We start from the raw sequence: 144,179 nt of genomic DNA, 5'->3' as shown, positions 1-144,179 counted from the left end.
AATCGGTACCAAAAGAAAACGGCTTGTTGCCTATTAATATGTAAAGATTTTGGTTAAAATTCCAAGAAGAATTCTACTTGCACAAAGGTAAACATTTAGAACCAAGCCATTTGTTAGAAAACACATTAGTATACATTCGTAAATAATTAAAAACATAACTTAAGTAGTTTCTCAAAATTAATTCCTTTCAGTTAACATCTTTAGATATTAAAAATAAACATTTTAATCAAAATTTTTACTCTATCTGAATTAGCATGTTCATAATGAAAAAAAAAAACTAATTTTTCTTTATCTATTGTAAACAAATTCAGCAAAAATTCATTTCTAATTGCTAAACGACAGTTTAATGAGTGCGTCTTTTTTTTTTTTTTGAATTCAAAGATTAATTCAAAGAAAATTGCTTGTTTAAATTTTTTCTCAAATCATCTCTTCAAATTTCATTTTGCAGATACATGTCTTAAGTCTTAATTACAGTGAACGAGACTTAACGAAAAACGACCGTTTTAATTAGGATACATTCTTCTTTTCAAGATTAGTTCTGTCATTTCGAAGAATCTAGTTGATTAATTAAGAATTTTTTACCCATTAAATGCTTCAAAAGACTTTAATGCTACGGATTTAAAATATGTAATATATATATATATATATATATATATATATATATATATATATATATATATATATATATATATATATATATATATATATATGAATGAGAAAGGCAATTTATCACTGTTACATAAGAAATAAGAAATAAGTTTGGAATATATAATCAACGACAAAGAAGGAAAATGAAAAATATAAATTTAGTAAAATAAAACTTTTTGTTTTTAAAACGTGGGTAGTAAGTTGAAGTATTAAGCATATATTTCTCGGAAACATGCATGTATTTGTATTGTATTGAAACGAAGGTGCGTAACTTACTTATTTATACTTAATACAGTTAACTCTCGATAGCTCAGATTTCTAAGGGACCGGCTAAAATCTTCGAGTTATTGTTAGTTGTTAATTATGGGAATTTCCCACAGACTTTTCAAGAGTTGTGGACCCAAGAAAACTTTGAGATAAAGGAACATTTGAATTATAAAGCTTCGTGTTATCGGAAGTTGACTAATTAAAAGTAGTAAAATTACGTGTTAGTCATCTTAGTCAAGGAAGCATATTTGATCCTACTAAATGAATGTTTATCGATCTGACGCAAGTTCCAAAGATTTCGGAATTGCTGATTAGTTAGGTGTTTGTAGGTGTCATATGAGGGATTTTAAATAAACTACTACTTTTCTCGCTTCTTATTTTTCTTTATTTATTACTTTTCAATTTGTTTCTTGTTTAGCATTAATGTATCTATATAATCGATGTGTAGAAGATATTTGAGTGCACATCAAAACTAGGCGAGTTAGGCCTAAATCTGAAGTTTTGTTTTTTTAAAAATGTTTAAGCCAAAACGTATAGCATACATATTAAACAAAACACTCGTATAGACGTAAAATTGATACATTTCACCACACAGAGATATAGAAAAACAATAAATACAGGGGTATCCCTCGTATAACACGGTTAATTTGTTCCGTGTAGTATCGAAACCGTGTTATACCAGACTTTTTTATAAATGTTTTTTTTGCTCATTTTTTTAACCTAATTAATCATGTACATATTATAAATCATGTCAATGTGTACCATGCTATATCGAAAGCGTGCTATACGAGACCTTGAAATAATGTAAATCAAGGAATGTGTACCGTGTTATATCGAAACCAATTCATAAGGTGCAAATTTTATAATAGATGAAATTTCGGCTCAATAGAACATATTAACGAAAACTAGCCACCAGAACATGCCAAGACCCCCTGATTTAAAAATAAGAGTTGTTATAAACGATAAAAGGTAATCATTTTACACACCTTAAATTAAAACTGTTATTCACAACAAGAAGAAACTTAATCCACTTTTCTTTCTATACTAAAAACAAAACGCATTCTATAAGAAAAAAATCTGCGCTTTTCTGTAGCAATAAAGTTCGTCTGAACAACAACAACAAAACATAATTTAAAATAAAATAAATAGAATCATTCTATTTATTTTATTTCATATTTTGTTTCGACTACATTTTTCATTTATCGTTTGCCAAATTTAGCATATGTTTAATCCTAATTCGGAACTCCAGCGCTCGAATACGCTACCTTGCGGTGATTTACAAAACTGCAAATGAAACTAAAACATTGCCACGTTGCGTTCCACGTGTGTCTATTGACGTAAACACAGGCAGTTTGATCTGAGTATTTATTAACGCAATCGATGTGTCTTAGTTTGCTTTCAGCTACAGAAATTAATTCGTGCCTTAGTAGTAGTCTCGAGCTTCTCAAAATAATGTTAGTTTTCATTATTTCCTTAATAATTGGTGAAAGCGAAAATTCTGGATTAACAAACTTGGATAACGTTATACAAGGTAAAAAATTTTATTGTTTTGTATGAATTTGTAAGAATATGGGTTTTTTTTAAACTTAAATTAATTAAACTTACCATATTTTACAGCAGCATTTAGTTGGAATGGACAGTATGCAAAATATTTTCTTGAATATATTATCGTAGAACAAAATGAATAACCGAGAAAGAATTTATTTTATTCGCAACTCCAACGAACTATAGGGGGCACTGCAGTCACTGTCTAATGGCCGACTTAAAAACTAAAACAAACGCATGTGGTAACGAAGAAAATGCTAAAAGTGTTGTGATTTTTGTTCGTATGTATGAATTTTTCGCTTTATTCATTTGAAAAGATTTTTCAGTCTTTTGTTTATTCTGACCCATATAGTAGCCCGGTCAAAATAGACCAAAAAAAGCGAAAGTTCGGAAAAATTCCCATAAAGCTGAAAATTGGTACAGACCTTAAGAACATCATTATACATGAAATGTCAAAAGTCCCCATCGATCCGAGTGGAGCTAAAAATTGTATGCAAGGTCAAAGGTCAAAAAATCAATTTTTCATATATATCTCTTAAACGATAATTGTTAGCGAAAAAATGGAGGTTACAAAGTTTGAAAGGTATACAATTGTGTACAAACAAGTGGGGATTCCGAGGATGGGTCATGGGGGTCATACCTTTCACCCTAAAGCTACTAAATATAAGTTAAAATGGCATTGGAGATATATTTTTTAAAAAAATTTCCCTTAGACCCCTTATTTGTAACCCGTATTTGGTACTTTGACTATGAAATTAACACAAATATAGTTAAGGACAACACTAAAGTGAAGTGTCAGAAGTCCCCATCGATCCCGATGGAGCTAAAAATTTTATTCAAGGTCAAAGGTCAAAAACCGATTTTTCGCAACTATCTCTTAAACGGTAAGTGTTAGTGTAAAAATAGGGGATACAAAGATTGAAAATTAATAGATAATTAATAGATAATTATGCACAAACGGGAGAGGATTCAGTGGATGGGTCCAAGGGGTCATACCCCCCTCTCCCTAAAGCGATAAAATAAAGTCTAAAACTGCAGTTCAGGGACTCAAATTTCAAAAAATTCACCCTAAAATCCCAATTTTTGTCCAAATTGCACTTTGACTATGAAATTACCATAGAAATAACTAGAGACATCATTATAAACGAAATTTCAAACGTTCCCAACGAATCCCAGTGGAGCTAAACGTTTTATTCAAGGTCGAAGCTCAGAAAATCAATTTTTCACAAATATCTCTTAAACGGTAAGTGTCTTAAAATAGAGGATAAAAAGGTTTAAAACTATGCATTTATGTACATACAAGCGGAGATTTAGAGGCTGTGCCTTGGTGGTCTTAACCCCCAGCCCTCCCCCCCCGTAAGCGACAAAATTAAAGCTGCATTTTGATGACATATTTCGTTGACCTTAAACCCCCTATTTGTGCCCAAAAATTACTTTGATCCCTTTCTGATAACGAGTACTTCCAAAACCAGAAGCTGGATCTGCCCTAGGTGTTAAAAAAAGCTCAATATTTGTGCCCCCCCCCCAATAAATGATAACATTTATAAGGTATCGCAGTTTTTGAAACTTGGAAATAGTACTGAAGCTCCTTTTCTTTCTTTCGAGTGATGTCGAGAAACTACACTTGACCGCTATGCCTATCCCCTCTTACGATTCACACCCCCCCCCCTTCAAATTGAAAAGATCAAATTACATTCAGGGGAGAGTGGATGCGCTTAGATTCCTTTGTATGCGCAAAGTCAGTCGCACAAGTGCTCCTATTAACAGGGAGTGATTCTTTGTTGTGAAAAGTCGGGTTTATTGATACTATTTTTGATATGAATACGTACCCTTAACAAATAATTCTTCAAAGATGCCGCAAGATTGCTTCATTTGCAATAAATCTTTGACTGACGGCGAAATTGTTACTGTTGAACGCGGACTAAAATCTTTAATTGATTCAAGTAGTGCAAGGAACGATGGGTTTGTTGAATACTTGAAAGACAAACAGTCGGTGGATCAGTTCATGTAGTGTCGCAAAATGTACACCCGAAAGTGGGCATTGCGGCAGCTTAAAGACAACAAGAGACAGAGGCCAGTACATCTCTGAGTAGTCCACCTCGTACTAGAGTCCTATCAGGTGAGACAACATTTTGTTTTAAAAACTGTTGCTTATTTTGTGGTGATGAAGCAAATGAAGAGACTGAAAAGAAAAAAACAGCAGAATATACGGTGTAGAATTTGTCAAGTTGCTACTCTTTCCTTTAAAGATAATATTCTAAAGATTGCACATAATCGTTCAGATGACGTAGCAAAAATTGTTATTGCACGCATACAATATGAATACGATTTAGTTGCTGCTGAAGCGGAGTACCATTCTAGTTGCTACACTTCATTTCTAAAGCGTTCTGTAGGTCTTAAAGCAGGTCGTCCTGAAAATCCCGCTGTTACTATGGCGATGACAGAAATATTTGATTATATTGAAAATAATGATTGTCAGTTTTCACTGTAAGAACTAAAAAATATTTGTAAAACTGAAATCCCAGATGATAAAACAATCAAAAACAGATTAAAGTTAAGGTATGGCAATAGAATGATTATAACCGAGAAACGTGGAAGTTTAGCAATGATTTGTTTACATTCAGCACGATATACTGAACAAAGCTTGGTACGAAAATAAAAAAAAACAGCAAAAGAGGAAAGATTTAGGATACTAAAAACTGCGGCAGAAATTATTCAAGAAGATATTCAATCTGTCGTGTGCGACAGTAACAATTATCCCCCGCCGTGTCAAATGTTTGAAAATATTAATTGTGACATTCCGGAGTCATTGACTTATTTTTTGGAGCAAATTATCTTAAAAAGAAAACGATCTAAATTGGAACATTTGAAATTAATATGTACTAGTGTCAGCCACTGTATTATGGCTGCTGTTCGTCCTAGATCTTTCATCTCGAGATTACAATTGGGTCTCTCAGTTTTTTTTCATCGACGATTTGGATCTAAACGTTTGATACAAATTTTCTCGTCCTTTGGTTTAAGTGCTTCGTATAATGATACTATGGCGTATGAGGCGGCTACAGTTTTTAACTATCAGCCACATATTTTACCACCAGAAACCGGGACATTTATTCAATACGCAGCAGACAATGCTGGTATTAACGTACACACTTTAGATGGCCACAACACTCTACACATAATGGGCAGAATCCAAATTATTACTCCTAGAAGTTCAGTTTTAGCAGAAGATCCTTTATCGCGAATTAAACAAATTATTTCAGAAAAAGATTTTGCAGAAAAAGCTCATGTGCCAACACAAGAGTACCACAATAATGGTGTAATAGGATATAGTAAAATAACTGCTCAGAATTTTGCTTATGAAAGTGATACAACTTCTTTCTTACTCCGGAAAATAGATGGGTTGCATGGGAAATGGAATAATTTATTGCTACCAGGTTGGAACGGTTACATTGAAGGTTTAACAAAGAATAATATGGATTTTTCAAAGTCTAGAATTTTGTTCTTACCATTTTTTCACCAACCTGCAAATGACTACAATAGTATATACACTACTTTACTTTGTGCTTTGGAGAATACAAAGCATTACTTGTTACTTTTGATCAACCTTTGTATGCAAAGGCTAGAGAAATTATTGCTGCTGCACCTGAAGAATCTGATTAGGGATAATAGGTACTGAGAGGCATCTTATATCCGTTAAATAAGGGATAAAGTTGTACTTGTTTCACCATTTTCACATAATTTGAACCAGAAAGAGTTGAACTTCATATAAAAACGTCTTTTCAACATATTGTATCATTTACAAATTAATATGCGCTTTTTATAATAACAGTTATGTTTTTGAAATAATTGCAAAATAAAAAAAAAAAAACATTTTTTGACCTTTGACCGTGCATAAAATGTTTATATTAAGTGGGATCGATGGGGATTTTTTATATTTCATTTATAATTGTGTATTTTGTGTCTCTGCCAATTTTCAGCTCTATGCGAATTTTTCCGATTTTTTAAGTTTTTTTTGTTTATTTTGACCTTTGACCTTCCATGAAATTTTTAGTTCAAGTAGAATCGAGTGGAATTTTTCATATGTCATTCACAATGATGCATTTAAAGTCTGTACCAATTTTCAGCACTGTACGAATGTTTTCAATTTTTTTTTTTTAATTTCAATTTTGACCTTTGACCTTGCATAAAATTTTTAGCTCCACTCGGATCGATGGGACTTTTGACATTTCACTTATAATAATGTTTTTAAGGTCTGTACCAATTTTCAGCTTTATGGGAATTTTTCCGAACTCGAATGTCTATTTTGACCGGGCTATAGAAAGAGATTAGAAATCAAAAAGTCTTACGAAAGTACACAATTAATGCAGAACACACAGTAAGTTGTTCTGAAGCAGCCATTTTCACGATGCTGAATTCGGAATTCATAAATTTTTGGTTCGCTTCGAACGGCATTTTCATTTTGTACCGTTTTTTCTATACATTAGTACAGATTAAGTTCAGTTTCGTGACATTTCCGGCATTTGTTGACATTTTTGTCACATAGTGCACATACGTGGCAGACTGTCAAGAGTAACGTTTAACACTAGATAATTTATTTCTATGACTATATGATTGGATATCCAAAGAAATCATGCATTTAATTCATTCGTCATGGAAATGATTTACCTGGTATGCGAAATCTTGTCAAGATACATTATTCTTTCACACAATTTTAAAACCATAACCCTATAAACAAATTTTTGGCGAACTTTTATTTTTTATTGTTCAAATTCTTAACGTTCTTTCTGGATTTTTCAATCTGTTCTGCGATAAATATTTTCAAGAAAATTTATTTGCATACTGTCTATTTCAGTAGGATACTGTAGTAACAAAGGTTATTTAAATCATTTATGTGGAATTAGGTTAAGGAAAAGTGTCCAGTCAATGTTGTTAGGTTGGTTTTTTTTTCATCGAATTGAAAAACTGATATTTATTCAAATTCACTCAGAACAAAATAAATAAAATGTGTACTCACAGTTTATACATGGTGGTAGTTTTCTTTTCAGTTGATTGACCATTATTTCTTTTTACTTATCGAATTCTGTAATCTTACTATCATTTTATTCCACTCATGATAAAAATTAAAAATGGTTTAACTGAAAACGCGAAATCTCGCCAAGGCTATTTTGCTCGCACAATACCAAAACTATCCACTCAATCTCAAAAATATTCGCCCTCCCCCCTTTCACTTTTAGAAGCTGTCCCGTATTTACTGTTCTTAAACCTGGCAACCCTGCGTGCGACAGGTGGACGTGCATTGTCCTGCTGAAACATTACATGAGGAATGCTCTGAAGAAAGGGTAGTACCTCGGCATCACAGGTTCCTGAAGTAGCTATCGCTATTGAGGTTACCCGTAATTCGGACTATATAAGACTGCCCCTTGATATTGAATAGCGCTCCAGACCATGGCGCCTGGCATTATGCCGGTATGACGTCGAATTACACACTCTGGGAGGAGACGTTCCCATGTGCAACGTCTGACTCGTACACGTCTATCGTTATAGTGCAGATAAAATCTGGAGTCATCCGAGAAGACGACCTGTTGCTAGTCTGCACGCCATTGGGCGCATTGGTGAGCCTATTGAAGCCGGAAGTAACGATGATTGAGTGCGAAGGTCCTCTGTCCATCTTTTACAATTATGCAACAGAGTTGCGGCCTTACACCCCGTACGGGCACTGATTTGGGGAATGAAGAAACGAAATAGAGTAGTCAACAATGAACGCTATCTACTGGAGCTTAGGGTTAATCCACTGGAGTTGGGGTTAAAATTTCAACCATCAAAATATCACCAAACATGCAATTGCTTCGTTCAAATGTAGAAGCAATTTTTACCCGTATTACCCTGACGGTCTATTTTCTATTCTTTAAGGGGGTCCGGGACACAAAAATCCTCAAATTTTGCAATTTTTTTTTATAATTTGAAAAATTGCTCCGTTTTTTTCTGCTTAAGAGGACGTTTGAATCTTGTTTCTACCTTAAACAGAACGAAAGTTATAGTTATTTTTGTTGCATGCATCTAACGACTGTGTACATAACTTTAAAACTTTAAACGCGTTTTTCTCTATGATGCAATTTTTCCCGATTTCTTGCATTCAAACTCTTATAAGTCAGGAACCGATAGAGATAAAGTAATGAAACTTGGAGCATATCTTTTTCAAGCAATTTACTTTAATTTTTATTCGGCGAATTTGAAAAAAATGTTTACTGCAAAAATTATGATTTTTTTAAAAAAAAGTATCTTCGAAATTTTCGAAATTTTTCTTCAAATATTTTTTATTTTTTATTGAATCAATATTTTTAAAATCGCCGAATAAAAATTAAAGCCTAGATATTTGTGCATACTTTTTTGAAAAAAAATTGAAAATTGACCAACAATATTTTGAGTTATAGCAATTTAAAGCAACCCCATTTTTTTGGAAAAAACTAATTAAATTTAAATAAAAAAATAATTTTTTTTCATATTTATGTTATGATTTTGCTTATTAAATAAATGATGAATCAGTTCAAAAAATTTCAAAACTCTAAAGTACATAATAAAAAATTTTTCAAAATGTGTCCCGGACCCCCTTAAAAGATGATTAAAATTTTGAAAATGATTTTGTTGTTCATTGTTTAAATTAATTTCAAAAATTACTAGGTTTTGAAGTCGTTAATGGTTTAAAGTGCAAGTTTTTGTTTTTAGCAGATGCGTGGTTTTATTTTTTTTTTCTAAATGTTAAAAGCATTTATATTTTTTCTAGTTGCAACAAAGTAAATATTTTATCGCAATTTTAAAAGAAATCAAGATTTTCCTTTGTTATACTAAAAGTTTTAAGAATAAGAAATAGTCTTGATGGTTTTCATGCTCTTCTCACGATGAGAAAAAAAAAATATATGAATCGTGCTCCATTATAAGAATTTTATGCTTAAACAATTACTCTCTGCTTACAAAAACACAAAATGTGTTATTTAAACCATTTAAACAATTCAATTGTAGGGGAAATCTAATATCTGCTTGAAATGAACGTGTTATTTTTCTTTCTTTCGGAGAGTTTATTACGGAAGCGTAATTTATTCAAGACTCGAAGCTCAAAGCTTTTGTGTAGAATTTGTTAAATATTTGTTTGAACAGAGAAGTTATTTGCTTTACTTTTAAAACATTTTTTTTTTGTTCAAATTTAGTTTAAAATTTACGCCATAATAGTGCTTGTTCCTATTTTCTATTTTGGTCTTGTGCGAATTATTCATAACGCAAGTTTTTCTTAATTAATTATGAATCTTTTCAGTGTTCTAAAATATTTTGTGCCATTTTTTGTGTCATTTTCAATTAAGATTTGATCAAACAATCATATTTTGTTTTAGCACAATACGAAAATTCTTCCAATATTTCCTGCAGTCAAACTCAAAATAGGAGTTTGGTATTTACATTTCATGCAGATGATGCACGAGTTGCCCTTCTGTGCGAAAATCTTTTTCATTGAATTTAAAATCATTGGCGAAAATTTTGCGTGAGTTAAGCGAGAACTGTCAACATTTTACACATGTTTTGGAGGCACAAATACGTTCATTGGTGCAATGAAACTTTTCTGCAAATTATTATAACTTTAAATAACAAAACGTTTATTACATTAATTAACCCCCTCTCCCCATATCATTAAGGCCCCGTCAAAAAGATTGCTCTCAGAAAAGAGCAAAATACCTCTAAAGACACCCACCTAAAAATGTCAATGGCACAGTGTGTCATGAGCCTCCCCCCCCCCTCCACAGCATCCTTGTGTAAAGGATCATTTTGCTGGCATTTTGGATTAAATGAAATAGATTTGAATTTAAAGCTTGAAAATATAATGTTACAGAAAAAGAGCAAAACTCTACAGAGAGAATTATTTTGGCAGCATAAGCATGGCGCATTTAAAAGGCATTTTCAGTCAAACAATTGCTTCCTATTGTTTTGCACTATTTTAAACTAGCAAAAAAATAGTTTTGGTTAAATTGTGTCTTAACCAACCAGAACATGTTCCAGCCCATGGGTAACTTAGATCTGACTGTAGGTGGTGCAGGAGGTGGTGCGTTTTTTGATTTAACTAGTTAGCCTATTTATTTATTTATTTCTTTCTTTTTTTTTTTTTTTTGTATCTTGGCTCTTGACATCTTGAAGTAAGAATATGAAACCTAATTTCGTTACTATTATTTGACAGTTATTGTTCTGTGTTTGCTTTTAACCACGTGAAGTGTCGAATTGAAATGTTATTTTTGAAACGGAGTTTTTGTGCAATTAAGTCGAAAGTTTGGGAAATAAATTTCTGTTTTATAAACGCTTAATGTACTCATCAGTCAAAATTTATTGAATGAGAAAAATGTATTCAGTTTTGTTTTGTGAATCCTTATTGTTTATAAAACTCTTTAACATATTTTCATATGAGAAGGGGTTTTCTCGATAACAGAAAGAAAATTATTCTTTGTGGTTGATCAATCCGAAAGATTATTTCTTACTCATTACTAATGAAAATGACTTTGATAATTCTTATTGAGTAAAACAAAAGCACCTACTTAACGAAACAGATAAAAATAAGTGCTATTAAATGTAACTTAAGCAGGTTTTTTTTTCGTGAGTTAAATTACTTTCACTGAAACACAATTACAATCCCTTGTTATTTCACTGATGATTTTCTTAACACAAAGGAAATAAAAGGATACTCGCCATAAAAGAAATTACACTTGCTCTTAAATTACATTTCGCAGCTATTACTTTTGGTAATTTATTTAAAAGGAGTTTCTTAGGCATCCGTTTTATCATTGTTTAAGCGTTCTGCAAATACAATGTGCTAATTGTTCTGCATCAACTTTACTTCCGGTTATAGGTAAACCTCCCACCAAAACACCCTTGAATATTAAAACTACCTAATTTTACTTCATTTAAGGGTTTAGATCTTTTTTATTATATCTGTAGTGTGTGTGTTGCCTGCTCAATGTTACTACTGTGCTGCGACAATAAGGTAAGACCGGGGCACGTTTACGCATAGGGCAAGTTTATGCAGTGCCTTTTTTCCAAAAGAAATCATAACTGGAGAGCCAACAGTCGTAACAGATTGATGCTGCTCCCTAGCAAATATCCTCACAAGTTTTTGAGCATCAGTCGAACTTCGGTCTAGCATGCAGAAGGAATAATCTGTTTTCTACCTAATCGAGTAAATTTTGAGTTGAACGTTTTGAAGCTTATTGTGTCTGTAATAAATTTGCTTTATTTTAACGATGGTAAGACATTATGTTAAAAACTAGAGACGTACTCGGTACTTCGCCTACTCGGCCAATTTGCCGAGTACTCGGTTCTTGGACAAATTTTGATCAGGTACTCGGCCAATATCGAGTAGTTGTAAAAAATTGAATATTGTTTAAAGCAGATTTTACAATAGGGAAGGTTTCGATTTTTCAATTTTATTTTTATATGATAGAGTAACATGTATGAACATCATAGGTGAAAAAATTTTTGCGATACGATAAGTAGTTTTTTTTAAATTAATTTTTAAAGTTTAAGCTCTTGTGACGTCATTTGGCATAGGAAGTGACGTCATCCCCTCTTCCGCTAGGGGGAGAAGCGAAGGTCACGCATTCGACTGCGAAGACGAAATGTAAAACGCTTTCTCCTCGCATTTAACTCCTCGCGTTTCTGGAACATTAAACCTCTCATCCTCTCGAAAATATTCGAATATCTCATTGGTGTTACTTGAGGAAGATTATTTAGATTGTGCTTTAACGAATCCGGCCTCCATAGTGTGTTCAAAAGGATTATTGAATTTCTAAAAAATAAAAATATCAGCGCTCTCAAAATGTTCCTAGCGAAAAACAAGGGATCTTCGGCGGAAGGCTGCCCATTCGCGCCCTGTCACGTAGGCTCGTGACGTTTCAGAAGCACGCACTTTTGCGCATGGATTTTAAAAAATTCATTAAAAATCAACCACGGTGTTTTAAAATTCGGCGATGGTGAATTTTTTAGTTTTGAGGGTCAATTAACAATATCCAATAGCCAAAATATGAACATTTAATAGGTTGCAACTTCCCTATTAATAAAAAAGTGCAAACATATAATATACTGCAATCATTTACAATTCAAATTTAAATGTTGAGAATAATGACGTTTGTAATGCTTCAATGGAGTAAATCCCTTATTTTAATGCCCCAAAGTTAATGAAACTTATTTATTAAAAATGGGGCAAAAAAGGTAAGTACAGAAAATTGGAAATTTTTATATTGTTAAATGGAGTTTTGTCACAAACAATTATTTATAAGAAGTATAAAAATACCTTTTCTTAAAAAATAAAACAACGTTAAAAGCACAAATGTGCAGGAACACTGCAGACACGTGTTTTGGCATTACGAGGAATGCTTTTTTCAATGAACAAAATGTGAGCTTATGGATTTAAAGACATACAACAAAAGTCGGATTTTTTTTACATTCATTAGCTCATATTTTATGCACTGCAAAAGACATTCGTTGTAATGCAAAAACAAGTGTCTGCAGTGCTCCTGCACATTTGTGCTTTTAACACATTGTCATTTGATTTTAAAAATTATTTAACTTTGGCAGACAAGAAGTATACAGATTGATATATTTTTTTTAAAATTCCAACTTGATTAATCCTACCCTTTATTTATTTGTTTTTTTTTTAATTTAAAAAATAACTTATTTGAAAAATTATTGACATTAACAAAATCTTTTAAATAATGCGTAATTAAATTTTAGCTGAAATTTTGTTTTAAAAACTATTATTTCGACATGGAGGTCTATACTACTATTCCAATGAGTTCAAAATTCATCACGTGTGTGTCGGTGGTTCTTTTTAAAACGTAATTGAAACGCAGTACTTGGTAACTCGGTACTCGGCCGAGTAGTGAAAGGCCGGGTACTCGATCCTCGGCTATTCGACTAAAGTGCTACTCGATACGTCTCTATTCAAACAAAACACTAACAGAACCACGTTAGGTGTCAAAATAAATATGCGTAACCGTGCCCCGTGTCCGGGGCACGTTTGTGCAATTGACTTGGACACACAAAAAAAAAAAAAAAAAAAAAATTTAACGGCTAAAAACCCAAACTCAGCAACAACTAACTATATAAATTTTGACTCCATTAACTGCTTCATAAAACCGCAATGTCTAATATTTCCTAAGTTAAAACATAAAACCTAGAAAATTCATTGAAAAAAATCCGAGTAAACGTGCCCCGATCTACCCGAACATTGATTTTTGCTGACTATATGGTTTAGGGAAGTTCCAAAAAGGCAGAAATTTGAAAAACATTATAGTTTTTGTAAGCCCTATTTTCAACTTATTTTTACCTTTTAGTATTTACTAAAGGACAGATTGCTGTCGCTCGCTAATCCTCAGAACTGCGTTGGATCGTTTCACGATTGGAGCTCACTTTACGGGAAGATAGGCTGGGCTACGGTAACGTGGTCACTGAAAAGGATAAAAATTTAAAAATATTTTTTAATGGCTTTCCAAATTCATGGGGGGGGGGGGGGGCGTTTTAAATTTTTGGGAACTTTTCGCAGTTTTTTGTGTTTGGCGAGTTTTTCACAACTTTATTGACAGCTAATTTCATAATTTTGTTTTAGGAAAAGATTAAAAAGCAGATATATGTGTTTGTCTAATTGGTTGTTTGGGGGATCTAATTGTTATCTCACCTGTGAGTGGCTATTTGTGCATTCATATTTGTTTTTTATTGTCTTTAAAAACTATATAAACTCGCTAACCACCTTCAGAAAACACTATTAGAATGTAGCAAGTTTGAAAAGTTACTAAGCTTCGATATTTTTTGATAAAATAAGTTAAAAAAAAATTTTTTTTCGCTTTAATAGAGCATATTTTGTTATTACAATTCTAGAAAGATCATAGATTTATTTAACAAAATGATATATATATATATATATATATATATATATATATATATATATATATATATATATATATATATATATATATATATATATATATATATATATGGGGTATATATGGGGGGGGGGACAATTCCATGATAAACTCAACCAGATGATCAAATTTTCAAAATTAAAATTTCTAAACAAATGAGGTGTCATTTTAAAGGTAAAGAGTTGTATATTTTGAAATGCCTGTCTAAAATTTGATCACTTCAGTTATAAAAAAGTTACAGGAGGTTAAACTAAGGTCAACATCTTAAGCATTTTCAAACCATATTTGGTGACTCTCGAAGAAATTCTGTCTTTTCCAAAAAATACATACTAATATTATGAATTGAGATGAATAACCTTTTAAAGATACAATGTGTTGCTGGTGATGTTGCAAAAATGTGTCAAAATATAATTTTTTTTTGATTCGTAAAAGAATTCCTCTGGGGTACATTAAGTGTTTTACGTCCGACACCAAAATGTGCAGTTAATTATGCTGAGCCAATAATTTTCAAGCTACATACATGTATTTTTGGGTACAAAGTAAGACTTCCAATTTTATTATTGTAACCTATTTTCGTTTTATAACAAATGAATATTTTTTACTTAAATGTAGGTGTCGGACGTAAAAAAATTTTTACGTCCGACACTGTTACATTCCTTAAAAAAACATATGTTCCCAATTGTGTTTCTCCTTTTTTTGCCTTTAATTTCAAAGTTAAAGTGAAATATGCATCAAAAACATCTCAGTAAATTTACTGTACATACATTTGGGGTTGATAGTGGTAAGTTGGACCCCTTTTGAGAAAAGGTGTGTTGAATGAACGTAATACAGTTGATTACGATCAATTTTGGTAAATTTGCCAAAACTATAAGTGGAAAAAGATATTGGAAACACTAAATGACTGCGTCTATGTAAAGTTGGCTAAAGAAGAACCATTATCAACATTCAACCCATCTAAATCTTGATGGGTTTTTTTCCAGCTAAGTTTCACAAATAACTAATCACCAGCTTTTGCAGTTGAACTATCAATTCCTACTAAGTCATCATAGTCGTCTTGTATTTCACTAATACAAATATTTCATCAGAGTTGCTTTTTATTTTCAAATCCTCACTGTTATGGGGGGAACCATTTACCCCATAGTGTGGGGACCTCTTATAGCAAAATTTTGCGGGGTAAGTGGGGGTCCCCTTCTCTAAAACAGTTTTTAATAATATTTTACTCAAAAATTCTGATTGCAGTATGCACTTTAAGTTGAACTGTACATGAATGTTTAATGATCATAAAATAATAAATGATAACCGAGAAACACTTCTTTGAAAAATACTGATTAAACTCGCCAAAAAAAAAAATTTTTTTTGACTAAGTTCTCTGACCTAGAAAAAAAAACTTCCACGTAACCCAAATATATGCAAAACTAATCATTGTGGTGAACCATGACATGATCAATGTAAAAAAGTATGAAAACTATATGGATATTTCAGTTTTTGGAGCTGACCAACTTACTCCAGTGTCCCACTTCCCCCAATCAACCCTACTTTTGAATTTACTTGGTAAATTTTGTTTCAATATATCTTACCTATAATTTACATATTTATAACTGTAATCATTGTTATGTATTTAAATTTAAGAACAATATTTTACGTCCAATATGAACAATATACGTCCGACACCGAAAATTTACGTCCGAAACCAAGCTAAAAATATTTTTTAAATAATTTTATTCCTTATAATAACATTTGAAAACTGTGAAATATGCTTCAATCATAAGTATTCTTTAGAATTATGCTGCTCTTAAAATTAAAATGTAAGCCAATTCACAGACTTTTAATATTTTTTAAGTAAACCTTCAATTTTACTATTTGTGTTTTTACGTCCGACACCACCTCTTTAATTTTTTTTAATTTATACTTTTGGGATCTATTTTGAAAAACTAACATGATTTTTTATTGAGTGGGATGTAGTAAGTATCTTGTAAATAAATTTGATCATTTTGGAACAGTTTATATTTGGTAAATGGAAATAAAACTGAGAAATGTTTCTTAATTTTTTTGCGTCCGACACCATGGAATTGCCCATATATATATATATATATATATATATATATATATATATATATATATATATATATATATATATATATATATATATATATATTCTTTTATGAATAATAATCTATACAGGCTTTAAAAATCTTTATTGAACGTAGTTTGACCACTCGTATCCGAATAACACTACGAATGACAGAATATGTAATTATTACTCATCAGAATATGTAAAATAGAAAAAACTTCCCAATACTACAAAAAAACATAACAAAAAAAAAAAAGTGCAAACCATTCAGATGGGTTGTCGTTGTCATTGACGCAACAGCAAACTGATTAAATAGTTAGAACCTTGAAATGTAGATAAATGTTTAATAAATAAAAGTAAATATTTGGTATTTCATTAATAAATGCAAAATTTAGAAAGAAAAAAAACCGCAACGTAATAAAAAAGAGAGGGGGGGGGGGTGAAATTACTTTCGAGATAAGAAAAATGCGCACTCGTCCACACTCGTCTATCAATCTTTCCCCCACCCCCCTACATTTCAATAATTTTAACTATTTGCAATTGTGTTTTAACTGTTTTCTCTTCGTCTCTTCGTTGGATAAGTCAGTCAAAATCTTTATTTTTAAACAAAAAGCACAATCCTATTTAGTTTGAAAGAATTAAAAGTGTATTTTTTTCTTTAATGGGGTTCTTGTAATTTTATATTGCTAATGATCAAACCGGCGAATTCAGTTTGGACCAATTTTGTGGTCAAGAATTTGAGATATAAAACACACAGAATATAGTAATGTAAATACAGGGTAAAAGCACCAGTAGTCGGCCTTTAGGAGTTTTTGATTTGTGTTCAAATACAATTTTTTACAACCAGCATAAAAAAACATTGTAAAACAAAATTATATACTTTTCTGATTGTATTCCAATCAATTGCTTCAAAAATAACATTTATGTTAAAAAGGTCAAGCTATCTCTAATACGAGCAAAATTTCCTGTAATCGGTGTTTGAAATTCAGTGCTCGATCAAATATGAATCTAGTGGTCGGCCTTTTCATTCTTGTGGAATAGAAATGATAGAATTTTAACAAAATTCCATGCAAAACTTACAACATATTATGCTTACAAAATTTATTATTGTAGTATGATAAAATCTCGTTTCACCGACTATCTTTCATACGAATCAAATTTGCAGCTTTCTAAAAAAATGTTACACATAGGTAATTTTAAATTATGATTAAGCCATATGATGTAGCCTTAAAATAGCTATATGCTGTATTTTCTTCAAAATTTGTGCTTCATTTACGTTAGTTTTTCACTTTAATCATATTGTAGCACAAAGCTTATACGATAATTTTTCATTTAATTTTAAATTATGTTAGTAAGAACGTAACTATAAGTACACCAAACGCTCACTTTTTTAAAAATTAAAAGCGCAGTTCCTGCATAGATTGTACAACGAACTGTGGTAATTTATTAAACACCACGGCAACTGAGCTATGACGATAAAGCGACCGTGCTTTTCTCACACAGCACAAGTGTTTCAACCAGGAGTCAGTGGACCCATTTTTTGGTTAAGGAATTATGTAAAAATATATTTTGATACTTTTTCATGTCTTTTAAAGTGGTTCATGGTATTTTGCGGCAAAGTATTTTTTTTTTTTTTTTTGTCGTGTTGAACGATAAGTCTATTTATTTAAGGATTTGCCCATACTACTCGGATTATTCGGATTTTTTATCATCCTCTGGCTTTATTTAGTCCGGACAAACGAAGTTATACCGCATTGATAAAAAAGTTGCATGTTTCTGATACGTGAGAAACTTTAATCTTCACAATCGGGACACCAACAAATAAAATGTTTGACTAGAGACAGTAAAAAGAATCAGAACCAATGCTTGAAACGATTTGCCAAAACGCAGTACTTATCTCCTGAAGTTTTGACAAAGCATACAATTTTAGTACAATGAGTAATAGAAAGAATAACAGCAGGTTTGACACTCATTGAAATAATTTGAGAAGTATGCGGTTGTTATTGCATTTATTTATTAATCTTGCGAAAACTAACAATAAGTACAATAAGTAAACAAAAGCAAGCATACCTTCAGGTTTCGTCTCAGGGTTTCTCTGGTAAATTCCACTTCACAACCAATCTTTAGACCAAATCAAATCTTCAATCTTTAAATCAAAAGTGACCAACACACAAAAACTTAATTATGTTTTTTTTTAATTTCCCAGCGACAATTTCAGTTACTAACAGTTTTACTCTCTTCGTTTTATCACAAGTCTTCAGAACGTGGAAAAAAAAAAGAAAACAATAACAATTTAGTTCGTTGCCAAACAATAAAAACTAATTCTGATTTCGAACGCACGCCGTCATGTGGCTGAAATGATTTTACCATAGACTAATAATAAGGGTGCATTCGGAAACGCGGATCGGTCGCCTCGGTGCAACCGCAAGCGTTCGGAAACGCTTGCGGTAGAACCGCTGACGTCACTTAACCGCGTTCGAAAACACTGCGGTTGTTTTCTGGCGGTCGACTTGGTAGCAACCTGTGGCACCGCTGTCTGGAAGCGGTTAGCGAGATCACAAACGTCACAAAGTCTGTGTTGGCCAATCCGGTCGTGTTTCATGTTTTGATCGTAACACACGTGACTTGCCTATTATGAAAGTTAGGCGTTGATTGGAGTGTCGTTTGCTGCTGAACTAGAACTACCGCGGTTTAACCACGAGCGATCGGAAACACAGCTGTTCTACCGGAATTCCTAGAGAAATTCCAAATACGTCATAACCACACCGGACTAACCACGCGGTGTAACCGGTGGATCGTTTCCGAACGCAGCCTAAGAGTAGACCGAGCTTTCTCATTCTTGCTGATGAAGAAAATTGGTTCATAGATGTATCATGTGACTAGTGGAAGGGCTTGGCGAAGACTTTGGCAGCATGGTTGCTAGATGGCAGCATTATCTATAGTTTGGCACTCGACATGTATTTTAAGACAATGTGTTTTCATTAAAAAAAACTTCCAGGTGCAGAGATTGAACTGTTTTTCTTTTAGTTATGCATTATTTTGACATTAGTAATAGTTTTTGATCAGTTTTCGGTAACTTTTATTTCATTTGGAGCTGTCAGCGTTGGCGTGAACGAAATGGCGTAAACGTTTTGCGTTAACGCAAAAATGTACTAATCGGTATCTTAAATTGAAACTGTAGGTAAAAATCTTACTGTTTGCTCATTCTTTTTGGTCGCTTGCATCTTTTATTGCTTAGAGAGTTATTGAAATGGACTAAAGAAAATGCACAATACTATCTAAACGAAAAACTCACTATATTAACAAAATATTTACAACTTAGAATAACAAATTTACAAATCGGACTCCATAAAAGATCATTCTTCCGTGTTCCATCAATTCTATTTATTTTATTTCCCGCTGGCGTTGATCGTCTGCTACGATTAACGCCCGCTGTTGCTAGGATATCCACCAGTCACATGGTTTGGTTTATGAGCAGCAAAAGGGTTGCCATAGCTCGGTCTACTCTTATTATTAGTCTATGGATTTTATTGCTGCTTTAAAGTTGTAGTTCCATAGACTAATAATAAGAGTAGACCGAACTTTCTCATTCTTGCTGATAAAGAAAATTGGTTCATAGATGTATCATGTGACTAGTGGAAGGGCTTGGCGAAGACTTTGGCAGCAGGGTTGCTAGATGGCAGCATTATCTATAGTTTGGCACTCGACATGTATTTTAAGACAATGTGTTTTCATTAAAAAAAACTTCCAGGTGCAGAGATTGAACTGTTTTTCTTTTAGTTATGCATTATTTTGACATTAGTAATAGTTTTTGATCAGTTTTCGGTAACTTTTATTTCATTTGGAGCTGTCAGCGTTGGCGTGAACGAAATGGCGTAAACGTTTTGCGTTAACGCAAAAATGTACTAATCGGTATCTTAAATTGAAACTGTAGGTAAAAATCTTACCGTTTGCTGATTCTTCTTGGTCGCTTGCATCTTTTATTGCTTAGAGAGTTATTGAAATTGAATAAAGAAAATGCACAATACTATCTAAACGAAAAACTCACTATATTAACAAAATATTTACAACTTAGAATAACAAATTTACAAATCGGACTCCATAAAAGATCATTCTTCCGTGTTCCATCAATTCTATTTATTTTATTTCGCGCTGGCGTTGATCGTCTGCTACGATTAACGCCCGCTGTTGCTAGGATATCCACCAGTCACATGGTTTGGTTTATGAGCAGCAAAAGGGTTGCCATAGCTCGGTCTACTCTTATTATTAGTCTATGTGTAGTTCATTTTCTTTCATTTAATTTCATTAGACGCCAAGGCAGTGTTCAGGTTCAGCTAATACGAATGGAAACTGAGCCCCTCTTCTCCATTACGCATAATTAGACCAATTGATTCCAACCATAATTCACATTTCGTAATTAAAAAGGTTTGCAAATATTGAAGTACAAACGGTTGAAAAGTTGTAGTTAAGAAGCAACAGGGAGAAAGTAAGTAGACAAATTAATACGAAAAATCCATATTTTTTGACGTACTGTGATTCCGAAGCATAAGGAACAGTTTGCTATCAACTAATTTTAATAAACGTTTTAGAACATTTTAAAAATCATTTATTTAATTACATCATTGGAAAAGAGTAATACCGCTTATGATAATCCGCTCAAAATTTGCATTGAAGTGCGAGAAAAGTCACATACGTAGTTGTGTGGGTTGTTTACACCACTAAAAGTGTAGGTTGTTTACACCACTACATGTGCGTGTGACTACTATAGCTTGACCACGAAGAGGTTGTGGGTGAGCTCGAAGCGGAAACGGACCGCTTCATTTTGTAATAGGTAGAAGTAGCCAGAAAGCGCGATTTTACAGCTAGCTCGTTCTCGCTTATTCTGCCTATTATAAAATGAAGTGGATCGTTTTCATTCGAGCTCACCCACCACCTCACTGTAGTCAAGCTTTACATGATACTTTGCGCTATCAATTTACCCATAGTGTGACAGCAAAGTGGTGTTTCTTTATGCACCTAAAATTTTCCGCCAGTGCAGCAGATTTATGATATGAAGTTGTAGATCGAAATATGGTTCTATAGAGTTGAGAATCATAGAATAGGGGATGAATGTGGGGCAAAGTGAAATGGTTAAGACTGAGTTTTTTCAAAATGAACAAAGCGAAAGTTTGTTTTGAAAACTACAGTACGCAAAGAAAGAACATTGTATTTTAGAATAAAACTTGCATTGAAACATCATTTTTTGTTTTTGGCAATAAATTTGAGTCTTCAAAAAAAAAAAAAAAAAGCGGAAAATTTTCACTTTTTTTTATGGGACAAAGTGAAAAATAAAATATTTCTCTATTGAAATATTTTTTATTCGATTATGAAACATAATTTTGATCAAAAGAATCAGTAAATAAAAGGTTGATTGGATAAATGAAAAGATAATGAAACAATAATCGAATAATTAAATTAAAAATTCAATTAATGTGTGAAGAAAAATAAACGTACAAGTAAAAGAATAAATGAATATGGAAATGAGTGAATGAATGAATAAATAAGCGAATTACTAAATGAAGGAATGCAAATGAATGAATTAATAAATTAATACGTAAGTGATTTGTATTAAATGATTGAGTGAGTAAATGAAACAAACTATTTCACTTTTCCCCGCATGTACTTCACTAATGGGACAATTTATTTAAAATACAAATAAGCTTAATATTAACCAAATTAATGCTATATTAAATATTAGGAGGGCTCAATTAGTACTTAAAATGGAAAAAACAAAAACGTTATCACTTTAAAGTAACAAAAATAATTTTTGACTTACAACAAAATATTACAACATGAGTACCTTGTTTTTGAAATCGCCTATACTACCAAATGCTTTAATCTTCGGCGGTATTTTTTTCCTGACTGTAATAGACTACATATGGTACAATATAGTTAAAATAATACCAGATAGGTGGAGCTAAAAGCATATGAAATATTTCACCATTTCACTTTGCCCCAAGTTCCCCTACTATCGTTCAAACTCAGGAAGATTTAGTTCTCTTTTATATCTCAAGCCGTCAAACTGATTACAGAGGTGGCTGAATTGATGTAATCATCTAGTTAACTATACCTGTACATAAAATACATCGCCAGCTCAGTCATTCCATCCGAGGACTGTAGTTTCGTGCTTATTGGCACTCATCAGCCCGAAATTGGAAGTGACTGAGCTGGAGGTGGAAACCTTTTAAATGAGCCAAGAGTGCCAAACCAACTAAGTAGCTAATGTAGAATTAGCACAGACCAGACTTACTGAAACTACTCACGTAGCTGAAATACTCAGGTAACTTACAGAAAATAACTATACCTGTTTCCAAGAGCGAATCCAGAGGGAAAGGGGCCATGACTCCCCACTTTTAAGTGCACCAAAGATTAAACATGCGTTTTGGGGACTGCTTATTGCGAAATTTGTCCTAGTCGCCCTATTTTTGCCTTCAGATTAATTCTTCCCTTTCTTTGTTCTCCTTACCGTTAATGAAACCCCTACAAAACCAGGTACTTGCCAGTTGTTACATCTATAGTATCGTAAACGCGGGCTACTTTGGCCCAGATTTTAAACTTTTCTCATTCTTTTCTCAATAATTTTATAACTATTTATATTTTCAAGCTGTGGAAACTTGTTTTACGCATCTAGATGTCTAAAAATTTAATTTTTGAATAGTGATATTTATTTCCAAGTATTTTAACCTTTTATTAGGGTTTTAGGGAGGGGGGGGGGGAGCAATGTTACTCTTGCGTTTGGGTTACTTTGGCCCAAAGCGGTTTTCTCTATTTAAAGCTGCTGTAGAACTAATTAGAGTTAAAGAAATACGTGTGTTCATACGGAAAAACTATTTATTTGAATGAAAAATACATTTAGAAGAAGTTTGAGTCATACATGTTTGTATTAAGGAAAGTTATTATTATTACTATTATTATTATTATTTAATAAGTGTGCGCATACCTAGTTGTTGTCTCAGCAATTACCAGCAGAGTACCGTCATCGTTTCATCAGTTTTGAAGGTTGAATAATTTTAATAAGACAACACCATTTGTAGAACAAAGAATCCTAAATTTTCTGTCACTTTCAAAACTTTGTGGTGCATTCCATGCTGTCAACATTCGCTCCTTCTTCTCTCGCATCAACAGCTCTCTTAGGATACCTGAGCTCATTCCATTCTACAATAATAAAAGTCCAAATATTTGTAATATGTAGATATGCAACTGGGTAAACCTTTTTTTAAACCCCCTGCAACTTTTAATTTCTCTTCATCTTCCAGAATGAAAGCGACGTAACTGAGCCGTAATGAATTGAGTCTGCTATCTCTCTATTATATCCATTGCCGAGAACTCCAGGCTTTTTCTTGTGTTTTTCTTGTTTAGAGTCTTAATTTTAGCTATTCTTTACTTTTCAAAATCTCTCTAGCAGATCTTAAAAGTTTTTATGCTGGGCCAAAATAGGTCGTAATTTCTAGGTAAAGAGATTTGTTGTCATTGTCATTAAAAAAAAGCCTGAAGAGAAATGATAAGTGCAATTGTACTACATTATAGAGTAATAAATTGTGCTCTTAAATACGTACTTAAAAACTCTTAGCTGATGTAGAACTGCTTCTACATGGCGAAGTTTGAGAGTTAATGAAGGCATATGTTAGCACAAGGAATGCACAACCACTAGTGTTGCTTCTTGAGCAGAACTATAGAATTGCTTGATATGCATAATTGAGTGCTTGGGGAAGCTATCTAGAGGAATCTGTCAAAATATATTGAAAACATTGCGCTCTTAAGGTTTACAGAGGACGTATCTTTTATTCATTTGGGCCAAAGAAGGACCCTAGGGCCTAAGTAGCCCGCTTTTACTGCAAGCATAACGTTTGTTTTTTATATGATTCGATTGAAATTTACGTACGCACCTTTATGACAAAAAAAAAAAAAAAAAAAAAAAAAAAACCTTCAATGTATTATCTTCTTAATATTTATAAATATGAATGAAAAGAATAAACTGAACCTCGAAAAAGCGGCAAATAGTTACAACACACAATCGTTCAATTTCCAACATATGAACATATGAATTAGCAAGACAAAGAAAACAGCAGTTCACTTAGAAAGGAATTTTATTTTATTTTTTTACAAAGAATTGTGAAATTACTTTCTTTAAAAAACTTGAGCTATTCTCCAATGGATCTCGCTTTTGAATTACGATTATTAATGTGGACTTAAAAGTTCCAGCATATAATATAGTTTCTGTGTATCATCACACATCAGTCTTCTTCACTTGAACTACTATGAGAGACTAGTCCAACTCACTATTGTTGTCGCTCGACAACTACAAAGACTTGGTTTGCAAAATACACGTTGTTTGCAAAATTATAAACAATCATTGATGCATCTTGAGGAAAATTTTCTCCTTTAATGCTTGATTGCAGCTTCTCTGGATTTTTTTTAAATCGGTTTTGATGTAGATTCGTTCATAAACAAACGAAAACAATTTTGAGCCGGACTAGATTTCATCTACTGTTCTTTTAAATAGTTTATTTACATCATTGTCTGTGACAAACTACTAATTCTAAGCAGTTTATCATTTATTAAACAGTTACATCAGATGATACGTAGAAATAAATGACTGTATTTCATGACTATTTGATGATAATAAGAGTTTGTTACAATGAGGATAAATATAGAATTAAGTATACGAGCGTTATTATCTTTCCAATGTGGAAATAATCTCTTGTGAGCTGCATATTTTATTCTGTTGATTTCCTTTGCTCCAGAAACAAGCATTATTGAATAATGAATATAGTCGGGATATATTTGAAAACATAGATGGTTTTATTCGCCTATTTTAGTATCTTACTGTGTTTAATATTGCTAAACTATAATACTTTTAATGTCAAAGTTAGAAGACTTAAAATAGAAATACAATTTAAAACTTTCAACTTTATGGAATGTGACATAATGAAAATATTCTGTTGATAGAAATAAATAATTAGTCAATGAAATTTTTAAAAAAGTACGTATTTTTACAACGTATTTTTTTTTATTTGTGTGCATTTTAGTTTGTCCTACATCCACTTTTATAATAACTATTACAGTGACAAATGTTGTACCATTTGAAAGAAATTAATAGCTGTTTGTTTTCATAATAAAAAATGTTATTGAATTTTGGTGCCTCACTGTCCTCACTCTTCCCTTAATACACTTTACGCATGCAATGTCAAGACCAAGGAACTATTACAGAGCACTCTCTATTATCTAAACTTGTATTTTTGTTTGAAGCCATGTTCTAGATAGATGATTTTTGTTATTGATTAATGGCACCAATAAAGTGAATGATCATGTTCGTTCCGTTATGTTGTAACTTGCACTATATAAATCTCATGATTGATGAATAACTAGGGTCTTATTTTTGCTATAATGTAATTAATCTACGCCGCCATGTTTATTTTGCATTGAAAGTCATTTTAGGAAATCTAATGCAATTTTTAGTTGTTGTCTAATATTATTTTCATGTGAGATATTTTCCCCATTTTTTTTAAATCAAAAATTTTTAAAACATAGCTTTTATGCTTAGAAAAGCGTACATACTTGTTAATAGCAAATATAGTTCTGTTTGTTAGACTCTATTTATTAATCAACGCGCCAGAGACTATTTCAGTGTTCTTTAATGCAGTACTGTAATGATTTGATCAGAACTTTGTCACTGCTCATAGTAATGAAACATTTCTGAATTAAAAGCAGGAATAAATTGCGTAAAATTTCTTAAAATTAAAATTCAAACTAAGGACAGATTCCTCACTTTGAATATAAGTTTAAATATATTAAATTATTTCACCTTGCGAATTTTAATAACAACGAAATACTACGACGCAACAAACAACAAAGCAAAATTTCGTATTGAGAGTTACGAAACATGAGAAATAAGATTTCTCCTTGCTTCACAATTAGAGAAAGAAAAAAAGTTTCATTTTTTTAACTATGACTACCCAAATATTTTTTAACTTAAACAGTTTATATAAGTTTCTTAGAAAATGTTTCTTTCAAAATCAACTTTTACTGGCTAAGATAATAATTAAAAGTGAAAAAAATATCTTACAGATTTGTACATATACAAATCCGGATATTTAAAAATTTTTTGAGAAAAAATTGATGCGGTTTACTATAGCAAAAAATCTTTTTATTTTAATATTTATTTCTATCCATCGAAGTTAAAATTTTGAGAATAGCAGAAATGGATAGGTATGAATGGAAAATATTATGTGTGATTTCTTCATAATGAACAATAGTTCAAGCATTAAAGTTCTGAATGGTTTTCTTATTTAATGAACGAGGAAAAAGATGAAAAAGCTTCACGAATAAATATGGCCATGAAACAAAGAAGAAAAGAATGAGTCAAAATTTTAGTGCCCATTTTTCACTGAACTGCTCCACTCATTTATCATTGACTGACTACGGCCACAAGTTTGGAAAAAGGTCGGCCATGAAAGCCCCAGTGCTTTTTTGAGTTTTACATTTTGTTTAAAACAGAACTAAAACCACAAAAAATTAAAGAGTAATGAATTAAGTAAATAATTAAGAAGGAATAATGATATTAAAATGTCATAAATGTAAAATAATGAAGATAAATAAATAAATAAAATAAAAATACCCCTCAAACATTACCAACTTCCGGGCTTTACTTTTTTCAAACATGTCCTTCAGTTTTGAGCGAGAATCAATAGTTCTAAACAATTATGAGCTCTTTTTCAGAACGCTTTCGTTACATAAAGAGAAAACTAAGAGGCAGTTGCTTATTTTACTGAAAAATCAATACGATCATATTTACAGCTGTTTTTGAAACTTGTATATATATATAAGAAGGTCAAAAACTAGACCCAGCACCATGATTTTTTTCTACAGCGCTATGTTCATCTAAAGCTTAGGTTTTAAGTAAAAATGTTTTTTGTCTGAAAAACAAACCTGAATCGATTAACAGTTTTCTCAATCAAAAATTAAGAGAATGTTGTAACTTTAACAAGTTTCTTATTACTTAATTTGAGACTAACGGTTCGAAAAGATCCGAGTAGCATTTACCTCTATTCTAATATCTCTTCCAGCCACAAGTAAGTTATTAATAATAATGAGAAAAGTGAAGTTAAGTCATAGTAAAACTGCTGTTTACGACCAGAAAATAGAAGCTTCTTTAAAAAAATAGAGATTAAATGTTTCTTATTTAGCAGCTGATTGATATTCATTTGAAACGAAAGACGACGATAGCATAAATTTGAAATGTAAGAGAGAAAAAATTCTTAAAGTTTAACGTATGCTATTTACTTTCACTGGTTAATTTCTTTTCATTTTGTATCTTCATGTCTGATGGATAAAAACGAGCTAAACGATACGGCAAATATAGTATGTACAATGAGAAAATAAATTGTAATTAAAGAAATTGCAACACACACACGCATAATAACACTTCTAAGGAATTATGTATAAATAATTGCAGTAATGAATATGATGAAATCATCGTCTTTGGTGCTAATCATAGAGTTGTAATGATGGGTAGAGAGAAAGAAAGCGCGCATTGTAATATTTTCAGTAAAGAAATATAAGTTTCTGCATGCATCAAGTGAACCAATTAGAAAATCTTCCATGTTTGGAAAAGAGAAAAGGAATTTTTTTCTATATTTAGCGAAGAGGAGGAAAAGGTTTTCCACATTTGACGAAGAATGGAAAAAATTTGCACATTTGGCGACAAGAATTAGAAAGTTTTCATATTTAGCGAAGAAAAGGATGAAGTTTTTTTTATTCGTCGAATTTTCTTTCGGTTGTTATTCGTGGAGACGAACTTTGCCAAATTGTACTCCTGCATGAAGATCTTCCCAGTCACGTGACGTGACTAGTGGCAGGATGGGCAGGAAGTGTTGGTTCCCTCTCTGGAAAAAGCATGCTCTCTCTAACCAATTACATCTCTATGGTACTGACGGTATGATTTATTTCGAAAACAGCAGAGCTCTTGATGAATAGTATAAAAAAGTTTTAAATCCTTGACAACCTTTATGTTATCAAAAGGCCTAGAATAGCATCTCCCGGTTCCAGCAGGAATCGATTTAACTCGATTTTTCCTTCAAACGCTACATTCGTCGACAAGATAATATCCAGATCATGCACAGACCAAATAAAGTCTCCTTCTCCAGGGCATACGTCTTCAGATAGAATTTGTGGATCTGTGCCGAAATTTCCAATGAAGACATAATCCATTTCGCCACGATTAGTTCTTGCAGCGAGTAATCCACAGCGGTTACTATACCACTCGTAGGAAGTTGAGTCTTGCAGGAAGGTACCACCTAATTTAGATCCAATACTGTAGACAAGAGACCTTTCCATATCCATTGAAGGATAAAAAGGCCCCCCGTCTTTCTTCAGTTCGACAATTTGCTTGAATGTAATAAGTTTTTTAAATTGCGTTTCTGCGTTTACTGTCTTGTAATTGGTGTGCAAGGGCATCCATGGTGTCGAGTCGTTATTGGTGAAATTGGCTTGAGGCTCCGAAGTCCATTGCATTGGAACAAGCTGGCCACCACGATAAGCCTGAAAAAGAAAACATGTAGTTAAATAATAAAACATGGGCTCTGCTTTTTGAGAACATTTTAAGAATCGATTTTCTTCGAGATGCTCAAATTCAAGCATCGCTACGTTGTGATGAGTTATTGAAAAAGTTATGGAACATTTGACATCTCTGAACCTTACAAAATGTTATATTTTTGCTATTTTTGATTTCAAATGCTTAATTAAAAATGAATCCCAAATCTTGATGCGCGAATAACAGTAAAAATTAAAAATAAAGAGAAAAAAGAAAAAAAAAATCTGCAGCAAATGAAAATTGTTAAAAATAAAGCAGAAGGGGTGGAAAAGGAAGTGAGAAACGAGAAAGTATCGGATTTCTTTACATCTGATATTTCATAGTCATTCAATGCCTTCTCGCATTGGTTTTACTCATTTATTTAAAATGCTCCATATTAATCGTTTCATGTACATATCTTTAGTTTCATCTACTCTCACAACGAATTTAAATTCGGGAAAAAAAATTTACTTGCTCAATTTAATTAAGAAGGAAAAATATATTGCATTGTAAGTTAGTTTGATTATCTTGAAGTGAAATAGTAATATTTTTTCAGTGTCTTGTTTAAATCATTGCATAAATAATGTTCAGCTAAAGACTTAAATTACTGTTTCATAACATAGAACACATACAACATATCATTAAAAAGTTTTCAAATTAAAATTGACAACAACAATGCTAATAAGGCCCAAAAATGTACATTTTTTATGCGTTTTATTGACGTAGTTTTTAAGAATTCAAAATTTTCATTGAATTCACTTTGCCATAGATTTTTACTCGCTTTGAGATTCGTACGTAAAGAGTCTCTTAATCCGTCGCCATTGGTCTAAGAATTTTTTTCAGAAGTTACATCTCTAGAAATAATTATTATCGTCTGTTTTTTTTTTTTTTTTTTTTGTATGTATGTAAAAAAAAAAAAAATTACATAAATCTTTTCCTTTTCTTTCTTTTTTTCTTTTTCTTTTTGGAAATTGTTTTTTGCAAAATTTGTATTGAATATGCTTTTTATTGTCTTTTTCTTTCTTTCTGCATTAAAATGCATGAGGTTTCTTTTTTTTTAAATTCTTGTATGATTATTTCACCTGTTATGCATAATTTTTAAATATTGCTATTTATTAGCGTTCTTTTTGCATTATAATATTTATTATGAATGAAAAAGCTGAAAAGATGGAATGGAATTCGTACAAGATTAGATGAAATACGGAATTTTAGAAATACGGAAAAATTAACTATTAAGCATAGAAATTCAAAGAGAAATTTTTTTTCCAATAAATACATAAAAAGAAACAATGCAAAACCAGACTTCAATCCTCGATTGCCAAAACTTTAATCTACAAGAAGCAAATTTATTTTCTTAAATTTAAACTTTAACGGTTTTTTAGAACTATTTAATTTATTCACCACTCTTATATCACCACAACAGTAAACCAAGATAATTCTCTTTCGGATTAAGACAGCAAATTTCAACATTCTACCATCAATACGTTTAACAACGCTGAAGATAATGTTAACGAAATTTCGAGATCTGTTGTCTCGTTTTCTAACCACGAAAGCAACTTAATTCCATAGCGGGATTGTTTGCCAAATGAAAATACCGCAGAAGTTTTATGGCCGAAACCTCCTGTTTGACGACGTTTCTAAAAGATTCCTTTTCCTAAATAAGTATTGCAATTAAATACTCTTGGAACACCGAAGAGCGCTTAAATGTGATTGCGGAAAATGCGTACAGGAAGGACCAATTTATGGGAGTAAATGTTGTGCGAGATGGTAGCTGTATTATTTCTATTAAAAGGAATAGGGCTATTACTTGCGAACATTTAACTAGAGAAGGGCATAATTCAGCCTTTCTAAGCTCCACGTGTTGAGAGAGCTTAAGTAATTAATGCGTTCGTAATTTAACCAGCTCTTTAAAATGATTAGTTTTCTGTTTCGTAGAACTGTTTTAAAAATATCTTTAAAAATTGCTGTTGTTAAAGATTGGATTGGTTTTTTTATTTCTTTCTGAGTGGTCTAGAAGGGGCGTATGTTAACCAGCTCTTTAATATGACTAATTTTACATTGCCTAAACCTGTTTAAAAAGTATCTTCAAAAATTATTGATTTAAAGATAGGATTAATTATTTTACTTCATTCTTAGTAGAAGAGATCTATAGTTATGGCAAACCTAATCTGGCAGCGTCCTAATAGGATTAGGATCTGCGTATTCGTCACAATGCTGCCAGGTTAGATTTGCCCAACTATAGTCTCTATGAATGACATTTTTACATTAAACGATTTTTTTCGAGTGGTCCAGAAGTGAGCGTACCAAACGCCTCCCGTTCCAGATTTTTAACATTATGTTAGTTATGGTAGAATGTTGGTCCTTTAGAATCATAAATACCGGTACAAACACTATCCATGTCGTAACAAAGCCGAGTTCCGTTTCATGTCGTAATACAACCAAATTCACCTATACGTCTTAGCAGATGTTTTGTAGAGACAATCCAGTCTCCCACAGCTGCTCGCAGTGGGGATCATGACCCCAATGATCCTAATATCCAACCTTGACTATGATCTTTCTAGTAGAGGGCATTACTGGGTCTTCTAGTAGTACAAAGCAGCCCACATTAGAAAGGATATTCAAAGTTCAGTCATATGATAAATTTTTATTCATATTATCTCGTTAAAATGCTAAACGCTTTACCATCCAGCGTGATACTTTTTTGAAGAAAAATCAATTTTATTTTAGTAAAAAAACAAATTCAAATTTTTCAATTTAGCTAAAAGTTTTCAATGTTGTTTTTTTTGGAACTTTTTTTTTTTTGAACAAAATCTCATGTACAGCAATTTATTGACAGTAAGCTTCTGTCATTTAAGAGGAAATTTTCATGTTATTTCGCTAAAAATTTAAAACATTTTCTCTCCCAGTTTGTTTTTTCATTACAGAAAAAACAATTTTATTTTACCATGGAATAAAATTTAGAACTGATTTTAGTTAAATGAAAATATTTATTCCCACGCTTTTATTAACATTAAGTTTGAATTCTACATTGAATATTTGTTATTTGTTAAAATATTTTCCTGTGTACATTTCAAAGAAATAAGACAGCAATTTTAAAATGTGAATAGTAAGACTACGTGAGTTAATTGCCATTTCCTGACCTAAATGTATTCCCATTGTGTGATGACACTCGTGCCAAGGGAAATTTATGTGAACAGTGCTCATAATTTCAGCCGTCTTAGTGGCGACTTTTCCGAAGGACTGCATTTTCCTCACAAAGATTGCAATTAAGTTATCTTAAAGCGGAATTTTGCAAACAATGTGAGTGTTTTAATAGATGATTTCAGAAAATTTATTTGGAAAGCTAAATGTAGGAAATCTTTCTTGGGTTGTTGAAATCGTTGTTCAGTGGTAGTGTGGGCAGAAATATATTAGCGAAGACATTTGATTAGGTTGCAGTACATTCTAATTATGAAGTAAAATTCAGTGAAGATGTTTATGTTTCACGTTTTGATACAATTAGATATTTAGTCTGCTGCTGCTCTCAATTGGACCCCTGATGGCAAGAGGAAACGCGGGCGTCCAAAACCAACCTGGCGTCAGATGGCCATACAAGAAAGAAATGCTTTTAGTAGGCCAAGCTGGGGAAGCATTAAACCGGTCGGGATGGAATGCCACTCTAGCGGCCTCATGCGCTACTAGACGTTAAGAGAACCAAGTCAAGATATTTAGCCACACATATTTTTAACGCCTATTTAAGCGAATTACACGCCTTGGAAATAGGAGATATGCCTCAAGAATTTTGAAAAACATATTTTTATGTCTTTTTCACGCTTATGCTTATAAGTCGGAGAAAACGAAAAAAAAGGAGAGTTTAAACAATTATATTTGTACCTAAGGGCCAGAAGAACGTAAGTCCCATTGTGGTAATTTTGCAGGTCAGATGATTTTTCTTTTCTGGCGCATGCAAAGGATGAGACGCGCTTTTTTTCCTGCTAACAATTAAAAAGGATTTTTTTTAAAATAATTACGTTCACATGACTCGATGCGGAATCGGCTTCTACATACAATGCACTAGTAAACGAAAAATCACAATTTTTTGACTTAAGTCAGTAAGTTCTGAGGTACAGATATTATTTTTGCGTTTGTATTTTAAATTCAAAATGTTAAAAATCTACTTAGCACACATTTCCTGAAATCTTTCAAAAGAAAAAAGGAGAACAATCAGTTTTTTTTAATAGAAATTTTTTATTGTGATTTTCACTATTTTGGTACCTTTCACCCTTTTGAAATAAATATCACTTCTCTAAAAAATGAGTTTTTTTTACACCTTGGAAAAACCCTAGCTATATCTCTGGATACAATCTACACTGTTAAAACTACAGGTTGCATTCGGCACCTTTCAGGGGTGAAACGCTTGTTCACCAGCGGCACCCAATAGGGAGCCGAAATTGCACCTCTAACTAGGGTGAAAAACAGGCACCTTTCAAAAAGAAGGCAGCCGGGGTGAAAAGAATGAACCTAGGGAGAGAGAAATGGCACCCTTACTCTAGATCCTCCTCCCCCCTCCCCCGTATTGTGTGCTTTTTTTTGAATATAATTGTGTTTTTTTTTTTAAATAGTTTTGTTTCGATTCATGATAGTCTACGTTTTGCACACTCTTCACATTGCATGAATTCAGTACTGGAAATGATTAAAACTTGTAATTACAGCATTTGACCATATTTCAGAGTTTTCAACATAGTTAAGAAGTGCTCATTGCTTTAATTCATCTGATCGTTCTCTACATTAGTGTTTCTCAACCTCTTTTGACCCTCGGGTCGGTAAAAACAAATGAAAAACATTGCGGACCTATGAAATTTTTATCCTTTTCTTAAAAATAAATAAAATAAATAGTAATAATTATAATAACTCTCGGGGCGGTAAAAAACTTGTGAAAAAATTCTGCGTACTGATGAGTTTTTTTTTTTTTTTTTTTACAAAGTAATATTAAAAATGAATAAAACAATAAATATCTACAGACTTTATTTGGTATCAAAGAGTTGTCACAAATATATTTAAAGTTAAAGACGAGTAATTATTTGAATAATCATAGTTAAGTTAATGATCATTTGTGAGAAATAACCGCACCGAAAGTAAAGTGTAGATGTACTTATGAATTATTTACATGAACAGCCAAAAATATTCTGGGATATTAAAGTTACGGAAAAACAAAATCGTTTCTCAAACGTTCAAAATTTCAATCAAAATAACAATGAAATAAAATGCGCATAAAATTTTTCGACAGTTAAAAATTTAAAGAAATTCCTAACACTATCGAATAACCGCTAACAGGAAATGATTCAAACACTTGAACGAAAAAGCAAAAGAAAAAGATAGACGGAGAAAGATTTCTTTTTTATTTTTTGCGCTCTGTACACGAAGCAAAAGAATCATTTTTATTTAGGTTCTCACTTGTTGATTATTGAAAATATCATTGCGGTTACTATTTCGGTGATTAAATGTTGCTTATCGAGTACTCAAGAAAATAATGATAGATATATTTAGTAGCGTTTTGAATGATGGAATTTTCACGACAGTAACGGTAACCTGAAAATAAACAACTAACGGTACTACGGTATCGTAACGGACTAACGGTAACTGAAAAGCATTAAACGTACTTTTAACTATGTTTTAAAGCCCTAAAAGCTACAAAGTGATCAAAAGCTGTACTTACTTGTTATTTTAAAGAATTATCCTACAAAAGTTGAGATTTAATCCAATAGTGTACTTCATTCAATGTGAAAGACGTAGAAGCCACGCGTAGTGCAACCTATCATTCGTCCGCCATATTGAAGTGGTTGAATGGTGAATGTATGCCGGAAGCGCATGCGCCAGCAAGTCATTTAGCGATTGCTTGCTGTTTTGGCACCCCTGTCTACGATTGTCTGCTACTTTCGCACCTCTGTTTTACTTCCTGGCCAGTATGGCACCCTTGGTCACCATGCTTTCACCTTAGGGGGAATATATTCACTCGTATGGAACCTCTGGTTATAACAGTGTATCCTTGCATGTTCAGCGCTACCGTAACCTATTCATAACTGGAAAACAGACAATTCGGCACTTCTTCACAAAAATATAGTAGAATGAATAATATTGTTGTTTCTGATGCCCCTTGGAGCACCCAAGGTGATGGATAACGAAGGCGTTAATCCGTTTTTGCGGCCATTATTAGCGTTTGACTGAGCCCCATTTAGGTGGAAGTAAGACGTTTGCTCAGACACATAAGACAGATAGCACAATACAGATTTTATTACAATACAAAAAAATCAAAAGAACACCCAGAGCAGTAGGAAGGAATCGAATTCGCGCCTCTATGCTTGCAATCAGTTACTGAGCAATACCGCTCGGCCACCGAGGTTCCGAGTCAATATCGGAACCGTTAAAACCAGAAGCTTATTTAATCGGCCTTGGTTTCCTAAAACTTAATTCTATTATTTTTAGCAAGAAGTACTGTCACTTTAAGGTCACCAGAGGCTGTCATTACTGCTCTGCCGACAAAGAATATTTCATGCATTTCTATAACTTCGTTTGTTTCCCTCACAAACCTGCATTTCATTTTCAGAACGCTGAACAATTCTAGCTTTCAAAACGCAATTGTAATCGAAATCTAACGAATTCGAAGTTAAAGTATGATTTAGCAAATAATTTTTCATAACTTATCTGCTTTTTACCTAAAATCAAGCAACAAGTTGACTGCGTTTTTACAAAAAAAGTAGAAACTAGAGTTAATTGTATCAGGCCTTACTAAAATTACATTGCAAAATATGATTTGCATGACATTAGCACATTTGTTGTTTTTAACTAAAAACATCACATTTATTGGTTACTTTGTAAAGGTTTGTGTCCTAGGTTTCAGTTTCTGAAGTCTAATGATGGCCATTTTTAAGTGATTTCTTTTTTCTGGATTGTTCGATTTATCGGAGAAGATTCAGTTCTGATCTCTTCATTAAATCTAGATTTTACTACACTAAGATTAAGCTTCCAAACAGTGTGTTTCAAAAGCCAATTCTTAAAATAATAATAAGTAAAAAAAAATGTTCAAGAATCTTAGAAAGCTAATTTTTCAAAATTGATTACCGGTCGCTAGACCGAAAGTACTTTTACAAAATGTTATTCGAAAACTAACAATTTTCAATATAGTTGTATCTGATTCAGTTTGTGGAGTGAGTCATACACAAATCTTATGCGTAAAATGAAATGCGTACAAATAAAAATAAGTCTAGTAATCATACATGTTCTGAAAAAAATGTAAATAATTCAATATAAAGTAATAACGCAATAGTAAAAAAATAATTCATTTCTGACATTCATATTAAAATTTTGGCAATCAAAGATAGTAATTATGTTTTGAAACATTGTTCAATTGTTTATTTTTCTTTTCGAATTTTTGAGCTCCATATTTCACTACTTCATGTGCCTAAGTTTATCTTGCGTAAAGTTCAGGCTATCTTTTCGGATCCTTACGAAAAGAACGCTTTGAAAGTCAATATCAATAATCATAATACTTAATATAATCATAGTACATAAATCAAACACCAAACAATAAAATACTTGATGAAATAAAAAACGTTTTTTTTTTCGAAACAGCTAAGAAATAAAAGAAAATGAATTTGAAAATAAAGTTTTTATAGTTTGGACAAACCAACCCTGGCTGCGTCATAATGCTGTGATTAGAATATATGAAACCTTTACAAGGCTGCCAGGTAAGGTTTGGCTCAACTGTAAGTTTAATATTTTTTGTCATCAGTTAAAAATGTAAAAATAAATCTAAAATATTTTATTTTAATTTGTTATTATTAAGATTAATGTTCTTCTTGAAGCAATGTACAGAAATTGTTGTGTTTTTATTAGCTCGATCGGTTTTAATTCATTTTTACTCGATTTGCTACTGAAATTGAGAAATAGTTTTTGGAGGAATATTTTTTTGAGTTTAATTATGTATTAAGGCTTTCTACTTCTGCCGGTTAACATATTTAAAAAGAAATTTACAATTCAAAAGTTTCCTATTCAAAAAAATAATGCTAAAAATTGATTGAAACATTTTGCCTAATAGTTTGAGAGAAGGCATTTCCTTTCGTTTCCATACGAACTTATCTACTTGTTTTCTTTTTACAAAGGTCATACTTTGTTTTTAAAAAGTGCTTTTAGTTTCTAAAAATATATGTTTGGAATAATTTTTAGCCTTAGACAATCGAGACCATATTTTAGTAGCACATCTGTTTAAATTGCAATTAAAAGGTTCCCAGTACGCTTTTATTCCTCTTTCCGTTACAAAATCCACCAATGTGGTACTGAGATGGTTGTCAAATGAAAACTCGCTGACTGAAGAGCACATTTGCTAATAGAAGTCTCATTGTAACATTTCCGGAAAGGATGTTGCTAGTAAACTCATTTAGAATTCTTGTAGAATGGCATTAACTACTTCCGTGTAACTGACAAAATGGGCCTAAAAGGGTTTACTTTATAAACATAGTTACTGAGCAAACATTATGACTAAAATGGACATAATGGAAACGTTTCACTCGACTGCACTGCCGTGTGCACGTAAACGGTATTATCCGCAGAAATGAGTTTCCGAGATAGTTGAAGAAATGTGTGGTGGATTCAATACTAACAATAGGAAAATGTTGGAATTAGACATTTTTTCGAGCATTTTTTTCAGTGGAAACCAAATAAGCGAGCTTGTACAATAAGAATAACGTAAAATAGATGACAAAAATGCAAAAAACTATGCAGTTACTGCCTTTTATATGCACACGGCAATACAGTTGATTGTATAGGGCGCAAACGATTTGTATGATATTCTTAATTCGGCGGTGGTAAAAAAAATAAATAAATTTGCTCATGATGGTCAGGCTGTCTATAAAATTCTTGAAATTTGTGGCAATAAGTATGGTGCCCTGCAATTTAATTCCTTCATGCGGCATCTAGTCCCTTATATGCCGCTGATGCCAATAGCATAGAGAGTTTTGGTACCCAGTTTTCAACCAGATGGAAGCACGTGCGCTCTCATGTTGCGAAGCTGCTCTCCGAGTTTAATTTCGCTGATATGCACTTGAGGAATCTTTAATATGCCACCTAATCATACGACATGGGAGCCGGTGACTTCCTGCATCTTGAAAATCTTCCAACTGAACCTGTGGTCCGAGTCATTGGAGGTCAATGCTATCCAACAATACACTATTCAGCAATCTTACACAAATATTTACAACGAAAACACCAGAAACGTATTCCGGAGTTTATGATGCTGTAAAAAATGAAAGCGATATTATAAAAGCACGATAGTCGGAACTTCTGTGCATAAATGTGCTTTAGTTTACAAGGAATCGATTTATTCACTGCGGAAAAACTTGTGAGCTTCCAACCGTAAGAAGTAATCATCTAACATTTTTAAATGGTTGATAACAATTAATGTTTCTTAAACAACAAAACAGAATATAAAATACTGTTTGCAAGTTTTTATATAAAGTTGAAAAGCTATTTCAGACTTTAAACTTAATGTTTTTGCTATAACTTCAAACTGAGCAAAATAATTTTTAAAGAAATAATTTATTTATTTATTTTCCGGAAAATTAACGTTTTCTTTATCTTTTTTTTATTAAAAAAAAGTATTTTACTAAGATAAGTCAAAAGCTTTGCAATAAACTACATGTCTTTATTGATACATTGTTCGCTGCCAAAACATTAACATTCGAAGTACAGTACGTCAAGCTCTATTGTATTAAGCCATCTTTGACATATGTTTTGTATTGCCTCTGCTGCTTTATGGTCAAACCGGGTGGGGGGGGGGGGGCTCATACAGCAAAAAGATCTCTAAATTTTTTAGTTTGGCTGTTCATTTTTAGAATGTCATCTTCATATTCCTCGTATCAAAACTCAATGGTATTGCGTGATAGACAAACTAAAACAGCGGCTTTTTTCATTGGTTATCCTCCGCACTTCACTCACATGCGCACACGTTATCAGTATTTACAGAAAATATACATATTATATCAAATTATTGCATAAATGTTTTTTCATTACACCTTTTCTTTGTTTCAAGATTAAAGAAACATTCAATACTTTTTCGTACTTTCCTGCTAGATTAATCATTTTCAGATATTTAGCATAAAAAAACAAAAGTTAAATTTAAGACAAAAAGAGAGTGGCAGGTGTGCGAAACATTTTTACAATCTGATAAACATACAGATCTATCTTTGTACCATTAATTATCTTCCTTTTCCCCATTATACGCTTTGATTTTGTCCTTGACAGCAAACAGTGTCCCGGAAAACACGGACATCATTGCAAGTCACGATGGTCACAGTCACTAAAGTGACAGAATTGTAACGTCTCGTAGGAGTCACGCTGTGACCCATTTGTGACATGTTTCATGAGACTTCCCTGCGACATTGTAACTACAGTCAATTTGTGAGTAACCCTACAACGTCTCTTTAATGTGCCGCTGCGCACTGACGTTCGTAAATTACTGCAAATGACCTTACAGTGACGTTTCCTGACTTCCACGCGACGGTGACCCTTATATGATTGTCACTTTAGTCACTGTGATATTAGAGATCTAATAAAGTATAAAGCAAGGAAAACTTCACATTGCTTCAGGAAATTTTGTTTTAAGTATCTCAATTTTCCCATTAAAACAAGGGCGGATGCAGACATATTTTGAAAAGAGGACGCTTTATTTCTATCACTTAACCTTTTTCCCGTTCTCGACCTGCTCCCCCTAACATCATGAAAGATCACCTAAAATTCTTTTTTTTTTCATTTTAAAGTTCAATTTCTAAAAATTTCCGGAGGAGAACTTAACACCATCCCTTGTTCTAATGTCATCAAAGACGACCTATTACTGCAATTTTTGGACTTCAACTTTGAAAACTGTCAAGGAAATGTCCCTTTCAATTCAAAAACATTCCTGCAGAAAGTTCCAATACCTAGCGCTAAAGTAATAAGAAATAAGCAACAATTATCTTTTCAAGATTTCAATTCCGAAACAAATATTGGGAGAACTTCCTTTAATCCAACTTCAACGAAAATCGTCTAAATTTATGTTTTTGGAACTTCAATATCGAAAATATGCCGAGGTTCCTAAATCTTGACTCAAGCAGGGTACGATCGCTCTCATGCCCCCTTCCTTGCATCCTCGCATACATTAAAAGAACATTTTATTTGGTGTTGTATTTAATAGTTCCTGAAATAAATATTAACATTTATAATCATGGCCATACATTTCTTTTCTTTTAACCAGACTCATCACAAACAATTCAGCCCAACAAACCACTTTGCGTCTTAAGCAAGCAAAGATAATTTCTTTTCTTTTTTTAAAGGGAGGGGGACAGCTTTTTAAATAAATTACTTATTAATCACTATTTAAAGCAATCAAGCTTATAAAATACCCTTCTTATACATACAAAATTTCCTTTCCAGAACTATTATAGTAATTCCTTACAGTGAACAAAGAACGTTGTGTTGAAACAAACCGCGCTTTAAGACCTGAATTCAACTCTAATTAAAAGAATTTCCTTTCTTTTGTTAAGGCAGTTTTCTCGAGAAAGCAGTGCTGCAGTAAGAGAGATTTTTTTTTTTTTTTTTCATTTTCGGAAAACAAATCCTTTTTCTGACAAGATGAAGTTATTAAATCCCAAGAATTTGCATGAATGGCTCTTGTAGGAGCATTTCTTTCACAAAAATGGTTTGAATTCATTATTATTCACGCATACATATTATGCATTATTCATGGCTGGAAAAAAATGCTGCGGTAGTGTCACTTTTTAAGAGTTCATTAAAATTCTCTACGGATTTCGCAGGACCTACTTAAAAAATATGTATTTCTTTTGCTGTGATACCTTCCCGAGAACTCGTTTTAAAATATGTTGTTTTACATTAAGAGTGTTGACACTTTATGTTTTTGAAAATTAAATTGGCAGTGAGTTATAGTGAGCGCCGTTCTGAGAAAGGATGGTGTGTCTCATTTTACTTTTGAAAGTTTCTTTTTTTTCCCTTTTAGTTTCATTTAATAGGTTCACGATGCAATTACAGTATGAGACCCCAAGTTCGTAATCCCAAAATCCAAAACACCAAAAAACCTTTTTCCTTAAATATTTTTTTCAATAAATTTTTAAATAAAAAAAGGGGTTTTTTTTCATGTTTTTTTTTTTTTTTTCAGTTTTAAAAGTTTAAACTTGTCAACGTTCGGCAATTATTTCTTTCAATTTAACGTTCGGCAATTACTTGTTGAAACCCCAGTACTTTTAGTTCAGCCATTTTATTTAACGTTTTTTCACTGCCACTTGTTTTGCGTAAATAAGCGTTTTGCAGCAATGGGTTCGTTTCCGAAATTTTAAAAGTATTTTTTTCTGAAAGAGCATGCTTAAAAACATAGGATCTGACTATTTTTTAAATAATTTGACTAAGTTTAATATTAAAAAAATTTTTTTTTATTCGGTGCGCTTTCATTGTTTACGCTTCTACCGATAACATCACAAATGATGAAATGCCATTCACTGATTCTATTCGCAGGGCATAATTTTTAATTCGCTTCTTGATTATCATAACATTAAAACGCGGTAGACAGATGAGCCAAAGTACATAATTTGTGACGTCATAAAGACCACGCCTTACTTTCAAAATCGGTCATTTAAAAAAAAAAATAATTAAAAACTAAGCTTTGGTAAAATATAAGTTTTTTCTCGCTCCGTGTTATTATTTTTTTAGCTTATTCTATCAATTTTAGTGACTAAAAGTAGGACTTTTAACTGAAGGAAACAACCCCATTGTGCAGCAATTTAACATACACTTTCCGTAAACGATACTTTTTTTTCTTCTCATAAGTATGCAATACAAAGCCTGTTGAACAAAAGTACAAAATTATTTTAAATAAAAATATGATTTATTTGTTGTATTGATCGGCACATTGCATAGAAATAAAATGCAACATTCGCGAACTATATGCCGCTGCAAATTGTCTCAGACTTTTGTTTTACCATAGTGAAGCATACTTTCATTCAGATTGTTAAGAAAATAAAAGAAGTTTGGCGCAAACATTATCGAAACCAGTGTAAAAGTGCCAACTACTGCACGACAGGAGAATTTTCACTATTTTTTGAGCCACAATCGAAAATGCAGAAAATTTTAAAATCCGGAAATCGGGTCGCGGTCCCGAGCATTCTGGATTTGGGATTCCATACTGTATAAACAAATTTTTCTTGAAATCAACATGTAGAATATTGCAAATATTCTGAATTTATTCATTATAGAAGTTAAAAGTGGTGATTTTATATTATTTAAAGTGAGAACTTTTTTATAGCACTACAAAGTGATTTTATACACTTCAAAGTAGCAAATGATGTCTCCCGAGTAAAAAGTAGTGATTTTAGACTTTAAAATGGTAATGATTTAATTCCTGAAAAGTTTAAATGTTTTTTACTTCAAACGGTAAATAATTGTTTTCCAAAAAAGTAATATTTTCCCGTTTTTAAAGTCATGTCTGTGTGAACGATTTATTTCCTTAAATATTCCTTTATTGATGCCATATTAGTTATCAGTTTAGAATTTGAATTCATTTAAGTTGTAGGATAAAAAGACATTATTAAGAATTTTTAGTGTAAATTCTTATTTCCGACAACTCATGCTTGAGCTGAAATCGTAATTGTTCAGACTTTAAATGGTAAATGATTTATTTTCCAGCAAAGTAGTGATTTTACTGGTTCTAAACTGGTAAATCATTTATTAAATAAAAAATAGGGATTTTATAGACTTAAAGTGGTAAAGGATACATATAAGAAAAAGTTGTATTTTATTTAGACTTAAAAATGATACATGGTAATTTCCTAAAATATGGATTTCATTGGATACATATTAGTTATTAATTTAAAATTAGAATGTATTTCATTTGAAGGATACATAAATTCAACATTTGGAATTTGCAGTGAAAGTTTCTCTGCTTCCAATAATTCATATTTAAGATAAATAGTGATTTTATAGAGTTTAAAGTGGTAAATGATTTATTTTCTCAAATAGAAGTACTTCATGGCCTTTGAAATAATGAATAATTAATATTTTATAAAATATATACTTTACCAATAACACATAAGAAATAAATTTATGGCTTGAATTTATCTCTCTCAACCCTTTTGCTTTTCAGTAGGGTATAGAAAATTATAATGTTTAAAAAAAAAGTAAGTTTTTCAAAGAATTATTAGGGCTATGATGTCGGAACAGTATGGGAAAAAACATAATGTGTAATTTTTTTGTATTTAATAATTCATAAAAAAAATTTTGACATAAGAAGCATGTGATTAAGGTCACTAGGGTTATAGAATAAAAGGTTTATTTACATTCTTTGGAATCGGTTTCTCACCAAATAATACCTCAAAGATTTGGATGTTTTAAGCAATTTGAAACAAATAAATATTTTTACATCAAAAAACAATATATCACCTTTAATGTAGTGGGATCTACGGAGTCTTTTAATCCAATTTCATCTCCGTAAAAACTTGACACTGATCCAGAAAGCATACTCAATAACAATATGGCGGCCAAATTGCAGTCATCGTTTACTCTTCCAGCTAATCGCATTGTCTCAACACTACCAACATGCCACGTGATCATTGGTGATGTTGAGAATTCACCCCACGACTTGATAGCATTTTGGATTTCATGCTCAACATTTTGAACGCTGCCATTTACCACAACACTTAGCTTCATGTCCACCAAGTCAACCATTGAAGACAGTGGTAAATAGTTGATGGCATCCATAATGGATTCCAAGAAGTCATAAGTTTCGTGTGACATCATCAGTACTTTGCGCGTGCTGTTGATGCTGTACTTGTCTAGGGTGTACCTCCACTGGTGAATGACGGACGCAACATGAGCCTCATTGGCTACGTGGATGTCTTCTAAATGTTTCATATAAAAACCGTCGATTCCAAGAGACAACCAGGTTTCAAGAACGTCCCTCATTTCAAGCTGAAGCATAGGATTGGACCAGTTGAGGAACAAGTGACTGCCGAATGTTCTGTGGGGAGGCTTCCAGTTTTGATCACTGAAGCTAACATGTTCTTCTAACGGAGGTTCCACCTGGAAAAACAAATGCGATCATATAAACAAAGTGAAATTATGTTTACTTTTTGAAAAATGTATTTGTCATGTAGTGTTGAAAATGTTTAAATGAGAAGTTTAGTACCAACCAATTAATAAGGCAAAAGAGTAAAAATGTTTCGATACCAACGTATTATTTCATTTGCTATTTTCGCAAAACAAAGTTATTACCAAATGCAATGTAGGATTTATTTTTTAAAGAAGTCTCGCCAAATATCTCCATTCAAAGGTTTTTGAAAATGAGTAGAGTATACGTTAGGTGACTCCATCATTTGTTGTCTTACGCGCCTATGGCGGCGATTTTTTATTGGACGAAAAAGGTTGACAAGATAATACGTAAGTACCAATACTTCGCAGCTCAGAGAAAATAGCAAATAACGAACGAATTTTTTTATATTTCGTTAGAATGAGCGGTATTATGTGCTAAAATTGAAAATGCACTTTAAAATATCTATTTTCACGCTCAGTGATCTAGGAAACTACTCAGCCTGAAAGGAGAAAGTGAGTAATACATAAAGCTTAAAACTCTTAAAACTGGAGTTAAAATTTATGTATGGTTAGTTAAGCAGCAAAAGTATTTAGACAAGATGAAATAAAATGTAGGTGTTTAGAAAACATTTATTATACATGCAATTAATTGAAGACAGCAATCTTTACTAGAATGTTTTCCATAATAATTTTCAAATAAATTGAATTTTGTAAGAAACTGTTTACCACTGTTTAGAGTTTTTTTTTTTGGCTATCTTTCATATAAGCATTAACATTGACATTTATGTTCTAACTTAAAAATAACGCTTGTAAAATATTATTTAAGCTATGAATACGTTACAATCGCTTTAACTGAGATTGTTGGGCTAAAGGATTTAGTCACAAAACCCATACGACAAAAATAAACCCTTAGTTATTAATGATTATTTAAAAAAAACTTTACTGAAGCACAGATGTTAAAAAATTATTGTAAACACGTTCTTTGGATTTACAAAAAGCTCCTTTTTTAAAGTGTTTTTTTTTTTTTTGACTTCCGATGCTGAGCAAATTTTCCGGGCTTAGTTGTTAACGTTTTTTACTAGTTTAATTTCTTGCACAAATGCGTTCTTAATTTTTACTCAGTTCCATATTTCATTTTTTACATCTTACTATGCAAGATGCAAGGAGAACATATTCTTGTTATTCAAATGACCTTCAAGAAACTCAATATTTCATTCTTTTTAGCACACGCATTTTATTTGTTTTGTGTATTGTATTCAAAGTCCTATTAACATATTTAAACCGTGAAGCAACTTTTTTCTGCTACCAATTACTCTACTCTTAAAATGCAGTCGTATCATTTCTAAACAGATTCACGTTTAGATAACAATCTCGAGTATGTAGTGTGCAGTATGTACGGTTTGTAGTATCTGCGTATTTTTTTCTTAAACAGTCATATTTGGACACATTGAAACTAAAAAGAAAAATATTAATCAATTATTACAATACTCAGATGTAAAAAATATTCCGATAAATAGCAGAGTTTATGCACGCAGTGCCATTGCCTGGTGTAGTGAGAGACTGAGAGATAACTATCATATTATATAAGTTAAAATATATTTATTCTTATACTCAAGAATTAGCGTAAAATATACAGAACATGTTAAACACACAAAATCAACACATAGAATCACCCACTCGTAGATACAGTCGACTGCTTAAATACCTTCGTAAGCTACGGAAATTTGCATACGGTTAAGCAAATGAAACAGTTAATACATTGCGACAGAATAAAACAGAATAAAATTAAAATTCCAACAAAAATATTGTATGATTACAGGAAAGAAGCTTTGAATATCCAGCATATCGATCTATCAAACAAAACATACTTGTTATGTATGTATGTATGTGTGTATGCATGTTCGCTATATAAAACTGCATAACTAAATGAATTGGAATAAAATTTAGAGCGAAATTATATTACCCCCCTCCCCAAAAAAAAGCTATCGCGAGCACTCCCATTAAAAAAAAACATAAATATTGCATTTAACATTGCTTTGATTCCCATTTTAAGTAAAATCGTATGTTTGAGAATACTCATTGAAGAAATGTCATAACTTTTCGAGTTTTGCAGCGTATTAAAGCCCTTAAAAGCTGCGCAAGCTAAACGGTACCCGAAGCTATTATGACAACCAGAACGCGCATAATATTCGATTCAAACAGTTTTTACATTCTAAAATGAGGCTGACCTCGATATTTAACTGTTTAAATTGTCACCATGAAAAAACTCAGTTTGTAGCAAAAAGTATTTTTATGTAGAAAAAAAATGCATGAATATTTTTTTAGAATTGAGTTTAAAAGTCAAATACAAACTGTTTTGAACGTATAAGTTCGAATAATGATACGTCCATTAAGATGTAATTTGAATTGAGAACTTAGACAAAATCTCCTAGGAAGTTCTATAAACTGCCAGAGCGCATATATATATATATATATATATATATATATATATGTAATATGAAAAATCCTTTGCTAGGGTTTTTCCATATTAAGTTCTGTTCACTTATATGTCAGTGCGTATGAGTCACAGACATTATTTATTACACACTTAAATGCTTCTCATACCATATATGGTTATGTTCTAGGCTCAGATGTATTTTCCCTTAAAGTACCTACCAGACACTTTTTTTCCCTCCAGACTTAAACCAGCCTCTGTCTGCGGTGCAAAGCCCAATAATATTTCGTTATGGCAATCTGCTCCTCCTATATAGATCACGTGATCGAGGGATGATTATCTGTAATCTTTTAATGGTATTCCCTATATAAAAATCGTGGCACAACTAAACAAATGGGTTAATTAAGAGAGGTTCCTGCTGGTATATTCTATGTAAAAATAAAAATGTTGTGAATGTAGCTCTGTGCTCTTCCTACGTTGTAGATTATCACGGCACAACACAGCAAGTTGCGAAAATCAAGATTCGTAATAAGAACCGAGCGGCGGTTCTTACATATATATATATTTTAAACAGCGAAATGCATACACATATAATAGACAACTTATAATTCTCCAAGTTGAGGTGAGGCAACTCCTGATCGCCTAGACTTTTGAAATTGTACGCCACAGATACGAAACTTCCCAAAATGAGTAGTGTACTTTCTGACCACGGATTGTATGGAAAAGCAATCATCCTGTTTACAGGCGGAAATAGACGTATCTATAAGTTTATAAGGATGTCAGAATTTGCAGATGTATGTTAGCTTCTATATTGAGAAGAGTATAATTCAAATGAGCGGAACACGCGCATCGAGTTTTTACTTTTCCCCCTCATTCAAATATACAATTTGTTTTAACTGGACGTTTGCCAATTCTATACAACCCGAGGTTGGACTGTAGCTTGGTTACTTTTAAGTCGCAACAAATGATTGCGAAATTTCGTCACAACAACACAAAAACCAAAAATTTCAAAAATAATTTGCGCAATATTATAATTTTTAAATTATTTAAGAACATACATAATTGGAAGTTTTTTTTTTTTTTAAATAACTGACGGATGACGGGATTAAAATCGACTAAATGATACGCACGTATATTTTTTACTTTTAACATTTTCAGATCAAGAGTTCAGAAAATGAACGCAAAAATGACATATGTTTTATGTTATTCAACAATTTTTTGAAAATAAGCACGTCGTTTGCTCCAACTCACTGAAGAAATCAGACAAATTCCTCGGTGTCAGACATAATAAAAATTTATAGTTGAAAGCATTGAAATAAAAGTAAAAATATATCATCGAACTAATAATCTTTATGAACATGAAAAAAAAATGCTTTGAATTCACTTCACTTCTCAGATAAGATATGAACTTCTAAGCCTGCATTTTGGGTCTTATTAATTAAAAAAAAATTCTATTTCTTCTAACAAAAATATAAAAGGATGAATATACGTTTTTTGAATTTCAACGGCGCATGGAAATTATGTAGGTAAAACAAATTATGTTATTGTTATCGTATGCTTAATTAATAAAGAATGTTGTCTTTTATTTTGCCCCGACAGACAATGTTCGATAACTGTTTCATTTTAGCATTCATAGCTGAAAATAGTTATAAACGTATGCTCCCCTGGATTGCTACTTTTGATATAAACATGTTCAACATTCGTTTTTAAATAACCTGGCATAATGTGTTTTACCATAATCATGCGTCTGAATAATCATCAACAAAACATATTTTACCAAAACACATTAAAAAAATATATTTATTTGCAAAAATAAATAAATAAATAAATAAAATAGTGATTTTTTACGTCACGGAAAATAGTGTCACCCTCACCTGGAGAAATTGAAAGACTAATATTCAGCATTTAAACTGCTGAAGGTTCTCCTTGACCGCAAATAATCCGTGTAGTACAGACAAAAGTTAAAAGCAAGCTACAGTCAAACCCGCTTGATGGAATAGCCATTTTGCCACGAAAAAATATTCTAATAAGCGGGATATTCCATTAACCGGGATTAAAATACGACATTGTATTGGTTTGATACATTGAAAATGTATTATATTAAGAGGGATATTCTTTTAACCGATATTCTAATAAGTGGGCTCGACTGTAATTGTTTTGATCAAAATTCAAATATTATTGCATCAATTTTCGCTATAACTGCCAAAAAGCATGCTTGCTCCAGTCGTTGCAGTATTTCTCCTGGTAAGTATATGTTTTTATATTTTACTAGCATTCCCGTACCCGGCATTGCTCGGGTAGTGGAATTAGCTGGGGTTAACAGTGCTTGGTGCACCTAGTTTCGAAAATCCCCTGTAATAATAATTACTTATTTTAATATATAAAAATCTTCTGTGCGGACGTTTGTCACCATAAGGCTTTTAAACGGCTGGATCAATTTTGATCAAATTTTTTGTGTGCAAGCATGGTTTCGAAGCGCGATGGATCGAATCGGAAACGTTTTTGTTAATTAATTAATTTGAACATTGGATGGTTATACCTCCCAAATGATTAATATTTATTTCAACCTATTGTTGAGCGAGAACTGAAATAAATATTTAACCTGTTGCCAAAGGACAATAAGAAAGCCAGTTCTGCTTTTTGGAATGAAATTTCCTACTGTGATATGTCAATTGAGAATAGATAAAACGTAGAGAGAGAATGAAGCCTTCCATTTCTTAAAAGCAACGATTTTAGGTCCCGTGATATATTTTAAAGTAAAGTACTGGATGGTTCACGCAAAACGTGTGTTCTGTCGTCGTAGTTGAACCATGTGACCGGATCGGTGCTTTAGGTTTTCTTAACCAAATGATCAGAAAGTACCGTACCTAGCAACATTTGTTTCTCGGCTCAAATCCATCTGAGTTTTGGCACCAATGTCAAAAATACTTTAAGGATTATCTAATTAATCAGTACATTATTAAAGGATAAAATGATGGAATTTAAAGCCGAAACAAATTTTATTTTCGTCCAGATAAATTACAACAGGGTAGTTCTGTACACAAAAGATCAGTGCAGTGGACGATCTTTATCTTTGGTGAAAAGAACAAATTAGGCAATATATGAAGTTTAAAAAGTTTTCTTTCAAAAGATCGAAGCGCTAATCGATCGGAGTTGGCTTCGCTCACTTATCGACTGGATTACAGTAACGTGGTGGCTTGGCGACTTTGGCTGTAAACAATAGAGTTGTGTGATCATTTGTTTACAATTTAAAGCTACTGTTAATGTAATTTATTGTATATTTTGTTTATTTGGCGAATTATTTCCAATTGCAAAGAGTTGCTTTTCGTTTTTAAAGAGTTTTTAGTCATTTTAGTTGAAGAAAGCGTTTATTTTACATCGTTAGGGATGGGGGAGGGATGAGTGATTTTCGCTTATTCAGAGAACTGTTTTTACCTTTATCATTTTTTATACGATATCTTTTTCATTGTTTTCTTCTTTTTCATATGGGGGATGTTGCAACGGGATTTCCCGTTTGTTTTAGATGGGTAGTTAGTTTTTTACACTTAATATCTGAGGACGCTTTTTATCCTTTGAGTATGGCTGAAAGAACAAACCATCAAGTACGGGAGAAAAAATAGTTAATAAAACAACTGCTCAGTGGGCATTAGATAAATCAAGTTGCAATAAATATACGCATTCTGACACCAAGCAGCTTAAAACCTTTTCTTTTTACTTATTTTTTTCAACAAAACTACTTCAAACACTTGATAGTTTATTGAAATTTTTTTACTTTTCAATTTACAAAGTTTGAACAGAACAACGTCTGTCGGGTCCTCTAGTTACCTATAATTTTTCCTAATTTTGGGAGGATCCCGGGGTCCCTGAACTCCTTATATATATGCCCTTGTCCGTAACCGATCTTTAACTGTTATTAACGATCCTTTTAAAGTATTGATTATCTTTGCAAACACAGACCATCCACATTTTATTGTTATACCTATGTTTAAGCAAGAACTTCTTTGTGTATAACATTTTTAGTTTTTTTTCCTGGTGCTATAACATTGGCCGTGTGAAAAAAGTCTTCTCTTAAATCGATCCCTGCTACTTTTAATGTATGTCCTTGTGACTTATTAATGGTTATTGCAAAGCAAACTTTAACAGGAAACTGCACTCTTCTAACTTCAAAAGGATAGTCCGCCTGTGATGATGTTCTTAAAAACTACGTTTCTAGTTTTGAAAAAATAAAAGCAAAAGACAGAAATATTATGATTTGACTTGAGAAAAGCCTCGAAGAATCACGTGAGAAACAAAAACAATATCAAATTTATAGTTCGCTATCGACCAAAAGTTGAGATGAAGTACTGAATAATGATTTGAATGGAGGAAAGCCTTCGAAAATAAGGAATTTGGATTTCAATGATAGGTTTTAATTTCGCAGAAATTAAGAGGTTTTAATTAATTTCTCCTGAACTAATTGAGATTTCAAAAAATCCTTTCTTAGTGGTTACTTTCGTAATCATGCGGACATGCCTGCCAAATTTCAAGTCTGAAGCTTCAGCGGTTTCGGCTGTGCGTTGATATATATATATATATATGTATATATATATGTATATATATTTTCTCAGGACATTGATTTTTATATATTAAGATCATTACCTAAATGTAAGTTTGTACAGTGTAATTATTTTGTGCAGACATCACGGATCACGTTTGAGTTCTAGTAAAAGGAATGCGCGATGTTGTTTTACATGTTATGTGTGATTTTGTCACTTTTCTTGAGTCATTCTCTGGCGTTTTTTGTGCCACTGGAAATATAGATTCATCTTACGATTATAATGCTTCATTTTTTTTTTGAGCAAACACGATTTCTTATTGTTCCACTTGTCTGTTTTTGGCGTCCTATGATTTAATTTTCCCCCACCTCCCTCTGCAGCACCACCGTCGGCCGGCCTCACGATGCTGCTCCTCTAGCGAAAACCGTCTCCAGATTGCGTTCATATCCTACACGCATACATACACACACACATACCCACACACACATACCCACACACACATACACACATACCCACACACACACACCCACACACTCATGTCTGAACACAGACACAAACACAAGTACATACACACACACACACCCACACACGCCTAGACATAAACACACACACCTACACACTCACACACACGCATATACCCACACACATATTATATATATATATACACACACATACTCACATACACACATTCCTGCACACAGACACAAACACACACGCCTACATACACACATACCCACACTTACACACACATAAAAAAAACACGTGAATGCGAAAAACATAATTTGAATTCAAGATGCCAAAACTCAAATTAATTTTTTTTTTTTTGTTCTATTTGCTCTTTTAGACTTATATATCATAAAGAGCATTAAAAAGTAGCAAACAGAGAGAGATAAACTGGGAAAAAAGGCTCAAACTAAAATATTACATTAAAAAAATATTAAAAATGATCTGGATAAAAATTCTGAATTGAAAGTGATAGAAAAACGGAACTAATAGTTAAAAAAGGAAAAGCGACAAAATGTAAGAGAATAACATAGATAACTGCTTTTAGTGTCACCCCTTGACAACATTTTCCCCTAGTGCCTATAAAACTGAAAAGAATTTAAAATTCTTCAGGCTTTCCTCTTTACAAATTCAAACATAATGGCAACTAGTGAAATAATGAATGATTTCATTCATTATTTCACTAGTCATATCTTCCCCGATGACCTTTTCATTGGGGACACAAAAAAAAATCATTTACCGTATATTCACCCAAAAACATATTCAAAGTCTCTAGTGTTCTTAACTTTTTGGTGCTAAAAAATATTTTTTTAGTAATATTGATTTTTTTAATAAAAAAGTTAGAATTTTCTCTATAAGTTCTAACAATAAAAAAATGAAATAATTAAAACCATAGCTCAGTTAATTCAGAAAATACTTTTTTGTATATGTTTTGCGTTAAAAGATCTTTCTGATAAAATTTGTTTAAAGAAATTCACCTTTTAGCTCAGAATGCAGATACTGATACGCTTCAATTTTATCTGCAGGCACAAGATTTTTTTAAAACTTTTAAAGACCATCGTTAATATAACCAGAAAAAAAGTCTCGAATTTACGTCAGAAATTCTGTTCCTTTAAAGTAAATTAGTTCAAAAGAAATTCGTTTTTAGTGGAGGACTAATTAATTAGGATGGTGCGAAAAACATTATAACATTTTTATTTCAAGTCAGGATAGAGCAGAAAATTTGCAATTAGTGAAGATTTGAAAAGACAAAAAACATTACTCACACAAATCTGATATTATCATCTAATCCTGCAACAAGCCTGAACATAGGAAAAAATAGGGAATTTCGCTGCTTAATTATGGATTTTTTACATTTCCTTAAGATTAATTCAAATACCCTACTTACCGAAGAACTTTGTATCTTAATTTAAGAAAACATTTTATGAAAACATACTTGAAATGTATTTTAACTAACAATAATAATGCAAATAGGTTTTGTGCAAGTAATAACTTATTATTTTGGATTATCCCTAGTTTCGCCTACATTTGAAATTTCCTTGTCCTTTAAACGTATCAAAGCTGGAAAACGGAGGGGGGCTGGGGGGGGGGGGGGGTTAGAGCAGATGAAACTAGGGGACACCAATATTTCTAAGTGAAAGTTATGTCATATAAGAATAAAACAATAAAATTGCAGTTAGTTGCTACTGAATTAACATAAAAAAGGAGAGGAATACCACAATATATGCGACAAGAAAATTGAAGAAACAGTTTCCAGACAAAGAATGAGTCAATAACAGTTAAAGGGCCTGAACAATAACAGCCAATGTGTTCCTCTCAGCCCCAATATTAAAAATACTCTTCTAAGCTACTATGTAACGTCTTGTATTTGAGAAATTTCTTACCATTTTTTCTATCGATGAACGCATATTTACTCTACTCAAAAAATTTCTTGCGCATTACTATTCGTAAATTTATGTGAAATTTAATTTCACATTCAATATTTTAGTCTTCTATAAATAAAATAATATGTTTAAATTAAAAATATCATTGATAATGCTTTTTATTACAAAGTATCCAGATCTAAGAATTCCAAGCAGTTATACTTAATGGCGTAGTGTTTACATTAACTACGGAAAAAAACAGGATTTTTTTTTAAAAACTTGACGCCATTACAGCAACAGAAACGAGTTGATGTGTGCATCACATGACTTTCTTTTACTCCAATTTAATGTCATTTTTCTACTATTGGCAATTTTATTGTGATTCAATAGTTTACTCTCTAAATATCCCCAACAGTGGCCAAATTGAAACTGATTTAAAAAACAAAAATCGCCAAATTTGTCGCCAAGTTGTCGACAAAACTTGGCGACCATAAGACTGGCGATACGTCGCCAAGTGTCCGCCAAATTATAACACCACTTGAGTTTACATCGAAATTAACAATTCCCCCCCCCCCCAAAAGGGGCAAAAGACGCCTTTAGAAACACCCGGATGAAACCAAAAGAGGAGGTGCACAACTAGACTCCACTAGGAGTCTACTTACCAAATTTCAACTTTCTTGGACTTACCGTTCTTGAGTTATGCGACATACATACGCACACACATACGTACATACAGACATCACGAGAAAATTTGTTGTAATTAACTCGGGAATCGTCATTATGGATATTTCGCGTGTGTATCCGTTCTTAGGCATTTATCCACGTGTGGTCGAGTCGTAAAAATTACTCAATATTCATTCGGGGGTGAGTAAAATGGAAATTAAGGTCGATTTTTTAGTGAAATTTTTTTCCCGAATACAATACTTCCTTTTTACCCGACTACGTGTGTGCGACGCAAAGGAGGGTAATGTGTTTATCAGTCTATGTATGTATTTATCAGTCTATGTATGTATGTCCGTTTCTATGTGGCGTTCTACAGGCTAAACGCCTTGGCCAATTTTGGTAATTTTTACGTAAATCGATTTGTCTTAACCTTGGGAGTGTCACTGAACCCATGACAGTAATCAAAAGTACCATTTCAAAAACCGGTTGCCATTTTGTCACTTCGGGATCGGCGCACGTTGGGTGTAGCACATTGTGCCGCGCGCTACCTGCGTGTGACAAATGCAGGTACTTTCGCTGCCTGACTTTTTTTTGTTTACTAAGTCTACTAATTGGGGTCTCAATGGCCGAGTGGTCTAAGCGATTGCTTCTCCCACTTGAGGCGGTGGGTCAAGACACCCTCGCTCCGTTCCCCTCTTTCTGATATAAATTCGTTCATGTGTTCTTTATATGTATTCTGTACTGTAATAAAAAATATATCACGCGTAACGAAGGCAAAAGACTCAGATTGTAGTCCTCATCAAAAAAAAACCCGTGCAATAAGTACCAAAAGAAAGAAAATCTACTAATTCGATTTTCATCTCTAACATGTTGCAATTGTTTTTGCTTTGATTCAAGGGACTGAGTTTCGCGACGTGTACTTTTTTGAGAGGCTTTTTTAGTTTTGCGAAAAAGATTTGACTGACAGGGGGTGGGGGGGGGGGGACGTTTCCGACTTCGCGTCATCATGAGTTATACAGGCTGTTTATATAGCTGTGCTGTGGTTGACTTAAGTTCGGCATTTTTGCCGAAGATCAAGCACATGTAGCTTTAACCCGAGTTAGGTCCCTAGAGGGACTAATTATCAGTAGTTTAGACCACCGCAGGTTACTTAATAAACCTCACGATACAAACAAACTCTCTCAATGAAACGACAAGGTTGCCAAATGTACCGTCTTATAATCATAATAACTAAGTCAATGAAAGTTAACTAAAAAGTGTAAAATAAAAAATTATTAAATAAAAACAAAAAAACAGTCGGGGCCCATTCTAATTTTACGGGGTTCCTTGAATCAGAAAGGAATGGGCCCCGAATGTTGATTCTTCTATTCTGCTTTTCAATTTATGAATTGTCTTATCTGTGTACGGTTATAAAACTATTTCAACGGTGTAGTTATTCAATAGTACTTAATACATTCTAAACTACTTGGCTTATACATTTTCCTTTTTAGTTTTTATGCAGCCGGGTTTTTTGTTTTCATTTAATTTGTAAAAGGAAGTAAAAAATTAAAGTACTACGTAAAAATGGGCATTATATTTTAAAATAATAATCAGCTAACACTTGAAACAAAACCTAATTTTTTACTCAAAAACATAATTAAATTCAATGAAATTGGTTAATCTCCTACAAATAAAACAATTTATGTGGGGCATGGGAAAAATACTCAAGGGCATTATCAAACCTGATTCGAAATGAATAAATGTTTTACAAATCTCTTTTCTGCAAATTCACTGGATCAGTTCCAATATTCGTTCCTCAGACAGAGTGTGATAAAGGAACTTAAAGAAAAATAACCGTGGCATATGCTTAGTTTCTAGCAATGACAAAATATCTTTACTGTTTCACATCACTGAAGGGGGAGAAATGTAACATCTTGATCAGTAATAGTTGATTTTCATAATTCAAAACTTCAAAACGTAATTCTGATGGAAGAAAGTCTCTTACAACCATGGTAAGTGCTTCCTGAAAATCTGTCTTTAGTCTCGGTTATTCTTCTGTAATATGTTAACTGTCGATCACTTTTCTATTAAAAATCATAAGTTTGGCAAATTAGACATTTTTTTGAATCATTAGAGCCGTGATATTTAGAGATTATCAAGCAAATGACTTGGAGACTATAACTTTCAATAAGTAGTCAAGCCTGTAATTAACCGAAGGTTTAATTTATACCGAAACAAAACGAAGCATTTTATAAAGATCTAAGTTACAAGTATCCTAATGTTATTCGTATAGTTTAGTTTAAAACATATATTTCTTTTTTTTTTAAATCCAAAATAAAGCATAAAATCTAAACAGTCAATATTTCCTGCATAACGTCTTAAAAAGTGATCTAAAGCAACCAACTATTTAGGCTCTTTTAATGTTCACCTTTCATATTTCAGTTAAAATGTTAAGGTTGAACATTACTTTCACTCCAAATAAAGCACAAAGAGATGTGGAAAAAAAAAACTTTCCATAATTTAAAATCATACGAGTAAGAAAAAGCTTAATGAGCTATTTAACTTCTTTTGATGTGCGAAACTGAAGCTTTAACGAAATTTTTAATTTGAAAATATACAGTTGCTTGTTTTTCATTTTCCTAACACGTAAGTTTGTTCATAAGGAAATGATCTTACGAAAATTAGATTATTTTTCTAGATAATTCAAATTTTTGAAGCGCACCTACTGCTCCTTGCATTCAGTAATTTAGAAGCTATTATAAGTTTAACTGATTTTCATTAGAGTGTAAGGAAGCAACTTGTAATTTTATCACTACTTACATATTTGAAGATTTTAAAAACATGTAAGGAAAATGAATATGAAAGAACGTAAGAATTTACCAATGAGATGGCCAAACTGAAGAACTAGAAGTAAAAGGTAATAGTTTGCAATAAAAATCACGGATGCATAAACCGACCTAATAGCAGAAAGAGAAACCAACAGCTGCATGACAAAAGTAGTAAAATCGAAGTAAAGAAAGAGATCCCTATATCTTTAAGGAGTAGTTATTCGTAGAGAAGAGGGAAAGGGGTTTTCAAAAAATTACCAGAAAGATATGATAAATGACAAAATACATTCATGCAAGAAAATTTAGGTAGAATAATTGAAGCAATGCATGCATTTTATAAAAATTAATCTTTTTTTTTCTCTTTCAGGAAGCACGATATTCAAAGGAATTGTTGAAACTTCAATAATAATAAATAGTGCAATGCTAAGAAAAAGAATTGAGCTATGATTACTTAATTCTATTAAGCATTCTTTAAGCGATAAGGTTTAAAGTTGCTTTATAGAAGCCATGAACAGAAGTTGCCAGAAAAGCAGGGGTGACGCTTCCCTTAGAACCAGAGCATATGTTCTCAAATACTGTAAAGCACACTCAAGACCAAGATCATCTCTCCCCCACACTTGAAAGAAATGCTTAGATCTACTAAAACATACCGCAAAAGATTTCAGGAACAGAAAAGTATACACCGAGCCCGATAAAAATGATTAAAAATTGAAAGCTCGGTTAACTATCCGATGAATAAAAACGGAGGTCATAATGCGTATTTTGCTTAATGGTCAATGATTAAAACTCATAATGTCACGGAAAAAGTAAGGAAATCGCTGTAAATATCAGGCGCTTGATAAGAAAGATACGTAATGAGCGCACATCTAGTCGATTGTCTGTAAAATTTCCTGAATCTCAGACCAGTATTCAACGGGGAAAATAAAACGTCATGGATACGGAAAATTTTATCTTCAGAAAAATATGTGGTTGTATGTCTGGAAGATAAGAGTAATTAGAACATTTGAAGTATGTTAAACTTTCTGCTACGACAACCATGGCAGAATTGAGTTCGAAATGCAGAAAAAAAAAAGAGTAGAAACTGCTATATGCAAGGGATAGATAAGGAGGGGGACGAAGGGATCACGGCGTAAACAGTGCCATTGAAATTTTTAGAGGAGGGGGATCTGATTTTAGAGGGATTCTCGTTCTTGAGGGGGTTGCTTTGTAGCAATTGAAGGTTCTGCCATCTTCTCTGGAGTGAGTGGTACTCCCGTTAAATGTGCTTATAAGTGTCTGATTACCAATATCTAGCTGCGTTGCCTGACTTTGCCCGGTCTATCTTGAAATTAAAAACGGTGTCAAGTGACATATATTAAACAATCAATTTTAAACAAAAGAAAAAAAAAGCATGAAAAATTTCCCTTCCAAACAATGACGATCGATATTAAAATACTTGCAAGAAATCAAAATGAGAAAGATGGATTTACAAAGCGTAACCATGGAAACACAAAATAAATTAAAAAATTGAAAGTAAGAAAGATGGAAATAAACAATGAATTCAAAAAGCGTAACCGTGGAAACGCGAATAGAAAATAGTTATCAACTTGAATGCAAATGAGATTTTCTAAATTTGATTTTGACTTGAAAAGGCTTGTAACTTTTTTTTTCCTTTCGAGATAGAAGCTTAGTTTTACGACCATTGGTCAAGATATATCTGGAGTAAAAAATGTCGCTCTATCCAATGGTGTCAAAAAGAAGACTGTGGGACAATTCCTTCACTTTTTATTCAAATATTTGTTGAAGAAAGTAGTGCCGAAATTTCAGCTAAGCCTAAAAGAATTCGAGCTAAAAACGCAAATAACTTCCGCCGTAATTAAGTTAGAGCATTGAAACAAGTTGCGTAGAACGCGGAAAATTCTACCCTTTCCAATGATGTGCAATATTAATATGTGCAAGTAATTTGTCTCCCCATATTCGGGAATTTATGCGAAAATTGGAACTACATCGGAATAAAAAAAGAACTACTCATCGATTTTTTTTCGAACTGCTCCCCAAAACCTTTCCCGTGCTAAAAAAAAGATACTTTGAAAATTTCAGCGAAAGCGACCGGGTAGTTCTCGAGTTTTGTGCGTTCACACAATTGGACGCTTTTTACAGCCTTTTTTATACTATGTAGAGAAGAACGGACACAGATAAACGAAGCATTTTATAGCCTAATTGGCAAAATATATTTAAATCTTTGGGAAAGTCATTAAAATAAGACTGAGCAGAAAAATGGATTACAAGCTTTAGCGAAAGAGTTTGCCCAGGAGCTTTGTTAAACGAGGAAATTCCGCTCAAATAAACGCATCAATTGTTGTGTGAAATACCCTGCAAAGGCTTCAAATATGCTAGATCCCTGTTTCGTTGTATCCGTTTTATGCACGACTGCTGAATCGGAGTTGCACTACTGTCGATTTTTTGATAAAGGAGTCGGAGTTGGGAGTCGAAGGTTCAAAATTCCAAGAGTCGAAGTCAGAGTTCATCATTTTCCTTCCAAGGCTGTAGCTCTACCAGTGCTTGCAAAGTCTGAGATAGAGTAGGACTGATTTTGGAGTAAAGGCATCGGATTTGGAGTCAAAAGCTCTGAAATTCCCGGAGTCAGAGCTGGAGACGGTCATTTTCCGTCCAACTCCAAAGCCCCAGTTTTAAGAAGAACATTGAACTCAGCGTCTACAAAATGCAATTGCCCTAGTAACCTAAGATATGTCAATTATTGAGCCAAAAAAATCTTTCAAGTATTGTTCATGGAAATTTTCTGCATTTAATTACTTTACATAGAAGTAGGGTGCACGTTTTGCATAAAGTTCATACAGTGAAACACGGAGTTACCACATTTGAAGTTTCTGTAGGATGTTTCATGCAACAGTTGATGCCTCTATTCAAATTGAATTTTCCTGATCTGCTAAGAACACAAAGATTAAATCACAAAATACGTATATTAAGCCATTTTAACCCCCAAAAGGTGAAAAATTCGCTAAATAAATGTATCAAATCACTATAAAATATTTAAAGTACAATTGAAATGCAAAATTGAAGTATGAAGAAGAAACAAAGTGGAGATGTCAACGGCATTTTTCTGTTCCTGACAAGTAAACGCAAATTAATCGTCAAGCGCCAATGCAACTTTATTAAACTATCTGACCGTTAAAACCATTTCTTTCTTTCAATAATGGCTTAAGTTTAATCACATTATTCTTAACTAGTGGCACCCGCACGGCTTCGCCCGTAATAGAAAAATTAAAGGTCTTTTGGTTTGCCTGTATATTTACAAATAATGTATGGTGAATTTCCTCGCCAATTGGCTTGTACCGACGTTACAGTTCCACGTTATGATAATTTCGTAATTTATCATAGTTTTTTTCTTAAAATTGGAATAAAAAAAGAACCACATCGAATTTTCGAAAAATCGCTTCGAGGTGCACACCCCCATGCTACAAACTAACTTTGTGCCAAATTTCATGAAAATCGGCCGAACGATCTAGGCGCTATGCGCGTCACAGACATCCAGACATCCGGACGAGAGACTTTCAGCTTTATTATTAGTAAAGATTAAAGAAAATCCTTAAAATATATATTAAGACCAACAGGTTTATGCTGACAGCTTACATTAAATATTTGCATATAAGCTATGAGCATAAACTTTTAAAATTGAGATTCTTAATTTACCCACACAAGTATTTTCCAGTGTTTACTTTACCTTCTAGCGTTTCTCAAAGAATTTAAAATTAAACTATACTTCACTTCATAGGTTTGAAGCAAAACTGGTGAATAATTGGATGCGAATTAACCAAAACTTCCTTCATTAGATAAAATATTACCTAAGTGTTGCGTGAACTAGAACTGAAGCAAGTCTTTGAAAACGGCTCCGAAAATTACCCTAATCGTTTAAAAAGATTTTTGGTTTTCTATCCCCTTTTACAGTTGGTTAAACACTCATTATCGCGATCAAAATTTGCATACGTCGAATATATTTTACAACAAATAAAGCGTTATCTTCCAGATAACTGGAGCAGTGGGTATTGTTGATTATCGGGAAAACAATCAGCTTCATCGTGAAAGTAATCAGGATGGAGAGGTCGAAATTTCTCAGGATCTAAGAAAATGCTTTGTGTTCAGAAGTTGAAACTAGCATTTACGTTGCTATTTTGCGATCGAAAGAAACACGGAAACAAGAGTATGATGCTAGGTGGCTGACAATGTACCGAAATTAATGACTTAGCATGAAATCACGCTCAAATGCTTTCTTAAACAGAATGAATATTTGTAGTTAAAATGTATTATTTATTATTAAACTTGCTTTCATGTTTTTGATAAAAATTATCTAGCTCAATATCTTTTACTCATAATCTAATTATTAATTTTTTCTGAAATTTTTGATTGCCAAATTAGGGCAGTCAATTACGTAGCCAAAAAGATCAAAACTAATGTAATGTAATTTAAACAAATACCTTTGCGCATAAAAAGTAAAATAAGAGAAAACGTCAAATAGCACTAATCGCAGATTGCTGCAGCTATCTGCAATTTATGCTCTTTGACATTGTTATTTCTTATTTTACTAATGTAATGTATTCTAATTTGAAGGAATTTTCTTTCCAACTGAATTAAAGTGAAAAAAAAAAAAATCTGATAAAAAATTTTCAGGAACATCTTTGGACTGCACGTTTGCTTTATGGAAAAAATCATTAGGGAAAAAAAACATCAATAATGGGGTATAAGAGCAGGGTATAGGGCAGGTCAAAGTATTATACCTCGAGGGAAGATGTGCCCATAGCTGAAGCTAACGACAGATTAGACGCGATTAACGATTGTAAAGCTATGAGGTCAAATAGAAATCTAATTTATTCTTTCTCTAGAGTGTTTGTTTCAATCACTGCGCAAGATCTTCCTCACTCTTTAATCAAACTTCATGTTTTACGAATAATTTTAAAGCATATCATGCTGATTAATGACAAAGTCTAGACGCATGGTCTTCTTTTTTTTTTTTTTTTTTGCAAAAAGCTTTTTTTTTGCTGTTTTTTATTACACATTGCTTTAATAAATAGCATTCGGAAACGAAGGTGCAACTACTCGGTTGGTTGGAGAGCCGTGATGTTAATTAGAATGGCTCCAGTTCGAATCCGTGCCAAAAAAAATCTCTTTAATTTTTCCTTTTTTTTTCCGCCAAAGGCTCAAATAGGCAGGACTGTATTTGCCACAACCCGTTTTTTCACATGCACAATTACTGCTTTTTCACGAGTCACTCAGTCACACTTTTAATGATAATTATGTTTGCATTGAAAATACGTGCAACCAAAAAGTGAGCGATGATTACATTATCAGAACGTTGTATTTAACGAATTTTTGTTGCTCATGTCTTCAAACTACTTGCCTTCTTTTGTGTGTTTACTTTTTTCCGTTTACTTTAATCCGTTTACTTTTTTCGATTCTTCTTCATAATGTTCTTCCTATGAAATTTTTAAAGAGCGAAATGCCACATGAAACGATTTGAAGCACAGCGCGGAGTTCTGCACGAGTCGACTAGTAAACTATATTTAAAAACTAAAACATTGGGGGGAAACGACTGGAAAACACAGATACGTAATTTTTTTTGTCATACATTAATTAATTTATTCATTTATTTGTTCGTTTATTCTTTCGTTATTTATGCATTTGTTCATTTACTCTTCATTTATTCATTTGAATGATGAAAAATTTGTTTAATAATCAAATAAAAAATATTGCTTTAGCAAAATTCTTTATGCCCCACGGAAAAATTGTTTTCAATTTCCACTTTTTTGTAAGGTGTAAATTCACCGACAAAAGTAAAAAATAACATTTAAATATAAATTTTACTATAAAATAAATTATTCTTTGTCTATGTATTAAATTTTCAAAAAAAAAAAAAAATCAATTTTTTCAATTTGAAAAAGGTAAGTTATTTCAACTATTTCTTTTTGTCCCAGATTCCTTTATATCAGTAAAAATGTAGCGTCATTACGATTTTTTCATAGAAGGTAGTCACAGCAAACATATTTCGGTTATTACAGGCAGTGAAATAAAACAATCTATCCTCGAGGGAACAAGAATAAGCCGCAAAAAGAATAACCACACAGAATAACGTTCACACATCAACAAATATTTACTTTTCACCCTTTCTACCTCTTCTTTCCCATGCGAAAATGGCAAAAGAAACGTGTAAGCTATGTTCCGAAGCTTTTTATGTTCCGATATTTCCTATCTTTATCGATAGATTGAGACCTGTCATTTGTATTTCTTATATTCTTACTCGGTTTTAGTCAAAGGCAGGAACGCGAGAAAATAAAGAATACAAATGGCCAATGACAAACTTTTGGGGACTATTGTTGAGGAAATAGATTTTCCTCTAAATATTGCTTGATCTTTATGTGTAGTAATTTCTGCCATTTTTTTTTTTTTTTTGAAATTCGAACTAAAAACTTGAAGCACATGGGAAAGGGCTGCAGTTTCAACTTTTTGCCCCAGTTCAGAAAAATCGTTCATCCGGCACTAACGGGGCAGTGACTGTAGTAATCTATGCTGTTTAAAATAATAATTATATTTCATAAGAAGATGATCTATTTCCAAAATAAGGTAACTATGCATTTTTTCGTATCATTTTAGATTCTTGCCCCATTTTCATTTATAATTATCAGGCTATTAGATGAGTATTATTTTTAGTTACGAACCTTCAAATTTAAAGAAAGTTTACATAAATCAGTTCAGTGATACTTTTTGACTCTTTTTAGTCGATGCAAATATAGCAAATGCAAGTACATTATTTATATTGCTGCTAAACATAGTCATAAATGAAAGTACCTGAATCATGTAGTTCATACCCTAACGTTCTAATGAATTAGAAACCTTTGAGATTTGTATTTGAATGTGTGCACTGTGCAAGGATCTGGAGGGAGTATAATGATATGGAGTACGTTCTGCTGGCATGGAAGTCGTGCCCTGGTGTTTCTCGAGGTTAAACAAACAGCCATGAGATACTTAAGATATACTGGAAGATCAAGTGCATCCTGCAATGTTGCATTTTTATCCTAAAGGCGACGGATACTTCGTGGACGATAATGCAACTATACATCGTGCCTGAAGGGTTGAAAATTGGTTCGCTGAGCATCTGTCTGACTTCCAACACTCTTCCTAGCCACCGTATAGCACGGATCTTTACCCCAAAGAAAATGCGTGGGATGTAATGGAAAGACGCATCCGACAGCACTTCTCCTCTTCCATCAAATTTACAAGATCTAAAAAGCTACATAGGCAATGCATGGTATTCTCTGGAAATAATTGTACTCCAGAAGCTTGTAAACTTGATGCCCAAACGAATCAGAGCAGTTATCCGTGCAAAAAGTAGTCCAATAAAATATTGATCTCGGGTTTCCATTTCATGGGATAGTGAGTGTTCAATTAGTATAGTGTTTTTTGCGCATATAATTTAATAGTGTTCTCCGATGTTTAGTAAAATATCTATATATATTAATACAAATATATAGATATAATAAAAATATGTATGATGTACATATTACACACACACATATACAGGGTGTTCCGTTTTAACCTGCAAGACCTTTATTTTCGCAACCGTTATTCCTAGCTGTATACTTCCAAATGCAAAAATGTTCAAAATCAGATGCAGAGTTAAGATATGGAAAGTTTAAAGTAAAAATAAGTCAAAAAATACAAAATTTAACTTTTTGTACGCGCCCCATGTCCTCTAACTTATATTTAGGGAAATAATCTCTATTGAAAAACAATTAAAACATAAAAAGTTTGAAATTAGTACGAAACATATTCACCGAATTATGAAAAGCAGCGTTTTGTGACTTAACCACTTTTCACTCGCCGTCAATAACGCCTTTTGGGGGGAAATATGACAGTTACCATTTAATTAAAATTATACGTCTGCGTCGAGTGTGGTTTTTCAAATTGTTCGACGTACTGTCATGTGTTTTTGCGTATCACGGCATAACATTTGACTTTATTTTTGAATAGCAATGAAAAATATAAATTCCTTGTTTTTCTTACTTTGACGTCCTTTCATTCTTCTGAAAGAGTGGTGAGTTCCACTATCATCTTTTGTATGGTCCCTTAAAACTTTGAAATGAAATATCTCCTTGAGTTTTGAGCGCACAAATGTTAAATTTTTTGTGTTAGTAATAGTTTTCAATGGAGATTATTTCTCTAAATATAAGTTAGCTGACCTGGGGCCCGTATAAAAAGTTAAATTTCGCATTTTTTGACTCATTTTAATTTTTGATTCAAACTTTCAATATCTTAACTCTGCATCTAATTTTGAACATTTTTCCAGTTGGAAGTATACTTCTAGGACTAACGGTTACGAAAATAAAGGTCTTGCAGGTTAAAACGTAACACCCTGTATATATTTATACACATAGATAGCTAGACAGATATTGATATATCTGTATGTGTGTATATAGCTCAGCAGCAGTGGGAATTATCTGCTTTGTGAAGAAAAAATCAGGAGATTCAGATGATTTTGAGCTCTTCACTAACAGTACTGGAATGATGTTCCAAATTCTAAATTAAGAGTAAAACTGGAAAAAAAAATCCTAACTAAAAAGACAAAAGCAGCGAATTTAAATCCTTTTACAGTTGATTGCTTTCTGGCACAGTTGATTGCTTTACCAATATCAAAAAGTGCTCGCCGAAAGTATGTAATTTAATATAAAATGTCTGGATTACATCGTTGCTTTTTCTACGTGCACGCTTTTATCCTATTAAAACTAGTATATTCCATGGAGAAAATAACTTGTTTTAAAGCAGTTTGGATCTTTATTTTATTGCGCCGTTCATGCCTACTTCAGATAAGATTACATTTTAACAAATCCAATGATTGGAAAATAGAGTGTATTGAATAAAGTACTATTTTCCTAGCACAAGCTAGGACTACAGTATTGATTTTATGAAACAGTTTTTAGGATGAAATGAATATTGGTATTGCATCTTCAAATTTCATTATTGTATTTTTAAGTAATCCATATTTCCGGACGTAAAACTGAAATCTGGAACGATCAAACTTTTTAGCACAGCTGAGAATTTATTGAGAGTTTTATTTTCAAGCATTTTTACTGAACTTCTTTTCAAAAGCTTAATAATTTATGCTGGGGAATTTTAAAAAAGAGTATTTTAAATAAAATTTAATAAAATGAAATTTAAAGCGTTTTCAAAATTGGTATATAGTAATGGTTTTAGAGCTAATTCTAGCATGACATTAAACCTTGGGACAAGCAGAGATGGAGGGCACATGGGGACACAAGATATGTGTGGGGTCACTCCGAATGAGTGGCAACGAAAAAAGCTCCTTGAACAGAAGTTAAGTAAATTGTTTCGCGACTTATATCGATGTAAAAGAGGATAGTAACGTGAATCGTAAAAAAATGTCGTTGATAATAAACATTAATATTTTTTATAGAATTGTTTGTATACTTATGTATTTGCTCAATAACACTTCAATATGCTTTCTTTAAAATCTTGACAAACAGATAATGAGCTTAAAACATAGTACAGTGGTGGACAAAATTATAGACTCAATTTTTTTTTCTTTTGTTTCAATTACAACATGACTCAATTTAAATTACTTTCATTGAAGTAAAGATGAATAGTTGAAGAAATAGTTCTAAAATTAGTACAGCTTATCAATAAAATTAAAAATTTCATAAAATTAGAAAATTTGCAAATTTAATATTTTATCATTATGTGAAACCTGGACAAAAGTATAAACTCAGAGGTAAAAAATCCAGGATTACGAGAAAGTTTCGTTCCAAAATGTTAATTTAACGCCATAGAATGAATAAATGTTGCCATCAGTGATTGCTAAAAGTTTTGTTTTTGGAAATTAATGAGAAACATATAAATGCACCGCTGGACAAAATTATAAGCTCACTTTTTTTTTTATTTTTTCAATCATAATTTAACTCAGTTAAAAAACTTTTTGTTCCAGTAAAGATAAATAACTGACTAAATAGTCCTAAATTCAGTATAACTCATAAACTTTATGAAATAAATAATTTAATTAAAAAAATCTCAACTTTAATATCTTTATAATACATGAAACCTGGACAAAAGTATCAACTCACAAAAGTAAGAAACTCTGAAGTTTGGTAGAATTTTATTCAAATACTTAATCACTAGCAAAAATACCCGGCGTTGCCTGGGTTAGCAATAATTATGAGAAACAATCGTTACTTGCATTTGTTTTCTGTTTTAAGTGAAAGAACTTAAAACACCTTTTTGACGTGATTTAAAATCTAGCTTCTTCCTTTCTCATAAAACTAAAGTAGCAGTAAGTAAAAAAAGCAAAATAGTATTCATTTAGAAACGAAAACACAAAATTTAAGCGTTTACAAATGTGAAGATTTTCCGAAATATGAAATTAAACTTCACATGTTTAAAAAGATTTATCAGTTAATATTTTTTTTTTTTTTTTTTTACATTGAGTCTTACCTTCTCTGTATGTCTATTGAAGAACGAACTGTTTAAAAAAATGTAGCCGCGCGCCCTTGATCCCCTTAAACTTGCTTTAGTTATTTTGGAAAATTTCAATTATTGTGGGTTCTTGGTGCGATTTAAAATATTACCGAATTTGCGGAAATCGTTTAGGATAACCTTGGATAATGCTCCCCCTCCTTACTTTGTAAAACGGTATGTTACTAATTTTTGTTAAAGAGATATTGTCGCCATATGCTAAAATACTTTTGGTCACCATAAAATGGCGCTAAACAATTTTATCCGTAATGTTTCCAAAATAAGTAGTAAAATTTGGCGTTGGTTTGAATTTGTGCACAAAGTCACATTAATGGAAGTTTTTGTGCTGTTTATGGATTTGCCTAATTTAGTTGCTGGATTATTTTATAGTAAAAAAGATTTTAAAGATTTTTTGATTGGCGATATTTTGTTTACATTCTGAAAGCTGACAAAAATTATTACATAGTCTTCGGCTTCAAAAACCGCTACAGTTGAAAAAACTGCCAAATGCATCCGCTACTGAAATCTTTCAACATAAATTTTTGCGAGGTTTCTGCTGTTAGATTGGATAATGATTAAGTGTCCAATCAGCACAAATAATTATAAAAAAACCCAGAAATTACAATTGAAGTTCCGTTTAAATGAAAAATAATCAGCCAAATCTAGTTATTATTAGCCAATCTTGGGGAAAAAACGCTACTTTAAGATTTGACTTGAGAAAAGCCTCCAACAGTCAGACGAAACACAAAAATATTCAATAATTCTAGCTTTGAACTGGGAGTTGAGATGATACACTAAAAAATGAATTGTATTGAGGAAAGCCTTCGAACATGGAACAAAAAAAGCCCATAACTCGTTTTTCATACAACTTAGAACTTTCTAACAGATGCCATCTTCAGCAGAAAAATAAGCGCTTTCGATGAACACATAATTTTAATATGTGCACGTATTTTTTAATCGTCATATTGTGGCATTTATGCGAAAATTTGGACAAATTAGAATAAAAAAAGAACTATCAATCGGATTTTTATCGAACTGGTCTACAAACCTCCCCAGTACCAAAAAGAACAAACGGGGAAATTTTCAGCCAAATCTGCCGGGTAATTTCTGAGATCTTAGGGAACAAATTTACCAAAGTCCATTTTTATATATATAGATTTAATGTCCAAAAATGAACCAATGCTGAATTACAAAATTACAAACTTACAATACTGCATAAACACAATTATAAGCTAACAAAATTTTAATTTTTTTTGAGTTTAATTAAGTTACATTTGCAATTACTTCAGTAAAACAAAAGCGTAGATTTAGGAAAATGTAATTTTGCTATTAACATGGATAAATTGAAAAAAAAATCAATAGTTGAAATGTTTTAAAAATTAACACTGCATTAAATCTAGCCCCAAAGATTTTCAATCGGATTAAGATCCGGACTACAAGCTGGCCATTTGGTAACTTTGATACCCCAGCGCTTGAACCATTCTTTTCTACTTTTCGCTGTTAGTACACTCGCGTTATCTGGCTGAAATAACCAGTTACCTCCAGGAATCAGATGAGCAAAAAGTAAGAGATGATCTTCCAGTATTAATTGGTAATCTTCAGCGTTCTATCTTCCATTAAGAAATGCCAATCCTGCTTTACCATGCTGAGAGAGTTATTTATCTTTAGTGGAACAAAATTTTTTTTAACTGAATTAAATTATGATTGAAAAAATGAAAAAAAAAATGAGTTTATAATTTTGTCCACCGGTGCATTTATATGTTTCTCATTAATTTCCAAAAAAAAAACTTTTAGCAATCACTGATGGCAGTATTTATTCATTCTATGGCGTTAAATTAACATTTTGGAACGAAACTTTCTCGTAATCCTGGATTTTTTACCTTTGAGTTTATACTTATGTCCAGGTTTCAGGTAATGATAAAATATTAAATTTGCAAATTTTCTAATTTTATGAATTTTTTAATTTAATTGATAGATGTACTAATTTTAGAACTATTTCTTCAACTATTCATCATTACTTCAATGAAAATAATTTAAACTGAGTCATGTTGTAATTGAAACAAAATTAAAAAAAAAATTGAGTCTATAATTTTGTCCACCACTGTATATGTTATTTTTCAAAGGTGTTTTTCTGTGACAACGCAGCAACTTACTTATTATTAAACGAGCTGATAAGTGCATCACTTGACTTCCTTTTACTCCAATTAATGTCATTTTCTCCTTATTGGCAGTTTTAATGTGATTCAACAGTTTACTCTCTAAATATCACCAACAGTGGCCAAATTGAAACCAGATTTAAAAAAAAAAATACCAAATTTGTCGCCAAGTTGGCGACCAAAAGGCTGGTGATATATCGCCAAGTGTCCGCCAAATTATAACACCACTTGAGTTTACGTCGAAATTAACAATGATTTCCCCCCAAAAAGGTGCTAAAGACCCCTTTAGAAATACTCGAATGCAACCAAAAAAGGAGGTGCACAACTAGACCCCACTAGGAGTCTACGTACCAAATTTCAACTTTCTAGGACATACTGTTCTTGAGTTATGCGACATAAATACACACATACGCACATACAGACGTCACGAGAAAACTCGTTGTAATTAACTCGGGAAACGTCAAAATGGATATTTCGGGCATCTGTACGTTCTTAGGTACATATGTACGTGTAGTCGGGTCGAAAAAAAAAACTCATCATTCATTTGGGGGTGAGCAAAATGGAAAATAAGGCCGATTTTTGAGTGAAAATTTTTTTGCGAATACAATACTTCCTTTTTTGTAAAAGGAAGTAAAAAATTCTTGTTACTCAAAAATCGCTGTTACTCATTACAGTCCAACTCGGAGAGCTCGTGTAGCTTAAGGAGTGCTACGGACCGCGTGTAACATAATACATACAAGATTGAACCTTTTTCACTAATGAAGGCAAAAATGTTAAAAAAATACAAGTAAAAATATTTAAAAAAATACAAGTAAAAATGTTGACGACAATTGAAGAATTGCCAAATATTAGAAAAAAAAGAAAGAAAGTATTCTAAAACACAAAACTATCTTTAATAATAAAAATCATAGGCATGTTAAAGTAACTGTGAGTGTAAAATACTGATGCTGAGAATGTTTTCGTCAAAACTTGCTTTAGAGAGTACTTTTTTCAATAATTCATCACAAAAACAGAAATGTTATGTTTAACTGAAGCAGCAGTGAAATCCATATGAATTACATGTAACAGGCGACTACAATGAAGGTTCGACTTCTATTCTAGGAACGTTTCCTCGTTCGATGTATTTTGATGAAACTGCATCTTTCTGAGAGCATTGTTGGAATCATAATGCGAAGAATGGACTAGAATCTGAAATCTGACTCATGAAAAGTAAATTTCTGTTCAAACAATAAATATATCTTATGTATTTGTTGTGACGTACTCTTACTGTGAATTCTCTGCGATCGAAAACTTTCTATTACTTTTCTAGACTGCATATCCACCGTAATTTGTTGTGATTTCTGCACTTTAAAAAGTACTCGGGTGATAAAAAGGTAAGATTTTTCTTGCTTGAAATTTTAATAAATATCGGAATCATGTAAGCTTTTGATATCTAGGGCCAATTTTTTAAAATTCTGTTTTTAAAAAATGGATATGAAACGAACCCATATTGCCTAAGGTAACAAGTTTCCGTCAAATTTTGTCTGTTTTTATGAATTTGCTGCTAATGTTAATTACGGTACAAACATAATCCTAGAACTTAAAAAATAAATTCAATAAATAAATTTTATTTTTAAGGGAAAATGTAGAATTTTGAGGGAGCTATGTGTGTTTTCCCGCAAAAAGCAATAAAGGAGATTCTTTAGTCGCCAGTAGACGGTAGTAACAACTATATTAGTGGCTACTTTTCTGAAATAGTGGCGATTTCTTTTTAAACTCAAACTACTAAACGCTGTTTTTTTATGTTTAATTATCTGAAATGAATAATCCTAAAATCATTAACTGATTGAGGTAACGTATTTTAATAATGTAGCTCACAAAGTTTTCACCATGATGAGATGGTGAAAAAGGTTTTACCAATCACTCAATATCTTTTGTACACTTGAAGGCCATTTATTTATTTAATTAAATATTTTTTGAAGTAGCAATCAAATGGCGAGTGACATGATTTTTTGATTGGCATTTTTTCTTTCATTTAATTGTCCTGTCGTTGGCGGAAACCGTCAATTTTGTCTTCTGCCCGGCAGTCTTACGTAATATCATTTGAAAAAATAGTATGATTCAAATGAAAAACCTTTTGCTAGAACGATTTGCTCGATTCAGAAGAATTTAAGATGAAAGAAAACAGAAGGATTTGCTTCTGACAAACTTAATAAAAAAGAGCTAACGTAGAATACAAGCAAAATAGATTCAGATGTTTTTGGAATAAATGATATTAAGATATAACTTTTAGAGCAATTAAAAAATATCTAGCATTACCGTCTGCTACAGAGATTTAAACATCTGCATACCTCCCCCCCCCCAAAAAAAAACGAAAAATTTCAGAAATTAAAGAATTTGTGAAATTTTTAAGTGTAGATAGTATTGTATTTCTCTTCATCTTTCTTTCAAAGGAACAAAATAGAGACAAACTAAATTTTTCAGTGTACTTAATATTTAGGAAAGCAACTGAATGTTTTATTAGACGGTTGGATTAATTTAAGAGCTGCGGCGATTCAAATTTATGAGTTAATTTTAATTTTCACTCAAAAAGGGTCAGTTTCATTCAAGGTAGTTAGAATATAAATCTACAATTTCATTAATCTTATCCTCAGAGCTCTATAATCGAGTATTTTTATTAAAAGATTTTTGAAGTAACTTGAAACACTAACTAAAACGTTATCTACTTCCATATAAGCTCTTTTATTTCCAGTGGAGAAATGAAATGTGATTAAAGCAGATTTTTATATATGATGTGCTATAATGATTATAAAAATGGTAAAGATGCTTATGATTAAGGACATTAAAATATGGCGAAATGTATAAGTGTTTATGATTTTCACAGATTTATATGATTGGTGCTTTTGAGTTGTTGAGCCTGGAAAAACTTTACCGCATCTAAAGAAATACATGATCTAACAAATAATTTTAAAAGTAATGCATGCGAATAACAACAGATAATAAACTTACCTTGTTGTCCGTGATATTTATGTAAAAATGCTCGTATTGTCCTTTTCTGTGTAATAACCAATGAGCCGCCCAAGTATGTTGGTCACTCGTAACAGTAGGATTCATATCCAATATCACATACATTCCACGACTGTGAATTTCCCTGACAAGAGCCTCAAAATCCTCCATTTTACCCAAATGAGGATCTAAATTGGTGAAATCAATAACATGTTCATATTCTAGCGGATAATCCAGAGCACTAAATATGGAATTGAGACGAATGACATCTATGCTTAAATTTTGCACGTAATCGAGCCGTTCGATGACTCCTTTCATGTCTCCAAAACCATCACCATCAGTGTCTAAGAAAGAGGCTGGAAATATTTCGTACATTACAGTTCCTTGCCACCACTGTCTTCTCGTAGAACAGTCACTAGATCGACTAAAATATAGTCCAACTATGAGGAAAAGGACAGCGAGGATGAATAAAATGACAAAACCGAGACATGCGAGACGCGCGATGGACCATTTGAGTTTGAGTGAAAAAGCATGAGAAGGCAGAGTACTTTGTGGCATTCCCAAAGGACGATGTTGTATGTGTGAGTGAGCATCAGTTGCCGATTGTTTCTTGCTTGGTGAGGATTTAAAATTCGGAAGTTTAGGTTTAGTCCTAAGACCTTTTGGACTTTGAATTTGGTCTGAATTCTGAAGCAGGTGTGTAGAACTCTCCGGCTCAAGGTCCACATCACTGTCTTCCTCTGGACTAGAAGGAATCGATGATTCTCGAAGAGGAAAAGCATTCGATGAAACCAGGGTGGATGCCGCTGAATTGGAGCTAACGAGAGAATCTGATTTTCTGCTACTCGATGAATGACTTGTTTTTCTTGTGTCTAAGAAAGGTTCCATTTCTTCTATGTCCTCTCTTACCCCGCTGTCTTGATCGTCATTCATTCCGTAATTGTGATGTCCATTCATTATGATGGTACATTCTTCTGATATTCGTTTTGGATCTGGAAGTTCGATCAATACTTCCGGATCCAGTTTGTGAGACGGTTTCAACGGCGTGATTACATTCAAAGTTGACATGGTGTTTTTTTTTCCTCCAACCTATACCATTTTTCTCACATATTTATCAAAGCACAACCTGCAAAGAAGAACAAAAACAATAAATCAAAATGTGTTTCAAGCAAGTATTTCAAAGTAATTACGCAGTTTCTTGAACATTATTTATTGATAACATGTGTTTCAAAACGATTTGATTTGAAATAAAATTAATAAGCATACAGATACCTTTAAAAAAAATGCAACAAGCTACTGGGAGAGAGGACCTGGTTTATTGATGCTTGATATTACTTACATTTTCATATCATTTTATTTCGCATACGTTAAAATCATACAACTTGCGTTAAAGTAAGATGTGTCGGATATCTTATTCTAACTAACGAAATACTATCGTCTACTTTGTAACTTTCATTCTTTTCCTTCCGTAAAGTATTTATGAAAGATCAAACCTCTACAAGAATTCTACAAAGTTCTTATTTTATCCCTTCATATTGAACTCGTTTGAAGAAATATTAGTTATTAACACCATTTTTTTACTTGATATTATGCTGCAATCAGATTTTAGAAAATAAAAAAATGTTAATAACTAGTGGATGGGCCGTTCAAGAAAGTTAAACACAAGGCTCATGTATTTTAGTGTTATGTGAATTAATAAAATTTTCTGTAGCCTGAATGATAGTGCAATTATTTTCAAATGGAATATTGGAGGGTAAACTTACTTTTTTTAACCACATTCGAATGATACATGTTTGATTTTGCTTTATAAAACACAATTTTTGGAAACAAAGATCACCAGAAACCACTTATAAATTTAAATAGTCGAATTTAGGGGGAAAAATATTCCTTAATGACACGTGCCGATTTTTAAGTCTTACGGAGAAAAAAAATCAATAGTATTCAGCTTAAGCATATATTGAATACCTAATTGTAAAATAAACTTCCTGATATTGTTCGAAATGTTAACAAAAATTACTTTAGGTTGAACCGAAGGCTGTGAGAGAAAAAGGTCGAAATGAAAAGTAATAAAACACCTATTAAATACCTAATGGTAAAGTTAACTTTTTGAAGTTGTTCAAAATGTTAACAAAAATTACTTTAGGTTGAACCGAAGGCAGTGACAGCAAAGGGTCGAAATGAAAAAATAATAAAACACATATTGAATACCTAATCGTAAAATTATCTTCCTGAAATTGTTCGAATTGTTAACGAAAATTACTTTAGGTTGAACCGAAGGCTGTGAGAGCAAAGGGTCAAGAAAAAAAAAAAACTTTAAACGAGACTGCTGCTCATAATCGTTTCATCTTAATTTTTGTTCAAGAGAACTGGAGAAAGGTAATGTAATTTAACGTAAAATCATTTAGCACGTAATTTGAAACGTCGAGTAAGTAAAAGAGGGACGAAAACTTAAAAGTGGTTGAATGTAACATTAAAAGTTCTCTAAAGTAATTTTTTTGAACTCCACTAAAGACTTGTCAAGTAAACCAATTGTAATCTACATTTATTTTTGCCACTTTTTTTTTAGAAAAAACATCGATTAGAGTTTTTTCTTTAAGTAAAAACTGATTCTGAATCAAGAAGTACACCAGGAGGTTTACGGGAGTGATGAAAAATACACGTGTAACATGTTCCTTATGAGAACTTTGTGGAAAATGTCAACAGGTAGAATTATGTACATAGTTTTCGGAAAGTTAGAGAACAGAAAACAAAATTTTGTAATAATAAATTTCTGAAGGATTTTTGATCGCGTAATTTTTATGAATTTAACTTGTATATTATTTTTGTTTATTTAAAAAACGACCATTCAGGTTTCGTCTTTCATTCAATGCTACGCCTTTCCAGTGATTTAGTGAGCCCTTCTGAGACATTATATACAAAAGACAAAAATGTTTGAAAAGGAAAATGATCTCCGTAAGAACAGTAAAACTTTCATTATTCAATCTTTATGTTAAAGTAATTTTCAATATATAGTTTTATTTAAAAACATTTGTATTTATTTGTATTCTTTTCTGAGTAATTCATCTCCGAATTATAAACTAATACAACACTTGATAGAGTGCCTATGTGGAATCGCATCCACTTTCTCCTTATAAAATAATTCTAGGTTCTTTGATAGCAAATGTGACAGCTTCATCACTTATCCAGGGCATTAGTGATATTACGCATTTATAGGGAGTGTACAGCAAAGGAGCCAGCATACTATGTCGCATATTGGTGAAAAAAGTTACACACCTCAAAAAACATCATTGGAGAAAATCAAGGTTTTACGTAAATCTACTTTTGATTGATTTATTCTCAAATAGTACAGTTTGTGCAAAACATTTTTGATGTTAGATTTATTGGTGAGTTGTTGTAGTAAAAGTTAAGAGTGTACACTTAAATATCGAAAGATATTAGAAGATTTTAATGGTTTTAGACAGTTGACACTATAGCTAACGCGTAACTATTCACCAATAATGTTAGAGAACTTTGTAAAATTTTTTGGACTAGAAATAGCACCAAGTTTAGGTTTTAAAGTAATAACTAGTTTTTTTTTTTTTCAAATTTTTGCGTTGTGTAACTTCTGTTGCTGGGGTGTGATATGGTGACATCATTTTAAAACATAAAAGGTAAAATATTAAAACCGAACTACAAAAAGTCAACCAAACAGTTTATACAGCAAAATAAGAGAGACTCATTTTTTAATAAATATTTCAAGAAGCAATTAAGAAGCACCTGGAATACACCGCCAGCTCAGCCAATTCCAGCCGAGGACTGCAGTTTCGTGCTTATTAGCACTCATCAGCCCGGCATAGGACTAACTGAGCTGGAGGTGGAAAACCCTTTAAGGAAGCCAAGAGTGCCAAACAAACTGGTAGCTAATATAGAATTAGCACACTTAACTTACTTGTAATAACTGGTAACTTACTGAATTAAGAAGCAATTTAGACATTCAAAAGTATTCAAATCACTTTCAGAGAAAGTTTTAACTTTCATCGATGATTTAAAAAAAAGTCTCAGTATTTTGCAAATTATACTTTTTTTCCTGAAGATGATTTAGATTATAAGATTTCTTGTTAAAAAAATTGAAAAGCTAAAGGAAGCTTCAAGAGAATTTTATATCAGGAAATAAATGAGTAAAATTTCAACTGTATAACCCCTTGAATTTGAAGACTTTTAGAATAAATACCATTTCAAACACATTTCTCATAAAGTCTCAAAAGTTTTAAATACTTCTGGAGGGTAAAAGGCTTCTCTCATTGGCAATTTGTCACGAACATGCTAAGATTTGTTCAGCGAACAAAGAGTCGACTTTGAAAAACTTTTTCAATTTCTTACGACAGTTAAAAAAGTCCTTAAATCCCCTCATCATTAAAGTAATTAGGGGAAAAATTTTTGATTAACTTTCAGAAGTTTCAAGATATATTTTTACTGACGAATTTCTACACCAGACGGTGTGTTTCAGAAAATCTCAGCGTTCGATAGTCAAATGGAAACTCCATTTCCCATTAGCAGTTCCTCTTGAACATGATTAAGAAGCTTTAAAATGAAATGGAAACACATTAAAAATCTAATTACTACCGGCTAATTAAGAGCGGGTTTAAATAACTGTGCGGGGACTGAAAAAAATAATTTTCGCTCTGCTAATAGCAAAATAGAAGCGACGCACCTGTTTCTGAAATTGACAAGAGTTTTCTTAATTGTGGATTTTTTAATTATTTAACCGTGATAAATCTTTTAAACTTACTTTTGAAAATAAGTGTGATTTTATGTGATGTGTGACAAATGGAACGGATTTTAAGAAATTAGAACTTTGAGAAGACAAAAATATGACAAAACGGTTTTCAAAAGTAAAGGATAAGTATTTGACGTATAAAAAGGGAAAAATTGACGTATAAAAAGGCATAAAAGAATAAAGTTAATCATAATTTTAAAATGAGGAAAAAAATTACTGAGGCACACACTTTTGAGAATGTTTTATTTAATACTAGCTGCGTTGCCTAGCGTTGGGCGGTCTACATCAAAACTAACAGCTGCCTCAAGTGAAGCCTATTCAGCAATCAGGCAAAAAAAGTGCAAAATTTCCCCTCAATGTGTAGAAAAAAAAGCAACTTTCTGACTCAAAATTTTAATTCAGACCTTTGAAGGTTTTTTTTAATCCCAGAGGTTTGCTTGCATCAATGAATTATGTTCTGAAACTTTCAGAAAAATATTTAAATGCTTATACTAAAAGTATAAGTATCTAAAACTAACGGACATCAACTGAACAGAATTTTGCTAATCTATTCTGTTCCAACAAAACAGACGAGATTTTAATAAGAAGGATAACTGTTTATATATATATATATATATATATATATATATATATATATATATATATATATATATATATATATATATATATATATATATATATAATTCTTCATAATCATGATGATAAAATCATAATGATCGTGAAAATATCATCTGCTACTAATCAGAAGTTCAACTTTTATTTAATTTCAACTTCGCGAGCTGAAACCGCAGATGATACTTTAAAAATGAAAATAAGCCTGGTTTTAGAATATGAAATCATCCTAAAATGAAGAATTAGAAGCAGTTACAGCTTCTCTTTGATGCATTTATTCATTAAACAATGACAGTATTAGTAGCAATTTAAAACTTTTAACATTTACTATGAATGCTTGTGTTCCTTTGATTGTAATGCTTCAATTTCAAAATTGTAACTGAAAAAAAATAAGAAAATGTAAGTAAATTATTTCATGTTTTCGTTGTACACCTTAGTTTGCTACTAAAACTGAATCTAATCTATAAATAACAATTTTCAGTGCAAGGCAAAAATACCCTTTTAGGGTTTTTCACTTGTAAGAAACTTATTTCCTTTAGTTAAAAGCATTTGCATGCACAGTAGTTTAAAAAAAATTGACTTATTTGACCTAACATTTTAACCTATTCCCGCAAATGGATTTAGAATGCCGAGTAAAAAACCTTAAAAGGTTCATTAAAAATGAAAACAAAAAGAAAAACTAGCAAACTAGTTTACTTTAAAACAGTTTATTTTGCTTTACATTAACGCAAGTTCCTACGGGGAAATATATTTCGAATAAAAGGAAATTCGTTTTTACTTTTTGTTAAGATTAAACGAAAATGCTGTCTGAGTTTTCGGAAAATTAATTTAACTACTAAAGAAATCGCTTTTTTGTCTTTCCTTGAATAAAATGTTTGGTAAATAATTTGCGAATAAGTTGCTAGTGATAATTGATAGAGAAAATACATCTTTGAAGATTTAATATTTTTTCAAACAAGTAAAAAAGCTTATGTAATTAACATCTATTTCTTTTAAATTACGTAATAGGAAAATTTTAGGCAGCACCAGCTTCAGGAAATAATTTAGGCAATATCTTTTGAAAACATTTTTTTTCTATCAAACATTAATAAGTACTCAATGAATTTTAATTCAAGGGAAAATAAATTAATAAGCAGAGAAAAAATAAAAAAGTCCAGTTGTTTCATTCAATAACATTTTAAAATATGTATTTGCGTAATAAACAAGCTTTTCCAGCTAAAGATAAGCAGAAAAAACGGTGATTAAAAATTAATAACATAATACCAGTTTTAAGAAATAACTAAGGTAACATGCTTTAAAAATGTTCTATTTCTCTATAAAATATTTCTAAGCGCCCAAAGAGAATTACTTTAACTGAAAAAAAAATTTAATTAAAAAAGGAAAAGTAAAAATACCAGTTGTTTTTTTTTTACAATAATATTTTCAACAGTTGCCGATGAAGTTTATAAATAAACTTTCTCATCGAAAAATAATCACAAAACTACAACGTTCGAACATTTTCCCGGCAATTTTAAATGTTTATGTAAAAGATAGGAGCCGATGCTCATAATATGCTTTAAAAATAACTTCAATTCTGTTTGATGGTGATTTAAATAAATTTGAAAAGTCAACTTGTGAGGGAAACGCAGTCAGCTCGAATGATACGTCTTTAAAAAACGTCATGTAATCTAAGTTGAGTCTTTCTAAGGGCTTTTTCTTAAAAATGAGTCATTATTGAACAAAATGACCTTGTAGAATTCAAATTCCGCCTAAAACTGTGCTCTTGAAACATTGAACATGCACTGCCTATTACCAAATATACCATTATATATACCAAAAAGAAATATTTTCGAATGTTAAGCAATGCTGGTACATACCAACCCAAAAATGCTAAAGAATATCTTTATATACACTTAATGGGGCTTGAAACAATTAACACAATGCTAAATGACTCCACAGAGAGCTGTTATCGTTATTCGTTTATCATCCCTACGATTTGCACAAATGCACCAAGAAATATTTAACTGCTTGTTTATTTGTTTATTTTTAGGTGTACTATATTTTTTGTTGTATTTCTTTAAAATGTTGCAGCTACTCAACCGACAAAAAATAATTTGGAATGAAAAAATCTTTGTATTTTTTCTGTGTAAGTTTTATAGAAAACGTTGGTGTTAATAAAAAGAAATGATACATGAACGGAACATCATAAAGCCATTTTTCAAACTTTTGCTGGTGGTTGATTGAACAAAACATGCCAAAGATTTGAAGTTTTGCTTCTCTTAAATATTAACTGAAGATTTGAATTGATTTTCTTTTTTTATTCCTTTCTTACTTTACTTATAAAATCTTTTTTTTTTTTTTGAAAAATTATGTAAGCTAAAAAGCTCTTGAAATGACACCCAAAACAGTTCCTGAAGCTGATATCTTCCAATAAAATAAATTTAATGCATTGACATTTTTCTAGAATAATTTAAAATTAATTTTTCTTTCTTTTTTATAAAGAAAAACTGATTCTAAATTATTTCAGAAAACTGCTAAGACTTCAAATATTTTTCTTATTTAAAGATGTCAGCTTCAGGAGCTGTTTTTTTTTTTTTTTTTGGTTCCGGGGGTGTCAGTTTTTGTATTTAATAATTAAGAATTATTATTAACGAAAATTAAAGGAAAAAATCTTTTATTTATTCCTTCTCTTCTGGGATATAAATTATGTTCATTTCACTTCCCTTCATTTCAATCTATCAATCTAATGTTCTAACTTTATAAAAATCTAACTTTTGTCAATGTTCAATCAACGGCGATACGTAATTACGGTTTACATTTTTAGCTTTTGCTCAAGTTCCTGAAACCAAAACTTAAAATTATGAATCAAAAATGTTGCAATTTTCTCCATTTTTGGATTATGTTAATGATATATGTTTTGTAGAGTTTAAGGTTTCAATCTCTTTTAACGCGCTAATGTTATTTTTAAAAATAAACCATAACTCTGCTTAAATAAATCAAATCAAAAATCACTTTTGTACATGTCTCAGAGACATAAGCACTTTTTAGTTACATTTTTGTAGCAAATCCATCTGTTAGTTTAGAATTTTTGTAGAATAAGATGTTCCCGTAGAGCTTAATTAATTTTTAGTCGTTAAACTTTATTGAACTACTCAAATGAAAAAAAAATATTCCGGAAAAAAAAACCAAACGAAGAGAATATAATCGAAATGAAATATTAAAATGTGTCCTGGGTCCTGGCCTAGTTCTTTTAAACAACTGTTTTACGAAAGGTTCTCTTTTTGAATGTAAAGAATTAAAAAAAAAAATATGAAGAAGGAAAACAATATAAAAGCCGAAAAATAGATACTTTTTTAATGCCTTATTTCTAAAAATCCCTGCACTTAGTTGTTCAAAATCCATTATTAAGATAAAATTATTAAAAAAAGTGAAATCTCGTTATAACGAATACTGAATACAGCGAAATATTCGTTTCAACTAAATGGACTTTTTGTCTCGATTTAATTTCCATTAACTTGCATGAATCCTCATCACAAAAAAAATTCCCGTTACAACGAACAAAATTTGAAGTCCCTTTTAGTTAGTTGTAACCGGATTTTCCTGTTCTTCAGCTGAAAACTACTGCACTTACTCACAAATACTAACCTTAAATCATACAGCAACAAAAAATCATTATTAATATTATCTTTCAGTTTCGCAATATTTCCTGAAAACTAAAAATAGTCGGAGATAATAACATAAAATCAGATTGTTTTATTGCCATTTAGCTTTGAAAGTACATTAGCGGTTCCAGAGATAATGACATAGTACAACTTCGCACTTCCAGATCAAGCTACATGCAAAAACGGAAGAAAAAAAATATTTTTTTAACATTTCGTGAAAGCACGAGTAACGAAATGCAATCAAGTAACAAACGAATGTAATTACTTTTAGCAGAGAAAAAGACATTTACCTCTTCGACACTGGCTAATGGGGTGAAAACAACAATGGGGTGTGAGTTCTTGCTTTAATGATCATCATCCATATAGAAATAAAAAACTTTTGAAAAAATAAAACTTTTCCTGTGTTCCTATGATTTAATATTACTTAATTCGTTTTCGAAAGAAGTGCAATAAAACGTGAGACAGGATTGACTGTTTTGGGTTGTTGTGGTGAACTAGTTTTAGAGTTGTTCGTGTTTCCTTTTTTCCCCCCTAGAAGTCCTTTGCCTGGACGATGCAAACAAACTAAAATTAATTAAGCTTCACAGCTCAGTTCAATAGGCGCCATGGGCAGCACTTTGATACTGGTAGACGATAGATTTATTAGCAATATACAATTTTAACAAGTAAGTTTTAATTCCTACTTGTTCAAATTTTATATTGCAAATAAATAAAAATTAAAATAATAAATAAATAAAATAAATAAATAACTAGATAGATAGATAAAATAGATAAATAGACATACATACATACATGTGTGTGTATGCTATATATATATATATATATATATATATATATATATATATATATATATATATATATATATATATATACATATACACATTTGTAAAATGACTTCTGTAAAACAATTATCTAATTTAGTTACATTTTAATATTAGTTACATATTATAGCAGTCAGTCAATTACAGTTAAATTTTTGGAATGAAGTGGATAATATTTTTATTTTTTGTTTCGTTTTTGTATCCAGACACTTTTCTAACGCGTTAACGCACTAAAAACTTCATGCTCTAAAGTTGATTGTGCCTGAATACAGGAACTAACTATTTCGGTTGTAGTGAAGTTAGTTATTTACTGTTATGATTTGCTTCTTTATTTTCTTTTCCTAGATGAAATTTTTCTTTTTTCTCAATGATTTGAGAAGATTCTCCAGTTTTTATGAATATAGTGCTACTTCAAGACTTCGAAATCGCATATTCTGTAATATCTATAAAAGGATTCTGGATCATAACAATATCTTGGAGAAGATGGATACCGAGAATGTGACTTCGGGCTTCAATGTTTCTAAATAGCAGTTGGGGACTTTTTTTGTAAACATTTGTTTTAGATTTTTTGAAACACCTTGTTCAAATAACTTGTTCAAATTTTCATGCTATGTTAGATAGACAGATGGCATTGGTTTCAACTCTTAAGTAAGTTTAAGATGCGTCGGACAATTGACAACAAACGATAAAACTTGAATGCTTTTGGTTAAAACTCAGCAATGCAAATTACTGTTCGTGCTACCCATTATTCTTAACAACCATGAATAAATAAACCCCCCCCCCCCCCCACCCCAAAAAAATACATATCAAGCTTTAAAAAATAATTATTACTTTTTATCATTCAAAGTACAAGCAATCTCTAGAATACAGGGGAAAAGTTAGCCCTTTTCTTAAAATGTAGCATTTTTGGGGGAAAAATTTCAAACCTTTGGTATGTCACAATATTTTTCAATACTGGCATATTTCGGTTCAAAACGCTTATTGGCATTTGTTATGTATTTTCATCTTTACTGACAACTTAATACTTAGTTGGCGCAGTAAATTAAACTTAACTAAAAAATGAAAAGGTTGTTTAACAGTGATTTTGCATTATCCGTGGTCGTATTATGATAGTTCAACTGTACATTATTAAATCAAACGGTATGAAATTATTAAATCAAACGGTATGAAAGTAATCGATGTATATTTGTGCCAAAAACTTAAAAAGCACATTCGCCGAAATCTGTTACATTTACATAATTAGACTGAATTCAAATCGAACGATTTTCCTTAAACTAAGATTTGTCAATCCTGTTGGCAACACAAGCTAAGTTGGCAGTTTAATTAATTCAGAGTCCCAAACGACACGATGTTCCGAAAATCAGACACCAGAAAATCACATAAAGGGGAGTTCCCCGCAACCAATTTTGGTGAAACGGATTAGTTATGATTTGTTTCATATGATTAAAATGTCAGACATGACAGAGTATTCTGTTTATCGATTTGTCAAAATAAGTCTGCTTTAAACCGGAAAATAGCTCCGATTAATTCCTTATCTGGATTTGAAACATTTCTCCATCTTGTTTAAAATATAATGCAGGACTGCGTTCGTGGTTTTGAAGTCGCAACTACACACGTTTTAAATCAGGGTTTTGTTTTGAGAGAAAATCAGCGTTTTATTATTTTTGTGTAGCTACTCATGATTAAAAAAAATGATACTCAATAAAGTAACAATGCTCATTTTTTTTCTTTTGAAACAGCGGGGGGGGGGGGGGGGGCGTCCATAGTTTTATAAATCTTTGAGAGAAAATGATTCGAGGAATGAATGATGAATGAAAATGAAAGAATGGTCTTAACGGGAGCTAAAATTTTAAAAGTATTGATTCGGAGGTAATTTTTTTTTCTTTGAAGTTGTGTTGACTTCGCTCTCACTTTCAGAAATACATCGCTTACTCTCAGGGATTCTTCAGTCATTTTAGACGAATTATCATTAGCGACGATTCCCTCTACCTATGTCAGAAACTTCTGCTCAAGTCATTAAGAGTACTCCGTACTGGCATTGCCTAAACTGTAAGTGATGTGGATGTTTTTTTTTTAATTAAAACAAAAATCTTTGAAATAATATAATTTAAACTTTCGTGAAAAAAAGGAGAGAAAAAAAAAACATCGATGTTAGAAAAAAAGAAAACAACATTTAAATAAAAAGGAAAAATAATGAAATAGTATGAAAAAGTGTTGTTCAATGTTTTATTTCTCGGGTGTTAGGGTATGAAATATTTCGTCTGTGTTGCTGGTGCTTTGTTATCCTTAATGACATTGTACGTGCTATCATTATGATAGCATTTATTTTTATCGCTTGACCTGGTGATGAAGGCATTTAAACGAACGAAAATGATAAAGAAGTCAAATTATTATTATTTGAAAGAGAAAACGCTGCATCTTTGCTGTTTTTACCCCATGTAGTTCTAACTGCCTGGTTATGACGAAAGAAAAATTAACGTCTTTAAACGCAACTTAGAGCCCTGAAAAAACACAATTATACTCTTCTTTTTTTTTTGTCTTCGACGAAATTCTTTGACGAACAATGTTCAAAGCTTTCCCAAACATTTGCTTAATATTATCCAATGCTTGCTTAAAGAAGTTCATATTTTCTATGAATGGGTCGACAAAGAATCAAAAGTATAGATGCCACACAAACTTATTGGTATAGTATAAAACAGTAAAAGAAAAACAAGGGGACTACGAACTCTTTTAGATGAAAATTAATGAACTTTTTTAATGCGGATATAATTTTCTTCTCCACTGTTATTTTTCTCTTTGTACTATGCATGGTGTGTTTAGAAATAAACAATAAATACAGCTTAAGAATACGTTAAAGTAAAACTGTTTTTACAGTTATCAAATTTTTTTAAAGTAGTCGAATCTTATTTTGAAACATAAATAAAGCACATTTTATAATGTATAGTGCTTTTACATGCAATTTTTTGTATGAAAAAATTGAATTTCATTAACATGCGTCAGTATATATTGTTACGGATTCGCTGCGACTTCCACTTTCTTGAAAGGACGACACAGTTCTTGAGAAAAACACAGGAAATTTATTTACACTATGTACAGGAAAGATCGTTAACAACTGCTAAATTAATCATTAGTAATTAAGCAAATATCAATCTACACCGTAAACTCAACGGTTACACACGTATTTACGTCCGAATACGAAAAACAACACAGCGAAATGCCTCGCAATAAACAGAGCTAATACACTCTCAGTACAAATTCTTAATCGAGACTGACTTTTTATCATGCGGCACGCTATTTATAGACATCGAAAGAAATCTATCAAATATTCCAGAAAATCGTAGACGGTTCTACCTCTACCTTATTTCTTTCCATTCACAAATTTTATCATTCAGAAATGAGGGGACCGTATACTTCAGTCGAATGTACAGGGGCTGTATATTCATTACAAGAAACTATTTACGGGTTACGTTACTACAATAATTTTAGATGAAAGATAATTTAATAAACGGCAAATTTAGACAAATTAATCACAAAAATAATTACTACATACAGAATTTGTAACAATATATTTTTAAAATCGTCTCCGCAATTTAAGTTCGCCTAACAAAGGAACCTTTTATGCTATTTTTTATATTTCATTGAATATCGACACACTACATAATTAAGTAACTATGTAGTTAAGTATGAAATAGCAACGTCTAAAAAGCACAAATTGCAGATTACTGCAGACACGTGTTTCAGCGTTACAAGGAACGCCTTTTTCAATGCAAAAAGGAATGAGATTATGCATGAAAAGACATCCTACAAAAACCAAGAGTTAGATATGCAAACAGCTTAAAAGATAAAAATAGCGGAATTAACCTAATATCAATGAGAAAATTACAAACCAATAAAGAACCAATAGGAATGCGAACAATACGAAAATACATAGGATGAAATACGTGTCTGCAGTAATCTGCAATTTGTGCTTTTAGACGTTATTATTTCTTACATTACTTTTCAGCACAAAGGTATTTTCATCTTAACTATGTAGTACATTTATTTTTGCAGTTTAAATATTATAAGACATCCTTAAATTCTTTTTTTTTTCTTTTTGACGGTATTTCTTATGCTATTTATTCAATGTCACGTTACTTTCTTAGCACCATATAAAGTAATTCATCACTTTCAATAAGTTTTTAAAGAATCATTGCACTCAATCTCTATAGCTTCAAAAATTAATCTGTTACATCTGCAAGCTAAAAACTACTATTGCATACCGCAAATTCAAAGCCGTTACGCTTGCAAGCTCAAACTTATTACTCCTGCAAGCTCAAACCTCTTACCACCTGCAAGCTCAAACCTCTTGCACCTGCAAGCTCAAACCTCTTACACCTGCAAGCTCAAACCTCTTACACCTGCAAGCTCAAACCTCTTACACCTGCAAGCTCAAACCTCTTACACCTGCAAGCTCAAACCTCTTGCACCTGCAAGCTCAAACCTCTTACACCTGCAAGCTCAAACCTATTATACAGTAAAATCTGTAAAGTTAACCACCTGCCTAAGGTGACCGCATTTTTCAGGTACAGAATTAGTCCTATATCATATAAATCATTGATTATATTATATAGGACTTGTTAGTATTATATCTATAAACAGAATACCTATTAAAGTTGACCACTAAAGTAGTGCACCGCAAGTGGTTAAGCTTACACAGGTTTCACTGTACTTGGAATCCAAACTCCTTACATCTGCAAGATCTAACCTTTAACAATTTTAAGTTAAAACCTTTTACACTATGAAGTTACATTTTGTAAACATCCAATCTTAAACCACTTACATTTTCAAGGACAAACCTTTTACACTTACAAGATCAAACCTCTTACAGCTACAAGCACAAACCTCTTATACGTTAAACTCAGACCTGTCACATCTGCAAGATCAAACCTCTCATAACTTTAAGTTCAAACTTTTTGCACCTTGCAGTTAGTTTTTAAGTTTCCAATTTTAAAAACAATCATACTTGCAATGTCAAACCTCTTACACCTGCAAGATCAAAACCACGTACATCCACTAGCTCAAAACTTTTATTCTTGAAACCCAGACCTGTCACATCTGCAAGATCAAACCCCTTACAACTTCAAATTCAAATCTTTTGAACCTTCAAGCATCTTAAGAACCAGATGGGACAAAAAAACATTCCAGGACGAAAATTAATTACATATTTTATTGAAAAACTTTGGTTTAAAATTTAAAAACAAAGAAGTTTTATTTGCTAGTTTTAGTTACATGGTTTTACTGTTGAGAAGTCAATGCAGTTCAAAGATCGACTCTCTTTTCCTGACAAAAATTGATTCGTGATCATAGGTAAATTTTTTTAAAACATCTAATTTTCTCAAGCTCATCGTTATAATGAAAATTTAAGCCTCGCAAAATATTCAAACGTCATCTTTAAAATCAACCTTTGGCTCTGTTCATATGAAATTCGCGAAATTTCAATTCGCAAAATAGCGATATCTTTATTTTCGCTAAAATAAGTGCTTTCACAGTAGTTATATTTAAAATATATTTTAAATTCACGCTAACTGTTGTTGGTGGAACGATTTTTTTTTCCAATATGTTCTTATACTTGTAGACTTTTGCGCGATCTATTATCTTTAATTTCAATTCATTAATTTTATTCACCTCAAATCATAAACATTGTTTATAAACCTCATATTTACAAGGTAGTATTTTCTATGCACCAAAAGATCAACTAAATTTGAAGCTGTCCTTTGCAGCCAAATATAATCCTGATGTAAATAAATATGGTATTCTAAATACCCTTAATATAAACGCCAACCCTCACATTCTACACACGAGAGATGTAACTCCATTCGTTAGCTTAGCGCATACATTTCCACTCGATTATGGGTAAGAAGCCACATGCGAGGAACATCTTTGGTGACACGAACCTCATTTGAATTAATTTATTCAGTGAATCCTCTGGTCTAACTGTGACCGGGAAGCTATTCAACAGGAAGGAGAAAGGAGTGGAGGAATTGGCCGCTGATTCGGAAGACATCAATTATCAGTGAGGCGATGAAATTAGACTCATCGGGTTTGTGGAACAAATGAAACGAGCAAATACTCACACAGAACATTTTTCTTGAAGTTAGCGAAGCATTTAATATATTTTAGAGTACAACGGTAATAAGTTGCTTGATTTAATTTCAATTTCAGTTTTAAAATTAGAAGATAAAATTTCGAAAAAGTATTAAAATAGGGGTAAGTATTAAATTAGGGATGCTTCACTTGCCAAATCGTCCATAAAACAAAAAGTCGAGAAAAGTAATGAAGAAGATAGTGTTGTCCATAGGAGGAACGGGTCCTCGTGTTACATTTTCTGCCATCGCCGGATCTGAAATGTACTGAACCAAAAGTTTACAGTCGACTCCTGCTGCAACGCGATTCGACTTCCACGAAGTAGCTACAACGCGAATTTTTCACCCACAACACGATTTTTTTTTGGAAGGAAGTATCTACTTCGTTCTTGGCGACTAAATATTGATTTCGTGAATGTTATTGCATCCCTTTCAGCATCACTAAAAGCCAAAGTTCCCACACAAACACGTCTAGTGCATCAAATAACCACTCAGCATCTTTCATTTATTTATTTTTCTCATTCTAACCATAAAAGTTGTTGAAATATAATGGCACTTTAGTATCGCCTTCATCTAAAGTTTGTGAAGATGGGAAGAAAAATAAAGTTTCTGATAGAAAATATAAAAAACGCTAAAATTCTCGATATGTTTGAACAACTACAAAACTTCGACGGTTTGCGCGACAAAAAGTATGAGTGAATCTTCCATACGTACAATTAAAAGTCAAAACTAAAAGATATCTGTAAAATTTCAGAACTTAGTTTTAATATTGAAGGTTGCAGAGCAGTCTAGCAAAGTAAATTTAAGAAAATGGAAGCTGCTCTTGCATTGTGGATTAATAAAGAGATGAGGAAGAGGAGATGTTGCCACAAATTGAAATATTATAAAGGCGAAGCAAACGTTATTTTAAAATGTAGGATTAGATAAGAATAGCGATCTGATCATGGAGCATAAATCATCACTATCTTCATTTTGCAACTCTTAAATATTGTTACTGTATGTACTGTACAATTATAGTTTTTCATTTAAATTTTACGTCTATCATTCCCATTGGTCATTCATTTTGTTCATCTTGAATAAGTTTTTTATTTTTTTAAATACAATAAAAGTTCAGTTTTTTATGCAAGAAATTGTAGTGTATAGTTAAGGAATACTTTAGAGCAGTTTGAGGGATGTTTATAAGTATTTGGTTTGCTTTAAAAAATTTGTATGCAAATATTTTTCCAACGCAAAATTTCGACTTACGCGAGGAGTCTTGGAACGCATCCCTCGCGTAAGTCGGGACTCGATTGTAATATAAATTCACATTCTAAGCATTGATTAAGCACCATTAATGCAGAAATGAGGATTTTTTTTTTTAAAGTGGAGTTAATCGATTTAGCAACTGAGCCATCCATATAATCTTGCTATGTGGCACAGGTGAACGTGAGGCATGTTACCTAAAACTGTAAAATTTAAATGGCTCGAGTATTATCAACTGCAGAATAAAATTGTGTCACGGAAGAATACAATTTTGCCCGCTTGGCTCACAAACTTCCGAGTCAAGTAAGTGCAATGTCAAGCTTTGCCCATTCTGAACTGATATTTAAATTTAATTGCTTTTTAATTTAACTACAGTGGCTCCCAAAAGTGTTCGTACACCTTGAAATTTTGTAGTAAAACCAAAATAACGCAAAATTGAATTTGAATATGAAGTCCAATTTTTTTTCACACCATTCTTATGCCATTCTGAATAAAACTCAGTAGTTTTTTTCAAAATATTGCCAGATTTCATTTTTGAAATTGGTTGAAAAATGAAGAGACGAAGAAATAATACGCCACAAAAGTCGTCGTACACTCAAATTTTTTCGAATAAATTCACGATTAAAACTATCATATGTCATTTTTTTTATTATTTTTGCATTGTGTTGACCCCTTAAAAGTCATTTGGTTTTAATTTTTTGTTTATTTATTCCTTAATATTGTGCTTATTACTTTAAAATGACTGGTATTTGAAAAACACCACAAACACCATTCGAAATTTAAATTGTTTACTCACAGTAGCGGTAAATTGGTTTGAAATGTCTCTAAATTAGGTAATTTATACCATTCTATAGTGAAGTGCTTGATAAAATGCTTTAAAGACAAGAATAGGATCGAAAACACGGTAAGAAAAGGTCAACTGGCAAAGTTAACAATGCGTGATCGGAGGTTTACAGTTAAAAAAATTATGAAAAATACACATTTGAGTGCTGAAAAAATTTCTGCAGAATTGAATGAAACATTTTACGTTTAATTTTCACCTAAAATTGTTCGCCAAGTTGTCTGATTAATTGGAATGAATGGGACCTCTTCCTGCAGAAATTTTCTTGTTCGTGCGAATAACAGTAAGCTTACGCTTTCCGTCGCAAAATCAATGATAAATAAGCTCAAAACGTTTTGGAACAACGTCTTACTTATAGATGAAAATAAATTTAACATTTTGGGTTAAATTGTTGTATAATTGTAAATAAAAGAAAAAATGAGGAATTTAATCTGAAGAACTTAGTTGGATCAGTTAATCAGGACGGTGAAAGTGTTTTTGTATGAGGGTGCATTACAGCATCAGGACTTGGAAATTTGGAATTTTTTGATTAAATAATGAATCATGCTGCTCATTTAAATATTTTAAAAAGCAATTTTAAACTATTAGCCCAAAATTTGGTAATCGGAAACAACTTTGTTTTTTATCGCGATAACGATAAGAAGCACAAGTTTGCGTTTGGTGCCTCAAAAATTGTCCTTAAGCTTAGAAATACCCCCTCAATCTCCAGATTTGAACTCAATGTAACATATTTAGAGATATCTGGGGGCTAGATTACGAAAATACAGCTTTGAAACGAAAATAGAGCTAGAAACAGTAAGACTCAAACTGGGGTTGAACACTTACTCAGAAATTACGCAAAAAAAAAAAAAAGAAAAAACAATGAAATCTATTCCCAGACGTTTAAAAGCTCTTGTTGATACTGCATGATGTTCTACTAAATAATAACTTTGTAAAAAATTAGATTATTTATTAATTTTTTGACATATTTTCAAAGTGTACGAAGACTTTTGTGAGATAAAATTTCCGGCAATTTTTGGTTTTTGATTTTTTAAAAATTATGTTTTAATGTTTTATTAAAAATTTTCATGTAGTTTTGTTAAATATAGATCATAGATCTTATAATAGAATACCCATTCCGAAATATTAATTCTAACCAATGGATAATGGCCTATTTCATTGAAAATCGTAGGTGTACGAACACTTTTGGGAGCCACTGTACATATGATGAAATCATTTTCAGTATATACAGTGGCTCCCAAAAGTGTTCGTACACCTACGACTTTCAATGAAATAGGCCCCTATGCATTGGTTAGAATTAATATTTTGGAATACGTATTTAATTATAAGATTTATGATCTATTTTTAATAAAACTACACGAAAATTTTTAATAAAACATTAAAACTTAATTTTTTAAAAATCAAAAGCCAAAAAGTGAAGGAAATTTTATCTCACAAAAGTCTTCGTACACTTTGAAAGAATGTCAAAAAATCGGTAAATAATCTAACTTTTTACAAAATTATTATTTAGTAGAATATCATGCAGTATCAACAACAGCTTTTAAACGTCTGGGAATAGATTTCATTGTTTTTTCTTTCTTTTTTTATGCAATATCTGAGTAAGCAACCGCACTTCGAGTCTTACTGTTTTTAGTTCGCTTTTCGTTTCAATGGTGTATTTTCGTAGTCTAGCCACCAGATATCTCCAAATATGTTCCATTGAGTTTAAATCTGGCTATTGAGGAGATATTTCTCAGTTTAAGGACAATTTTTGCGGCACCAAACGCAAACGTGTACTTCCTATCGTTATCTTCATAAAAAACAAAGTTGTTTCCAATTGCCAAATTTTAGGCTAATAGTTTAAAATTGTTTTTTGAAATATTTAAATGAACAGCATGATTCATTATTTTATCAAAAAATTACAAATTTCCAAGTCTTGGTGATGTTATGCATCCTCACACAAAAACACCTTCACCGTCCTGATTAACTGATCCAGCTTAGTTCTTAAGGTTAAATTCCTCATTTTTTTCTTCTATTGACAATTATACAACAATTTAACCCAAAATATTGAATTTATTTTTATCTATAAGTAAGACGTTGTTTCAAAACGTTTTGAGCTTATTTATCATTGATTTTACGGCGGAAAGCGTAAGCTTACTGTTTTTCGCACGAACAAGAAAATTTCTGCGGAAAGAGGTACCCTTTAATCCAGCTAATCAGCGAACTTGGCGAACAGTTTTAGATGAAAATTAAACGTAAAATGTTTCCTTCGATTCTGCAGAAATTTTTTCAGCGCTCAAATGAGTATTTTTTCATATTTTTTTTAACTGCAAACCTCCGATCACGCTTTGTTAACTTCGCCAGTTGACCTTTTCCTACCTTATTTTCGATCCGATTCTTGTCTTTAAAGCATTTTATCAAGCACTTCACTACAGAATAGTATAAATTAACTAATTTAGAGACATTTCAAATCAATTTATGGCTATAATGAGGGAAAAAATTCAAATTTCGAATCGTGTTTGTTGTTTTCTAATCATACCTGCCATTTAAAAATAATAAGCAGAATATTAGGGAATAAATAAACAAAAAAATAATGTCAAATGATTTTACAGTGTCATTACAATGCAAAAATAATAAAAAAAAACCACATATGATAATTTTAATTGTGAATTAATTCGAAAATATTTCAGTGTACGATGACTTTTGTGGCGTATTTTTTCTCTATCTCATCGTTTTCTGACAAACTTCAAAAATAAAATCTAGCAATATTTAAAAAAAAAAAAAAAAAAACTACTGGGTTTCATTCAGAATGGCATAGGATTGGTGTGAAAAAAAAAAAAAGATTTCATATTCGTATTCAGTTTTGCGTTATTTTGGTTTTACTACAAAATTTCAAGGTGTACGAACACTTTGGGGAGCCACTGTAGTTGCTCATATGTCATTGAAAATATCTTATGCGGTTTAATAGTACATAATTGGTGTTCTGTAGTACTTGTTTAAGATTTATTTGAACTATAAATGATTTTTAATTGTGTGGATCTCATACTAATTTCATACAAATATTCAATTCACTCTCAAATAAGCTTACGTCAAAAGTGCCCTACAGTCTTCAGTTTACCTACAACGGCAATTTAAACTTCTATTTTAATTACATATTTTCTTTTGGGTTTACTGTTAACAGCATTATTTCTATTTTTTTTTAAGTGACACTGTTCCATCTATTCCATGTTGCGTATGATCTCTTTTGTGGGAGAGACACTGGAACATTTTCTATTGAAATGTCCTGCCATATTATTTTGGCAGCAAAGAAAAAAATCTATATTTACTAAACGCACTGAAAAAAGATGCTTCTTAAAGAGGATCCCGTCGTTTCTGACCAACGGTTGCTTGGCAGCCTCAAGTAATCAATGTTTTTTATACTGGAACCTCGTAGAAAGAAGATGAAGTTGAAAAAGTACCCTCAGGGCTACATTTAAGTGATAATATTTTAAGAACCTAATTCAATTGCCAATTAATTTACATACAAAATGTTTAAAGATTGTCTCCGCTTTCCCTATCGACTTCTTTTTTTTTAATTACATTTATTTTAGTTTCATTCAATGAAATAGACACCAATATTGAAATAGATGTTCTTTTGTCAAGACATAATCATTGTACTGACAGAACTTTAAAGACTCTTTTTATAAAAGTTATGTAAGAAATTGAGGAGCGAATTCAATGCTGAATGCCCGAATGGATTAAAATTTTCCATGGCAAAATCAAAACTGCACAAAATTTTAAATTAAAACTTGAAGTGAAACCATTTTCACCATCCTCTATGATTGGTACATCAATGACCATCCTCCATGATTGGCAATGTGAAAACTGGTACAATTTAGACCAAGGATTCCTTCTTTTATACTACCGGCGCCGCCGCTGGTTCGGGGGAAAACTTGAACAGTCCCGGCAATTTTTAATAGTTCACAAAAATAAATAAATAAATAAATAAATAAATAAATAAATACATATATCCTAATTAAAATATTCAAACGCTAATAATAATAGCAATACCTTTGTTGCGGTATCTTTAAGGTAAATTTATGATTACGTTTCATATATTCCTATAATTTTCTTCAAAAGTTTAAATTTATACCGAAAATACAACCCAATGTTAAAACAGACCATGAGGGCCGAGGCGTTCTGCATCCATCTTAGTTTTCCTGATCGAGGGCTCTGGAGTGAAAGACAGATGTTCCGGTTAGGTGGTCAGCTGAATGCGGATTTCGGGGGGTTCAGTTCCCAAGCACTCTGGTACTTATTTTATCGACCCATTTAAGGGACGAACGGCTGATAACAGCTGCTTAGTCTTCATTGCTTGGTATTAATTACAATAATTACTTATTAAATTTACAAGAAAATGTTATGTCATAGGAAAGTGTAGTGAAAATCTTACAATTGACTTATATAACAGCTTTTTGATTCCTGGTAATTTTTATTTATTTATTGTTAGTTATTATGTTATTGTTTTAATTATTTAATATTATTATTATTATTATCATTATTTTTATTATTAATTGCGCGATTTTCTTTTTTTACACATTTATACCCGTCCGCGGGTTCATAAGGGAAGAGAAACACTGTTAGTAGGCAATCTTCTTTCAGCCTCTTTGAATGCCCCTGCTTTACTTCCCCTAAATTTATGTTGTTGTCTTTAACAATCTCTCTTTGAAGTTTCGAGTTTCTATTTATTACCTGTCATTCATTGGCAGTTTACTTGAATTGAAGACTTTGTATTGTAACGAAGGAAGGCAATTAGTTTTTATTTAATTTTATAATTCACTTTTTGACAAATATGTAACAAATATCTACCAAATTGTTTAATATGAACATTCTATTTCAGTATCAAGCTCCTGCGTCTTAATATGAACCTATACTCAAGACTTCTTTATTTTTTGCAGCTGAATAAAATTTTCGATAATCGCGTCAAAATTGAGTCAGAAACCTCCCACAAAACGGTGCCTATAAAAACAATAAAATGACCTTGAGAGTAATTGACAGTTGAAAAAATTACCACTCGCGTGAAAGCTATGTTTTTTTTTTTTTTTTTTTTTTTTTGACGCACTCAAAGATCAAAAGAAATTACACCCGTCGAAACAAATCACCAGCTTCAATTATATCAACTGGTATCGCCTATGGTCGAAATGCGAGCAATTGTGATAATTTCTCTTTGTGTTTCAATCCGACCCGATTGCGTTCTTTTTGGAACCATAAAGCATATTTTTCGCTAGTTTTTTGATAAAAGTGTACCTTTTTACTTTTAAAATTCTCATTGCCAAACTGTATTCAGATTTATGTGAAAATTTTAAAGTGTTCGAGGATTTTTTCTGTAAAAATGTCGTTTTAAGATTTAAAAAAAAAAAAAGTCAAATTAAAGAAAGAAAAAAAAAGAGCCGTTTGGGGCACATTCATGATGTGCCAAATTTCATGAATCTGAGGATGAATAAAAGGTGTGAGCCAAAATGGCTGTAAATGTAAAACATAATATAAAATCTTAACCAAGATCAAAGATTTACCGAAACTAAATAAAAAGAAAAGGAAAGAAAAACGTAATAAAGTGGAAAATGCGAAGGAAAAACACACAAGTCGAAACACCAATCCATTAAAAACGAAAAAAAAAAAAAAAAAAAAAAAAACACATAAATGAGAAAAATTAATGGCTGCTAAAGAACACCGCTAAGCTTAACCTTTATAATTCTTAATCTTACACTACAGACGCTTTAATACGTTACTATATATATTAAAACATTAATCACCACGTTGCTGATATTCCTGCATTTTAACATATTTATAAGTATTAGGTGTGTGTAATCATCTACCCCCATTCTTCCCCAAGAGAATGTTTGACTTATTATGATCAATACAAGCACTCTGCCAGGAGAAAATTCCTGCTATTCGAGCATTATTTATTGCGCTTGGAAGTTACAAACTTCGGAGAAGTCTAGCATAATTAACCAGCACTAATGTAATCAGATTTAACTAAGTTTGGTCTGCCATTAAATGATCTCTTGTTTCAGATTTTTAAAAAACGGGTTTTTTGAGCAATATTCCATCAAAAATCGCTTATTTATGAAAAGATTCAAAATTTCAAATTTCGATTCAAAGGCTGGTATGAATCTAAGGATTACAATAAAATATGCTATGAAAGTAACGCATAAGGGCTTAAGCATTCTATCTCGAAATAAAACTTTTTTACTATGGAAAAAATAATAAAATTGGTACAAATGCGGTTTTTTTCCTTAACAAAGTTGTTTTCCCGTTATCAATAAATCCAACTTAATCTTCAAAACTAATGGCTCGATACAGAGGCATAGCTTCACTTTCTGCCGCCCGAGTTCCTCAATTTTCCGCCCTTTTTAATGGGAAATAGCTGACATATTAAAGAGTCAAAAGCATTTTTATAAGATTTTAATAAACCAGAAAGTTAATTTATATTCTTCCTTCGTATTTTTCTTGCTGAAGAAAAAAAAGGAGGAATTCAGATTCCCACCGAAACATTCCAGAAATTAAGTCAAAATTCGGAATTTTAAGCAATTTTTAATAACGCTCATAGAAAAGGTGTTTGTAGCTCCCTCCAGATTTTTTTTTTCAAAATTAAAACTAGTTTTATGCATTCTTTGGTGTCGTTAAGGGGTCGGGACTTCTCAAGCAAATTCTCCGAAACTGAAGTATTAAAAAAGCAATTTTAAGCTATCTTTGGACACGTGAAGATATTGGAGAAGGTTCGGTGGCGCTGCTCGGAAAGCTTTTCAACAAAACTGAATAAACGTAAATGTAGGCTGTATCTAGTGGTGTGAGTGTCTCCCCAAACTCCAACGAAGACTGGATTTTCCTCTCGAAATATGTCCAAACTTGAAATGAATTTTAGTCTATATTTGATGACGTTAAAGAGAATTGGCAACATTCAGGACCTCTCTGGAAAATTTTCGATGCCGAAGTTTCAAAAACGCAGTTGTAGGTTATCTTTGACGGCATAAGTTTCTAAATGTTTCCAAAAATGTTGGGGAGTCAGATGGGTTTTCCGTCTTCCTTGAAACTTTTTGAAAATCACCTCCTAAAAACGCGAATTTGTAGGGGGGTTCCCACCCGAAATCTTTTTCAAAACTGTTGCTTATTTCAAGCTCTTCACACTAGAAAAAAAAAGGATTGCGGTCTTCTCTCATAAGTTTCTATAAACGAAATTTGGAGCCAACTGTAATGACGTAAGGTGATTTCGCGCACATCTTGGGCCCCTACCTTAGAACTTTTCCGAAGTTTAAGTTTCAAAAACCAAACTTTAAGCTATTTTTGGAGACATTGGATGCGATGGGGACTTTAAAGTTCGAAGTTGATGCTCTTAATACACACTTTAGATTATCTCTAATCATTATACAGGACCACTCTCAGGGATTTGTAGGTATCGAAGTTAAAAAAACTTAATAATCAAAATTATGGTAAAAGATGAGATGTGAAGGGATGGGGTGGGCGTTATCCCTTGGAAATGTTTCGAGACTCAAGGCCTCAAACTGCACTTTGGGTTGTTTAGTGACGTTAAGGGATAGGAAGATTCGGTTGCTCTTTCCGAAAAATGTGACATTTATTGAGGGTTTAACAACGCAATTTTAAGCTGCCTTCGGAAGGTCGAAATCCTCCGGCTTCAAATCACAGGTTAAAACAATCTTTGGCACACTTTAGACAGCGAAAAGGATAAGGAGGTCGAAAATGGAGCCCCTTAAAACGCTGTTTTAAGCTATGTTTGGTCAAATCAAGAGAGGAAGGAATGGTAAGTAGCTCTCCGGAAATTTTTCAAAATTTAAAGTTTTGTAAATACATTTTAAACTTTGTAATATTAGGAAGGCACGTAAAGGCCGAGAAATTTTTCCTACTTTAAAGTTTTAGAAACGCAAATGTAAGGTCAATTTGATTTCTCAAAGGGAGATATAACTCCCTTTTGGATCCGTGCTTGAGTGACTCACCTAATGTTGACAAACTCAGAAGTTGCCACCCAGGGTACAAGCAAGACTCACCCCCTCCCCTTCCCTAGATCCGGTACTGCTATATTACCAAATTTGGATGATTCTCTTATTCACTGATAGAAGTCGAAATGTGAAAGGCTTTGCCTAGAGATCATTTGAAAAATTAAAAGCCTTTCCTTAAAGTGAATGACTAAATGTGAAATTCATATTATAAAAGAATTAGTTGATATAATTCAGTAGTACAAGCAATTATTATTCAAGTTGTGAATATTTTTTTTTCTAAAATGAACATAAAATTTATTCTATCTTGCAGAAAATTTTACCAATCAAAATTGCCAATCAAAGCAATTGTTGAAATAGATAATGCTTTCTTGACAATGAGCAAGAAATCGCCCACAGTTTGAGACCACAGTTTTGTGACCCTCTTTTTACTCTTATTGTCACTTTCTTAAAAAAAAAAAAAAAAAAAATGCGGTGGTTTCCTAGGAACCTATTTAAAATCAAGTGGTAGCTTCATCATATAACGAAAGGTTATGAAATTTATAGTTTCTTCCGTAATAGTTCCCCTTAACAGCAAAAAGAAAAAAAAAACATGGTCGTTTGACTTTACACTACCACCTCCCTTAAACCTTACAATTCGTTTTTTTTTTCTTCTTTCTTTTTTGCCTCCAGTAATAGATCAAAAGCTTGGATTTCCTTTTTGGAAAACGCGTTATTTTTTTTTCGCATCAAGAGTGTAAAATTGCTGCCCCCCGAAAAGTGACGCCCGGGGCGGATCGCCCCCTCCGCCCCTCCTTAGCTACGCCACTGACTGGATAGGTCCTTATGTATTTGTAGAATAAAGAATTATTTGAATAGGTTCAACACTCTTAAAAAAAGTGTCGATTTCAAATATAGTGTTTTGCTGTTTCAAAATGGCCGATTTTGCCACAATTCTAACAGACTGTAACTAGAGAAGAAAAATAAATTATTTTGGAACATTTTATAAGTTCATTAGCTGCTACTACTATAGTTTTCTCACAAAAACCTGTGATTGTCATGTGACACACCCTGCCAGATTTGAAATGGAATGGCTCATTAGATATATGAAATCGAAGAATAGAGGAATGAAAGATAAATTAATTTAAGGTTATAAAGGTTTTAAGTGATGAGTTAGTGTGTGTTCCATAACATGAGTGAATTTAGGTTATTATAGCATCAATCACTGTCCTTGCTCAAAGAGCTTTTGAATATTAGGTTTGAATTGTGAAAAAACATAGCTCAAGATACTTTCAGTGTCCATCCTTGCTCGGCATTTTGACTGTATATGTATGCCAGGGTTGAAAATGCAGATTAACAGATACATATGTGGATGAAAACTGTCCTTAACACCCGAAAAAATGAGATAAACCCGAAAATATTTACATGTGACCACAAAATTCTATAGTTGCTTCACTTTTTACATATTCAAGACTCTTTTGAGATTCTTCTACGCCCCACCAGGTGAGAACCCCTGCTTTAACTATGTGAGTATATTCAAGGAATTTGAATATAGTGCTAAACATAATGGTCACCATCAAGTTACCCTCCGTGTTGAAAGTGATTTTTTTGAAACACGTTTTACCTTAAGAACCTGCTATACATGAATAATTGAAAAACCAACGTAAATAAAGCACGAATTCTCCAGAAAATACAGCATATAGCTATTTCAAGACTACAATGGAGACTCTTCATCAGTGCCAAAAATTCAGCACACAACCAGAAATTCGTGGGGGAACAGAACGTCAACCACGTGGTAGCCGGAATTTATACGAAATGTGTCAATCAATAGGAACACACACAAGAGACGACAGCCAACCAATCAGCGAACTACAAGTCAGCCCCGTGTCGTTCGTCAAGGGGAGGAGACAACCAATCAGAAGACTTGAAACAAAAAGAGTCTGAGAAAATAAACAACCCGAAAAAGCAAATTATAAAAATTGCTTCCAAATGTATCAGGAATATCTTTTTGTTTCAAGTTTTCTGATTGGTTGTCTCCTCCCCTTGATGTGCACCATGGGTCTGACTTGTAGTTCACTGATTGGTTGGTTGTCGTCTCTTGTCGTGAATTTCTATTGGTTGACCTATTTGGCCTAAATTCCGGTGCCAACTTGATTGACGTTCAGTTCTTCCACGACTTTCTGGTTGTGTGCTGAGATTTTTGCACTGATGAAGAGGCCCCATTGTAGCCTTGAAATAGCTATATGATGTATTTTCTGGAGAATTCGTGCTTTATTTACGTAGGTTTTTCAATTTAATTGTAGCACAAAGCTTAGTTGATCTTTTTTTCATTTATCCTGCTATACAGTTATAAATTTTCTAGTTACGATATTAAGTGCAATGAAACTAAAGACAAATGAAATCTAGAAAGACATTGCATACTGAAAATACCCAAAAGTGTAAAATAGAAAATTTTAAAAATAACTTGTTGGATCACACGTGTTCTATTTTGCATCAGTGATGGACATAAAGTATGAAATCTAGATACCAAAGGCATTATTTCACAAAGCTAACAAAGAGGAAACTCAATCGAAATAGTATCTTTGACTCTACCTATTATGTGTAGGAGCAAATATCAGAATTTCATTAGCTGATCAAACACCGAGTCGTTGCGAATTGGAATACGTATATCAATGCAAGGAGTATAGCAAATGCATCATCCCAAAATTCGGCAGCTGCTAATTCTGAGCTGAAACAACTGAAAATACAATATCTTGTATAAACTATGTACATTCATATCAACTTCTAAATATGAAAAACAGAGCATTTCTGCATGCACTGAATTGTAAAATAAGTAAACGATTCATAGAAGTTAAAAACCAAAAATATTAAACTTCTAATCTAAATATTTAACGTACTGAACGGAGCAATTATTCATCCCTTCAATCTCAGCTAGAAAGGTATATTTTTGTTATGCTTTTAACTACGTTTCATGTCATATAAAATTAATATAAATGAAATAAGGTATTATGTTTTTTTCATACGTATTTTGCAAATAAAAGATTTGTTATAACTAATTTAAAAGAATAGAACTTGCACTAACTTTTTATATGGAGTAGAATAGAAGATATTTCAGGAAATAGATACCCAGATAACTGAAAAGTACGTTCTCTTATCATAAATAACGTAAGAGCAAACAATTAATCGAGAGAAAAAAATACGAAGGAATACGTTAAAACCAAAAGCGCATACTACTGCATTGTAGCTTGTAGCATCAGTAACACTGGCTCTGAAAAATTGTTAGCCTTACTATAGCACAACCGATCCTTTTACTGCTATCCATTTTATTTGCTGCCTCCAGTATGAAACTAATGTCGTATTGCAATCTCAAGAAAAAAAAAAAAATTCCGTGCAGTTTCAAAATCAATATCAATTTTGTTCATGATGATGTCACTGGTGACTTAAATACCAGCGGTTTGACTTAAATACTTGAGCGACTCAAGCCACCCAGTAGTCACTTCGAATCCATCCACCGAATGATGGCAACCGCAGAGTTCGACAAAACGTTTGGTGTTTCTTTGTTTTCATTTAGACCACGTCCAATAAGCCCGGAAATGTCCTCTCTTTGTATTGACGCCGGCCGTGAAAGCCTTAAGCAGTTTTTAACGTTTGCTACACATCACTATAGTAGTTTTTTATACAATAGTGGTCCAATTAAGAAGCACCCAACAAGGACAAATAATTTTTTTTTTTACCAGTAAAACTTTTTCAATTATAAAATTCTGTAAGTTCATTTTACCGAGTTTTTCTTTATGCGAGTTGAATTAACTCGACTTAACTTGCAAACAGGGCCACCTTTTTAGTGTGGGTCGAAAATAATTTATTTACGAATTTCGAAACGTACAAGTTAAAAGGCATTATATTACAGTTCCTATACAATATCATTATACTGTGATAAAAGAACTCGGCTTAAAATACACAGAACATAAAACAGTTCCGCGCAGAGAAGCTGAAATGATACAGCACAAAATTATTAATTTCTTTTAAAGAAGTCCAAAAGTGAAAAAAATCGATATTTTTTGAACATTTAAGAAAAATAAAATAATATAATTTTAAAAATGCTTGGAGGTGTAAATGTTGACTCTAGGTAACATTAATATATCCTAGAAGTTTTAGTTCAATAGAGTACAAATTTCTTTAAATTTTCCAAAAGTCACTAAATCAACCAAAAACCGAGTGTTTTCTTCCTTTTTCACACGATCTTGCAAAACTAAAATAGGTTTAATGCACACAATATAAATATTTTAAACACAGAATTGAAACTTATGTATCAGTTATATACTATTTATTTTCTTGGAGAAAATTTCTTTTACAGTAATATAAACATTATTTAATGTGGATTACAGCAATGTATTTACATGTACGTTTGGGAAACTTGTTGACAAGGTATAAATAAAAGAATAAAAATGGCTTGTTTTCCTTTATTGGACCGAAAAAATATTCCTATATCGGACCGGTGGTCCTATTTAAGAATATGTAACTAAGCCAGACCTTTTACTTATCACTTTATAAAATAAGTGATTAGGGTAACTTAATAACGCGTCGTTAGGATTTTTTTGAGAATATTTTATAATTTTAACACTATTTCAGGAAATTCATTTTGACTTTTTGTTTTTTTAAAGCATACTTTTTAGAAGTTTGCCACACATAAAACTAAGTGTTTATCGAATAAGCTTCAATGACAGTTTTGTTAAATATAGTTTTTCAATTTGACTGAAATTTGTGTTTCTTCACGTTACTTGTTGACTGGTTATTTTATTAATTACAACGACCGGTAGTCCAGTTTAAGAACATGAAACTCAAACAACCTTTTTAATTTTTTTATTGAAAACAATTTAGTGGTGACATTTAAATGCGCATTTAGGATTACTTAAAATACAAACTAAGGCGTATTAAAACATTCACACTGGTTTTTATTAAGTAAATTGCTTAGAAGTTTCAATCTCAAAAATTAGATTTTTTTTCCCTTCCTTTCTTTTTAGCCAGGAGCTTCAATTTAAGTTTTGTCAGATAAAATTCATTTTTTTTTTCAATTTGACTGAAATTTGTGTTCGTTAACCTTTTTTTTTTAGCTGGTTTATTTATTAATTACAAGCTACGTAAATTTCTATCATTCTTGGTTTTAGAAGATGTCTAAAAGAGGAAATGTGGTTCTTAGGCGGGGGAAAAAAAGAAAGATCCTTAGCAGTTTGTAAGGAAAGATGATATGGGGCTATGCTAAAACTTGGCTAATGATAACGGTGTAATAATACTTCCTTTTCCAGCACACACTATGTTTCATTTACAGTCCTTAGACATGGCCTTTTTCAAGCCTCTGTCCACACATTTCAATCGAAACTGTGATACGTGGATGCGAGAACATCCAATGAAGTCCATTGCCCAATCTATACATATCTATACATATAATAAAATAAGATGTTTGTGTGTGTGTGTGTGGCGCGCATTCCGGGAAAACGGTAAGGCCTAGAAAGATAAAATTTGGTATACAGGTGTAGTTTTTGCCGAAGTTGTGCACCTCGGGCTTCAATTTTTGATATTTTAATTAGAAAAAAAAGTTATTTAATGTTTTATGTGATTTTTAGCACTTTTTAGTACTTTAACCTCACAGACCCCGAACCAATCGCGCCAGACAAATATTTTTTGTACTATAGTGTAGAAAATTTAATTTTAAATATGATGAATGAAAAAATGTTGAAGATTGAGCATTTTTTGTATTTTTTATGAATTTTTGAAAAACCTTTCATTTGCAGTTTTTTCTGGGTTTTATTTTTTTCTAATATCATCCTGCGAGAAGAATCAAAACTTCATTTCTAAAATTTAAGTTGGTAATAGTAAAAACATTTCGCCCTCTTCAGAAAAAAAAGTTCTTAAAAATACGCAATAGTTTTTTTTTAACATTTTTTTAAATGCTGAACACATCATGTCTTTTCACGCATCGGTCAAGAAAAGCGTTCTTCAATCTTTTATGCCTGTGACGTCACTACTTGGGTTTCGATTCGATATTTACGATGGAATCTTAATCGCAAGCACTGTTAATCTTTTTTTTTTTTTTCCTATATAGCTTACTTCTACATTTTATGACGTGATGACCACGTGTTTTTCCAGCAGCGCTTGATTTTTTTTCTTTCCTTTTTTTGTTTTATTTAGGGATTGCATTTATTTCTTTTTCCGTTCCCCCCCCCACCCCAAGCTGGACCTTTTGTTGTATCTATATTACGTTACATCTCATAGTTGTGCGCATTTAATTCAATAAAAACAGCGAGATTTTTTTTATGTTTGTCAAACGCTACTTTTTGCACACTACGGAGAATTTGAGCTTTTTTTTTTTTGCTCTACTTAAATAAAAAAAAGCAGTTTTTTGAGTGATTTTTATTTTTATTAGGCAATATGCCGGAGGTTAAAATAAATAGAGATGTATAAGAAAATTTAAAGATAGATCGTAAAGGCAGATAGCCGCCGAAGGTGGCAATCTTGGCGTAAAAATGTGAATGGCACAAAAAAAAGTACAGAGATGGATTGATCAATATTGCTGCCAAATTTATTTAAACAGCCGCCGAAGGCGGCAAACTTGAAGTAAACCGGTAAATGACAAGTTAGCCAAACAGCCGTCGTAGGTGGCTGCTTGCATAGAAAGGCGAATGGCTTAAGAAAGCAAACCAGCTGGTCGCCGCAGGCGGCTACTAATAAAATAAGATGTTTGTGTGTGTGTGTGTGTGTGGCGCGCTTCCCGGGAAAACGGTAAGGCCTAGAAAGATGAAATTTGGTATACAGACACAGTTTTTGCCGAAGATGTGCACCTCGGGCTTCGATTTTTGATATTTTGATTAGAAAAAAAGTTATTTAATGTTTTATGTGTCTTTTTGCACTTTTTACCTCACAGACCCCGAAACAATCGCACCACACAAATATGTTGTGGACTATAGTGTAGAAAATTTAATTGTAAACATGATAAATGAAAAATTTTTAAAGATTGAGCAATTTTTGTATTTTTTATGAATTTTTGAAAATACCTTTAATTTGCATTTTTCCCTGGGTTTTATTTTCTTCTAATATCATCCTGCGAGAAGTATCAAAGCCTCATTTCTAAAATTTAAGTTGGTAATCGTAAAAACATTTCGCCCTCTTCAGAAAAAAAAGTTCTTAAAAATACGCAATAGTTTTTTTTTTTTACAATTTTTTTAGTGCTGAACACATTGTCTTTTCACGCATCGGTCGAAAAAAGCGTTTTTCAATCTTTTATGCCTCTGACGTCACTACTTGGATTTCGATTCGATATTTACGATGAAATCTTAATCGCAAGCAATGTTAATCTTTTTTTTTTTTACTATATATCTTACTTCTACATTTTATGACGTGATGACCACATGTTTTTTCCGGCAGCGTTTGCCTTTTTTCCTTCCTTTTTTTATTTAGGGATTGCATTTATTTCTTTTTCCATCCCCCCCCCCCCCCAAGCTGAACCTTGTTCTGTATCTATATTACGTTACATTTCATAGCTTGCGCATTTAATGCAATAAAAACAGCGAGATTTTTTTATCTTTGTCAAACGCTACTTTTTGCACACTAAGGGGAATTTTGGAAATAACTTTTTTTTTTGCTCTACTTAAATAAAAAAAAGTGGTTTTTTGAGTGATCTTTGTTTTTATTAGGAAATGGGCGATGAAGTTAAAATAAATAAAGATGCATAAGAAAATTTAGAGATAGATCGTAAAGGTAGATAGAAGCCGAAGGCGGCAATCTTAGCCGCCTTCGGTAAAAATGTGGATGGCACAAAAAAAGATAGAGATGGATTGATTAATACTGCTGCCAAATTTATTTAAACAGCCGCCGTAGGTGGCTGCTTGCACAGAAAGGTGAATGGCGTAAGAAGGCGAACCAGCTGGTCGCCGCAAGCGGCTAGTATAAAATAAGAGTAGGTGACTGTAATGGACAAACTGTAAGCGTGACCAATATTCTGTAAATGTATTCTCTGGAAAGGTAGTTTGACCTGTTAGTACAGTTGTGTTTAATGACAGCAACTTTGCAGCAACCGAGTCAAAAGTTTGTACTCTAGGTAAGACTACCAAAGTAAACATGCTACATGTTCGGTGTCAGCTGTTCAAGATGCACGAGAACAATGTATGGATAAAATTAATACAAGTTCCGAAAAATCAGTGGTTTTCTTCTCATCAAGTTATGATCGTAGGTTCTATTGATGGCTTTGTGAAGGTGGCAAAAAAAGGAACCTACTTCGGCAAACGTTCTAACGTTATAGCCAAAGAAAAAGGACACAGAACAGAAAAAGCCGCAAAAGAAGGAGCAAAAAACCAGTGTATGAAATGCCATCAGTGGGTTCATCAACACTGCGCCAAGTTAGCCCAAAGTGAAGGAAATTCTCTTGCGAATCCTGTACAAAGACTTTACAGTTCAAATGCAAGTTATTATATCATTTACTGTTACCGTCCAACTTAGGAAACGCATGGTTCAATTTAGGTGCATATACTCCTAAATTGGACTTTTGCAACTTTGTCAAAAATATTTTTAAAAAAAGTTATAGTCATATTTACAGAAAATATAAGCAATTATGTCAGTTCCTAATTAAATTTGAATTCAGATGCCCTATTTTTTATTTTTGTTTTGCTTCACATTTAGCGATACGGCCCTCTTGTTCTTAGGGGGTCCAATACAGGCGGTCTTCCCCTAGATAATTTATTATATTACATTTCAGAACGTTTGCTTTACATCATTACTGTAGTTTTTTTCATCCAATAATTGTTCTATTTAATTAACAAGCACCGAACAAATTTTTTTTTCACATGTAAAAATTTTTCGATTTTAAAATTCCACAAATCTTTTTTTTTTTTTTTTTACCGAATTTTCTTTACGTGCGTCCTAACAAACTCTACTCAAATATCGAACAGGGCCGTCTTTTTTTTAGGGTGAAAAGAAAAAAATGAATTTCCGAATTTTAAAATGTAGAAGTGATTTTCTTTTCAAGTGAAAAAGAGCAAAAATCATAATATTACAACTCTGATACAAGAAATCGGTTCAAAATACAGAGGACCTATAACATTTCCACACGGAGGAGCTGAAATCATTAGGGCTCGACCGATGGCATTTTTTGGCCGATGGGCCGATGCCGATTGTTGGCCGATTGTTCAAAGATGGCCGATGGCCGATTGTTTTCCTCCAAATGGCCGATTGCCGATGCCGTTGGCAAAAAAAAATAAATAAATAATTTGAATTCTGATATTTTAAACTCAAATTATGTTTTTCGCAATCACGAGTTGCGACAGGACCCTACTCATTGGAGTTATTGTTTCTGCTCCTGTCCCCCCAAACCTGCCCCTTCTCCTAGGCGGTTATATGTGTATAGTTGTGTGTGCAGGCGCGCATGCATGTGTGGGCTTGTGTGTGCGTATATCTGTGCATACATGTAGGCGTGTATGTCTGTCTCTGAGTGTAGGCGCTTGTGCATGTGTACTCTTGTGTGTGCATAGATTTGTGCATGCACATAGGCGTGTGTGTGTGTGTATGAGCGTGTGTAGGACATGGACGCCACCGAGCAGTAGAAGTGAATTTCGGGGGCCATTGCTCAGGACCGGAGAAGCCGCGCCTGCAGAGGACGGTAGACGGGAGTGCTGCAGAGGGAGGCGGGGGAGGGGAGAATAAAATCAGCGTCACGTCAAGGACAATCAAATGAGAACAAAAAACAATCGTGATTGCTCGAAAAATCTAACAAAAATAAATTGATAACATTGTCAGGGATTTAAAGGATCATGGATTCAATTCACTTTACTTAATTTCTACGAAGAAGGAATTGTAATCACAAAAATTTTAAAAAAAAAGAGAGATTTCGACCTAAATTTCTATTTTACAATCACCCAATTTAAACTTCACAAGTTTTTGTCGGCACATCTGTACATGCATTTGTACCTAAGAATATATAGATAACCGAAATATCCATTTTGAACGCCTCCTTAGTTAATGGGGTCGTTTCCAAAATTTTAAAAGTATTTTTTCTGAAAGAGCATGCTTAAAAACATAGGATCTGATCATTTTTTTAAATAATTCGTTTAAGTTTAATATTAATCGCTGCGCTTTCAATGTTTATGCTTCTGTCCGATGACATCACAAATGATGAAATGCCATTCTGTGTTGCCATTCACAGAGCAAAATATTTAATTCGTATCTTTACACACGTGTATTGGCAACGATATGGTTGATAGCAAGCGTAGAGCGCAATTTAAATTCGCTTCTTGATTATCATAACGTGGAATCGCGGTAGAAAGATGCGGCAAAGTGCATCATTTCTGACTACGCCTTGTTTCAAAAATTGGACATTTAAAAAAATTATTTAAAAAATAATTGTTGGGAAAATGAAAGTATTTTCTGGTTCCATGTTTTTTTTTTTTTTTTTGCTTAGTTTATCAATTTCAGTGACAAAAGTACTACTTTTGACTGAAAGAAACAATCCCATTATCGCAAATTCTCTTGTGATGTCTTCATGCGCGTAAACTTGCGTCACTCAAAAACGTTATGAAATAGAAGTTGAAATCTCATACGTACGTAGTATGATCTAAAAGTTCGAGGACAAGTTGTATAAAACCCTACCCTGAATAGTTCACATTACCGAAGTACATCTATCTACAAAATAGTCACCTTGAACGACTATGCACTAATGCCAACGTTCGTATAGCTTTTAGAAGGACTCCTGGAAGACATTTATCTGCGCTGCTGCTTTACCTTCATCGTGGGGAAGAAGGCGACTTTCATGTAGAGGATGCACGGATCGATTGGTCTATACTCTGATATGACAAAAAAATAACATAGCGTTTCGTCGGACTTAGCTCCGTCTGAGTTTTAACTGTTCTCAGCAAAAAAACATTTGTATGGACGCCGCTTTCTTCCGTCAGGAGAAGATAAAACTGCATCACAGAAGGTAGCGCATAGTGGCTGCTAGGAGTGTTTCCAAAAGTTATATGAACACTGGCAGAAGTGCATAGTCCTTCAAGGTAACCTTTTGAAGGTGGATGTGCTTCGGTAATGTGAACTATTCTGGGTAAGGTTTTATACTGCTTGTCCCCCAAACTTTTGGATCGTAGGGGAAGCTGCTGTACCCACGAACGGTTGTACCTACGGACGTTGGTCGGGAAATTCCGGGTATTGTCGACAGAGATCCTAATTGGGGTTCAACGTGTGTGTGTCACAGCCCTCTCCAGTACCCCAGGAAGTTTCAACACCTAAGTAATAAAAAACATGAGCAATTTCTTTTTTTTTTCGTCCATCGTGGATTGTATTATTAATTTTTGTTGTAGGCATCATGATTCCCTATATTTTGAACGTTTTGTTTCTGATATTTAATGTTGTAAAACTGTTGTCCTGTCGATGTGACTGGCTTGCAAAACCAAAATGGCGTACCTTTGTACCCACGGACGGCAATTTTTAGTCTCCTTGGGTCACACCTGAGTCTTCTTACAATGTGAAGTATCTCAAAATGATGCCTTGTCATCAACGTCCGAAATTTGCTCTCAACAATGATGATGAATTTGAAGTAGGGCTTGAAGATATAGTGTTAAGTAACCTCCTCCTGTTGTAGGATCTACAGACCATCATCATCCCACCTGTTTTCATTTGAAGTCGACTTTTCTAGATTTTGTTGGTTTAATCTAAACTGAGTTTTTTTTGTAATGGGTTGATTTTGGTTAAAGGTTTAAATTTGCATATAAATTGAAGTTATTATGTAGGTACATAGAGAGCCATACTATCATGAATCTAGTTATTTATTTTTCTTTTGTTGTTGTTTAAACACATATTAATTATTCATAACATCAGTAACTCTCTTAAGAGTAATGACTTTTAATTAATTGAAGGTTTTTCCTTTTTTTTTAATTCTCCTTAATTTTTAACATCAGTGAACTCTTTAAGTTCACTGATTTTAAAAATCAAGGAGAATTTGAAAAAGGGAAAAGACTTTCAATTAATTTTCAAAGTTTAATTTCTGTTGAATATTTTATTTGACGTTATTTTCGAAGGATGTTTGAAGTATTTCAATATAAAATGGCTTATGAAAATGTATTGAGTATAATTGAGTTCCTCAGACCTACTTAGATATTGTTTTTTATATGTCCATGGGTACAAAGACACCTGTCCGCGGGGTGAACGGGGTGTTGTACAAATGGACAAATAAGATGGTTTTTAAGAAATCTTTTTTGAAGTTGAAAGCTTTGAGATTTTCACTTGACAAAAATTGTCAAATTAGATGATAAGTTATAGATTCTACCAAAAAAAAGAAAAAAGATCGGCTATCCATTCCCAGAGACCAACAAGAATTGAAAAGCAAATTTTGTCCGTGGGTACAGCAACTTCCCCTACTACGTACAATCTGTATAGAGTGTAGTTATGTTTCTCCTTTTCTGACTGTTGTATGATGGAAGACAAAGAACAAGAGCCAAAAAGAAAGAAAAAAAAAAAGGAAGAAAAACAAAAAGATTGTTTAAGTAACCAATTGATTTGTTTTTTTTTTTTTTTTTTAATTGAACATATAACTAATATTTCAGTAATATTGTAATAATGTAGGGATTTAGGTACACTAAACATAGTTAAAAAACATTAAATTATGTTGTTTAATCATTCAAAATAAATAAATAAATAAATAAAACTATCAAACCGTCAACAAATTACGCAATTAAAGTGGAACGATTGCATGTAGACATTTTTTAGTCATTAAACATAACAAAAAAGGTAACAGATAAATTACAATACTAGATCAAAAGAGGAATATTTTTATATTTATTTAAAATTTATGAATAGAAAAGTTTGCATTTTTCGTAAAATGTATAACAGTGACCTAAATTTTGCGGAAAAAAAGAAATAGCCATGAAAAGAGCGAGGTTCTTAAAACGCAGCTACAATAAACAAACTCAATATTTACCCCAAGTTAATAACTGAATACATATACTACTTGATCTGATGTTTGCACACGTAACATTGCACAATTTGATTGTTTAATCTTTTATGAAGCACTACAAATAAGTTCAAATTAAAATTTTCAAATTTAACAATAATTTTCTGAAATTTAAAAAAATGCATAATGGAAAATCTTTGAAACTTTTCTATAACTTACTATTAAAAATATGATGAAAATAAAAATAACTTATTAATTGATTTTATATAAAAACATAAAAATAGTTACTTACAACAGAAAAAAAAAACAATCGCTATTAATGATGCAAAAAATATTGCGCATTATGAAATATAGGTGAAACAAGTATAAGAAATACGCAAAATGACATTTCTTGACCAAAATAAATAATCGCTAAATATTTAAGAATTTCTTGAAACGACGAGGGTGTGTTAGGGGTGGGGGGCCGCCCCAGATTTTGGAGTAACTCACAACATTAAACTTCGGCTCCAATTTCGGCCTCATTTTTTTAGTACAGAACCGCTACCACCAATGTCTCGGAAGAGTTTCTGAATCTACTTCAGCACTTCCGAAGACAAAATTCAAAAGTCCCTTCGATTTCCGAATTATGTCACCATTCAAAGCGTTTTTAATCAATTTCTTGCATAAATGCTCTAAATTCTTCCTAAGCAATAGATAAAGCTTGAAAAAAAATCTAACTTTATGAATGGTGTTAGTTTTAAACAACTAAGAAGTATAACTAGAGTTTAATTTCAGAAATTGAGGGAGTGGAAGGAGAGGCACACAAGTGTTCTCGGAAATACAAAAAATAGTCGTAAAAAATAAAGTTCAAAATAATCATAAACATTGAGCAGAAAACCCTTTTTAAAACTTGCACCCGAGTTTGTTTTGACGTGCATTGGCGGATTTAAAATATAGCAAATGTTGCAATTGCACGAGATGCCCCATAACCATAGGGGCACCGTAAGAGTTACAAAAATGTTTATGATAAATGTTTTACAACTTCTGTGATAGAGAAATAGGGCCCCAAAATGTATTTCGACGGGCCCCAAACTTGTAGCTCCGCAGAAGCGATACAGAAAAGACTTTACTTTAATTCATATTACAAATATCGAAAAATTAAAAATTACCGTCGGTTCAACGGGAACCTAACAAAATGAAACAAAACCGATTTCGCCATCTCATATTTGTTTCCATGGTCTGCAATTCGGCAATATATCACCAAATGATCGTCAGCCTGAGACGCTATATTAGTTTTCCATTGAAATAATTAATAGCCACAAAACAAAATGAGTAAATAGGCTTTTTAGGAGCACCCGATCGAAAACAATAAGGGAAGTGCACAACTGGAACATACGCACACCCCACATGCGGAAATTCAGCCTTCTACAGCTTACCATTTTTGAGTTATGACTAATGAGAGATACATACGTACATCCAGCCGCAAGAAACAATGCAATAATTAACTTGTTTGGTACCTGAATGCAGTGTTAAAAACTCTTCCAGGGATGACTAAAATAGAAATTCATACTGAAATTTAAGTAAACAATTTTATATAAAAACAATAACTCCCTTTTCTTTGTATTAAAAAGTAAAACAACAAAGGTCCTTTTTTTTTTTTTCAAAAATATCGGCCAATTCCATCGGCTTTCGACGTTTTCTAAAGCCGATGGGCCGATGTTTCCTGCAAGTTAGCATCGGCCGCCGATGCCGATGGCTAAATTGTTGAACCATCGGCGCCGATGCATCGGTCGAGTCTGAGAAATTATACAGTATACTATGCATAATCCATATTAATTTCTCAATATCTAATGAGCAGCGACTTAACTTGGTTGTAATTGGTTGCGATTTAGACGCAACCGATTACAAACCAATTACAAAAATCAACCATGCAGTGGTTGATTTTTTTTTTTCTGCTGTATGCAAATGAATTTCCATTAAGACAGTTAATACAACATTACATTGGAACAACAAAAGGACCCGCAAGTCTTTTAAGCAAATATCAGAAAAGCTATCAAAACCTCCTAAAATCCACCACTGGTGAAATTAAAAAAAAATGTTCTTAGCTGATGCCCCTTCAAAATCCTTGACTGGAATAGATCTTATCACACATCAACAATATTATTCGTATAAAACTTGCTAACATGTTTTATCTATAGATTTCTTAAGCAATTTTGATACTAAAAAACCTTGTCCTGTAGTAAAAGAAAGTAGTTAACGATTGCCGCCTGTCTTTTAAAGTTATACATTTCAAAGAATCGGAGTGAAAATGTGGTAGCTCTGTGTATACAGTGTATATTGTTCAATGAGCAATCTCTGAATGAAACACCTTGTTGATGTGAGGTAAAACCGGATCCAGTCAAAGTTGAAGGGACATTTTGCAGCATATTTTTCAAAATTAAGTTTTGTGAACTAAATTACGAGTATGTTTGTGTGCAAAACTTTTAAAAGGCTTTGTTTGCCTCTTTTTCTTCATATTTTTGTAGTCTGAATTACCACCATATAAGGCTTCAAAATACCGGTTTTCACATCTGTTTTTCAAAAAATTTCCCGGGGGGAGAAACCCCTGGACCCCCTGAAATTATGGATGTTCTACATCCCACTTAAAAGGCCACTCTCATGTTAACCCTTTCACTACAGGGTGAATAACAAATAAGAAAAAAGAAATAAAAATAAAAACAGCGGGGGAGCGTTAAAAAACGAGACAAAAACGTGTGTATTTGTATGTGTTAGGACAATGTGCGGAAAGCGAACCCCCCCCCCCTCTCCCTCGAAAAAAAGAAAATTTCGATGCGGCGTTGGCACACGCCAAATTACCAGCCTTTTTGGCACAAGACAACAATAAATGGATCTGTGTAGAATTCAGACCAGCGTCGTTTTTCGTGGTTGCCATCGGATGTTTCGAAAGTCTCATTACACGTCTTTTGGGTACACATCAATGTTAATTCCTGGTCGTTTTCGCATCCAAGTATTTTCTCAAAGATTATATCTCAATAGTTTCAAGAGTCAATTCGGCAAATTTATTTCATTACCTTTTTATTATTGTTTTCTTGATTGTTTTCTTGAAGACATTTAATATTTGTTATATAATCCGGTTTTCTTTCTTGTTCAAAAAAGGAAAAAATATTAATAATAATTAATGAAATAATTTATCATTAATGAAAAATATTTATACTTAATAGACTTAGATCTCCTCATATTAACAAAGCAAGATATACAAATTAAAATAAACTGTATGTCACCCTGATTATGTAACATGTAATAACATACTGGTGGGTATGATTTTGACATTTCAATTAAAACGGTCGGAAGTGGGAAATGAAATGCAATGAAGATAATTAATTTCAAGAAAGTCTTTTCAGCAAGTTGTTTGTCTAGTTCTTTAAGTCATTGAATTATTTATTGAAGTAAGCATTTTTCATTAGTAAGGAAGTATACGCAGTGTATACTTTCTGTAACGTTGCAATCTTCGTCTTGCAAGTTGAATTCCAGAGTTACTTAGAATAATGTTGAATTAATAATATCACGATAGAGAGTGAATTTTGATTCGGCAAGTTGTAATTTCTTTTGCGATAAGTTATAGTCATTAAAAATAAAAGACATTTCCGTTTTTAATATTTCTATCCATGACTTTGCAAACATCAAAGCTTGACTTTCGTCGTTACTGAAAAAAAAAGTAATTACATCCGTTTAGTTCTCAATTTGCTACTTGTAAACGGCTATGCAAGCAATTCATTTCAGAGAATCCAATTAAAAAGAAGCTTTTCGCTGAAATCGCAGCATTTTGAAATTGCAAGTTTTCAACAGCATAATTTTAACTTCAAGGTTTCGGTGTCGTTTGTTCAAAAATCTTTTAATCATTTTAAATTGATATGCTGTCACATTTCTCGTTAACTGATAAATGCGCTTGAAGGGGATTTCTTACTCTCGAAACGATTGAGAAAATTATCTGATGTCGCGTATCTTTGAAAATGTTTTTGATGAACGTGAGCAAAAGATTTTTCTATTTTTTGCATATGTTATGATATATGTGCACTTGTATCATTTATTAATGTAGGCGAAGATATCGGTAGGATTTTTTTGGAAGGCGCAAAAGTATTCTTTATTATTTTTAAAGGTGTGAAACAGGGCCGAATTTAGCTTCATGCCGCCCCTAGGCGGATTTGAAATCTGCCGCCCCCCTCCACTAACGTGATTTATTCAAGATCAATTTATTTACATACTGAAAAGCACTTTTTTCACAAGCCCATCATAATAGAGAAAATTTGAGACTCACTAAATATTTTAACTTCATATATTATAAGCAAATTTTGATTCTGTTAAGAGTAAATTCACAAAATATTCAAAACGTGAAATCACCGATAGCTTTATTTTCGTGAAAATATGTATACCTCTACCGTATGCACTCTTTATACTTTTTATTGTCATGTAGTGCATAGTGCATGCACCCCATATTTTTCCTTTTAAACATTGCATTGTAAGGCATGTTGAATCTCTGGGGCTTTACATCTGCAAGGGCTTAGAGGGTTTCTTTTTTATTCTTTTTAGTGTGTTTCAAAAGCGTGATGAATTCAAAAACTATTTATTACAATTATATTCTGCCTTTCAGTATTGGTGTGTTTGAAATTTTGCATTCGATTTTAAACTTTTATAAGAAAAGTGACAACGGCATTTAAGCTGACAAAAACAGAATTTAGTTCATTTTTTCGTTAACGAAGTAGCCGAACAAAATTGACTGAGCAATAAAAAAACACAGTAATTTCAAAATCATTCGGTTTAATTACTTCAACATTTTTCAATATTCAAATACTTATATTAAAACAATCAAATTGTGGCGTTTTAAAGCGTCATCTATAGTATGTAAACAATACATATTAAAAATTTAAAAAAATATTTTGATTTGTTCTACAAATAAATGGTTTTCGAAATGGAGTCGTTTTTAACTAACTTACTGAGCAGAAGTAACAATCCCAAAATACTTTCTAATTCTTAAAACATTCAAGTAATTTTTCGTGATGAACACTCATTCTTGGAAGGTATAGGTAAAAGTGTATGTTTTCTATAGGGGATGTACTCCGTCCCTGCCGCAAGTTAAAAATGAAACTGATTACCCATTACCGGAAGTCGGTCACACCGCATTCTCTGAGGTTTCGACAAAAACGTTTAAGTCCGTTGACAAGTTAGGATCAGTGATGTCGCTGATTTGGGGAAAAAATAACTGATGTTTTATTCTCAAGAATACTAATTTAAAAAATGAGATTGAAGCAAAATTTGCCGCCCCTAAAAAATTTGCCACCCTAGGCAACTGACTACGCTGTCTATTGGGAAATTGGGCTCTGGTGTGAAATACATTTTGGAGGAGTGAAATATACGAGCCCAGTGGAACAAATCATAATAGTGATCAATTCCGTAAAAAACTAACTTTCTTAGAGCGAAGTGGAAGATGTCAAGGAAAGAATTATTTGATTTCTAATACTTAGAACGTTTGATATTTTGTTTAAAAAAATGATTTAACTGCAAAACTTTTAAAACTCCGATTGCTTCTCCCCCTCCCCCCGTTTTCCACAATGACATTGAAAAAGAAAAAGCAAAACACAAAAATAGCTTGTCGAAATTTTTGACTCGCATTTCAGATTTTCTATGCGTGAATTACGCTTGTTAAGACGTTAAAAAAATCTCTGAATACACAACGTTTAGCAAAAATATCGACGCACTTAGAAGGAGTTGTCAGAATGAAATTAAAACAGTAAAACGCTCAAATTATTCAGCTTACAGTTCACCCTAAACACACGTGTCAAATAATTCGACTAAATACAGTGTTCCAAAAACGACTGGTATATTTGAAAAATCAATAAAACCTAAACGGGCAGTGTTAGAAATTTTTCCGTTTGTTGCATTATGCTTGGGACAACAGTAAATTTTCAAAAATATCAATGCTGCACGTTTTATTTTTATTAATTTTTCAAATATACAAGTCATTTTGGCAATTTTACAGACTGCGTTTTCTTTTATACCTTTTAAAATATCTGTAGCGCCACCTGTTGAGGAACATTGTAACTAATTTTGAAAGTTTCTGCGTCCGAAAATTTACTGTTGTCCCAAGCGTAATGCAACAAACGGGACATTTCTATCGCTGCCCGTTTAGTTTTTATTGATTTTTCAAATGCATCTGTAATTTTTGGAACACCCTGTAAGCACATTGTAATAAATCAAAAAGAGCATTTACAACTAGTATTACGAAAATTCAAGTTTTCAAAAATCAGAATAAATGATCCGAAACGGCAACGCAGTTAGCTAGATTCATGAAGCGTCTACAAATAGTGTTCTTAACCGCAACCAGAAAAAATATCAACAGTGGCGACACATAGTGTCAAACTGGAGAATCTTAGGTTAACGAAATCGGGTACGGGAACAAAATATGGCTGCGTTACCCTATTGAACATTTTGATGGATGAAAACTTCTTGTTTTGCGGGGATTTTTCTCAAATTGTATATACCATTGACGCAATGGGAAAATGAACATAATTTTTTGCTTATCTCAGGTGCTGAAAACTACGTAATTCTAAATAATTTAAATTTAAAATTTTCTCACAATATATATTTGAATCGGACTAACTGTTACACAAAATATCGAGAAACAATACCGATCGTTAAAGTTGCGGGTAGGAGGGAAGTTTCCTGACTAATGCGAAATGCTCAAGTTAAATAATAGAAATGAGAGAAGGAGAAATATTCGAACGAGTACTAAGTGAAAACAGAGCAACTTTAAATGCGTTGATTCAGCAGGCAAATGCGGAATTATTTACCGCTTTCATCTATCAAAATATATGGAGGAATGAAATAATTCAGGCATTTTTGATGTTCTTCTCGAAGAGAATGTGAGGAGAAAAGTGCAAAAGATATCATATGCTTGTAGTTCTGATGTAACAACTCGGAATTTTAAATCGTAAATTCTTAGAAATCTTAATTTGAGATTACCCGTTTTGATTGGAAGTTGTTAATTATTGGCACTAGATACACGTCCCACTCTTTTAGAAAAAAATATTTTAAATAATATTTTGTCCATTTTTTTTAAATTATCGTCTACTTTAATCATTTACTTAAGAGTTCATGTACTATTTTAATCTTTTTAGAAAAAATGTTGTTTTTGGTCTTTTCTTTTAATGTAAATTCTACATAAATGTCCACTTATATAAAACGCATGTAGTACAACTTATGTTTGTTTTTAACGTTTTAGTGCTTAGTAAAGCCCACATTTAGTGCCTATAGAAATAACTTATAAGTAACAATGGATCAGTACTGCAGCGAGGGTGGTCACTCTTCAGAATCCTTAGTTTCAGTACATTGTCATCCCTAATTTAGTACTTTATAATACAGGTAAGGACTTTTATGATCAATTCCTCTTCAGAAGGGAATTTCTAGCTGAGCTAGCGCGTCAGAGTAAATGAAAAAAATGATAATATAACATGAAAATAAAATACACGTAATGAGTTTGTGTATAGTGAAAAAATATTCCTCCAAAGAAATGTATATCAGTTGGTGGGAACTGCTGTTTAAGAGAAAGCCATAAAATAGAAATCTTGACGCAGGAATCTTCTTATGGTGTGAGAGCCTAGAGGGAACGTAAAGACGAAGGAAGGGAATCTTAGTTTTATGCCTCGTTGTCAATCTTAGTGCAGTATTTATTAATACCATACCGGGATGTATATTTTGCTACTCCAAAACGAATTTCACGCCCTGAAAATAATAGCCCCTAGCAATGTATCTGTGTTCCATAATGTGTAAGATGAATTGATTTAAAATTTGCTCTTTCCAAATCTGTTGCTTGTTCTGTTTACGCTAAAAATGAGAAAAAACTAAAAATATTTTTTTTTTTAAACATGAAATAAGATAAAATACAAATTCAAGACAGCAAACATTCAATATGAACTTTATCTGATTAATACCAATTTTTTCATTTGAAAATAAAAAATATGAAGACTGTAAAATCGCAGGGACAAGAAATTCTGCTAAATTTCAGAATAACCAATATATATATATATTTTTTTTTGTAAAAAACGGTATTTATGTCTAAAGAAAGTCTATTTATTTATTTCGAAAAAATTTCTCTAAACCTAAATATTTTCATAATAACTTGAAAGCGAGGGAAAAAATGTAGCATAAGGTAAACTCTGAAGGTAAAATATTTACGATTTTACAACTCTGTCATCGTGATACATTTTATGCCTGACGTTTATTCCGAAAAACATCCTCCCCGCAACTTCCTTTAAAATAAAAAAGACCCAGAATAAACTTCAGTTATATCATTTTTCTTTCCTTGAAAAGAAGAGAAGAAATCTTTATTGCATTCATAGCGAATGTTTTGAACTGTTCACTGATGAAAAATGGTAAGGCTGTTTCAAAACAGTGTGCGATTTCGGAAGTAATCTTTAAATATTTCCCTTGCTGTTTTAGCCAAAAGAGTATGCAATCTCCATTAACAAAATCTATACGTAAATGCCAAAGCACTTTGTTTTAGGGCTTTCTCCTTTAAGTAAATGTAAACAAAACTGACATGTGACTGTTCCATGTACGGTAAAATAATAAAAAGCATGTCATTTTAAAGAGTGTTTTTGTAGCGTAAAATGTTCCGTAAATTTATTGTTTTTCCTAAGTATTGTGGTGCGAAACTAAAGTGATGGAATAAAAGATGCGTGCTTTAAAGAAAAATGTTGATGCTAAAAGCGGCATGAAATCAAAATTCATTTGTTACAGAAACGCTTAAAGATTCCTCTAAAATATTCGATTGCAATGACGATGAACAAGTCCTACATACGAAATTTCAACCATGTAAGACTAACCTTTTTAAAGTTGTGTCAATTAAATACACACATAATTTATTGCGTGTGCTTGCACAGACAGACGACCAAAAACAATGAAATTTACAGCTGAAACATCTAGGTATTGGGTATGTCCGTCAAAATAGGGACATCACAGTAAAAAAAAAAAACTTCATTGTATTAGTATTTTTTTTTCTAATGAGGTAAAAAAGACTGTTTTTTTATAAAATTATGTGAAATAAGTTATAAACACATATTTTGTAAGTTTTATAGGCGAATTTTGACAACACTACCTTAGTGCCCATGTGTCGTTGTATACGCGATTTTAAAAGTTAATTTTTTTTTCACCTATGAAATTAATTTTTATATCTACAATCTTATTTTTTATTGAAATTTAGTTTACATAGGAAGAGATTAGACCAACAAAGAAACTTGAAATTGTTATAATTGTCTTGCAACAATTGTTTTTAAACTAGGCCTCATACTAATGTAGCATCAGTCACAAAATTGTACAAAAGTTTGCATTACTTAAACAGAAACAAACCGAAGTTTATAAAAAGTCATTTTAATCTTCATATATGATGATATCTTTAATATTAATCCCTTAAATAATTATAAATAGTTGAATTTAATTATTTAAAACTTATTTAAAATTTGTAACATCAGTCACACTTCTCTTTTCGTTGATAAACCTCAAACAAATTGCACAAAAGGCATTTGCTGGTGCAGAAAATCAAAAAAGGAAGCGAGATGAATTAAGAAATAAAGGAAAACATGAAAATTAGAAAAAGTAAAGCAAAGTAGAAGCTAAAAAGAGCGGGTGATAAAAAATTAAGTAATTTTTGAAAGTTTAGCATAATTACCAAAGTTAGTAGAGAATAAAATTAGAAAGAGAAATTAGGTGAAGAAGTAGAACAAGAGTAGAACAAATTTAAAGTATTGAAGTCACAGGTAGAAATTAACAGCTGCAGTCTTTAAAATAATGAAACCTTGGTAAAATCTGTTAGTAATTCAAAGCTTTTTTTTTTGTTATATCTTCACAAAAGAAAACTGCAGTTGTAAAACATTTTTCCAGCATGAAAATTGGCAAACAGATACTCCTAGTTCTTAATGTATTACATTTGAATAAAAGTGTTACATCATCGATACAAAAATATTTCTAAATGTCACAGCTTCATGCAAATTTCAGACCTATCACCATCCGACTTGCAGTAATGTTATAAAGAGTTATATTTGAGTAAAAAAAATTTTTAAATTCAGAAGCTGTAGCAGGTGTTTAGCGACAACCCCGCCTTTTTTTAGCAGTAAAGGCGGGAATCACTTCCAGCAGAACATGTTCCAAAATTGTTGACTGAAATTGGGGAACGGGTTCTTGAAGAATATGACAAACAATTGTATCACGAGAAGTTAGATGCATTGAAATTGAAAACTAGGAGCATTTAGAAACTGTCAAGATTCAAGCAGTAAAACATTGGAAATAGCCTGTCAATGTAGATGAAATTTATTATTCACACGAGAAAAGAATAAAATATTTAGCGCACTAGATGTAGTAAATGCAAAAGAACTTCTTATTTTATGAAATACATAAAAAATATAACTTTTTAAATTTTATAAATGTACTTTTCTTGTAATTTAAATATAATTTTACAATTTTAAACAAAAGATATGCTAATTTTATTTTCAAGGAGAAATAATTTCTGACCGTAGCAATTTATTATAAATGTAACATCAGTCACAAATCTTCGTATCATCAGTCACGGGTGTTAAATAATTTTTATACTTTCAGTTTTTAAGTTTTTTAAAATAAAACAAAGTGCTTTCATCAAGTCTAAAATCTCTATTTTGAGGGGAAGAAATCTGTTTAGATTATACGTTATTAGTTTGAAGAGAATTTCAAATTATACATTAGTTACTTTTCTCAATGTCTCTTCTGCCTAACATCAGTCACGTTTTTTTATTCCCCTTAATTTCATACAAAATGTTTTCCCTCAAGTCTGAAAACAAGTGTGGGGGCAGTGATGTACCATATCATGATATTTTAGATCAATTTCAGAAGAAACAAATTCAATTTCTAGACAGTGCTGAATTTATAAGTTAAAAATAGAGTCAAATTGTAACGTCAGTAACCGTAGACAGACCCTATTGTACAGGCCCTACATACGAAATTTCGATCTGATACAGCTAACAGTTGGTTTTTTTTATGCACGTATACCCGAAAGCACATGACAACTGACATTGCAGCAAAATTCTTCAAAATGAACTAAGGGATCGTCTAAATGGATTTTTGGTTTCTCATACTTTCTCCCCCCCCCCCTTTTTTTTTGAGAAAAAAAATATTTCTTTCTTCGTAAGCATGATACTTCCATAGTTCTAATAAGAGTAATATTGATTATTTACACTAAAAGAGGGCATAAAACCGCATCCAACGGTGTAACTAGTCTCAGGAAGCGTAAAAAGTTATTAAAATAATTTTAAAATTAAATATAAGTTGAATTAGTTCAAAATAATCATTTTTTCCTAGTATAAATTTTTTACTGTACAGTCGAAAAAAGAAAGAAAAAAAAAGCACATACACACGCACACGAAAAAAAAATGAATTTCGGATCTTGTCATCAGTATCTTTCACATAAATATAGTGCGCAAATGAAAGCACTAAAATGAGATTTGGTTTTTATGAACCATTAAATGCCGTCGTTAATCCTAAACATTTTATTACCTTATGTACAAATAGTGATTGCTTTTTCAGGTTTGCAATCACATAGATACTTAACTACATGAACAGACACTTCGCATGAAAGGGAATGTTTTCGTCTATTAATAACAATGGCTGAATTTTTGGAATTGTAAAGAAGCCCAAATAGGTCTGAATTTAAACTTTGAGTCGTAAAATTGTTCTTTCCACCACATTGGTTGGAAATTTTGCACTATATTTTTCAAATTTTTATTTAAGTCTGCTTGTTGATCATGTGCCACTCGACACTACTTTCATTTTCGAGGAAGAGCATGCAATGCCGGGCAACGCAGCTAGCGATAAACTCTGCAATCACAAAATATTCATAGGCCTAATTAGTGCAATACTTAGTGCTTGTTCAGCGTTGTGGAGTTCAGTGCTAAGTTTTAGCGAGAAGTTAGTCATTTATCATGAACGGACAAGCAAGTGAAAATGGTATTTCAGTCCAATGAGAATCATATCCTTACAAAGTGACTACATCTGCAAACGATTCTGTTTTAGGCTAAATATTTAAAAATCATTTTTTGTAGCTATCCTGTGATCAAATTTTGTTGAGTGTCAAGAAAGCCGTTTTCTTTACATAACATTAAAAATAAATTTACATAAAATAAAAAGCACATGTTATTCTACTATTTCCAAAGCTGAGAAAAATATTTACCTGATTTTTGACAACTATGGCCATTTCATATTTCATAAGACATTCACGTTACTATGCCATTTGAGGCACTGAGTTCACAACTGATGAAGCCTCAAAACTGACTGGAAAAGAAGAAATTTTGTGATTGATGTTAATATTTTACCAAAGTAAAATATAATGTAAAATTATCTTTTCAGAAAATTACACAGTTCAATGATATTTAAATAAGTATAATTATAACCAGAGACTGACAAATTAGGAAAAATCTTAGGAGCCAGGAAATTTTGAAGTCAGCGTGGTTATTTTAGTCGCTCGAGTGATCTGACACTCAGGGATTTGTGACACACAAATAATAACTTCAAAACAAAGATCAATTTGGCAGTTAACCTTCTGACAGTTCAATTAAGACAGTCGAAGTCGATACAAAATTTGTAGATTTTTTTTTTTTTACACACACCAATGTAAAAATACAGTTAATTTACACAAATTACTGGGTAGTTATAAAATAACGTGAGGTGTTCAGAGCCCTTTAGAGATTGAAGTATTGGACGAAACATTGCCAAATTTCATGGGCATGCACAGTAGACCATGGGATTTCGACTTCTGAAATAAAAAAAAATTAGTACCCAAAATAGCCACCAGGGTGAAATATTGGCGTTGAAAATGTGTATTACTGTGAGCATTGAAGGATTAAATGCTAACTGATAAAAATATGCAACAATTTTATGCACAAAATAAGATTTTTACCAAGAAGTGAGGTTCAATATGACCAACATCGAGATTTTCCAGGTACTGCATACAATGCACAATATTTTCCACACTTCTGGAGGGGGGCGGGATTAATTTCGCCTACCTGTAATATTTTTCAAGTTTTGAGAGTTGAGATATCGGGAACATGTCGCAGATACGCGACCACGGTCTCCATACTGTAGAAAATGCATGACTAATAAAACTGCTATCAAAAAAATGTTGCCGCCATACATTCAGTACCTAAAACCCAACATGGAGTGGTGCACCATCTTACATGAATATTATTCAGAAAGAAATCCTTGCTGCCGCGCCGAAATTTTTTCCTGACGACTTTTTTTTAAATTTTTTATTGTTAAATTGAAATTTCTTGTTGGTTTCATTGAACCTCATTTGTAAGCAACAATTATTTGTCGCAAAAAACTTGATGTGTGCTTTTAATTGGCAATTTTTGGCATTTAATTCTTCAGTATTCGCAAGTAATACATTTTTGCAGCGCCAAAATTTCCCTGGTGGTGACTTTTGGTACTATTTTTTCTTTTATTGTAAAAATCAAAATCCCATGGTCTGCTGAGTATGCCCATGAAATTTGGCGATGTTTCCTACAATACTTTACTTGCAAGAGGGTTCTGAACACATCACGTTATTTTATAACCACCCTGTACTTCAGAAATTAAGCCTAGTACAACCCAAATTCAAAGCAATAGAGTAATAAAAACTTTCTAAAGAGCACTTGCCAATTTTTCGTATAAAATAAACACATCAAAATATAAAGTGTGACGCATGTTATTTAGGAAGGAGTAAATCATTTTTTAGAACAACTTTGCAGATACTATTTTACCATTTTAAAGGTCGTTAATACATTTAAAAAATACGTTGGTTTTTTATGCAGGTCAAAAAATTAAAATAATCAATTCATTCAATATAAATTTAAAAATCAAGGAAAATTTTTTCTTGCCAGTGTACTGATAACGTTGTGACAAGTATAAGAGCTCTGCTTTTGGAAAATCTTACATTAGTTTTTCGCAGAAAATGAGTCCTGCAAATGGTATCTCTGACGAAACGACATTGCTTATTGTATCTTTATTTAATTCTGGAAAAAATTAGTTTATTTTGGATTGATCAAAGGAATGGCTTACAATCTACGATATCGAAAGTTTCAAGGCAATACAAAAGAATGTCCCCCCCCCCTCAAAAAAAATAATAATAACCGCAGTAAATGTGGTAGAGAGTTTGAAAAAACTGTTTGAAAAATTGAGTTTGAAAACCTCTACTTTGTACCCAGTTCATAAACGTAGAGTTCCTTACATCCCACCCTCTCCAGTTTCAGTTTTTTCAAACAAACAACAAACAAACTCTTTTTTTTTGATAGGAAAAGGAGAGAAATGTGACTTATCAGTAAAGAAATTTAAATCTCTGCTAGTTTAAAACGCTTTCGAAGTGATAAAACACCTATCTTTCTAACTAGAGATTCAGGTTTTATTCAAAATATAAGTCAACCTAATATCGTTTGCGTAATCAATAAAAACAGACTTCAATGTAATTGAGAAAAGCCAACTTAGTTTTAATCAGAAGATAAATCAATCACGAAGCAGAGAAATTCCTTCAAAAGATCTCTCGTCTTTGCCAATAATAAACTATTCAGAAATTCATTCCAGGCATTTCGTTGTTAGAAGGGCTTTTAATAAACTCTTGGGAGGTGATAGAGGCTGTGAGATTTATTGGAAGCTATATTAATATGAGTAGAATTTACTGCGCGTTTGCGAGCGCTTTTGAATGGAGAAGGAATGTAATGATTTCGAACGATGCGGAAATATGAGCTACATAGACAAAGAAGGAGATATTTATTTCATAAAGCTTAAAAATCTTTTTCAGAAACTTTTTTGACTAAGTTGGAGAAAATATTTATTGTAAGAACAAGTAGTTTAACAAGAGTTAGAAGTTCTTAGAGCTTTTTTTACTTCCTTTCACAAAAAAGGAAGTAAAAAAAGCTCTTTTGCAAAAAAGGAAGTATTGTATTCGCGAAAAAAAATTTCACTTAAAAATCGACCTTAATTTCCATTTTACTCACCCCTGAATGAATACTGAGTTTTTTTTTCGACTCGACCACACGTGAATAAGTGCCTAGGAACGTATAGACACGCGAAATATCCATAATGATGATTCCCGAGTTAATTACAACGAAATTTCTCGTGACGTCTGTATGTACGTATGTGCGGATGTGCGTATGTATGTCATATATCTCAAGAACGGTAAGTCCTAGGAAGTTGAAATTTGGTACGTAGATTCTTAGTGGGGTCTAGTTGTGCGCCTCCCATTTTGGTTGCATTCGGGAGTTCTTAAAAGGGTTTTTTGCTCCATTTTTGGGCGGAAATCATTGTTAATTTCGATGTAAACTCAAGTGGTGTAATAATTTGGCAGACACTTGGTGATATATCGCCAGTCTTCTGGTCGCCAAGTTTTGTCACCAACTTGGCGATTTTCTTTTTTAAATTTGTTTCAAATTGGCCACTGTTGGTGATATTTAGAAAGTAAACTATTGAATCACATTAAAATTGCCAGTAATGGAGAAATGACATTAAATTGGAGTAAAAGGAAGTCATGTGATCACATCAGCTCGTTAGGTCATAGGATGATGGAAATAAGAAACTTCAAACAGTCTCTGAGCAGGTGTGTGTTGCTTTTTTCATTAATTACCATTTAAATGTGTAATGCATTGGCACCCTCAGACAATGCTATGAATTTGTTTTCAAGGCGTGAAAATGCTCCCTGACGTTAATTTTTCATTTATTTACTAGCTGCGTCCCCGGGTTTGCACAGTTTTCCCAGTGTGGGGATGGACAGTAGGACTGCCACTGCGATATTTTGCAAAATCGAAGATTGAGTTCATAGGATTCCCTAGTTTGAGAAAGAAAACCCAATTTCATGAAAATAAGAATTGTTGTTCACTCTTTTCGAATTACTACAATTGTAGTAGGTCAATTAATAATCTTAAAGTGATAAAGTGAAAAATTGTAGTGATAAATATTAGTGTGGAAATAAATCGATCAATAACGCTTTGGTTTGATACAATTATACATATAGTACAAGACAGGCAGGAAACCAATCCTTGTATAAATAATAGCCGATGATCGAATAATCCGCGTACTTCAACAATGAAACTCGCGCCACGGCATGATAATATGTTTTGGTAATGCTTAACAAGCAGGGAAAGGCTTTGTTGTGACAACGCTGAACTCGATCCGGTAATTTAACTGTTTTACTGGTAAGACTGTCATTTCAGGGGAATGAAGAAACGAAAAAAATGGTCAACAATGAACGCTACCTTCTGGAGTTTAGGGTTAATCCACTAGAGACTTAGGGTTACAATTTCAACTATCAAAATTTCACCAAACAAGCAATGGCTTTGTTCAAATGTAGCAGAGTAGAAACAATTTCCACCCGTCATACCTTGACGGGCGACTTTCTAGTATAATATAATGAGATAAATAACATCCAAAGCTAGGGAGGAGAAGACTTTTTTTTTTTTTTTTGTCCCTAAGAAAACTGTTTTTAAATCTTTTACTATGGGCAATCTAGATTGCTGAAACAAAAATCTATTTTAGTGTAAATATTTGTTTATAAAATGAAATTATTAGTTTTAATATTTTATCAGTATAATATTAAAGAAATGTATCTTTTCTTTAATAAACCCAAAACATGAACTTCGAACAATATTCCAAGAACCCATGGTCTTGATTGAAAACCCAGGATATTGGGGGAAACTTGACCTGGCAGCCTCCGTGGTGGACAGTCAACCCTCATAATCCTTGGTTTTGATTCATACTGCCAATCCTCAGACGGTAGGTAAAAAATAGTCATGTAATGAGTGACATGGCTATTTAAAAAAAAAAGACCTGCCTAGAAAGTGAATTCTAGCTGTGCAAGAGGTGTCCAGGGTTATAAAAAGTCAAAACTATCATACCTTTTAACCATAAAAATATAATAAACCTGTATCCTATGAAGTTTTTATAAACATTACTGAGCACTTTCTTTTTGTCACCCAAGCCCTGATTGTATTACTGAATGATTTATTGGCTTAGGGTAATCTTTCTCCACTCCTAAATGGAGGTTATTCGAATAGAGATATTCGAACGTGATTCTTTTACAAAACTCGTGTTATTCAGTAGGTTCGGACAGTTTCCTGTTTGATTTATAGAAACAGTTTCGGGTGGTTATTGCGGTCTACGTTGATCTATATTTTCGGAAGAAAATAATATTATTTGGGGTGCTAGGCAGGTTTGAAGTTCATGATAAATGCATGGAACTACATGTCTCTTTTATATCTGTATTATTGCTAATATAAAAAATATTATTTTTTTTAAAAAGTGATTAATATAGAACCGTTTTTTTCTTTTTTCGTAATCTGAGTGATGGTTTTATATGAAAAATGAATTATTCCCGCGATTATGATTGTTGCAGCGAATTATTTTAATCTAGTTGTAACAGAATCTGAGTTTTTAAGGATTGTAATTGCATCAAAAATACCTAATAATACAATAAAATTAATAGATAACCAAATTTTCGTTTAATTATCTCTACAAAAACTAAGTAGTATTAATCAATAAGAATAACAAGTAAGTGAAAAATTTTAAGGATCAAATTTTTACTAAGAAATCATTTAAAAAAGGCAAAGATTAATGATCAAATATTTTATTTAAATATTATTTTTAAAGTTTAATTTTTGTTGTTCTTTGACAGCGAAAAATAAATGAAAACTTAGTAAAAAATATTTTAATTATGAAATTTTAAGTAACTAATTTTAATTTTCAACTTTCTATATAAGCATCTGGAAAGTAGAAAATTAAGAATCAAATTTTGAAATGTGGAATGACAAATCAAGATATTGTGACGACTCAAGATTCGTGAGCTCCTTTCCTCAATTTCATTATTGAGCTGAATATCCGAATGTTCAAATCACAGATGTTTTGCCTTTTGATTGAAAATAAAAAATAGAGATTGGAAAACATATGATAAAATAATAATATAGGCTCTTTCAATTACTGTGGAAAAAATTCTTCAATTCTAATAACAATATAATTCTAAAGTACTATCTAGTAGAATATGGGGCAAAGTAAAATGGCATAATTTCTTATTCACTTTGCTGCGCCACCTATCTGGTAATATTTTAACTATGGTATTAAACACGTTGTTGATTTCAGCCAAAAAATGGGTACCTTTGAGCACCCATTAAGGTGCATCATATAAGAAGACATTTTCAACAGATTGATGCTCAAATTGGGATATTTAGTGGTTATTAAAAATGTCTGTTGTACAATGATGTAAAATGATAAATTTATTAATAAAGTTAATAATGAAGTATTACATATTACACAGTGCATTTACAGCGTCACATACAGCATTAGAACAGTACATTGCACAGCGATATTTAGAGTACAGTGCTAAAGCTTTAGCGAAAGTATTTACGTGTCAAATATTAATTGAAACCTACTGAGGCACATGCGGTGCTTACTTTTTTAGTATTAGGCATGTTTTGATTTTAAATATTTAGTACTGTTTGCTAAGTGCATGCGGGGAAAAGTTAATGGGGCTATATGAAATATTTATTTTAACTTATTTATTGATTTACTTATTGATTCACTTGCATAATCAACTCATTAATAAATTCTTACAGGTTTATTCGCATTAGTTCATTTATTTACTTATTCATTCATTCATTCATTCATTCATTCCTTACTTCTGATGTGATAAAAACACAATCATTTATTTAACTACTCAAAAAAATATTTTTTAAGCAACAAAAAGAAAATATTTCATTGAAAAAATGTTTTAGTTATCATTTTCATTTGAATGTACAATTTTTTCCAAGAATAAAATAAATCAACACAAATTCTCCTATGTAATACAATGTTATCTTTATGTACAGTAATTTTCAAAGAAAAAAATCTAATTTGTTTATTTTGAAAAATTTAATGTATCTAAATGTACTGTATCCTATGTATTTCACTTTGCCTCACCCCTAAATTACAATACGGATTGTTTGTTTTGCATTAATTTCTCAGAAATTTTGAACTTGCATATATCACAGTTTTGAAATCACTGCATTAGTCAAGATGTAAACTGTTTCAGGGAAATAATCTTCTTTAATAAAATCCATTAAACCTTTATTAATAAAAAGAAATTGCAAGAAAGGCAATTTGCTTCGAATAAGAACTTTAAGCGGTATTTTTTCTGCTGACGTAGCTTAAGGAAATTAGTGCGATCAGCATTGGTTAGTTTCCTGCCGTTTAGTGTTTGACTAGAAGACGTGTCATAAAGGTAAATAAAAAATCCTTTTCGCCCTTTATAAAATGAATTCCAACTTAACAAGAAGGAAGAATTGCGTTGGACTTCAATATTACATTCCGTGTTTTTATTGCAAAAACTCGTGCTATTAATTTGAGCACAAAATATTTCTTTTAGTACGTAAATATTTCTTAGAAAAAAAAAAGGAAATGTATTCTTCGAATAAGTTTTTTTTTTTCTTTTTGCAGTAGAGAGCCGCTGTTGAAACTAACAGATAATAAAAAGTTTACCAAAGTATTTTAATAAATAATATGACATAAACACGTATTATATATGTTTAACAAGGTTTAAAATTTCAAAGTTTACTTCATGTATTAAAATATATATTTGGTTTCTTTTCTGACATTACTGCAAAAATAAATACATAAATTAATAATAACTAAAAATAAAAATAAATCACATTTTAAACATCAATATCCCATTTCATTCTAGGGAAAACTTTGAAAAGAGAAAAATTCGATAATAATAAAGGTACCTAAGAAAAATGAGCTTTCAAATAATTATAAATGCAAATTTATATAACAAATAAATTTAAGTAAATGGGGGAATTTGACCTAATCTTCCAAACAAAAGGAAATGATAGAAGAGCCCAAGCGGAACAAGAGCCACCCAGGACTTTTTGCAATCTTAATAGTGTTCAAAATATAGTAGATAGAAAGATAATGAGCCAAAAATGTATACATATATATGAGAAAAAGTACGATTTCTAAAGTACCTATACACAAAAAAAAAAAAAAACTATCACAATTCTCACCGAACAATTCGTAAAGAAAATACAATAAAAATAAAAGTACACAAGCAATGTAATTTAAGTGAAACAAGAATGTTCCACTAACAATCTAAAAAAGGTCTAGATATTTAAGTAAACATTTATTTTGTCTCGCGTATTTCAGTAAAGAAACAAATTATACACAAGTTGCCATATCACATATAAGTCAAACTTCCCTTTGGGTATTTATATCGAGCTCGGTTTAATTAAATACATTCTATTTTAAACTTCAATTTTATTTAATAACCGAGGGTAAAGAAGTGAATTCTCTTTCGTTGCAATTCAAGTTTTATTTCCAGTAATGTTTGTAAAGAATAGGAAGGTCTGTTTGGAACATTTAATGAACCTTTTTCCAGAAAAAATTGCTCCCTAGTGAAGAATATTTATTTAATGAATATTACAGTTGCTTCCCGACGGGAAATATGCATCGACTTAAATAATGTTCTCTTATTCAGCTTTGAGGGTAGGTTGTGCTGCCTTATTGAAAGTGACTCATTTTTCAAACTATCTAATTGCTCAGTTTTAGAATTGAAAAGGGACGTTTAAAAATGTTTCGTTTCAAAACACGTTTTCCCTATATATTGATGGTTTTTGTGAAACAGAACTGAAAATCGTTTGTATGTTTAAAGATGTTTAATATTTAAATATGCTCACATATCAAACTATTATGCTAGTAAAGTAGAACTCGGTTATGACTAGCCTAGATTTAACAAGAATCCGGATTTAGAAAGGAAATCAGAAATACTTGGTACAATGGTTAAGTATACTGGAGAAATACTAACTTTTAACGAGCAAACCCCGCTTAAAGCAAGCGATTCCTCATCTATATATATAAAAATGAATGTTTGTCTGTATGTCATCCATGAACTCAAAAACTACCCGGCAGATTTGGCTGAAACTTTCACCGTTTGTTATTTTTGGTACTGGGAATGTTTATAGACCAGTTCGAAAAAAATCCGATCGATAGTTCCATTTTTATTCCAATTTAAGTCACAATCCATTGGATAAATACGAATAAAATTATCGGCTGCAGAAATTAATTCGCGTGAAAGATCTCATTGATAAGAAGTTAGCTGTTGCCATTTTTCTTGAGTTTGAACAAATAAATTCTTTCTTTATTGTTTTATGGCTTTTCATGCAACGGGGGGATTTAAAACTTTTTCTATTTGATATTTTTAGTGATTGATTGATCTTGCAAACTGCGTGAGTAAAAAAATTTGAGTATAGTCACGGCTTCACTTGATACCTGGACCGATTATTATGAAAATTGCTATATATATATATGTATTTTTCCACGGAGAAGGTGCATAATATGCTCATTGAAGCCACTCGCCACCAGGTGGCACTGCAGAGTAGCAACTTCTGCCCCGTTCAACCGATTGTCATGAAAATCAGTACAATGATGTATTTTTTTGTAGGCGTAGCAACGCGCTTCGGGTACAGCTAGTAATTTATAAAATTTCTAGTGATTTCCAGCTGAGCTTATTTTTTTGGGTAAATTTTCTTTAACATTCCAAGAGGTTAGTAATAAATCATAAATCCTGAGCACAAACGATGACTGAACTGTTTTTAATCTGTGGAGTAGGGAAGCATTTAAATAGTATGTAGGTATGTTTTGTGTACTCCTCAGAAACAATGACACAAGGAAGAAACTCTCAGATATACATGAAATACACCACCAGCTCAGTCATTTCCAGCCGAGCACTGCAGTTTCGTGCTTATTAGCACTCATCAGCCCGGCATAGGTTGGTGACTGAGCTGAAGATTGAAAACCTCTTAAGGAAGCCAAGAGTGCCAAACAAACTGGTAGCTAATATAGAATTAGCACAGACCAGACGAGTGACCGAAGCAATGGTTCGGTTCAACTCGAAGATTGAAGGCACCAAGAGTGCCAAACAAACTGGTAGCTAATATTAGCTACCAGTTTGTTTGGCACTCTTGGCTTCCTTAAAAGGTTTTCCATCTCCAGCTCAGTCACCTTCCTATGCCGGGCTGATGAGTGCTAATAAGCACGAAACTGCAGTCCTCGGCTGGAAATGACTGAGCTGGCGGTGCATTTCATGTATTTCTGCTTTTAGTCCAGTCAATAGGTAGAAAAAAAAGGGCTTGCCTTACAAAAAATGGGGTCAAAGATTTTATTTTTTAAATTTGTGTATACTAGTGCCAATATGAAAAAACCAAGTTATCCAACACGAAAGACCTCGGGAGAACTTTTGGGGGCCGAAAACCCCCCAAAATTTGTGACTTTTTGTAGTATTTTCAAAATATCTCAGAAATGGTTAAAATCACAAAAAAACGTCCAATGCAAATGTTAAAGAGGATTAAATTTCCTTCAACTTTTGTCATTACAACATTTTTGTAGCATGAAAAGCAAGCGAGTTACAGCTTCTTGAAAGTCACACTTTTCTGAACCCCTTCAGCGAATTGCGTGAAAGCGCATCGGATAACGGAGGAAAAAAGGAGAAACGCCAGCAGTCTGACCTTGGAAATCATTTGTCTTTCACAGCTGAGGGTAAATGCCTCCGTTCCCTTAAACTTAAACAAAACACCCCCATTCCATCCCCCCCTTTTTTTTCTCCAAATGAGAAGAATCGACTCAATAGCTACTCATGTTGGTCACTTCAGGGTTTGAGCGAGAGTATGTTTTATCAATTTGTGTGTTCTGAATTACAATTTTTTTCCTAGAAATGATTACGCCTAATCAAGGTGTTTTTTTATTATTATTATCATTATTATTTGCGAAATCAGTTTGCATGAATGCGAAATAAAGATTGTGAAGGAGAAGGGAACAGAAAATCTTCAAAGATGCAGCGCAAAACGGCAAAATGAAGAACATCAGCGTTTTTTGAAGTTCTTAAAAGAAGTGACAATTCACACTGCCTGTCACAAATTTTATATCAATGAGCAATCAATCTCTTCCCTTGAAGTAATGGTTGAACCTAACATGTTAACTAAATTCCTTAAGAAAGATTTCTGGCAAATTATAACAAAAAGAATTGTCTTATTCTACTTCTTGAGACATATTTCGAAGAGTGTGGCATTGAAGTTAGGCAGACTCAAGATGATGCCGACTCACTCACTTACTGCTCTTCCAAAGGCAAAAGAAATTGAAAAGGTTGTTATAGTGAGCGAGAGTACTGATGACAGCTTTAGGACAGCCTTTCAGCAACTTGTTCTTTTTAAAACCTGGAAGAGGGAATGCTTGTGATTTGTTTTTTTCCCCAATAAATCTTTTAAGTTTGACCCCAGCAATATTATTTTCATCCATGCGTCTAGTGGGTGTGATACGACTTCGGCGATCTTTGACCAAGGCAAAATTAAGTTGTACAAAATAGTAAAAAAAAAAAAAAAAAAAACATCCTGAAATTGAGGAAGCTATTGAAGTATTTATGGACCCAATCTGTCATCATGATGTCTTCCTTAGCTGCAGCTGGAGAAAACATTTTGCAAATATTATACACAGGTGACGTAAAGTATTTGAACCTATCTTTGAATACTTTGCAATTTAATCTTTTTATAAAACTAGTATACAGGGCTAAGATAAATCTTGCAGGGGTACCTCCAACGTGCGGGGAGGGAGGGGGCATGCTGGACGTTATTACTCATATCGATTCTACCACCAAATTCAAAGTTGGTTGGGCAACATAATTGATCCAGAGAAATGGGGTTGGGAACGCAGGACACAAGGTCTAATGCATGTTGACACGAAAAGAGATTCAGTTACTCAGGATCTTTTGAAGATTGTACCTTGTACCTGCAAGAAAAACTGTACTGGAGCCTGTTCTTGTCACAAGACAGGTTTAAAATGCTCCAGCACGTGCAAACACTGCAGTGGCACAAATTGTGAAAATGTTGCAGAAATTTCATCTTTGGATGAGACTGCTGAAGAAGATAATTTGTTCCAGGAGCTTTTGGAATTACCGCAACAAGGAGATGAACAATTAAAGGACCACAGCTTCTTTCTACCCCCTACAGATTCTGAACTGGGAGAACCTGGACCTTCAAAACGGCTTCGAAGAAGATAAACAGCGTATTTTGTTGTTATTTCTCTATTTGCTTTAAGGTCGAATGAATCTCTCTGTAATTTAGATGTATGTATTAATCTTCTACAGTTGCACTTTCATTTTGTAAGGGTTTTTCATGCCTCAAAAAGTCAGTTTCTGCAGAATTTTTTCAAAGTATTCATTACGTATTACTATTGTACCTTTATTTATTCATTTTTTTTTGTATATTAATTGCTTATTATCACCCTAATATTTATTCATTCACATTTATATTCGAATATTGTATTTTCGCTTGAATTAGAATAGATGGTACGAATTATGTGCTTTAAATGAATGAGAAGATTTTGTAATTCAATTACAAACTGCAATATAAATCATGCGTTATTGGAGTCTGACTGAAGACTACCTCTGTCAGACTAGTAGTATTAGTTCGTGAGCGGTGGGGGAGGGTTTATTATTATTATTGTATCAGAGCATAGGATGCATGACTGTGTTGATTGTTTGCTTATTAGCTGCCTAATATTCATTCCTTCACATTAATATTTAAAAATCGCATCTTTGTTTGCAATAATTAGACAAGAATGTACGAATAATATCCCTCAAATGAATGTATATATTGTGTAATCCAGTTACAAACAACAATATATCATCTATTATTGGAGTCTGATGAAGACTACCTCTGTCAGATCAGAAAAGTTAGTTCGTGAGCAGTGGGAAGGTTTTTTTTTAAATTATTATTGCATCGTTGTATGTGCTTTAAATGAATGCGTATATATGTATTTCAGTTTCATAATACATCGTTTGTTTTTGGAGTCTAGTGGGAACTAATCTGTCAGCCAGAATTGCTACTGTGTCCAGCGGGGCGGGGGGGGGGGGAGGTGAGCAAGAAACTCAAACTACTCTAACTGTCGATAAACTCTCTGAAACTAAAGTTTCTATTGAAGTTCTAATAATTATGACGCCTTGCTTTCAGTGTGAAAGATTTTTTTTTCGGAGTGGAGAAAAACTGCCTATTTTCAGAGAGCTATAGCAAGCTTGTTATTTGTGCTACAAAAAAGTTGTAAATACAAAAGTTGTAGGAAATTTTATGTTCTTTAAACTTTATATTTAAAACTTTTTTCTAAGTTGAACCATTTCGGAGATATTTTGGAAAAAAGAAAAAAAGTCATAAATTTTTGTGGTTTTTCGGCCCCCAAAAGTTCTCCCGGGGTCTTTCGTGTTGGATAACTTGGTTTTTCCATGTCGGCACCAATATGTACAAATTAAAAAAATAAAATCTTTGACCCCATTTTTTGCAAGGTAAAATGTATCTATTGACTGGACTATTTAGCTCTGCCTAATGGACGGTAATTTACTGAATATAGACATACAGATAGATTAAAGAACACTAACCATCTTCTTTGGAACTGTACAATGAGTAAAAAGAAGAACGAAAAAGGCAACTATGATGAACATTTATGATTGTTTTTCACGGACTTGTTTCTTACGAGCACTCGGTTAAAACGAGAAAAAAATCGCGGGCCCTTTGCGCTCGTTATAAACGAGTTCGACTGTATTTGTATTCCTACATTTGCTCCGAATTTCTATCGAAAATTCCTACACAGGGAAAAAAAAAGCTATTGATGCATTTTCTTAAACTAGAAGACTGAGGAGATACGAGTGGTGTTAATCAATACATATTTTCCCCTCATCCTCATGCTCTTTTCCTGTCTCATGCACACACACACACACACACACACACACACACACACCTTGCAACAACTTTTCTGACGTATCTAGACATAAAGTTGGGGCTTTTGAGATCTGTTTCTTTGCATATTTGCTAGATATTTGCTACGCTGAATTAAAAAAAAAATATATCATTGACTTTTTAATGATACAAAAAAAAAAAAAAAAAAATACAAGCAAGTTAAAGCGCTCGATCTTGAAAATGAGCGTTGAAAGTTATTCTGAAATAAAACCCTTTTTGTCAAATGAATGACTCTCAGACATAGTTTAGAAAAATAAGTCTCGAGAAGAAACTTTTATAAACTTTTAACACTACGTAAGCTAATTTTATTACTTTTTCAGACATTAAAGAAAAAAAAAAAGAAAGAGTAGGCTCCTTCTTCTTTTTAATGGGAAGGGAGGCGTTCTGAGGTGAATGCTTTGAAAACATTCGAAAAAGATCATTACTCTAAAAGACTTCTTGTACGTTTCAAATTGTTTACAACGAACGATTCAACAGAAAATGGCTTTTGTAACACTAACATTTTTCAAATAGTTTGACAGCTAGTAAATATACGATTAAGACTTTTCTTACAGTTCGGTTTCCGGAAGGAACAAATGAATAAAGTTGTAAGAATAAAATCTATGTTTAACGAATAATGGTATTAAGAAAAGCATTCATTTGTTATTTTTGTTGGTACACATAAAATACAGTAAACTTCACAATAACTGACAGTTGTAAAATAAATTGTAATGCTTGTATGCAGTTTTTCTTTGGGTCATATACAGAGATAGCGTTTTCTTTCCTAATTCTTTTCTAAATGAATGAAAAAAAGATTATATATATATATATATATATATATATATATATATATATATATATATATTACATTATATTACATATATATATATTACAATCATTAGCAAACTTGTATGAAAATTGCTTTAAAGTTGAAAAAAAATAACAAAATAGAATTAGAAAAAAAAGGTTTGTCTTGTTTATAGAAGTTTTGTGCATGCTTTGCTAAGAACTAGTATCATTCTTGTTCTATTCGACTTAGCTACTTAAAAGATTGAAATAGGATTGGATTTTTGCAAAAATCATCAGGTTGTAAAAAGATACAAAAAGTTTCAAATGTGAGACAAAATGCCACCACATTAGAAAATTTACTTGAAATATTGATTTAAAACTTGGAATATACAGTTTAAAAAATCAAATTTATTAAAAATGGCTTCAATGCGTTTACTCTAAGAAACTAAAAGGTAGTGTGTCAAATTTAGTATTTTAGGTTTCACGGTTTCTCCTGTATATAGAGATCTGGCACAATTACACATTTATTGTATTACTGTGGAACCTTTACACAAAATACGAAGTGAAGTAAAGCTTTTCACCGGAAAAGATAAATAAGAATTTAAGAATCAGTTTTCCTGCACTGTGAGAATTCTATTGAAGCCCTTTTCCTTTCTTTATTCTAACGTTCTCCATTCATTTTATAATCCACTTACCACTGACTTCCAATATCGGGTCCCGCTAAATAATTTTCGAATCGATTCAACTCATAAGTAATGATCTTTTTACGCGGCTAATGCTTCGGAATGAAACATAAATGCTTTTTTATGATTTCCGGAGCTTCTTTAGTGCCAAAATCGGTTCCGTCGTGAAAAGAGATATCTCCAATCGATAGTGGAAAGTCATCATCATTAGTTTCTTTTATCTAAGATTGACAGTTTCACAATATTGTTGAAAAGATGCTGCTAACGTGAATGCTTTTGAGGAGAGCGATAGCAGGGAAGTTCACAAGTTTACTGACCGAAATGATGAGGTTTGGAGACATTTTTCCAAAAGATAAGTTTGGTTGTATTTTCCTGGTGAAAATGTTTGTTTCAATGGATAAAAGCCTAACTGTAAACATATAGAATGGTAATTTTACCTAAGGCTTATTAATCTATGATTTGCTTTTAACTACGGTGTTCAAATAATGCTGTAAAAAATAAAATTATATAAAAACTTGGTGTGCACAATGCTTTATTTTCTAGCGACTAGCAATCAAAGTGCATGTCACCGACCATGTTTTCAGAGACTAGTAACTCTCGTTGTCTCACTACCGGAAATGATGAATTTAAGAGATATACAATAAAAGTAGGAAGATTACATAAGGAATTTGCTTGGTGCAAACCCTATAGCTATGGACGGAAGCAACTCATGTAGGTAAATCTGGGTTTCACCACCATAGAATTGTCCATGACCAATCATAACCAAAGGTCACTACATAGAAAGTTTTTCAAAATGGTAAGCAAAATGTTGTCTTAACAAGTACGTAGACAAGGCTATCCGTGTTGGGCTATCCGTTGAAACCCGCGTTGCTATACGTCCTTTTTCATTCGCTCAAAAAAGGTTTTAAAAAGGCCTAAAATCTCTTTAATTCCTTAGAGTTTTTGGCTAATTCAGTGAAACGTCGATTAAGACAGATTTTTGTTCTGCAAGAACTAGTCGCCGAGGGACTTTCTCACTCTTCCAAGATTTATCGGACCATGGACATATGTGTCCCCTAACCTCAAAAGTTACTTTAAAAATAATCGAATGTGGTAATTTCAACAAAAAACAAGACCCTAAGACTCAGGGTCTAGTATCTACCAGATGTTCGCTTTGCTCGCTAACTCCCTTCGCCACTTGAGGTGGCTCAATGCTCCCTGCAATGATTGATAAATTGACAATTAATGCTTTTAATGCTTTTAGCTCTGGATGACCGGCCTCTTAAGGTTTAGAGGGGTGAGACAGGGGAAAATGGCTTTTCTGAATGTCATGTGTCCAACAGTACCAGTATTGACATGATAGACATAAACAATGTAGATGAAATACGGTTACAGACTGACGCAAACATGATTAAATATTATAGATTGTGCACACTTTACCACAAAACTACAGGCTCATCGAAAAAGGGCTACACACTATTATTCATGCTGGCGTTAATCAGAAGGAATGATATATAAATTACACTAGTTACTACCAAAAATACATCCGCACCACAAATAGCGAATTCCGAAGTATTTTGCCTCGCTGAACACGAAAATCACTGTAGTTGAGATTAGCTAGTTTTCAAGATATAGAGTCAACTAGGATAGCGAAGTCTCACTAATGCTCTCTTTTCCTGGCATATAGAAGCACCCTCCATGGGGCTGACTGTTTTTTAAACTTCTGACCCTTGCTTGGGACAGAAAATCTCACCACATAAAACAGAAATGTACTTCAAGAAATTTAAACTGTGGGAAGAAAAATGCTCAAAATGAACCTCTAGTAGAGCCATCCATTTCTGTTTCCATCCACGATCATTCTGCTGAAGAACTCATGAAAGCTGTGAACAAAAATGGTTTTCCCATACCTTAGATGGATATTTCCAAGCCATATTGAAGGTAAGGCTAAGGAAAGAATTTTTAAGGGCCCTTCGAACACACGCAGTTATGAAAATCACTGTTTTTGAAAAAAAAAATTTGAAAGGGATGAAAAAAACATCTAAGAAGCCTATACGGGTGTATTAGAAGTATTTCTAATCAGCAGAGAAGATGAGAAGTAAAAACAGTTGGTCAAAAAATCCTTACAGAAGTTCTGTGACTATTGACGAACGATATGTTTACGAAACTCTATTCTGTTCATTTGCTCCAGGATATTTTGCTTAATAACTGAAGCTATTATGATTGATGAGCATAGGTTTCACCAGGATATGAGGAGTTTACTTTCAAAACGAATTATATCCATTTTTGGATTTTTTTTTTTTTTTTCGTTTCCAGAATCTCTAGTACAAGCCCTATGGACCCATGAATTTATTTCTTCTCGAAGTGGTTTTTATCTACTGTTAAAAATGCGTAAATATTGGTATTATCACCTAAACGGTGCATATCCATCTCCTTATTTCTCGCCAGGTCTTTTTACAGCAAAATGGATCCTACACAACTATCCCTTACTTGCCTGCACCCACACATTCACTTTCATTTGAAAAGGGCACATATCCAAATTTGAATTTGACACTTCTAACTCAAAATTAATTCACAAATAAATGGCGGAGCGAAGCATTGGCTGAGCATTTCAAATCAAGTGTGATACCCATCCGTATTGAGGGATCGCAACACCTTGTGCATGTCTGTCATCAGTTTGGCAAGCACGACCAATTGTGATTGCTAAATAAATGTTAAATAATTAATATTACTATTAGATTGTGATTAATCAATAATTAACTTGTGATTAATTAATTATTAAATTGTGATTAAATGTGATAAAAAATGTGATCTATTAATACTTACAACGTTGTTTTTACTTTCTTCTATATCTAATATATAGAAGAAAGTATTGGATTCGTGCAAATTTTCGAATTTCGACGGATTCGAACGTTTTGAGGTGTGCTGAGTCCATTTCGACTATTTTTGGAAAATGTCTGTCTGTCTGTATGTGTGTGTATGTGTATGTGTGTCACGTCTGTGTGTGACCAGTTTTTTGTGGCCGCTCTACAGCAAAAACTACCGTATGAAATTGAACGAAATTTGGTACACATATGTGCCCCTATGTGAACTTGTGGCCATTGTTTTTTTGGCGCAAATTCCTCCAAGGGGGTGGAGCAATGGGACGTTTTTTGAGTTACGCGTGCTTGCTATTCCTCAGGAAGTAACTGGCGGAATCAAACAAAATTTGGTCCATATGTTGCCCCTAACAGGAGCAGGTGCTGATTCAATTTTGGTGTCAATAGCTCAAACGGGGGTTGAGTTATAGAACGTTTTTTTGTCGTCAATTGTGACTGCAACAAAAATTTTTTGACAAGTAGCCCTTAGTGGGTATAAGAGCTGATTTTATTTTGGTGTCAACAGCTAAAAAGGGGGTAGCGCAATCGCCCGTTCTTTTTTTCCATTGTGAGTGCCCTATATCAAGAAGTAATGCTACGTTCTGGTTGAAATTTGGAATGTATGAGAATCCATACGTAAACAGGCTTTGGTTCAAGTTTGATCCAATCGCTCCAAGAGGTGTTGATTTTTTTTTTTTTTCGAATAAAAATAGTTTTATTAATGCAACAATAAGAAAGATAAATCATAATAGATTGTCGTGATTATTTCTCGTGATTTTAATTGTATGGAAATGATCGGAAATATTATCTCAATGATTTAAAATTTTTAACTGTTGCCATCTTATGTTTGTCAATAAATAAAATATTTGTAATTAATTCAAGTAAGGCTTTTAAAGTAACTTTCAATTTTCGCTCTTTGTTTTGTTTTTACAATAATTCAGACATTGGGATGGTCGTCAAGTTTTTGCATGTGTAATTTTGTTTTTGTTAGGAATATTGCTTCCTCGTCAAGCATGGGGAGGGATCAGAAAAAGGAAAAATATAGAAGAAAGTTTCGTGATGGCCACAACATACTAGTTTGAATTGGCTTGGGTAGTTTTATTGTTCATACCTGATTGGATCAAAGGTCCCTTTTTTTCTTTTTTTTTTTTTTTTTTTTTTGAAATATTTAATGAAAGAAATAAAGTAAAGTAAGAAAGAATAAAGCAGAGAGAAAAAAAGGTAATTACATTTAAAAATGTTGAATGTGTTGTTTCAATCTAATAAAGTTTATTTCTGCAAAAAATCGTGTTTTTATTTATTTATTTATTTATTTATTTATTTATTTTTTTTGCAAAAGGGATGATATCTACTGTTTCGCGCCAAAAAGAATATATCAAAAAAAAAAAAAAAAATTACAATTTAAGTCTGGTAAAATTGAGGAAAAATTACTAGACTTATGTTAATAGTTACATGTTATATTACTAAAACATTGTGAGAAATTTGAAGTTCTAACAGTTAGTGTTTATAACGTTTTTTTTTTTTTCGTTTTGCCAAAAAAGTTTAAAACTGGATATAATCCGTTTTGAAAGTAAATTTCTCATATCTTTACAATGGAACGCAGACGTCAGGATGATTGGGCTGAATTAATGCTTTCCAAATGCTGCTGAACAGGTGATGGTTCTTCTTTGACGTATAAAAAACAATCGAAAATGAAGCGTTTACAGCAATTGGCGAAAATCATTCACTGCTTTTGGAAAATAAGCATTCTTGAATAAAACAGGACCTATTTAAGAGTTCTTTTTTTTTTAAAGATGGACACTATTGATAGTTGATGTCTTCAATTTTCGTAAAATTTTCATGGTGTGTTAGTGGTATGATGATACTATGGGAGTGGATGTTAGTGGTGGATGGTACTATGAGATAAGAAAAAATAAAGTTCCTTTTTCTAAAAAACTGATTTATTTTTCCTTGAGTAGGGGTAAAGTTTAAGGTCGTGAAAAAAAAAGAGCTAAATACATGATTCCTTTGCTTCAAAAGCAACGAGTAAACAAAGAGAATTCTTTTAAATGTGGATACTACTTCGTACTAAGTACATGCTAGCATATATATTGTGTTGGCTTACTCATGGCTTTGAGGGCAAAGGTCAATTTAAACTGCTGGTACTAAGAAAAATATAAAATAACTTTCGTTTCTCTTGGCTTTAGTAGTTAAACGGTCTCAAAGTCCATGATTTTTTAAAAATGTCCAAGTTTAGAGGTCAACTTTGTTCGCGACGGGTCAACAGCTTTGGGACACAACTGTAGTTATAGTACGAGTGGTGTAGTTTAAGGTCCAGGTTAGAAACCCATGGCAACTAATCAACTTTTTTAATTACGCGGTCTCAAATTCGATAATTTGAAACAAAAGAGAGAAACACAACAGTTTTAGGTCAATTACTCTAAAACTCCTGAGTCAATAACTTTAAGCAAGAGTTTTAATTATGCTCTACGTGGTGTAGTTTTAGACTCATGTCAGAAAACCATGAGATCTAATCATCT

At 32.3% G+C, this 144,179-nt stretch overlaps 1 protein-coding gene across 1 annotated transcript; it reads right to left on the bottom strand.

The window, feature by feature from the left end:
• Nucleotides 1-28,035: 28,035 nt before the first annotated feature.
• LOC129222980 (maltase A2-like) lies at nucleotides 28,036-123,882 on the bottom strand. Its single transcript, XM_054857543.1, has 4 exons — nucleotides 123,782-123,882; nucleotides 72,650-73,772; nucleotides 43,541-44,179; nucleotides 28,036-29,055 (listed from the first exon to the last, which is right to left on the bottom strand). Exons 2-4 carry the CDS (start codon nucleotides 73,712-73,714, stop codon nucleotides 28,522-28,524), a joined length of 2,238 nt encoding a protein of 745 aa, XP_054713518.1. The 5' UTR covers nucleotides 73,715-73,772; nucleotides 123,782-123,882; the 3' UTR covers nucleotides 28,036-28,521.
• Between the last annotated feature and the right edge of the window lie 20,297 nt (nucleotides 123,883-144,179).

This window comes from Uloborus diversus, chromosome 5 (assembly GCF_026930045.1).
Source record: "Uloborus diversus isolate 005 chromosome 5, Udiv.v.3.1, whole genome shotgun sequence".
Classification (NCBI taxonomy): Eukaryota; Metazoa; Arthropoda; class Arachnida; order Araneae; family Uloboridae; genus Uloborus; species Uloborus diversus.
Note: the sequence above shows the minus strand (reverse complement) of the source record. Positions and strands in the feature narration are given on the sequence as shown.

Coding starts and splice junctions, on each gene's coding strand:
- LOC129222980 (XM_054857543.1), bottom strand. CDS start 73,714: ATGTCAACTTTGAATGTAATCACGCCGTTGAAACCGTCTCACAAACTG. Junction 44,180..72,649: donor TAAATATCACGGACAACAAG/GTAAGTTTATTA, acceptor TTGTTTTTCCAG/GTGGAACCTCCGTTAGAAGA. Junction 29,056..43,540: donor TAGATCCCACTACATTAAAG/GTGATATATTGT, acceptor TTTCTTTTTCAG/GCTTATCGTGGTGGCCAGCT.